This window comes from Leucoraja erinacea, chromosome 2 (assembly GCF_028641065.1).
Source record: "Leucoraja erinacea ecotype New England chromosome 2, Leri_hhj_1, whole genome shotgun sequence".
Classification (NCBI taxonomy): Eukaryota; Metazoa; Chordata; class Chondrichthyes; order Rajiformes; family Rajidae; genus Leucoraja; species Leucoraja erinaceus.
This window is the reverse complement of record NC_073378.1, coordinates 81,897,270-82,041,448: the sequence shown is the minus strand read 5'-3', so window position 1 is coordinate 82,041,448 and position 144,179 is coordinate 81,897,270. Positions and strand designations below refer to the sequence as shown.

Here is a 144,179-nt window from a genome sequence, read left to right as displayed (position 1 = left end):
AAATTTATATTTTTATGTCCCAAACTCGGGAAACAAATATTTTAAAAAAATCTGCTTGCAATTCTTCCATGATGATAGCATTTTTTGCCAGTATGGGGCCAAATGATACATAAAATTCTGTAACCTTTTGCTCCTGTTACTCCGTTAGAATGCCAACACATACATGTCATGGACACATTGTTACATACGTTTTCTCCCAAACTACATGGAGTAATCAAATATCCAATATATTAATAGATTTATGTCTAATTGTATTCACATTTCTGTGACAAGAACAACATAATGGACACTAAGCAAAGTGGTGCTCCGGGCGTAAGCTTCATGGGCCAGGTGCACACATTGGGAAATAACATGCATGCTCCCCATGACTTTGTACCCATTAAAATAAACAGATGGAAAACCATAATGATATCCCAATATAGATATGACTTCACAAGAGGAATACAATTTCATTAAATCAGACCCATAGCTCAATTTTTTTAAGTGTAAAATGTAAGTGTAAAATTAAAATTTGATTAATTTATAAATACAAGGGCATCTGCAACTATAAACATTATGCAATAGAGAGATGAGTTGGGTTTCAATTAACCACAAACTTAAACAAACGCAGGTTAAAAGCTTAATGTATCCTTGTGTTGGGATTAATACATAATTGTAACAAGAAACAATCATCGTTTATGTAATCTGAACTAAACAAAAACCATAAGAAAAAAATGCTCGACAATTCCTATGTCAATCAAGTAAATATTCTGAGATTTGATGGAAGACACATTTAGTATTGGCCAGAAAATGAAATTCCATTTATTATTTTTCCTCATCAGTCAACTGCAAACAAGTTATCAGTTGAAGCTTTCCCTATCAGGCAGAGAATCAAGAAGTTAAATTAGGAGCTATCGAAATTACATTGTAAATATGATAGAAAATAGGAAAGATAAGGATAATATCAGGACAAACTTGGTCGCTTAAGTTAAGATTTGGCTTAGTTTGTGCTCAATGCCTAGAGCCAACATTTGATTCACTGCCATTGCTGGTCATATTTTTCATCCCTAGACACACTCTGTTTCCCTTCTCAATTACTTGAGATTGTTACAATATCAGCAGTGAGCTAATCGATAACATATACACCTATGAGGTGATTGTTCAATTGACATGTTCAATGTGAATGAGCAGAGCTTAGAGCTCTCTGGATATAAAATTCTGGTAATTTATGAAATTTGGAAGTAAAGTTTGTCATTTGAGGAGAGATTAGATAGTCAGGGACCATCCTTTTAACTTGATCTCATCAACACAAACTAAATTCTTATAACTCAATAACTCTATTCTCTGTGCATCCAGAACACTCAAATTTGAAACCAAGGTCTCAGTGGCTGTGACAAGAGGACAATAGATTGGTTGAAAATGTATTCTGTTAGTCATTGATATAATGAACTCAAGGGATTTGTTGTTCCGGAAAGCAAATTACTGGAATACTAAAAATATCACTAAATAACAATACCATGGAAAAATGTATTGAGTTGAGTTTACTATGGGTTATTTTCCACCAAGAAAACAAAGAAAAGTACTAGATTAGCAGAAGCTCTAGGGAATTGATTCAGAGAATATTTAATCGAGTAGTGAACTGAAATCTGGAACCAAAACAAAGGAAGCATTGGAACAGCCTGTGGTCAACTTTGAAGCAAATATCATAAAAATAAATAATACAATAATCCACACGCAATGCTTCAACTGGTGAAGGCAAGCATACCACATATTCTTTCTTCACCACTCTATTTACTCGTGTTGTCACTTTCGGGGAGTAATGGACCTGGAACTCAAGCTGCTTTGATACATCAGTACTGTTAAGGGTTTTGCCGTTATAATTTCTCATTACATTCTACCTCCCAAAGTACAGCACCTAAATCTTGCTCAGGTTAAACATCAAATGCCAATTCTCCACCCATATCTGTAACTGATCTAAACCCCATAGTGTCCTTTGACAGCCTTCCTCACCGATTGAGGAAGCGTTCCCCACTGATGACTCCACTAATTCTGGTGCCATCTGCAAATTTACTAACCAACCCATCTACATTTACATCCAAGTCATTTTTTTTATATATCAGGTGGGGCACGTAAACCTCTGTGGAATGCGGAAAAGGGTAGGGATGGTAAGATATGATTGATGATGGAATCGCATTGGAAGACACAGAAATGTTGGAGAATGAGATGTTGGATGTGGAGCTGGTGAATTAAAAGGCAAAGATCAGGGGAACTATCATTCCATTTGTGGGCAAGGAGAGCAAAAGCACAGACACAGAGGAGACGCTGCAGGGGATCAATGGCAGCAGGAGTGAGCTCATGTTTTTGTCTCTTTTGTGAGATGGTCTATATCTATAACTCTTTTTCTCAACTCAATTTCTTGCAATCTTGGGCAGGCCATTCCCATACCAAGAGGTGATACAGCCTGACAGTATGGTGCATCTGCAGAAGTTTGCAAGAGTCATTGGAACATGCCAAATTTCCTCCGTCTCCTCAGGAAGTAAAGATGTTGCTGTGACTTCTTGGCTGTTGTATCAATGTGTTTGCCCCAGAATAGATCGTTGGTAATATTAATGCCAAGGAACATGAAGCTCTCAACAATTTCCCCATGCGCATATTGGTGCTAATTGGGGGATGTACTCCAACATACTGTCTTGCTTACAATTAGAGAGAGGTTGTTACCCTGACACCACATTCCTATATTTGCCGTCTCCTACCTGTACTCCATCTCGTCAATGTTTGTGATCCGGTCCACCAAGTGGTATTGAGTTTTATGTTGAGAGTTATTATGGAGGAGGTGGTGTCACCGGTCCTCACTAAATGTTGGTTGTGGGTCAGAAAGTCAAGGATTCAGTGGCAGTGGAGTGGATGGGGGAGTGGGGGGGGGGGGGGACACTTATATTTCCTAGGTCCAGGCATTTGAAAATGAATTTGGACAAGATAATGATGTTGGGCAGACCTATAATCAATAAATAGGAGTCTAATAGGAGAGTCCCAGAGATAAGTCATGGAGATGTTGTCTGCTGTGGACTTGTTGCGATGGTAAGCAAACCACAGTGGATCAAGGTTGATTGGGTAGCTGGCTAATGTGTGCCATCACCAGTCTCTCGAAGCACTTCATTACAGTGGATGTCAGAGCCACTAGACAGTAGTCATTAAGCCACGCTACCTTACCTTTCTTTGGCACCAAGATGACAGTGGTCTTCTTGAGGAAGGTGGGGACCTCAGAATGGAGTAGTAAGAAGTTATACTAACAACTCTAATTCATCAGAAGACCAAGGAAATTTGGTATGTCTCCAATGACTCCAGTTTCTACAGATGGTATGGAAACTGCACTGCCCAAGATTGGAAGAAATTACACAGAGTTATGGATGAAATCCACGCCACAGGCAAAGCAGCTTCCCCAAAATCAAATCACTCCATTCTTTTTCTTTTGCACAGCCTGATATACTCGTGTATGGTATGATTTGCCCAGATAGCTTGCAAAACATGCTTCTCGTTGCATCTTGGAACACGCTACGATAATAAACCAAAACAGAATTGTTTCCATTAGCATTGGAGTCAAGTTAATGGACAGCTTACAATGGCCTGTTTCCTTTATCATCTTTACTTGTTTTCATATCTTTCATTCATTGTTCTTTATCTCTCCACATCACTGCCTATATCTCTCGTTTCCTTTATCCCTAGCCAGTCTGAAGAAGGGTCTCGACCCAAAACATCACCCATTCCTTCTCTCCAGAGATGCTGCTTGTCTCGCTGAGTTACTGCAGTTTTTGTGTCTAACTCTGGTTTAAACCAGCATTTGCAATTCCTTCTTACACATGGTTCCGTGTAAAACTGGTAAGGACTTGACAGGCTGAATGGTCTTCTTCCAACCTGGAACCATACTGCGATTTTGTATTTCTACAGAAATGGCACAGGGATGAATTTCCCCTATTTAGATTGACATTTGCTATGCAGATCCTGCATTTGCTAAAAGATTGAAAGGAAGGTGGCCAGAAAACCAAAGCATCAAAGATCTTGCATTCCATACATAAATTTACCCCTCAAACCATTTTAATCAGGCTCTTATCAATCAGGATTTTTTTTTCACACCTTATGCCAGACTATAGCACAGGAAATAGCCAGAAACAAGTTACTACCAGATTAGCTCCACTTATTGCAATGGAGCAACTGCAACCCCCATTAAATCCAAAACATGAGCGTGCAGGATCAGTAGACTATTTCTGTACAATTTGCTAATTGCGAATGCGCTGAGGTATGGCAATACACTACTGGGCTGTTTGTAAGAAAATAATTTCACCGTGCATTTGAACTTCGCACATGTATGCGACAATAAAAGCACCATTGACCCATTAAAATTCACTCCAGTTGTTTCCCTAACACAGTATTATCACCACTAGCAATCTCATAGTTTGATGATCTTTTCAATGCCACTTCCATTTGGAAATGATCACATTTTCACTGTGCATTTGCACGTTCACACGTGCGAAATATAGAACCACTGAACCATTAATATTGCTGGACCACACTTTAAGGCAGCGGAAACCACTGAGGTTCCTCTCTTCCCAGGGAGATCTCTTTTCAGGGACCTCTGCATATCTTCACCTTCCAGGGCCTATGCAAACCTTGCTGTTTTTTTGCCGACGCAATGCACCATAGAATCCAGGCAAGGTACACTACATGGCTTTTGTAGATCTTTTATCATTAGTGCATGCCCAACTTCGCACATTTTATGCGACCTCCACACACCATTTGACCAGCTATTAAATTTTTTGTTGGATTGATACGGCCTCTTTATAGTCGGCCACTGAATATTAACTCACAGTTTGATGATCTTTTCATTCTTTGCCTCTTACAATGAAATAAACCATTTATGTAGTCCATGTGGTCAGGATGACTAGGCTCCACTCCAGTTCTGTGGAATCCATGAATTCTGTTATAGGTGAGTAGAAAATGTTAGAAGGTGCGGATGGGTGGATAGTACAGAACATGAAGCACTCCTGCTATTTTCACCGGCCTTCCGTGCGTTTGAGAATGGACTCAATGTTTTTCATAAAACCTGAATGTTCGTTTGAGCATTTTTTGCCGGCGACTCCCACAAGATGGTGGGAGAATTACATTTAAGAGAGAATGCATTATGAACATCCTTCATTTGTTTCCACTGCCCTCTTGAGATTGTTCTACCACAAAGAGCACAGAGTAAAGACTCGACATTGGGGATGTTGGTCTGGCAGTGGATATTCACATAGATTCTCTAATCCTGCCAAATTTTAAAGATTTCGTAGAGACAGAATTGGTGGTACTTTTCTGGTGATGCTGGTTGTCTACTTTCAATTCAATTCAATTCAATTAAATTCAATTCAACTTTATTGTCATTGCACAAATACGAGTATAGGTACAACAAAATGCAGTTTAGCGTCTAGTTATAGTCATAGTGCAAGATAGTAGAAGTAAAAATCAAAATATAAAATAAGTATACAATAAAAATAAAAAATACTGGTTAACAATGTGTGGATTGTGGATGAATTAAAACTGGTACATCGGCAAATAACTGTATACAAATGGGAGAGTCTAAAGATCTAGCGACGGGACTCTGAGTTCAGCAGTGTAATGGTGTTATTGAAAAAGTTGTTCCTCAGCCTGCTTGTGCGAGACCTGAGGCTCCTGTACCGCCTCCCTGATGGGAGGAGGGCAAACAGTCCATGGTTAGGGTGAGAGGGGTCCTTGATGATTTTCCCGGCCCGTCTCAGACACCATTTTCGGTGGAGGGCAGCCATGGCAGGGAGCGGGGCACCGATGATGTGCTGAGTGGTTTTCACCACCCGTTGCAGTGCCTTCCTGTCAGCTGTGGTGCAGCTGCTGTACCATACCCTGAAGCAGGTGGTCAGGATGCTATCGATGGTACAGCGGTAAAAGTTGGACAGGATCTGGGGGGACAGGTGAGCTTTCTTAAGCCTCCTCAGAAAGTAAAGGCGCTGCTGCACCTTTTTGATCAATTTGGTGGTATTGAGGGACCAGGACAGATCCTCCGAGATGTGTACCCCGAGGAATTTGTAGTTGGAGACGCGCTCCACCTCAATCCCGTTTATGTGGATGGGGGTATGTCTGCCACCTCTGGTCTTCCTGAAGTCAACAATGATTTCCTTCATCTTCTTGGAGTTGAGGACGAGGTTATTATTGGCACACCAGGTTGTCAGGTGCTGGACCTCATCCCTGTAGGCTGACTCATCGTTGTCGCTGATCAGTCCTACCACCGTGGTGTCGTCGGCAAATTTTACGATGGCGTTGAAGCCAAACTTAGGGACGCAGTCATGGGTGAAGAGGGAGTAGAGGAGAGGGCTGAGCACACAGCCCTGTGGCACGCCGGTGTTCAGTGTTAGAGTGGAGGAGGTGAGGTTGTTGATCCTAACAGACTTGGTCTGTTGGTGAGGAAATCCAGTGTAACTTAACAGGGATCACTGCTACCCAGTAGATTATGAGCTCTGTGCCAGGTTTAATGGTTTGACTTCAATTCTAAGGATGTCGTGTGCTGCAACAGGGTAAGCTTTGTTTTCCACGTCTTTAATGCAGGGCCTATCTTCTCACACACTTCAAGGAAAATATTGACCATGACTTGAGCTCAGTCTCAAAACGTGCACACATATAAACATCGTCCACGTACTGCAGATCGATGACCGAGTTGCAGCAACTTTAGATTTGTGGTGGAGGTAACTTTTCAATTGTTTCCTATTTGTCCTGTAGATTAGCATTACTCTAGTGAGAAATTTGTTGGAACTCAGGGAAAATATTGCAAGAAAATGTCTGAGAAAGGTGTGAGGGTGATGGTGCAGCCATGATTAACACAAATCTGCACTGAAATTGGGTTTGTTTTGGACAAGATGATTAGAATTACATGCAATTAGAATGGCACACAATCATGTAGCAGATATAGAACAAATGCCTGAGAAGTTAAATTTGAACGAGTTACCCCTCAGTTCCTCTCAATTAATGCAATCAAAGCTTCAGCAACGTCCAAAAAAAGGCCTGTTCTCTCCATTGGTTTTGGAGTGGCATGCAATCAAAGTCATGTCTATAATCATAAGGGATAGGAGTAGAATTAGGCTATTTGGCCCATCAATTCTACTCCTCCATTCAATCATGGCTGATCTATCTCTTCCTCCTAATCCCATTCTCCTGACTTCTCTCCATAACCTCTGACACCTGTACTAATCAAGAATCTATTTATCTCTGCCTTAAAAATACCCACTGACTTGGCTTCCACAGCCTGTGGCAAAGAATTCCACAGATTCGCCACCCTCTGACTAAAAAAATTCTCCTCATCTCCTTCTCAAAAGAACGCCCTTTAATTCTAAGGCTATGACCTCTAGTCCTAGACTCTCCCACAAGTGGAAACATCCTCTCCACATCCACTCTATCCAAGCCTTTCACTATTCTGTACATTTCAATGAGGTCCCCTCTCATTCTTCTAAACTCCAGCAGAGTACAGGTCCAGTGCCGACAAACACTCATCATAGATTAACCTACTAATGCCTGGGATCATTCTTATTTCTTCCTCTCCAGAGCCAGCACATCCGTCCTCAGATATGTTGCCCAAAATTGCTCACATTAGTCCAAATGTAGCCTTACCAGTACCTTATAGGGTCTCAATATTACATCCCTGTTTTTGTGTACACGCCCTCTTGAAATAAATGGTAGCATTGAGTTTGCTTTCTGTATTACTGATTCGGCTTGCAGATTAACTTTGTGAGAATCCTGTACCAGCACTCCTAAGTCCCTTTGCACCTCCGATTTCTGGATTCTCACCCCTCTATGCCTCTAGATGAACAAAATACACAGTAATTTGAGGAGTGGCTCTTTATGCATTGATGCTAGTCGAGGACCGACCAGGCAATAACTCACCCTGTGATAAAAATTGTACTGGGTATATATGAACCTTTTTGTTTACGAAAGTGACAATAATAGTTTACTGTGTCCTCATCTTCCCGAAAATATTAGATTCACCTTTAGGATGCTATTGATCCACAAATTAACAGTAAAGAACATTTACAACAAATCAAACAAATGGCACTTCAAGACATATTATTTAAGTAAATTCACTACAATAAATACATTGCAGTTCACAGTAGTGACTATTAAATTTGAATCCAAGATTCACAATTCAATAAAGCATTTTTGAAAAATTGGTAGTAGTTGACAGAAAGAGAATAAGATAGGGCTTTTGAGGAATGTAAAGAAAGGGGGAAAGAAGTCAATTAGAAGAGGCAAAAAGGGCCACAAATAGCTTTGGGAGAAAATCCCAATTCTTATTATATCATTATTAAAAACAAGAGGGTAACCAGGGAGATGGTAGGACTGTTCAAGAATCAGGACGGGAATTTGTGCCTGGAGTATGGGGTTGTAGGTGAGGTACTAAATGAGTACTTTGCATCTCTTTTCACCATGGGGAAGAATATGGAGGATAGCGAGTTCAGTGTGGAGAATACTAATATGCAAGGGCAGATTGAGATTAAGAAGGAGGTGGTTCGGGAGTCTTGAAGAACATTAAAGTTGATAAATACCAGGACCTAGTATTTATCCCAGGTTATTGAAAGACAAGAGAGGAAATTGCAGGAGCCTTGACAAAGATCTTTGCATCTTCTCTAGTCACAGCCAAGGTCCTGGAGGACTGGATAGTAGCTAATGTTGTTCATTTAATTAAGAGGGAAGGCAGAGAGGATCCAGGGAATTATAGGCCAGTGCCCCTCATATCAGTAGTACAGCAGCTAATGGAGAGGATTCTTCTGGACAGGATTTACTCCCATTTGGAGAAGTATGGGTTAATTAGGGACAGTCAGCATGGCTTTGTACAAGGCATGTCATGGTCTTACCAACTCAATCGGAGGAGGTGGTGAAGGTGATGATGAGGGGAGGGTGGTAGATGTTCTCTACATGGATTTTAGTAAGGCATTTTCCCCATGATAGACTCATCCAGAAGAACGAAGCATGTGACTTGGTCATATGCATTCTGAACTGGCTTGGTAATAGAAGCCTGATGGTTGTGGTGGAAGGACAATATTCAGGCTGGAGGTCTGTGACTAGTGGAGTTTCAGAAGAATCTGTGCAAAGACCTCTGCTGTTGTGACACATATAAATGATGAAGACGGGTTGGTTGGTAAGTTTGCAGATGACACTAAGGTTGTTTAGGTCAAGGACTGTGAGGAAGGCTGTCAAGGTACACAGCAGGATATAGATCAATGATAGAAATGGTGGATAAATAATAGATGGAGTTTAATCAGAGCAAGTGTGAGGTGTCATAATTTGGAAGGTCATATGCAAGGAGAAAATACCCAATTATATCATGAACCCTAACAGCAGGATCTTGTGGTCCAAGTTCATAACTGAAAGTATCAACACAAGTATACAGAGTAATAAAGGCAACATAAAGTATGCATGCTTTCACATGTCAAGGCATTGAGTATAAGAGTCATAAATGCATAGTGCAGCTGTGTAAGACCTTGGTTAAGCTGCATTTGGAGTAGTGCATGCAATTCTGGTCATCCCATTACAGGAAGGATGTGGAGGCTTTGGAAAGGATGCAAAGGATGTGTACCAGAATGATGTGAGGATTACAGGGTGTTAGCTACAGGGAGAAGTTAAACAGACTTGGTTTGTTTTCTCTGAAATGACAGAAGCTGCAGCGAGGCCGAATAGAATTATCTAAAATTATGAGAGGCATAGGCTGGGTAGACAGTCAGAACCTTTTTCCCAGGATGTAAAAATTAAATACTATAGAGCATAGCTTTAAGGTGAGAGGGGCAAAGTTTAAAGGAGGGTGGGGAATACCTGGAATGTGCTTCCAGGGTTGGAGGATGGGGCAGATAAGATAGTGGCATTTAAGAGACTTTTGGAGAAGCATTTTGGAATGGAGGGATATGGATTATGTGCAAGTAGATAAAAGGTGGTCTGCATCATGTTCAGCATGGACATTGTGGGTCGTAGGGCTTGTTTGTGTGTCGCACTGTTCTATCTGTAATAACCTTGAATTTCAAACATCATGTATAAATATTCATTAATTACCATAAATCACAATTAATTACAATGATCTATCGATTACAATCTTTCACTCATCGTAACTGTCTACCTCTGATTAATCAATTACAATGCACCCATCAACTACAACCACCAATCAATTATAACTGTTAACCTCAATTACGGCTATACCGCATAATTTTTCAATTAGTTAAATGTCAGTAACAAATACACTAAACTATATATTAAACTTCACTTTTAAAATATTACAACTGAAGAAGGGTCTCGACCTGAAACTTCACATATCCAAGCTCTCCAGAGACGTTGCCAGACCTGCTGAGTTACTCCAGCATTTTGTGTCGTTTAACTGTAGTTATTGATCAGTTGTAGGAGATGACACAAATAAGCAGTTTTGCAATAGAAATTGCCACACCCCTGTTGAAAAGAATGGCTTTAAGGCCATTCAATAGTCAGGATCCCATGATTGCTACACAAAGTGCTGGGGTAACTCAGTGGGTCAGACAGCACCAGTACTCCAGCACTTGTCTCATGTTTTGTAAATCAGCACCTGCAGTTCCTTGTTTCTGCATCTCACAATTGGTGCTGACTTCGTAATAAAAACAGCTGTAACCCGACAGTGCAGTGGGATGGTAGAAAAAGAACGACGGCTGATGGAGAAGCAGGGCAAAATGTCAGATTTCAAAGGAAGAAGAGACAATCGTAGGAATGATTCCTGGGGGAATTTATGACCTGTGTGGCATTGTTCTCCAATGGAGCTGAATAATAATATTTTTCACACAGAGAGTGGTGAATCTCTGGAATTCTCTGCCACAGAAGGTAGTTGAGGCCAGTTCATTGGCTATATTTAAGAAGGAGTTAGATGTGGCCCTTGTGGCTAAAGGGATCAGGGGGTATGGGGAGAAGGCAGGTACATGATACTGAGTTGGATGATCAGCCATGATCATATTGAATGGCGGTGCAGACTCGAAGGGCCGAATGGCCTACTCCTGCACCTATTTTCTATGTTTCTATAATAAGGCTGCAGAGGAAAGGTTAATAAAGAAACAAATCCTCAGTGATAACTAAATATGTATGGTAATATTGATGGCATAAGGATGCAAACTGGAAGAAGAGGCATCAGGAAATATTAAAAAAAGATGAAATGAGTGAATTGAATCGGAGGATCAGATCAGTACTCAGTCATCGGAACTGCACCAAGCCCAACTTGATTTGACAACAGCTCTGAAATTGCAGTGTTGTGGATGTAGTCCAGTCCATCACCTAAATCAGTGGCCTCCCCCACCTGCCCCCCTGACCTCCACACTTCATGCTGTTTCATGACAGCAGCCAACATTATCAAGGACCATTTTCACCCTGAGCATTCCCCTTCTGTATACAGTGTGGTATGGCGGCGCCTAACGGCAGCGGCTCGACTGCAGTCCGTCTGTCTTTTTTAAAATATTTTTGTCTCGTTAAATGTATGCTTGATTCTAGTTTTATTATTTTTTTAGCTGTGTACATGTTGGGGGTGGGAACCGTTTTAAATCTCTTCCCTGTTCAGGGACCCGACTTTTTCCCTGTCGGGTCCCCGATGTCATTGGGCCTAACATCGTGGAGCCAGCGGTCGCCTCCAGCCAGAACTAGCCTAAGGGCTCCAGTCGCGGAGCCTGCGGATCTGCCATCGCGGAGCTGGCCATCTTCGAAGAGGGAGGAGCTGTGGTGGCGCGCGGCTGCGACCTGACTTCGGAGCTTCGGAGGCTCCGGCCGCAGGCCCAGTGGATAGGAACATAGGGAGCTCGCAGGTCCCTGGTGGGAGACCGCTTTTCAGAGCTCCCGCAACGGCAACATCCCCCGCTGGAATCGCGGGGTTTAAAGGACTCGGAGCGGGGCCTAACACCAGTCATTGAAGGTAGGCATACAGGTGCAGAAGGCAGTAAAGAAAGCGAATGGTATGTTGGCTTTCATAGCAAGAGGATTTGAGTATAGGAGCAGGGAGGTTCTACTGCAGTTGTACAGGGTCTTGGTGAGACCACACCTGGAGTATTGCGTACAGTTTTCTATCTCTCCAATCTGAGGAAGGACATTATTGCCATAGAGGGAGTGCAGAACTCCCAACCAAGGTTTGCACCAGCACTTTCCTTCCCACACTTTGGGATGTGTAACAGGACTGTCTTATGAAGAAAGACTGGATAGACTTGGTTTATACTTTCTAGAATTTAGGAGATTGAAAGGGGATCTTATAGAAACTTACAAAATTCTTAAGGGGTTGCACAGGCTAGATGCAGGAAGATTGTTCCTGATGTTGGGGAAGTCCAGGACAAGGGGTCACAGCTTAAGGATAAAGGGGAAATCCTTTAAACCGAGATGAGAAGAACTTTTTTCACACAGAGAGTGGTGAATCTCTGGAACTCTCTGCCACAGAGGGTAGTTGAGGCCAGTTCATTGGCTATATTTAAGAGGGAGTTAGATGTGGCCCTTGTGGCTAAGGGGATCAGAGGGTATGGAGAGAAGGCAGGTACGGGATACTGAGTTGGATGATCAGCCATGATCATATTGAATGGCGTTGCAGGCTCGAAGGGCCGAATGGCCTACTCCTGTACCTAATTTCTATGTTTCTATGTTTCTATATTCTGCACTCGGGTATATTTCTCTTTGCACTACATGTTTTACTGGTGTATGGTTTGATTGTACTAATGAATTGTATGGTTTGACTGTATGGCACACAGTTTCATCTCCGTAAATGTGACAATAGTAGACCAATATCAATACCAGAAATGTCGACAATTCTTTCACTCCCCTCCCTCCCCACCAACCAATGCTCCTCGACTCACTGAGTTCCTCCAGCTTTTTGCACTGGTTTCCAACATCTGCAATATTGAGTTTCCAGATTTAAAAGCTCAACAGAATGAAAAAGAGAATAAGTTCCCAGAAACATTTGAACATTCTGCATGGGTTCCAATGAAGAATTATTTTGAATCTGACCATTTGCAAACAAACTCTAATGAAAATCAGAAAAATCAGTGGACATTTGAACAATGGGCCATATTCACATTTTCCTAATAAAATAATCGAAAAGAAACCTAAATATTGATTTTAATTGTGGACAATGACACTAGACATCGACAGTTGCTTTGAATGCAATTAAAATAGCATTTCCATCCATGTACTTCTGAAAGTGCTATACAATTGAATATTACTAATTAGGAAATTATTTTGTCAGCTGGTAATAGATAGTTACATCAGATCAGTTATTGCTTTCATTTTTGCAACAGCTGTGTGGTGGCAATTGGGCATTAAATATTTAATACTGAAGTTATTTTATTTTACCTCAAATGACATTTCAGCTGAAATTGTGAAGTTTCCCAAAAGTGAAAAGACATATGGCTGATATCACAGTGCATTTCAATTCCATTTAATAACATTGATTTTGGAAAAACAGCATTATTTCTCTCATAAAAAAGAATAACTTTCTGTAGTTTTGCATCCAGAGCAATCTCGTAGCAATCGTTGTAACATGAGAACTTTTAAGATGAAATAACTTTGAGGGTTTTACAAAAAAAACAAATTTGTTTTCAATGTTTTTAGTACTCCCAATTCTAAATGATTTGTGTGCTTTGATTTCTAACAGCTTAGTCCACAGAGCTTTGGTTTAGATTTTAGATTTCCAAATAGTTAAACAAAAATATGATAAGAGAATAAGAGAATTCTTAGCATCTAAGAGCAGACTACATAAATCATGGCTTCAAGGTTATAAGGATATAGTTCCTGTAAAAATGAAAACTTTGATCTTCCCTTGTTGCATAAATTTAAAGTGATGTTAGAGTACATTACAGCATCAATCTAGCGGCATGTCAATTCACCGGCTACTTGAAAGGCTTTCCGAAAACTTTCAAGAATGTCAAAAGGAATGAGCCAAGCAGACCGAGGATTCTAAACTGATGGAAAAATAAAAGGATGGATACTCGGCCAGAAACTGTTATTAGCACAATAAGAAAGGAGCTCTAATCCAATCCAATATCTGCAATTCATTATGGGAGCAGACAACAGTATTTAGCTCTGCAATTTAATCAACATTTAATTCAACTCAAATCCAATTTACATCCATCTTTCCCCCTCTCTCCTTATTTCAGGAAACCCTCTACTGACAATATGCAATCACCTCAATTCGGAAAATGACAGGTGCCCTGCTGTCCATCTACTTCTACTCAGTGAGAAACAATGAAACCAATTTCTCCAAAATGACGCAGCTCTATTTTTAAGCTTTACATCCACTTGTCCAGTTTCTGCCATAAGATCAAATATCTGCTTGCCTGTAACCATCTTATTGAATCATTACAACATTTATTAATCAGACCCTAATAGCTATATTCAACCGGGTAGACAAAAAGGAGAAATCATGTAGGAAGTTGATATTTGAAACTCATATGCGAATCGGGATCTCAACTTAACGATTTGCTACTTCAATGACTAGCCCTCTTTGATTAGCAGGATGTTCACTGTTGGTTTCACAATGTTCAACTTCAAACACAACACCTCAGATGAAGACACAAAGTGCTGCAGCAACTCAATGGGTCAGGCACCCTCTCTGGAGAACCTGGAGAGGTGATATTTCAAGTTGGGACCCTTCTTGGGACTGAATGTGGAGAGAAGGTGAGAGGAAAGCTGGAAGTGGTGAAGGACAGGACAAAGCCTGGCAGGTTATAGATGGAAGGTGGACACACAATGCTGGAGTAACTCAGCGGGACAGGCAGCATCTCTGGATAGAAGGAATGGGTGTCAATTTTGGGTTGAGACCATTCTTCAGACTGATGGATGTATTCTTTATTCAGATGGTTACAGGTTACGAATGGGGGGGGGGTTCTATGTGGTTTTACTAAGGTTCTATATAAATGGACCAAGATACCTCTACTCTTGTATGCAAACTACCGTTAAAAGGTCAATACTGTATACCATTTGCCTCCCTAATTGCTTGCTTGGCCTGTGTGTCTAATTTCAGTGATTCATGGACGTGGACATACAGGTTCCTGTGAACAGGTCCTGGTGTCAATCTTCCATAATTTAAAAACTATTTTTAATTTAAGTTTTTATTCCCCATATTGTTTTTTCCATATGCCTTGTCTTTGCTTATTTACATCCTCCCTATAACCCCTAATGCCACACTACATCCTTCACACTGCCTTCTTGATCTGTATCAAGTGCAAACCTCGATATATTACACACATACCCTCATGTTTATCATCGATATAGATTATGATCATTTCTGGGACAACAGATGATCTTCACCAAAAGGACAGTAACAGCTCATCACCACCTCTCAACACCATTTGCTGAAGAGAAATACATTTTGATTGGTGAGAAACAGCATCATCCAATGATGGAAAGAAAATCATTAAGTTATTATATAACAATCGGTGAACTACATTCTCCTACATTGATTTATGAACAATTTGTACCCAACAATGCGATGACCCGAGCTTGGAAAAGGAAAACAACACATAAACAATTCATAAAAAAACTTTACACCAATGCCTACAGGAGATAAGCAAGTGATAAATCTAAAATATGTTAAAAGTGTGATGAAGGCTTTCCGTTGAGACATTAGATGAATAGAATTTGAAACAAGGCGAAAAGAAGCAAAACTCGCAAAAACGTTATAAATAATATTTCAGAGATCTACTCAGAGTGGATACTAATGTATACCGTTAATTGGGGAAACAGCAATGACCACATAAATGCCGTCACGTATATCTCATAACACAGTCATAGAACCATCTATATGACTAAAAGTCTGATCTTGTCCACTTCCTGTTGTTCTGTATATTGATTTTAGAAAAAACGCTGCCACTTACGGCTGTGATTTTTGGCCATCTTATTCAGTCCCCCTCCGCTACGCAAGACAAGAGGATTTTTCCCATTGATGAAAAATAAAAGAGTTGTTAATATTTTTAAATTTTTGAGATTCTCTCTCCTGAAGGCCACGCCCCTTCTGGAGGGACTATAAAACCCAGAAGTGTTGAGTGCCTCAGTCAGTCTCTGCAAGGTGGGGGAAGCGAGAGGGTCACGTCTCTCAGTCTGAGCTGTGAATAACACTGAACACATGTCTACTAAACTGTGAGTGTGGTTTTACTGACCTTGAATGTCCTTAATGTGGTTTGAAAATGAAAATGTGATTGGTTTGAAGTAAAAGCACAGCAAATGGTTGGTGGTGGTTAGTTTGAAGTAAAAGCAGAGCAAATGGTTGGAGGTGGTTGGTTGGAAGTAAAAGCACTGCAAATGACACAGTTGGAGGTGGTTGGTTGGAAGTAAAAGCACTGCAAATTGGTGGTGATTGGTTGGAAGTAAAAGCACTGCAAATGGTTGGTGGTGGTTGGTTTGCACTGTATATTGATTTTAGAAAAAACGCTACCACATACGGCTGTGGTTTTTTGGCCATCTTACTCAGTCCACCTCCGCTCATCAGGTGCAGAGGATTCTTCCCATCAATGAAAAATAAATGTGTTATTAGTGTTTTAAAAATGTTGAGCATCTCTCTCATGTCAATCACGCCATGAAGATCACGCCCCTTCCGCTGGGAGGGGGGAGGGATTATAAAACCCGGAAGTGTCGGTGTAGCTCAGTCTCTGCAAGATGGGGGAGGGAGAGATCATGACTCTGTCTGAGCTGTGAATCAACTGAACCCACTGAATGTCTACTGAACTGTGAGTGTGGTGTTTTATGTGGTGATTTTATGGTGGTTTCACCCTGCTTGAAGTGGTATGAAACTGCACTTGAATTTGGTGGTCTTGCACCATGCTTGAAGTGGCATGAAACTGCACTTGAATTGGTGGCCTTGAATCCTGCTTGAAGTGGCATGAAGCTGCACTTGAAATCGGTGGCCTTGCGCCCTGCCTGAAGTGGTAGGATACTGCACCTGAATTCGGTGGCCATGCACCCTGCTTGAAGTGGTAAGAAACTACACCTGAATTTGGTGGCCTTGCACCCTGCTTGAAATGGTACAAAACTGCATTTGAATTTGGTGGTCTTGCACCCAGCTTGAAATGGAATTTCAAGCAATAGCCATTAGTCAAGTGCCAGCCCACCAGCCGTGAGTGGGCTGGCAGTTTGGCCCACAGTGTCCATACTAGCCCTCTGGAAACCAGTCCCTTCTGCCCACAACACCCATACTAGCATGCCAGAAAGCCCCCCCCCCCCCCACCCCAACTGGCCACCAATATTGGAATTGGTGGAGAGGTGAAATATTGGGTTGGGGGGGACCAGCCCTCCCGTGTGAACATGGGACCCAACGGGTGATGTGGGGGGTAAGGGGGAAACCGTTTTGGTCGCCTCCTCCACTTTTTCCATGTCGCCTCCCCCATGGCCTAACAGGAGACGTGCCCGGGATTCAGCTGCGAGGACGTTTTCTCCTCACGGAGCGGGCGAGCCCTCGCTGGGGGTCGCCGGAGGGGAGCGTCCATTCACTGGCCTGTGGCAGCCTGAAGTCGTGGTCTGCGGAGCTCCAGTTGGTGCAGTTTCCTGAGACTCATTGGGAACCAGGAGGAGAAGAGCTCCGACCACCGGCCCGCGGCCAACTTCTACCACGGGCACGGCATGGACTTACCATCCTGAGCGGGGTCCCTTGCCGGGGATCCCTGGAGAAGAGCTCCGACCGCCGGCAGTCTGCGGTGCTTCTTGCAGCGGCGCGGTGGGGACTTTAAATCTTCGACCGCCAGCCTGCGGCCTACACCATCTTGAAGCCGCAGTCTCCGGTGGGGAGGCACCGATTCAGGACTTACCTGGATTTACCGTGTCTGAACATCTGGACGCCCGCAGCGGTGACTGCGGAGGGTTGAAGGTCCCGACCACGGGGAATATGGAGGAGGACTGGCCAAATGTTGTGCCTTTGTGCCTTCCATCACAGTGTTGAATGCTGTGGTGGATGTTTGTGTTAAATTTTTATTGTGTGTTGTTCTTTTTTTATTGTACCGCTGTTGGCAAATTCATTTCACTTGCACTTTATGTCCAAGTGACGAATAAAACTTGACTTTACTTAACACACATAACACACCCTGTCCATGCTATAAGATATGTGAAAAGAAAGGGATTAGTTAAAACAAGATTAGTTAAAACAAATGTAGGTCCCTTGCAGTCAGAAACAGGGGAGTTGATCATGGGGAACAAGGATATGGTGGACCAATTGAATAACTACTTTGGTTCCGTCTTCACTAAGGAAGACATAAATAATTTGCCGGAAATAGCAGGGGACCGCGGGTCAAAGGAGTTGGAGGAATTGAGTGAAATCCAGGTTAGCCGGGAAGTGATGTTGGGTAAATTGAATGGATTAAAGGCCGATAAATCCCCAGGGCCAGATAGGCTGCATCCCAGAGTGCTTAAGGAAGTAGCTCCAGAAATAGTGGATGCATTAGTAATAATCTTTCAAAACTCTTTAGATTCTGGAGTAGTTCCTGAAGATTGGCGGGTAGCAGACGTAACCCCACTTTTCAAGAAGGGAGGGAGAGAGAAAATGGGGAATTACAGACCAGTTAGTCTAACATCGGTAGTGGGGAAACTGCTAGAGTCAGTTATTAAAGATGGGATAGCAGCACATTTGGAAAGTGGTGAAATCATTGGACAAAGTCAGCATGGATTTACGAAAGGTAAACCATGTCTGACGAATCTTATAGAATTTTTCGAGGATGTAACTAGTAGCGTGGATAGGGGAGAACCAGTGGATGTGGTGTATCTGGACTTCCAGAAGGCTTTCGACAAGGTCCCACATAAGAAATTAGTATACAAACTTAAAGCACAAGGCATTGGGGGTTCAGTATTGATGTGGATAGAGAACTGGCTGGCAAACAGGAAGCAAAGAGTAGGAGTAAACGGGTCCTTTTCACAATGGCAGGCAGTGACTAGTGGGGTACCCCAAGGCTCAGTACTGGGACCCCAGCTATTTACAATATATATTAATGATCTGGATGAGGGAATTGAAGGCAATATCTCCAAGTTTGCGGATGACACTAAGCTGGGGGACAGTGTTAGCTGTGAGGAGGATGCTAGGAGACTGCAGGGTGACTTGGATAGGCTGGGTGAGTGGGCAAATGTTTGGCAGATGCAGTATAATGTGGATAAATGTGAGGTTATCCATTTTGGTGGCAAAAATAGGAAAGCAGCCTATTATCTAAATGGTGGCCGATTGGGAAAGGGGGAGATGCAGCGAGACCTGGGTGTCATGGTACACCAGTCATTGAAGGTAGGCATGCAGGTGCAGCAGGCAGTAAAGAAAGCGAATGGTATGTTAGCTTTCATTGCAAAAGGATTTGAGTATAGGAGCAGAGAGGTTCTACTGCAGTTGTACAGGGTCTTGGTGAGACCACACCTGGAGTATTGCGTACAGTTTTGGTCTCCAAATCTGAGGAAGGACATTATTGCCATAGAGGGAGTGCAGAGACGGTTCACCAGACTGATTCCTGGGATGTCAGGACTGTCTTATGAAGAAAGACTGGATAGACTTGGTTTATACTCTCTAAAATTTAGGAGATTGAGAGGGGATCTTATAGAAACTTACAAAATTCTTAAGGGGTTGGACAGGCTAGATGCAGGAAGATTGTTCCCGATGTTAGGGAAGTCCAGGACAAGGGGTCACAGCTTAAGGATAAAGGGGAAATCCTTTAAAACCGAGATGAGAAGAACTTTTTTCACACAGAGAGTGGTGAATCTCTGGAACTCTCTGCCACAGAGGGTAGTTGAGGCCAGTTCATTGGCTATATTTAAGAGGGAGTTAGATGTGGCCCTTGTGGCTAAGGGGATCAGGGGGTATGGAGAGAAGGCAGGTACGGGATACTGAGTTGGATGATCAGCCATGATCATATTGAATGGCGGTGCAGGCTCGAAGGGCCGAATGGCCTACTCCTGCACCTAATTTCTATGTTTCTATGTTTCTATGCTAATGACCCATTACTCATAATTCCATTTAGCAGCACTTGACCCATTACATTTTGAAACCTAGCAGATTCAAGGGCTTATCTAGATACTTCCTGAATATTGAGAGCATCTGCCTGTGCTATCGGGTAACCCATTCCAGATTTCAACAACCCTCTAAATGAAAAATAATTCTTCCTTATATCGGCCCCTGAACATCATGGTCCTTACCTTAAACATGCACTATCAGAAGTCAGATGTATTAGAGTGAGATTACAATCTTAAAATTATTTGGACTAACACAGGCAGTTCATTCCACATTAAATAACTTATTTTGCTTCAAATATATATTATAATGTGAACTGGTTGCCAATAGCTGTATCATTAATCAAAAATTCTAACAAGATTGTGGAATTGAAAAACTGTGAAATGTTTAAAAGTCTAAAAAGGTAACATAAATTGCTGGCGATACTCAGCAGTTCATTCACCATCTGTAATGAGATAAGAAACATTTCTGGCTGCTGATCTGTCCTTAGAACAATCGTCAACTTGAAATATTGCCTTTCACTCTACACTAAATGATGAGTGGTTATGATATGTGTTAGGAACTAATTATTCAATGGTCCTATGCTAATTATTCTCCTCTTGCACATTTTGATTTGATAAATGGATATGGGAGACATATTAGTAATTTTGCCTGTCTTGAGTCTATATGTTTAACATCAATTGTAGCTTTGAGGTCCCCGACTTGAAAGCAAATATTCTCAATTAATACAGATTAATACGCATTGAACCATTGCAGAATAATGGAAAGTGCTCATCTTGCTATCAATGTTGCAGAACTTCTGTTTTAGGCAATAGAGAGCTCCATCTTTCTTTGCTAATGTTAATGAAAAATAGACAAGCATAACATTAGAAAGTGCCATTAAGCCATAAATCTTTGCTCCTGATCTAATGACTAATCTTTAAGAAAGAACTGCAGATGCTGGAAAAGTCATATAATTGTATGTCAGGAATTTGATTGAAACTATTGAATGCTACAAAGATTAGTCATTAGGCAGAGAAAAATGCTGGAGAAACTCAGCAAATGAGGCAGCAACTATGGGGCGAACAAATAGGTGACGTTTCGGGTCGAGACCCTTCTTCAGACTGATGTGTGGGTGGGGGGTGGGAAGAAGAAAGGAAGAGGTGGAGACAGTAGGCTGTGGAAGAGCTGGGAAGGGAATGGGAAGGAGGGAGAAAGCAAGGACTACCTGAAATTGGAGGTCAATGTTCATACCACTGGGGTGTATACTGCCCAAGCGAAATATGAGGTGCTGCTCCTCCAAATTGCAGTGGGACTTTCTCTGGCCATGGAGGAGGCCCAGGACAGAAACATGGGATTTGGAATGGGAGGGGGAGTTGTGCCACCGGGAGATCAAGTTGGTTAATGCGAACCGCGCGGAGGTGTTGGGTGAAGTGATCGCCAAGCCTACGCTTGGTCTCACCGATATAGAGCAGTTGACAGCTAGAGCAGCGATGCAATAGATGAGGTTGGAGGAGGTGCAGGTGAACCTCTGCCGCACCTGGAAAGACTGTTTGGGTCCTTGGATGGAGTCGAGTAAAGCGACAAGTGTAGCATTTCCTGTGGTTGCAAGGGAAAGTACCCGGGGAGGGGGTGGTTTGGGTGGGAAGGGACAAATTGACCAGGGAGTTACTGTGGAAAGCCGAAAGGGGGGGGAGATAGGAAGATGTGGCCAGTGGTGGGATCCCGTTGGAGGTGGCGAAAATGTTGAGGATTATCTGTTGTATGTGACGGTTGCTGGGGTGGAAGGTGAGAACAAGGGGGACTCTGTCCTTGTTACGAGTGGGGGGATGAGGAGTGAGAGCGGAGTTACAGGATATAGAGGAGACCCTGGTGAGAGCCTCATCTATAGTCGAAGAGGGGAACCACCGTTCCCTAAAGAATGAGGACATCTACGATGCCCTGGTTTGGAAAACCTCATCCTGGGTGCAGATGTGGCGTAGACGGAGGATTTGCTTGCAGGAGTCCTTACAGGAAACAGGGTGGGAAGAAGTGTAGTCCAGGTAGCCATGGGAGCCAGTGGGTTTGTCGTAAATGCTGGTCAGTAGTCTGTTACCTGTGATGGAGATAGTGAGGTTTAGAAACGGTAGGGAGATGTCGGAGATGGTCCAGGTGAATTTCAATGCCGGATGGGAGCTAGTGGTGAAATGGATGAAGTCAGTGTGTTCTGCATGGGTGCAGGAGGTTGCACCAATGCAGTCATCAATGTCGTCAAGGAGAGTATCTCCTCCGCCTAGTGGAGCTCGTCCTTACCCTCAACAACTTTTCCTTTGACTCCTCCCATTTCCTCCAAATCCAAGGCGTAGCTATGGGTAATTCTTGTTCGAGGCGTACCGGGGCCCTATCCCCAAACTCTACCTCCGCTACATTGACAACTGCATTGGTGCTACCTCCTGCACCCATGCAGAACTCACTGACTTCATCCATTTAACCACTAACTTGCATCCGGCACAGAAATTCACATGGACCATTTCCGACATCTCCCCACCGTTTCTAGACTTCACTAACTCCATCGCAGGTAACAGACAACTGACCGACATCTACGACAAACCCACTGACTCCCATGGCTATCTAGACTACACTTCTTCCCACCCTGCTTCCTGTAAGGACTCTATCCCCTACTCCCAATTCCTCCATCTAAGCCACATCTGCACCCAGGATGAGGTGTTCCACACAAGGATATCGTAGATGTCCTCATTGTTTAGGGAACGGGGGTTCCCCTCTTCGACTATAGATGAGGCTCTCACCAGGGTATCCTCTATATCCTGTAGCTCCGCTCTCACTCCCCATCTCCCCACTCATAACAAGGACAGTCCCCCTTGTCCATACCTTCCACCCCACCAGCCATCACACAACAGATAATCCTCCGACATTTTTGCCACCTCCAACGGGATCCCACCAATTGCCACATCTTCCCATCTCCTCCCCTGTCTGTTTTCTGCAGGGACCACTCCCTCTGTAACTCCCTGGTCAATTCATCCCTTTCCACCCAAACCATCCCCTCCCCGGGTACTTTCCCTTGCAACCGCAGGAAATGCTACACTTGTGTCGCTTTACCTCCCCCCTCGACTCCATCCAAGGACCCAAGCAGTCTTTTCAGGTGGGGCAGAGATTCACATGCACCTCCTCCAACCTCATCTATTGCATCCGCTGCTATAGGTGTCAACTGCTCTACTTCGGTGAGACCAAACGCAGGCTGGCGATCGCTTCACCCAACACCTCCGCTCGGTTCACATTAACCAACCTGATCTCCTGGTGGCCCAGCACTTCAACTCGCCCTACCATTCCGAATCTGACATTTCTGTCCTGGGCCTTCTCCATGGCTAGGGTGAGTCCCACCACAATTTGGAGGAGCAGCACCTCATATTTCGCTTGGGCAGTTTACAATCCAGTGGTATGAACATTGACTTCTCCAATATCAGGTAGTCCTTGCTTTCTCTCTCCTTCCCCTCCCCTTCCCTGTTCTCCCGCAGCCTACTGTCTCCGCCTCTTCCTTTCTTCTTCCCGCCCCCCACCTCCCTCGCCCCCACATCAGTCTGAAGAAGGGTCTCGACCCGAACGTCACCTGTTCCTTCGCTCCATAAATGCTGCCTCACCTGCTGAGTTTCTCCAGCATTTTTGTGTACCTAATGACTAATCTTTGTAGCATTCAGTAGTTTCAATCAAATTCTTGACATACAATGATATTTGTTGAAAATATATTCCTGCTATTACATGCTCCTTTACCTGCAAACAAAAGTTACTTTGTGTCTCTTGACCCATGGTGAGTATAACATATATACCGTACTCTAATGTTAACATAGTTATTTTATGCATTCTCCTTTGCATTCTATTCTAAGTCTAAATGCTAGAGGAACTCAATGGGTCAAGCAACATCTGTTGACGGAAATGGACAGACAACATTTCACCTTAAGTCCTTCTACAAACCAAGTTCCTCCAATACTTTGTATTTTGTTCAAGATTCCAGCAGCCGCAGTCTCTTGTCTCTGTGTTCTAAATCATACAATGTCTTCTAAATCTCCTACGAAGCTATATAAATCATGACTTCATAGTCTTTCCATCCCACAACATTTTGCTTAATGCACATGTTGTATAATTAGGGACTATCCTGTTATTAAAGTAATGTATCTCATTTGCAATTTTAGTAAGTATTTTGATATGTGATTATTACAGTTGTGTTACATTTGATGATGCTGTTTCCCAACAAAACTGCATTTTGGTGCATTTTTTTCAATGTACATTTCTACATGCTAGCAAGTCTAAAGCAAAATGAAAGTATTTTACAGAAAAACAAAAGGTGATAGATCAATTCTGAATTTCAGCAATTAATTTGAATACAATTTTCTACTTCTTTGCACCTTCACCAAGAGAGCTGATCAGCTCTCTTTTATCCCCTCAATACTTTATCAATTAAAATTAAAATCTAAGTTTTTTTTTTAAAAGGCCATTCATAAAAACATAGAAACTAGGTGCAGGAGGCGGCCATTCGGCCCTTTGAGCCACCACCGCCATTCGTTGTGATCATGGCTGATCGTCCCCAATCAATAACCCGTGCCTGCCTTCTCCCCATATCTCTTGACTCCACCAGCCCCTAGAACTCTATCTAACTCTCTCTTAAATCCATCCAGTGATTTGGCCTCCACTGCCCTCTGTGGCAGGGAATTCCACAAATTCACAACTCTCTAGGTGGAAACGTTTTTTCTCACCTCAGTCTTAAATGACCTCCCCATTATTCTAAGACTGTGGCTCCTGGTTCTGGACTCGCCCAACATTGGGAACATTTTTCCTGCATCTAGCTTGTCCAGTCCTTTTACAATTTTATATATTTCAATAAGAACCCCCTCATCCTTCTAAACTCTAGTGAAAACAATGCTAGTCTTTTCAATCATTCCTCATATGACAGTCCCGCCATCCCAGGGATCAATCTCGTGAAACTACGCTGCACTGCCTCAATCACAAGGATGTCCTTCCTCAAATTAGGAGACCAAAACTGTACACAATACTCCAGATGTGGTCTCATCAGAGCCCTATACAACTGCAGAAGAACCTCTTTACTCCAATACTGAAATCCTCTTGTTATGAAGGCCAATATTCCATTAGCTTTCTTCACTGCCTGCTGTACCTGTAAGCCAACTTTCAGTGACCGGTGTACAAGGACGCCCAGGTCTCGCTGCACCTCCCCCTTACCTAACCTAACCCCATTGAGATAATAATCTGCCCCCTTGTTTTTGCCGCCAAAGTGGATAACCTCACATTTATCTATATTATACTGCATCTGCCACGCATCTGCCCACTCACTCAACCTATCCAGGTCACCCTGCGACCTCCTAACATCCTCTTCACAGCTCACACTGGCACCCAGCTTTGTGTCATCCGCAAACTTGCTAGTGTTGCTCCTAATTCCCTCTTCCAAATCATTAATATATATAGTAAACAGTTGCGGCCCCAACACCGAGCCTTGCAGCACTCCACTTGCCACTGCCTGCCATTCTGAAATTGACCCGTTTACTCCTACTCTTTGCTTCCGGTCTGCCAACCAATTTTCTATCCATGTCAGCACCCTACCCCCAATACCATGTGCTCTAATTTTGAATCATGAACTAATGTTAATAACAAGTCCATAGCATTGAACAGCAGGCTCCAACAATTAGCTTGTGGCAATACAATACATCCTAGCACACCCTATAGTTTGTTGTTCCATTTCATAGTACATGTAGTCTGCATTAACATTTGAATGAAAAGTATCATTGGATATCTAAAGATTTTTTTTAAATAGCATTATTTTCATGTTTTGTTGTATAGGAAAATATTTAGCATGGAGTTTTGTCTGGCACTTAGTAAGAATAAATTATTTGGTCACTCTACTGTATCCTATACATTGGCTTTTGAGGAAATTGACATCCTCCTTAATTCTACCCTTGTAATGGATAATTGATATTGTTAAAACCCAAGATGTCTAAACCCAAGATGTCTAAACCCAACCTACGTAAAAAATAATCATGTTAATCCCAGCAGTTAGCTACAGTTTCAATGCTCATATTTACGACTGGGGATATGTTATTGAAATTCTTTGCAGCCTCTAAAGTATATTTTCCCTCTGTTACCATACAAATATTACAGGATGGGGTGAGGCATTCAATATGATATTGACCCTGAATTTCCTCTTTTCTTATCCTGCAAAGAACTTAGATTACGTCAGAAGGCAGTGATACTGATATTTATAAATCACTTGTTAGGCTCAGCTGGAGTACTGTGATAAATCCTGCATACGACTATTATAGGAAGTATGTCAAGGACTTGGAGACAGTGGGAAGAAGATTGAGTACAACAGTACCTGGTGTGCGGCTCTGTAATAAGTGGAGAAAGGACAGAAGGCAAAAGTTTTAAGCTTTGAGATTTAATCATTGTGTTGTAATTTGAGCTATTTCAATAGAATAAATATTTTTAAATATGTTCCACTGGCAGGGGGCTTTACTAACCAGACGATTTGCAAAAACTACCATGAGAAAGTGGAAAGAGTATAAAGACAAATTGTCATAAGTAGCACAACCTATTTTCCTTCTCTTTTTCTGGTTCTCCAGCCACTTGTTTTTTTACAACTCTTGGTGAAAATTGCCAACTAGCCCTTCCAATCTGTACCACACTACAAAATTGGTATCATTGACCAAGTATGGAAATTGATCCTCTCTTTCCCTACACAACACAAAACAAAATATAAACATGGCCCAGACTCTTCACTAGTCCTAGTACATGGTGCTTTTAGGAGGCCAATAAACCTCCAGTCACAGGTTTCAAGGTACATTCAAACATTTGCTTCCCATATAATTAGGCGCTGGAGGTGCTTTTCCCCTCTCACCCTGACCACAAACTTTTTGAATCACTTCCCTCTAGAAGGTGACTCCAGACTGTCAATGCTGCCACAGCCAGACATAAAAACAGCTTTTTTTCCCCACGAGTAGTAGCTCTACTCAATAAACAAAGATCTGCAGCCTCCTTTTGCTCTGGTATTTTATTTAATTCACATGTTTAATCAATAATATTTTATTATTAATGTTTAATGGTTTATGTCATTCCTATCTGTCACTGTATGTCATGTTGTCACTTGCGGGCAGAGCAGCAAGGACAATTCCTTGTATATGAATACTTGGCCAATAAACTTATTCATTCATAACTCAATTTCTAAGCTACAGTTTACCTTTAAAAAATGAAGGTGTAGAGTGGGGGAAATGGAGGTTTCAATGCTGTTCCTTACAAGTCAACAGGGAAACCCAGAGGATCGGGGACTTCTGCTGGCATTCTGCTGTGGTACAGTGTAGCCAAGGAAAGGCCAGTATGGGAATTTATTCAGGAATTTTAATTTCCCAACCATTGAAAGAGCTCTGATGCACATCCTTAAATTGTATAAATGACCATGTGTACAAGCAATTGCATCAAGTTATGTTTACTGGTTTCTGAATGGGTATTGGGGAGACCATGCATGTGCTTGTCCCTCTTATCTCTGCCACTTTGCCAACTACATCACTACATCATGCTTGGTATGCTACCGCCTTCACTGCTAACATGCTACACCAATTTTGTAATTAGAAATGGAGAAATTATGAGTTTTTTAAATGTCAAACATGGTTCTGTGCCAAATGTTTATTATTTATTATAGGGTGCTCAAACAGCTTTTATATTAACAATCCTGTAATAATTTCTCTGGGTTGTTCATATCCATACTCCAGGTGTAAGAATGTGTAATGTGTAATGTGTAAGAAGGAACTGCAAATGCTAGTTTACACTGTAGATAGATACAAACTGCTGGAGTAACTCAGTGGGTCAGGCAGCATCTCAGAAAAGGAATAGGTGACGGTTCGAGTGGAGACCCTTCATCAAACTCTAATGAAGGGTCTCGACCTGAAACGTCACATTCCTTTTCTCCAGAGATGCTGCCTGATCCACTGAGTTACTCCAGCATTTTGTGTCCATCTCCAGGGATTCCAGCAATCTTCCAGCCAATCTTGAAGGACTGGCATCCCTTGTTCGCATTTACTAACCTTTTCATTACTTTGGCATTACAAGGGCAAGAGGATGGTGTTGTCCAAACTAAACAGCTCTGCCCTCCCCCCTCCGGTAAAGCTGGCCAGGTAACGCTGATTTTTTTTTTTAATTTAAATTTCGCCCAAGACCAGGAACATATATATATACACACTTTTTGTCAGCGTTAACTTTACACTTTGCTAAAATCAACCTTTCCTTCCCCGCCTCCGTCCTAAATCTCTTTTCATGAAGCTTCGTCAGTTTTGACTTGCGTGGGTCACCCAATGGGGTATTCGCGCAATTTTCAATGATCACAAGCATGTCATTACAAGCTTTCAAATGAATCCTTTTTTTAAGACCAGGCGGTTGATATGAAAGGGGGGGGAGCGGGTCCCAGTGCAAGACCTCTTTGGTCTTCAGAGTGCTGCAAAGCTCACCTCGTAGGCATCTGGCATGTTGATCGTTTCCCCGTGTTCGGCCACGTAGCCGATGATCCCTTTACCCCAGGGCACCTGGACTTCGTTGGAGTTTTCCATGCTGGAGGACGGCACCACCGTGGTCCCCGAGTGTACATCGAAGAGCTTGGATACCAGCCTCTTCTTGTGGGACGGCCCCTCGACTAGGAAGAGGGAGCAGCGGTCAGCGTCCACCATGATGCACAAGTTGATGAGGATCTTGTAGCTGAGGCTGGCCAGGTCCAGCTCGTTGGAGATGTCTTTGACCAGCTCCAGGAAGAACTGGCGCTCGTTGGCCTGCTTGAGCGAGCGCTTGTGGTGGCTGGCGGCCGAGGCGTGTTGGGGGGCGCTGACCCGGGACTCGAGCAGAGCATTGAGCAGGTGGGCGGACGTGGGCGGCAGCGAGCTGGCCTTCCGCAGTAGTGCCCGCCTGCCCGGGCTCGGGGCCCGAACCACCACCACCTCGTCGTACGTGTGGTGGCCGGTCATGGTCCGGGAGCGGGCGAAACTCATCCTCAGCTCTTTCTGACACGCCCGCTGCAGAGTGGCTTCAGCTCGGCAGCCGTGTTTGTCATCGCCCAGCCCGGTGCCGGGCAGCCTCCCCGCCTTGTGCACCTTCAACCACTTGCTGACCGATTCGCGTTTGCCCTTCCTCAGCAGGTAGTCCTCGAACAGGTCTGGGTGCCGGTCCAGGAACGCTTCCACCTCGGAAAAGTCGATGGTTGCCATGGCGCGGGAGCTGAGGAAAGTTGCCTGCTCTGGAAGTGGAAATAAAAGTTGCCAGCATCTCCGGATTCGCTGCTGGGACCTTCACCTTGCCCTGTACCGACGTTGAGTTGAGCTCAGCCCTGCTCGCCAGCTAGCGCTCACTGCAGAGTTACCACTGGAACGCAGCCGCCTCCCGACACTTGTGTTTATCAAGGGGTGGAGAGAGGGCGGACTCCGGGGGCTCGCCCATGCTCGGCCGATAGAGCGAGGCTATTGCAGCCATGTGTTGCCCATTCCATTCACTTCAAAGTGTTTCTGTCTGGAAGGAAGAGTTGTGGAGTGCCCGTGGACAGTGCTGCAGAACAGCAAGGGCACAGAAAGCCGTGCAGGCGAACGCTGCTATTTAACTGCTGTGGTGAGAGTGATAAATCTTTCGTAAACTAAATGCTGTCTGGAAAGTTTGTCGAGTGATGGATTCTGACGCTGTTTAAAAACATTATTCAACCCGTCAAACGAGGCATCAGATTTGTTTAAAAATGTTGCCAAAAGACCAATGCGATGTGGAATAGACAGAGGACGGGAGATATTGGCTACTTTTAAGTTGCCACGGTTGCTTTTAAATATGCTAAGAATGAATGTGAGCTTAGTTAATAAACCTGTACATTCCGTTTGGTAATATATTTTTAGTATGTATTTACTGGACTGATTATTAGGGTGTTTAAAGAATGTCTTATAGCACACTTTAGTAAAATTTGAAATGGATGCAGATATTATTATTCTTTCCACACGAGTGGTGTTCAAGCTTCTCATTGAAACCAATAAATGTCACAGAACGACAGTGCAAACATTAACTTCGCCAATGGTGCCCGTCTGGAAAATCCACCTTGACGTCCAGTGCACACAGACACACACACACAATTGATTGCTGCTTTGAAGCTGGGTGCCGAGCTTCGCATTTGCCACTGTCCCCCGACTCCAGCAGTCTGTTATTAATAGGCACACTCCAGGTTGCCATTAGATACAGTTATTTGACGTCAAGCCAGCGATAGTGGGTCAGGGAAACAGAGCACGTGCCTGCTTTCCTCAAAAAAAGGTGTATAGAAGTCACCCTTGGACGTGTCTCCTTGCCTGACTACACAAGGGGTGCTTTGTCCTGGCACAAATTCGGGTAGGATAGATATAGATCCCTAGTTCAGGAGACTGAGGACTTACCATTGGCAATGGGACCAGAATATTTCCCCACTTTCAATCGTGAAATGCGGGCCCATTACAATTGACATTTAATTACTCTTGATTTCCTTCCATTGATCGTATGCCAGCCGATAATAGAGAGAGTACAGAGGAGATTTACTAGAATGTTGCCTGGGTTTCAGCAACTAAGTTACAGAGATAGGTTGAACAAGTTAGGGCTTTATTCTTTGGAGCGCAGAAGGTTAAGGGGGGACTTGATAGAGGTTTTTAAAATGATGAGAGGGATAGACAGAGTTGACGTGGAAAAGCTGTTCCCACTGAGAGTAGGGAAGATTCAAACAAGGGGACATGACTTGAGAATTAAGGGACTGAAGTTTAGGGGTAACATGAGGGGGAACTTCTTTACTCAGAGAGTGGTAGCTGTGTGGAATGAGCTTCCAGTGAAGGTGGTGGAGGCAGGTTCGTTTTTATCATTTAAAAATAAATTGGATAGTTATATGGATGGGAAGGGAATGGAGGGTTATGGTCTGAGCGCAGGTATATGGGACTAGGGGAGATTATGTGTTCGGCACGGACTAGAAGGGTCGAGATGGCCTGTTTCCGTGCTGTCATTGTTATATGGTTATATGATTCCCCGCAAAGTATATTGACCACAGTTTTAAAACTGTCATCGATTACTTTAAAGTCCCCCCGTGCTACCAAGGCATCAAATCCACAACTCTTCTCTGTAATTACATACCTTAATTTCTTCATTTACAACAAATTAAAATATCTTAATTCAATCCGTTCAAGTCGCATAACTTTAAACATCTGTTCGACCTTTGAAATCACATGATCAAAACTGTCGCTAAGTTAGTTTCTCTCTGAAGACGCAGTGAGCTCATGTTGTATTGTGCTGATAGACTCGGGTGAGAGTGAAAGCAGAATTTGAAGCTGAGCACGACTACTCAGCAAAATTGTGTTTTCTCTACATGGTCAATATGCCAACTAGCTATTTCATGCAAATACATATTGTTTTGGTAATATTTACGTGAGTGCTGGAAAATTGGATTGAACTCTCCTTTTTGAGCGGTTTGGAAGGAACTGCAGATGCTGGTTTAAACCGAAGATAGACACAAAAAGATGGAGTAACTCAGCTGGTCAGACTGTATCCCTGCAGAAAGGAAATATGTGATGTTGCGGGTCGAGACGAGACCCTTCTTCAGACTCCAGAGAGTCGGACCCGACACGTCTCCTATTCCTTTTCTCCATAGATGCTGCCTGGCCCGCTGAGTTACTCCAGCGTTGTGTGTCTATCTGGACTGCGTTCACTGGTCTCTTGCTTCGTGATTTCTCTTTGTTCAGAGAGGAATTGTCACATCTATTAGAATAGAACGATGACATCAAAGATTGGATGGACTCGGGGTAATGCCAATGGAAATCACGAGTTTGGATCTTTCAACGCCTCGGAAGCGATGCTTCCACTCCGGTTTTCGTAGATCTCTTCACGTGCGACGTTTCTCTTGAAAACCTGATGGAAAGATGAAAGGCTCTAGAGTGATCATACTGCATTTAAACACACCGAAAATATCACTTTCTGGAAGGCTTTTTGTCGAAAGGTTTGTAATGAGATGAAACATTTATCTTTGAGTGTTGCATGTTCCAACCATGCATAGGCCATCTTTCAAAACACAGTGATATATATTTAAAGAAGAGTTCACAAGTGATAGGAACAGAATTAGGCAATTCGGTCCATCAAGTCTACTCTACCATTAAATCATGGCTGATCTATCTTTCCCACCTCACCCCATTCTTCTGCCTACTCCCCATAATCCCATAACATCTGTACTAATCAAGAATATATCTATCTCTGCCTTGGCCTCCATAGCCTTCTGTGTGAATGAATTCCACAGATTCACCACCCTCTGACTAAACAAATTCCTCCTCATCTCGTTCCCAAAAGAATATCCTTTAATTCTGAGGCTATGGTCCTAGACTCTCCCACCAGTGGAAACATCCTCTCCACATCAATTCTATCCAGGCCTTTCACTAATCAGCAAGTTTCAATGAGGTCTCCCCTCATCCTTCTAAACTCCAGCAAGTCGAGGCTCAGTGCCAACAAAAGAGATAGAGATGGGTGGGGAAAGATCAGGGTCCAATGTGTGATTTAAGGTCATAAGGACATAAATGATAGGAGCAGAATTAGACCATCTGGTTCATCAAGTCAACCACCATTCAACCATGGCTGATCTTTGCTCCCTCCAACCCCCATTCTCTGGCCATCTCCCCATAATCCCTGACATATACTAATGAAGATGCTGTCTATCTTTGCCTTAAAAATATCTATTGGCTGCCTCCACAGCCTTCTGTGGCAACGAATTCCACAGATTCACCACCCTCTGACTAAAGAAATGCCTCCTCATTTTATTCCAAAAGGAACGCCCTTTAATTCTGAGGCTATGACCTCTTGTCCTAGACTCTCCCACTAGTGGAAACATCCTCTCCACATCAACTCTATCCAGGCCTTTCACTGTTCAGTAAGTTTCAACAAGGTCCCCTCCTCATCCTTTTAAACTCCAGCCCAGTGCCATCAAAAGAGATAACGGTGGGTGAGAAAAGATCAGCGTCCAGGGTGTGATTTGTGTTGATTCAGCAAGGAGCAGACATGGCTCAACTGGTCTCCCTCTTGAACTGCTTTGTATCGACACACACTGGAGTTTAATAATGATGGTGTACAATTATGTTGAGAAACTCAACGCGAGCCCACCTCTTGAAGGCACGATCACAACAGACGCGTGCATCTTGATGTAGTGTTTAAAAGTACTTTAGATGTCAAACACCTCAAATATTACTGCACTTCCACAATCATTAGAAGGTCGGTTATCAGATTTAGCTGGCAAAATTCTGAATTTCCTCTCCAACTCTTGTCCTGCCTCTAATTTTAAGGTGTTCCTTAAAACCTATTTGACGATGTGTTTGGTCATGTACCCTGATATGTTTACCTAGATCTATTAAGCGTGTCATTTTGAGAAGCGATGACACACTTTGCTGCATAGGTAGATTGTTTTGTTCACACTATGAGCCAAACCCCAAGTTTCCTTAAAATCGGCAGGGGTTTATTAATGAAGGGTGCCGTTGTAACATGCTTTTGATGTCATGCAATTTCTATACCTCCATGTGATACAAAAAAGGAGAGGTGATGGAGGAATGCAATGGGTCAGACAGTGGCTGTGGAACAAATTGGGCAGTCGATGTTTAGGGTTGAGATTCTTCATCCGGATTGAAGAGGGGAGAAAGCCAGTGTAAAGAGGCAAGGGTGAAGGGTCAAACAAGCATTAGCCACCAATTGATGGATACAATGGAGGAGGGGTTGATTGGTAGGTACCAGGTAGGTGGGGGAGGGAAATATGGAGATAGCGACAGAGCCTGGAAATTGATAAGTGAAGAATATGATTCTAGAAACTGATAAGAAAGGATAGTGAAGAGTAGAACTAAATAAAGAGGAATGGCAGTAGATGGAAACAGAGGGAGGAGAGGAGTGGATTTGGGGAAAAGAGAGATCACCTGGAGGAATTTGTGGGTGGTGGGCTGGTGGAGTAGATGGGGGAAGGAAAACGAACAGGATTTTAAGGGACTGGGTGGTATTGTAGGAAGAAGGTACATGAGAGAACAAGAGTAGACGGGAGGAGAGAAAAGGGGGTCAGAAGAAGTGCTGTTGGGTTGTAGAATATCCAGTTGCAATACAAGATGCTGTTCCAGCATCAGTGATCTCTCATGCCTTAATGTAGTACCTGTACTATAGTATAAGTGAAAACAACCTAAATTCTATTTGTCTTCAGAAAGTATCATCTTGGAGGATATTGAATTCCTTTACAAATAATTCATTACGATATAGGATGCCCAATTGTTCACTCATATTTCATTTAAATATACCAAATGTTGGCAATTCAATTTCCAAACATTCTAATAGAGGTTGGATTAGTTACACACACAGTAAATATGAAGCAGAAGATTATTAAGCAGGATGATTAACCTCTATTTAAATTATAAGCATTTTGATTAGCTGTTATTAATTTGTAATATTATCATTAATGTAGAAGGTAGTGATTTAATAACATTTCATGCTTTTAATATATTTTTTAATTTTATAACATGATTCTCCAGTCTTATTAGTCAGTTTCATTTTAAATTGATTATTTTCTTATTCAGATTCAGATTCAACTTAACAACCATCGTGTTTGTAAGTAACAATAACAAGCAAACACAAAAACAATTGGATGTCCATTTAAAGTCTTACAGAATCAATGCAGTACAAAGTACAGAGCTGGCAACATATTCAGTTCAAAGTTTTAATACATTTGGGCCCGCAGCAATCTAAGAGTTAAAATTAATTCTGGAGTTGAATTCATCTATTCATATGTGAGATCAGGAAAAAGTATCCATACAATACAGAGATATTTATTATCAATGTCCTTCAAAGATACTATAACAACATTTAAAAGACATTCAGATGGGTACATGCATAGGAAAGGTTTAAAGGAAATTGAACCTAACATGGGCAGGTGGGCATCTTGGTCGGCATGGGCAAGTTGAGCCAAAAGGCCTGTTTCCATGCTGTGTGATTCACTGACTCGAATAACATGGTGTGGGATAAAGATCATATAAACAAATTAGATGGAAATGGAAGTAATACATTCCCTTTGACTTGCCGCCATTATCCATTAATAACAAATATCTCTGTATTTTATGGATACTTTCAACCAATTCCACATATGAATGGATGTATTCAACTTCAGATGACAAAGATATGCAGCTTCCAGGGATAGAATATCAGTTCAACAGTTAGATATCTAGTTTAGTTTATTATCATGTGTACAGTGAAAAGCTTTTGTTATGCAGTGACCAGCCAATGGAAAGACCATAATAATAATAATCTTATAATAATCTTATTTATATAGCACATTTTTAGTCAACTTGCATTGACCCCAAAGTGCTTCACATAATTACATTACATTTACACACAGGCAAAGGTGGGTGAAGTGTCTTGCCCCAAGGACACAACGACAGTATGCACTCCAAGCGGGATTCGAACCGGCTACCTTCAGGTCGCCAGCCGAACACTTAGCCCATTGCGCCATCTGTCGTCCCACATGATTACAATTGAGCCACCCACAGTGTACAGATACATGATGAAGGAAATAACATTTAGTGCAAGATAAAGTCCCGTAGGACCCGATTAAAGATAGTCCGAGGGTCTCCAATAAGGTAGATAGTAACTGAGGACAGTTCTCTAGTTGTTGATAGGATGGTTCAGTTGCCTGAATACAACTGGGAATTTGAAGGTGTGTGTTTTCACACTTCTGTGCCTCTTGCCAGGTGGAAGAGGGAATGACCAGGTCCTTGATTATGCTGATGGCCTTGCCGAGGCAGTGTGAAGTGAAATAGAGTGAATGGAAGGGAGGTTGGTTTGTGTGATGGTCTGGGCTGCATCCACAATTCTCTGCAATTCATGTGGTTCTTGCCTGGAGAAGTTTTCCAAACCATGCTATGATGCATCCCAATAAAATGCTTTCCACTGGGCATCTGTTGAAGTTGTTGAGAGTTGTTGGGGACATGCTGAATTCTCAAAGCCTTCTAAGGAAGTAGAGATGTTGGTGTGCATAGTTGTGATTGCATCGATATGGGTGGAACAGAACTAGTTGATGAAATTTACATTAAGGAAATTGAAGCTTTCTACCATCTCTACTTCGGCCATACATACCGGGGTATGTATACCGTTTCGCTTCCTGAAGTTGATCATGATCTCATTTATATGTTATAGGCTATTCAGCCCATCAAGTCTACACCACCATTCAATCATGGTTGATCTATCTTGCCTTCTCAACCCTACTCTCCTACCTTCTCCCCATAACCCCCGACACCCTTACTAATCAAGAATCTATCAATCCCCACCTGAAAGATAAACATTTGGGGGACTATTAAGGCGCGGCATTGAGCTTCTCCCCCGTAAAAAATTGTAAAAGCCGTTTTAAGTCAGCACCGATTTTTAAAAAACTCACCGGAGTCGCCTGGTGTTGTGTAAGGGTGATATCATCAGAAGGTGACATGAAAATCGGGGAGATTAATGGTGAAATCGGGAGTTTAAATGAGTTTAAATGAGCAGAGATAATCGTTCAAGGGCGCCAGAGAAAAATACTATCAGCCTTCAGCTCGAGAAAGTATTGGATATTCTGCAAACGACAGAAGAAGGTTCAGAAGAAGAAGAATCTTACAGCCAAGGGTCTCTGCTTGAAATGGCAACAAAAGGAGACAAGAAGGAGAAGGAGGTAAAGCAAATGCTTTTAGATATGACTGCTACAATCAGCATTACACTGGAGAAGATGCAAAGTATGGAGTCACATATGGAGAGTAACAAGCAGAGTATGGAGACTAGCATGGAGAGAATTTCTCAAAAAATTGATAATACTTGCAGTGTTAAAAGAACTGAAAAAGCACTGTAAGGAATTTGATAAGAGATTAAAATCAGAGTGTGTCAGAATTGAAAATGATTACAACAAGAAATTTAAAGGTGTAAAGGATGATATCGGAAAGCTGGATGAAATAATGGAAGAGATGGAGAATGAGATAAAAGAGATTGTCTCGGAAATAAAGAGTTTGAAACAATCACAGAAAACTGAAGTGGAAAAACTTGGAAGAATGACTAATAAATGTCTGGACCTGGAAGCAAGAACTCGAAGATATAACCTGAGGATTCTCGGAGTAGAGGAAGGACGAGTGGGACATGAATCTCAAGCATGTACTTTCATTACTGATTTACTCAAAGATGTCTTTGAACTGTCGGAAGAACCAAGAATAGACGTCGCTCACCGAGTTGGGTATGTTGCAAGAGGAACAAATTATTGAAGACAGATAATTGTGAAATTCTGTGACATCTCTTCAGTGGAATTTATATTGAAAAAGATCACTCATGGGAAGAAACTGACATACCGTGGGGATAATGTGCGAATATTTTGCGATTACTCTCCCGAGGTAGTCCAGAAAATGAGATTGTTTACACCTGCAAGACACACTTTGAGGGATGTCCCGGGAGTAAGATATGGAATTTACTTTCCCGGAAAAATGAAGGTATCTTATAACGGCGTCGAACGCTCATTTGCAGATCCCGGGAAAAGCTTTAAAGTATGCAGAGGACATCGTTAAGAAAACATCGGGGCAAGCTGCCGACAAAGAAGAAGATTGAACTTTTTACAGAGTTTTGAACTGATTAAAATGGCCGAGCTACCCAGACAATTATAAAGCTTATCTCGTTGGAATGTGTTATTCAGAGAGCTTGGTTGTATTCAACCTTGGATGAAAAGCTCAGTTTAACCCCTTGGCACCTACTTGTACGGTAGTTAACCCTTTGGTACCTGCTTGTATGATGTATGGTAGTTATAGAATGGGATATTATGTAAGAATCCTGGGTAGATATATATGGGAAAGTTTAGATTAGATTAAGATTGGATATGTTGGAAGGACATATATACTTATATAATTGTGTATATGTTGTGTTCTATATTTGTTTTTTGTTTTTTTACTCCTTATGTCTCTTCCTGATATTTTTTTTTTCTCTCGGCTTTCACTGGCACTGGTTTGATAAACTCATATAAGAAAAGACAAAATATGAAACAGTATGTAACTTTTTATGAGGCTTCACCAAGGGGGAGGAGCTCAATGTATAACAACATCACGGAGGTCTATACATTTTTTGCCATCATTGATGGCTATTCGTCCTTAAGGTATCTTTCCTTAGATACCTTAATAGCACCTTTTTTTTTAAAGCACAATCAAGATTTTTATCTGTTTATTTTTGCTTAAAGTAATTGTATATCACATTCTTTTTTTCTTTTTCTAAGGCACTTTACAAGAAGGAGATGCAATATAAATCTAATAATCCGGGATGACCACCCAACTCCTAACATTCTGAGGTGTTTGGTTGCACCATATGATTCAGGAATATTACCTTGATTTACAATGCAAGACGATAGACAAATAAAGAATGGAGGAATTACATTTTGTAGTTGGAATATAAGGGGTGCCAACAAACCAATTAAGAGGGGTAAAATTTTTGCCCAACTAAAATCGTTGAAAAGCGTCATCATGTTTTTGCAAGAAACACACATGAAACAACAAACACAAATGAGATTAAAGGCAAAGTGGATAGGCCAAACATACTACTACTCATTTACTTCTAAATCTAGGGGTACGGCTATTCTTATTAGAAAAGGTATTCCTTTTAAATTAAAGAATACTATATCAGATAAAGAGGGAAGGTATATTATAGTTTCGGGAGAAATTTATGCAACCCCACTAACTTTGATAAATATTTATGCTGAATTTTGATAACCCCCAATTTTTTGATAAAATTAAAGACATAATATCAGAGTTTAATTACCAAAATGGGATAATAGAGGGGGGGGGGACCTTAACTGTGTTTTAGATTCATATCTAGATAAATCAGTAAAACAAAAGAAGAGTAATTTAAAATCTAAGACTAGCGAACTTCTAAATACATATATAAAAAAATACTAATATAATAGATGTATGGAGATCGGCTAATCCAGTTGGAAGGGAATACTCGTTTTACTCTTCGGTACATAAAACTTATTCAAGAATTTATTATTTTTTAGTGGATATGAAATTAATGCCATATACAAACAACCCAACATACCACATTAGTAGTATCTCAGATCACTCTCCGTTGACATTTTCAGTAAAATTTGAGGGAATGCCGGGTAAAAAAATTTTTTGGAGGTTTAATACACATATTTTAAATGATGTGCAAGGCTATCAATATTTAAAACAACAAATGAAACTTTTTTTCGATACAAATGATATACCAGGTACTTTGCCGTCTTTATTATGGGAAACTTTTAAGGCATTTATGAGAGGAATTATAATTTCATATCAAAGTTTTCAAAATAAAAAGAATAAGACAGAACAAATGTTGTTAGAACAAGATATCAGGGAGAGAGTTAGATAATGCCAAAGATTCCACGACAGATAAACACAATAAGATAATATTACTGAAATTTAAACTTAATCAAATTTTATCAGCAAGAGTAATAAGACTATTCCAAATTACAAAACAGGAACATTTTGAGTTTGGTGACAAACCACATATGCTTTTAGCTCGCCAATTGAAAAAACAAGAAAAGGAAAATACTATACCCAAAATTAAATCAGAGAAAGGGATTTACTAATACTACCTAAAGATATTAACAATAGATTTGCTCAATTTTACCAAAACTTATAGACATCTAAAATTAAAATAGAAGATAGTAAAATAAAAACAATTCTAGATAACTGTAATATTCCAATACTGGACCTTTTGGAACAAATTACAATCAAAGAAATAGGTGAAACAATAAAATCACTGAAAAATGGTAAGACACCGGGACCAGATGGTTTTAATAATGAATTTTATAAAAAATTTCATGAGATAACGACCCCTTATTTATTTAATTTATACTCCCATGCTTTTAAAGAAAACAAACTACCTGAAACACTAACAGAATGAACTATTACGCTTATTCCAAAAAAAATAAAGATTTAGAAGATCCGTGCTCTTACAGAGCTATATCACTTTTAAATACAGATCAGAAAATTTTAGCAAAGATTTTAGCAAGAAGATTAAGCAAATATATTAGTAAATTGATAAACCCTGATCAAACGGGGTTTATACCCAAAAGATACTCATTTAATAATCTGAGACGCCTGTTTAATATAATGTACTTGCATAAAATAGAGGAAGAAGATATATCAATTATTTCTTTGGATGCAGAGAAAGCATTTGATCAGGTAGAGTGGCAATACTTATATAAAGTACAGCAGAAATTTAATATGGGAGAGAATTTCATAACATTGGTAAAATTATTATATGATAAACCGACGGCAAGAATTTTTAACTAATAACATGTTATCTCAAAAATGTCAACTATCAAGGGATAATAGGCAGGCATTATCACCCCTGCTATTTGCCCTTATGATAGAACCCCTGGCTGAAAGTATAAGAATTCATCCGAATATTCAGGGCTATAATACCAGGGACTCAAAGAATAAAATCTCATTATATGCAGACGATATACTTTTATATATTACAAAGTCACAAACAAGCATACCAAATTTATTAAACTTAATAGAGGAATTTGGGTCTTTTTCTGGATATAGAATAAACTGGAATAAAAGTGAAATGACATTAAAACCTCAAGAACCTACACACTTATTGAAGTTCCCCTTTAAAATCGCAACAGAAAAATTTAAATATTTGGGTATTCAGATTACTAGAAAATATAAAGCATTATTCAACGCTAATTTCATACCTTTATTAAATAAACTTAATACGCTGATTACATTTTGGAAAACACTTCCCTTATCATTATTAGGTAGAATAAATGCAATAAAAATGATCTTCCTACCACAATTACTATACCTATTTCAGTCTATACCGGTATATATACCAAAATATTTATTTTTTAAATTAGACTCGAATATTACTAATTATATTTGGGACTATAGATCACATAGAATCACAAAAAAACACATGTAAACCAAAATAGGTCGGGGGACTTTCACTTCCGAATTTTATGTATTATTACTGGGCAGTGCATATTAAGAATATGATTTATTGGTTGGATAGTTCTACCCAACAGACAGAATGGATAAAAATGGAGATGGAGGATTGCCATCCTTGTAATATAGGAACGATCCTCTTCTCCCCAAAAAAACTGAATAACACAATATATAAGAAGAACCCAATTATATATGGTACAATAAGAATTTGGAAATAAATAAAATTATCTTTAAAATTAAGAAATCTATCATTGTTAATGCCAATAGCAAATAACCCTTTATTTAAACCATCTCTTATTGATAAGACATATAACCAATGGGAAAGTCTCGGAATTAGAAGGATCGGGGGTATGGACGAAATGGGAAACCTACTATCATTCCAACAATTACAATTAAAATTTAAATTGAAAAATAACCAATATTTTAAATATCTTCAGATTTGCGATTTCATGAAAAAATATATACAAGGATATCAAAAAATAACCTCTGAAGTATTGGAAGAAGCAATGAATATTGAAGCTGACTCACAAAAATTAATATCATATTTATATAATAGTATTCTAAATATAGACCTACCATTGACAGAGGTACTTAGAGAAGAGTGGGAACGGGAACTAATGATAAAAATCACGAAGGTTACATGGGAAAAATACTTGATATATATTCACAAATGTTCAATTAATGTAAGACATAATCTAATTCAATTTAAAATTGTACTTAGATTATATTATTCAAAAACAAGATTGAACAAATGTTATCCAAATATATCCGCCACTTGTAATAAATGTCTAGCCCAAAATGCAACTATAACACACTCCTTGTTTAAGAGGGAACTGCAGATGCTGGAGATCGAAGGTTACACAAAAAAGCTGGAGAAACTCAGCGGGTGCAGCAGCATCTGCCAATTCTCCCAATTTTGTTAGTCCTTGCTGTCACCTCCCCTTCCTTAGCCCCCCTGCTGTCTCCTCCCATCCCCCAGCCTTCTGGCTACTCCTCCTTTTCCCTTTCTTGTCCCCACCCACCCCCGCCCCCGATCAGTCTGAAGAAGGGTTTCGGCCCGAAACGTTGCCTATCTCCTAAATGACGAACACCAAGTGACCGCTCACTGCGTTTGGACTTTCGACCTGCTCGCCCCTGGACCGCGGTTGCATCACAAATCCCAGGAACAAACATCTTGCTTCCCCGAGAAGTAGATGTAAATAAATATTAAATCTGTATATATGTATATATGCTCCATAGATGCTGCTGCACCCGCTGAGTTTCTCCAGCTTTTTGTGTAACCTATAACACACTCCTTAGTTTCCTGCATAAAACTTTATAGATTTTGGAATTATATTTTTGAAATATTTACAAAATGATTCAAGACAAGAATGGAACCTAATACTGAAATGATTATATTTGGCGTAATGGAAGATGGGAATAAATTGAACACATCTCAAAATCTATTCTTTAACTATGGTTTAATAATAGCAAAAAAAAATACTTAAATTTTGGAAGGGTACATCAATACCAATGCTTAAAATGTGGATTGCAAGTATGTTGGACACCGTTCATCTTGAGGAAATGCGATTCCTCCTAATGGATAAATCAGACCAATTCATAACGAGTTGGTCTCCATTCGTCATTTTTTTGGAATCATATGGTGCAACACAATTGTAAAAGAACCGTTTCAGGACTGGACGAGGGTTGGTCAAGATTATAAATAATGATCTCCTTTTTTTCTTTAATTTTATTTTCTTTTTTCTATTTTCTCTTTCTCAACTTTCTTCATTTACTCGTTTTCTTTCTTCACACACTATATATTTCACGTCTTTCTATCCTTTACTATCTAACTTCTTTTTCTTATTCTAATCTTTTTTCAATGTAACAGAAAAAAAAGAAGTTGTACATAAAATGTATTATGAAAATATATATTAGGCACTTTGGTGCCATATGACTGTACTTCTAATAAAATTAAAAAATAAATAATAAAAAGAAAGATAAACATTTGGGCCTCCACAGCCTTCTGTGGCAATGAATTTCACAAATTCATCACCTGTGGACTAAAGAAATTCCTCCTCATCTTTCATTCTGTCTCCTTTGTCTTGCTGACATGAGAGAAAGGTTGTCGTCTTGACACCAGGTCAAAAAGTTACAAAACTCCTTTCTATACGCCATCTCATCATTATTTGACACCAGTCAGAAGAAAGGTCCCAACCTGAAACATCACGTCTCCATGTTCTCCAGAAATGGCTGCCTGACCCATTGAGTCACTCCAGTACTGTGTCTATTTTTGCAAACCAGCTTCATTGGTTCCTTGTTTATAATCATTCAGTTTCATGATTTTTCAAAGGAACAGTTTTCATGTAGGTTCACTGCCCTTAAATGTTAATATCGCAGGAGTTGTTTGATGTGTTGAGCACTAAGGACAATTGTCTGTTTTCATCTCAGATTTATGATTGCCACAATACTTTGGTTTTGTAAATAATAAATGGAGAGGAATCATTCACCCTCTAGATTATTTTAGAAATCAATAGATCTGGCAGGCAAGATTCCAACGATGAGGTGGTGAATCCTAATTGAGAGGGATAATACACATATCTTCCTACTACTTTGAAATACTCAAAGGCATCGCCATTTATTCCAGAAACAGGCATTGTTCCTAGTTCTATGTGCAGGATGGGATATTCAATAACCTTGAAGATCCACAATCACTGCACACAAATGCTTTTAACAATACACTGTATATAGGTATAATCCCATTATCCCTGTCACACACAGATGACAGCAAGACACATAAAACGTTATGACAAAGAGAGAAGCCATTTGGCACATTGCGTCCATTCCATCTGAAAAATAGCTATTAAGCCTAATTCCACTTTCCAACACCATCTTGTAGATCATGGCTCTTCAAGTACACATCCAAATAGTTTTCAATGCAATGCAGGTTGCAGATTCTACCTCCCTTTCGGATGGGAGTCTTGGATACGCACCACTATCAAGGTGAAACAAAATCTTCATCTCCACATGAATTGTTCCACCAGGTATGCCAACTAATATAATCTTTCATCATGGATAATATTTCCCAGTCCTACCACTGTCATTCCCAGTGCAATAACACCGTACCATAATGTGGCCAAAACTATAAGCAGCACTCAGACTGGTCTCATTAATATCATGTACAATTCAAACATAACTCCATTACTATGATATCATATCCTAGGGGTGCTTCACCTAATAAAGAAAAGCATTCTACTTTTTAACCACCATATTATCTTATCCTTCAAGGAGCAGTCTTTAAAGATCAGTGGACATAAACTGCAAGGTGCGGCTGTTCCCACAACTCACAGTATCCTTTGATTCATCATATCCTACTTTAATTATTTGCACCTCCACAAGTACATTACTTCATAATCCTGTGCATTAAATTCCATTAATGAATATTCTGCCCAACAACCACTCCATTGATATCCTCCAGCAATCTATTTTCCTGTTCGCTGTTAGCTTCATGTCCAGTTTTTGTATCATCTGAAAATTTCTTTGTTGAGCTCCATACACTTAATTCTGAGTAATTAATTTATTCTATAAAAAACAAGGACTGTGTACTGCATACAATGGAACCCAAATGGAAAAGCCCACTGAGCACAAAAACAGTCACCAACCATTGCTTCCACCAATTGCCACAATTTTAGATACAGTTTACAATTCTTCTTAAATTCTCTAGGCTTTTAATCTTTTGATCATCTTACCACATGTGACTTTGTCAATAACCTCATTAAGATCCATATAATCTACATCAGATACACAAGCCTCATCCATCTTAATTCCATTGAATCTTTTTCAATATATCTCATTGCTCTGTGATTTTTTTCCTCATATCGGTCTGTAGTTCATTTTACTGAAGTACTTAAAAGCTCAATATTTATTTTTGCCTAATTTGGAGGTTTGATTTTTGTTCTTTCCTCTAACTATTTGAAATGTAACAATAACAATCTCTGGCACAAAAATGCAATCAATTTGTGTCATACGCCTGACAGCTTAATCTGCCAAAACCCAATTGAAAATTGCTCCCCTCCACCATCTCTACCACTTCCACCTCCTCTTGTTGCACTTGCTGAAAAGAAAAGGTTCCCCTGGATGTAATGTAGCAACATTGTGCTCTCTATATCTTTCACACTGGCTGCTTCCCAGTTAATATTGAAATTTCCATGACTGCTGCCATTCAAACTAATTTACAATTTTTTAGCTCCTTCAAAGTTTAAAGTACACTCCCAGAAGTATGATTGCTCATCTTTTTATTCATAAATTCAAAGCAGGAAATCTCATTCATGGATCCTAACATATCATCCTCATAATTATGGTTGTTCATTTTATGAACATTGAACCACCCTTGTTTTAATCCCACCCTCTTTAGCATATGGAAACCCTGTAACTAAAGGGCCTGTCCCACTTAGGCTACTTTATTGGCGACAGTCACTGTCGTGGCATGACGCCGAGAAACGGCCCCCTACGCCAATGTCTATGACAGGCTGCCACCTAGTCGACGTCAAGCTATGACAAGCTACGTCAACCAGCGTCCCAACTCTTCGCAACACGTGAAGTCAACCCACAACAACACCCACGACAGCCTACGACGAAAAAGACAACAGCCTACGACAACCGAAGTCAACCTATGTCAGTCCGCGACAAGCTACAACAAGCTATGACCTTGACGGCATCAACTTAAGACAGGTGGAGCAGTGCATTTTTTTTCAAATGACGCAACGTGACTTCTCGTGACACCAATATTGTCGCCGGTTGACGTAGCATAACTTAAGCTGCCGCCACTTGAATTCACCAAAGTCAGCACCCGGCGACAGACAACGTCAGATGGCGTTAACCTGGCGACAGCCTACACCAACCTACGACATCATCACGCAACATCAAGCTAACTGGTTTTAACATTTCAAAACCAAGCGGCGGCAAGAAAAAGGCCACTGCATTTGAAGCACCAGCTCACGACAATACAGGGGACACGCCTCGTCACCCCGTGACCATGTGGCAATAGCCTATTTTCCGGCAGTCGCCGAGAAAGTCGCATAAGTGGGACAGGCCCTTAAGAATGACGAGCTGCCCTTCCTCACCCTCTTTAAGCCATTTTTAATAATCACTAAGATATGAGAATCTTTGACTTATTGAGTCATACAACACAAAAATATACCCTCTGTTCCATCGACTCAGTGCCAACCATCAGTCACCCTGTTTTATACTATAACCATATAATAACCATATAACAATTACAGCACGGAAACAGGCCATATCGACCCTTCTAGTCCATGCCGAACACGTATTCTCCCCTAGTCCCATACACCTGCGCTCAGACCATAACCCTCCATTCCTTTCCCGTCCCTATAACTATCCAATTTATTTTTAAATGATAAAATCGAACCTGCCTCCACCACCTTCACTGGAAGCTCATTCCACACAGCTACCACTCTCTGAGTAAAGAAGTTCCCCCTCATGTTACCCCTAAACTTGAGTCCCTTAATTCTCAAGCCATGTCCCCTTGTTTGAATCTTCCCTACTCTCTGTGGGAAAAGCTTTTCCACGTCAACTCTGTCTATCCCTCTCATCATTTTAAAAACCTCTATCAAGTCCCCCCTTAACCTTCTGCGCTCCAAAGAATAAAGCCCTAACTTGTTCAACCTATCTCTGTTACTTAGTTGCTGAAACCCAGGCAACATTCTAGTAAATCTCCTCTGTACTCTCTCTATTTTGTTGACATCCTTCCTATAATTAGGCGACCAAAATTGTACACCATACTCCAGAATTGGCCTCACCAATGCCTTGTACAATTTTAACATTACATCCCAACTTCTATACTCAATGCTCTGATTTATAAAGGCCAGCACACCAAAAGCTTTCTTTACCACCCTATCTACATGAGATTCCATTTTCAAGGAACTGTGCGCAGTTATTCCCAGATCCCAACTTATTTTATTCTCCCCGCATTCCCAACAATTCCCCCTGCCCCCAGATTCTACCACTCGCTTACATGAAAGGTGAAATATAAAGTGGCCAATTAAACTACCAACACACATACCTGTGGGTGGGAGGAAACTAGAGCAGCTGACTGAAACCTCACAAGAGAGCATACATACTCTATGTTGACAAGACTGGTGGTCAGGATAAAGCCTAGGTTACTGGAGCTATGCCACTGTGCCAACCACAATAATGCTTTTCCCTAAGCTATTAGAATAGAATGCTATTTATTGTCATTCAAACCTAGGTTCGAACGAAATATCATTTCTACAGTTTGTTACATTACAAAACAATCCAAGACAATCATTAGTGTCTTTGGTTCAATTTCCGATATTTAGACATAATAATTTAGCTCAACCAGACATTGTCATCCATTTTCAAGTTTCTGCATTCCAAATCCATTGACTTTTTTTATTTTTCCAGTTCTTCTTTACTCCTTCTGACTCCTTTCTCAGTAACCAATAGCTTGAGAAGCTAATGGGTTGATTGAATTGGTTGATTGATTGAGATACAATATGGAAACAGGCCCTTCAGGCAACCAAATTCATACCAACCATTGATCACCTGTTCACACTAGCTCCATGTTATCCCACTTTTGTATCCACTTCCTATATGCTATGTGCCATTTAGAGATCAAGTAACCTACAACCCACATGTCTTTAGGATGTGGAAGGAAATCAGAGTACCTGGAGGAAACACACGTGGTAACAGGGAGAATGTGTAAACTCCACACACACAGCACCTGAGGTCAGGATTGAACTTGGGTCTCTGGCACTGTGAGGCAGCAGCTCTACCAGTTGCACCACTGTGCTGGCCTATTAAAACTCCCTGGCCACTGGTTCCATTGAGATGCTATCATCCAGACTGTGCAGATTCCATCTTCCTCATAGCTGATCCCAATGCCCCAAAATTAAAAGCCCTCCCTCCTGCACCATCCTGCAGAACACACTCATCAGTAGTTTCAACTTAAAACCACTAACGTGTGACATTGCAATTAATTTGGAAATTACTATCTTTGTTGGCCCTATAACTTGATCTCTTTCGTGTTCCTTAAAATTTGCCTGCCGCACCTCATCCCTTTTTCCACCTGCATCACTGATACTGATATGGATCATTATTTCCGTTATGATGTGCATGATCCCTGTATCAGGAGGCAACATACCATCCTAGAATCCCTCTACAATGGCAGGGGCACCTGTCTGCTACTATCATTCTGGAAGCCCACAAAGTTATTGCTCTCTTGAATTTTCTCCTCCCTCCCATGCAGCTGAGCCACTCAAGAACTTTTGTCTTTGTTCTGGCTATGTGCCCTGGAGCAACCTGCCCCTCATGTGAATCTCCATACAGGTATTATTTGCCAGCCAAAAGAGTCTCCTGCATTATTTGCCAGTTCATTTATTATTTTTTTCATTTGATTGGTAGTCTGTAAATCAACCTCTGCCACTTGTCTTCGGAAACACGCTATCCAAGGAACAATGAATCACGGGAGATGGAACAAAATGCCTCTGCAGCTCAAGCCCTCAAACCTGGAGCTTGCAGCTAGCCCTGCAAATTACTCTGGATGCAAGAAGCATGCTGAAAAGTTTCAAATTGTTCAAAATATGCATTCCAAAATGATAAACATTAGGTGCCACCAATCGTGCTCTGCATTCCTCCTCCAATTTTCCTCAACACTTTGAGATGGGAACATCTATAATCATTACCTGGGCAGACTTAATAAGGCATAAGAGTATAACTTCCAACCTGTTCTGAACATGCGCATTTTCTGAAATTCAACAAGATAAGATTAAGAATAAGCGGTAAGCCATTTAGAATGGAGACGAGGAAACACTTCTTCACACAGAGAGTTGTGAGTCTGTGGAATTCTCTGCCTCAGAGGGCGTTGGAGGTCGGTTCTCTGGATACTTTCAAGAGAAAGCTAGATAGGGCTCTTAAAGATAGCGGAGTCAGGGTAAATGGGGAGAAGGCAGGAACGGGGTACTGATTGGGGATGATCAGCCAGGATCACATTGAATGGTGGTGCTGGCACGAAGGGTCAAATGGCCTACTCCTGCACCTATTGCCTATTGTCTATTGTCTATTGATATCAAATAATCACCAGTATCCTAAGGGAAAAAATACATGACAGTAATACATAACGTACGTAGTTTTCTACTCCCATGAAATTTAGATGGTTGAATAGTGATTTGACCAATGTTCTGAAGTTTATAAACGGAAACAACAGACTAGCATAGAGGAATAACTTCCATTGGTAGAAGAGTTTAACACTATGGATCACGGCTAAAAATTGGTACCTGACATTCAGGAGTGCAGGTAGGAAACATTTCCACAAATAAAATATGGTCGGTTTTAGCCTCTCCCTTGATGCAAGTTTCTTTCAATATATATTTTAAATTTGGAGTTTTATAAACCAAAAATATAATGGGATATATATTTCAAAGGCAGAAAAATTAAATTAAATCACAGACTTGAGGATCAAATATTCTTATTTTTCAATTGAAAATCAGAAGAAATAAAGCCTTCTTGTTGCACAACATAGAGGGAGAATCCAATTGATGCTGTTTAAGGGAAAGCACATACTGAACAGCTGATGCCTCCCAATCAATTTCCATTTGACCTGGTTGCAGACCCTCGGACATTTTGTTCAAGTCCTTTCATATGCCAGGGTCACAATGTTGGCAAATACCTGCTCACTGGATTACAACTGCATCCAAATCACATCAGAAATTGTTCTATGCACAGGGCACAGAACATTGACCACTGGAATCTTCATTTACATGTCCTTAATATCAATGGGTTCACAAAGAATTGTTCAAAGTGCTTGTATTTATATTAAAAAATGCTTTGAAATCAAGTCTATTTGGCTTCCTGCCTTGGCAAATGCTCAGAGCAGGCTGCAAACAAAATTTCACCGGTGAATGTATTTCTGTGCAACTGGTGAAATAAATATTTGATCAGTCGTATATTTTGTACAGGGCTACCTCTGGAGGGAAACATCAATAAAGCTAATATTATATTAAAATATCACATCAAATATTTATCCCTGTAATATATAATATTCCATGCCTCGATCTGACAATGAAATGAATGCCTGCAGTACTTCAGTTCAGATCATTTAATTTGTTCACAAGAACCCGTTTTCATCAGTCACCGAAACGCTACAATATTTTCTGGTGACAAAAAAAGTAATTGAGAAGGGGGAAATAAATTACTTGTGCATCCAACTTCTCCAATGATTGTAATTTCAGGATTTTTCAACTCTATTTCTTCTACAGGTTCTTAGAAAAAAAATACTAAGGGCCATGTCTGGATAGCTCCTTCAAACTGGCACAAACCTGACATATGCTGGTTCACGTGTCCCTGGGAAATTCATCCAAATTATACAAGCATTAGTGATTTGTCAAGAAGCCAGACAGTCATATCATCAGCCCACATCTATCCTTGTGTGAGTACGTTCTGAGACATCGGGTGAATTGATTTTGGTGGGACCTCTGATAGCACACAACATTTGCTAGTTGCAATGGAAGATCTCCAGTGAATTTCATGCAAGATAAAAGATACACGATTTTAGTCCCAAGTGTAACAAATTATTTCACATGTAATACCAACATATTGGAAAATTGCCACGAGCAGGATTCAACTGTTTACAACCTCTACTTTTTCCTTTGTTTCTTCCATTTATATATGCTTTGCACATACTCACCCCCAAGTTCGGCATGGCCAGCCTCAGGCACGGTGTCATGCACCATATTCCGACATTGGGTCCACCGCTCCACACTCGCGCCTGTAGGCTTGCTCCTGACAAGGTCCTCATAGCAAAGGCGGAGTTTCAGAGTATGGAGGCCATGGGTATCGTTCGACCCTCCAACAACCCATGGGCTTCCTTGCTGCACATGGTGCCGAAGGGGTCCAGCGGTTGGAGGCTGGGTGGGGACTAAACGAGGCAACGACCGCTGACCATTACCCTATTCCCCACATACAGGCCTTCTCAGCCCATCTAGCCGGGACTAGGTTCTTCTCTAAGATCGACCTTGTCCAGGGATATCACCAGATCCCCGTGCGACCGGAGGATGTCCCCAAGACGGCAATTATCACACCGTTCCGGTTGTTCAAGTTCCTGTGGATGCCCTTTAGCCTCAAGAATGCCGCACAGGCTTTTCAGCGCCTTATGGACACCGTGGTGCCCGTGCTCGACTTCCTGTTTGTCTACTTGGACGACATCCTCATGGCAAGTCGCTCGTGTGAGGAACATTGCGCCCACCTGTGTCTACTCTTCCAGCGCCTCAGTGCCCATGGCCTCGTAATTAACCATATAACCATATAACAATTACAGCGTGGAAACAAGCCATCTCGGCCCTACAAGTCCGTGCCGAACAATTATTTTCCCCTAGTGCCATCTACCTGCACTCAGACCATAACCCTCCATTCCTTTCCCATCCATATACCTATCCAATTTATTTTTAAATGATAAAATCGAACCTGCCTCCACCACTTCCACTGGAAGCTCATTCCACACAGCTACCACTCTCTGAGTAAAGAAGATCCTCCTCATGTTACCCCTAAACCTCTGTCCCTTAATTCTGAAGTCATGTGCTCTTGTTTGAATCTTCCCTACTCTCAATGGGAAAAGCTTGTCCACATCAACTCTGTCTATCCCTCTCATCATTTTAAAAACCTCTATCAAGTCCCCCCTTAACCTTCTGCGCTCCAGAGAATAAAGACCTAACTTATTCAACCTTTCTCTGTAACTTAGTTGCTGAAACCCAGGCAACATTCTAGTAAATCTCCTCTGTACTCTCTCTATTTTGTTGACATCCTTTCTATAATTGGGCGACCAAAATTGTACACCATACTCCAGAATTGGTCTCACCATGCCTTGTACAATTTTAACATTACATCCCAACTTCTATACTCATTGCTCTGATTTATAAAGGCCAGCACACCAAAAGCTTTCTTTACCACCCTATCTACATGTGATTCCACCTTCAGGGAACTATGCACAGTTATTCCTAGATCCCTCTGTTCAACTGCATTCCTCAATTCATTACCATTTACCATGTACGTCCATGTACGTCCTATTTTGATTTGTCCTGCCAAGATGTAACACCTCACACTTATCAGCATTAAATTCCATCTGCCATCTTTCAGCCCATTCTTCCAAATGGCCTAAATCTCTCTGTAGACTTTGGAAATCTATTTCATTATCCACAACAACACCTATCTTAGTATCATCTGCATACTTACTAATCCAATTTACCACACCTTCATCCAGATCATTGATGTACATGACAAACAACAGTGGACCCAACACAGATCCCTGAGGCACCCCACTAGTCACCTGCCTCCAACCTGACAAACAGCCATCCACCATTACTCTCTGGCGTCTCCCATTCAGCCACTGTTGAATCCATCTTGCTACTCCTGCATTTATACCCAACAATTGAACCTTCTTAACCAACCTTCCATGAGGAACCTTGTCAAAGGCCTTACTGAAGTCCATATAGACAACATCCACTGCTTTACCCTCATCAATTTCCCTAGTAACCTCTTCAAAAAATTCAAGAAGATTACTCAAACATGACCTTCCAGGCACAAATCCATGCTGACTATTCCTAATCAGACCCTGTTTATCCAGATCCGGTAACTCTAAGTATAACCTTCCATTAATTTGCCCACCACTCACTGAAATCTCTCTCAACTAACATGTAAAATATTTTGTTAGGTTTTACCCCCCCCGGGAACCCCTTTTTTTAAACAATTGGAAAATACCATGCCCTCAGTATACGCCAATCCTCGGGCAACTAATCCCGTGTCCAAAACAAGGAATGGAATTTTCGCTTATATATATTATCTCTAAGTATATTTTCCATTAATTTGCCCACCACTGACGTCAAACTAACAGGTCTATAATTGCTAGGTTTACTCTTGGAACCCTTTTAAAACAATGGAACAACATGCGCAGTACGCCAATCCTCGGGCACTATTCCCGTTTCTAATGACATTTGAAATATTTCTGTCATAGCCCCTGCTATTTCTACACTAACTTCCCTCAATGTCTTAGGGAATATCCTGTCAGGACCTGGAGACTTACCCACTTTTATATTTTTCAAAACTGTCAGTACTTCTTTTTCTTCGAATCTCATAGTATCCATAGCTACTCTACTTGTTTCCCTTACCTCACATAATTCAATATCCTTCTCCTTGGTGAACACCGAAGAAAAAAAATTGTTCAATATCTTCCCCATCTCTTTTGGCTCTGCAGATAGCTGTCCACTCTGTCTCTCTAATGGACCAATTTTATCCCTCGTTATCCTTTTGCTGTTAATATAGCTGTAGAAACCCTTTGGATTTACTTTCATCTTACTTGCCAAAGCAACCTCATATCTTCTTTTAGCTTTTCTAATTTCTTTCTTAAGATTCTTTTTACATTCTTTATACTCCTCAAGCACCTCATTCACTCCATGTTGCCTATAATTATTGTAGATCTCTCTCTTTTTCCGAACCAAGTGTCCAATTTCCCTTGCTCTTTCCAATTTTTACTATTTCCTTTCAACTGAACAGGGACATAAAGATTCTGTACTCTTTTCCCCTTTAAATGTCCTCCATTTCTCTTCTACATCCTTCCCATAAAACAAAATGTCCAAATTCATTCCTTTTAAATCCTTTCGCATCTCATCAAAGTTAGCCTTTCTTCAATCAAAAATCTCAACCCTAGGTCCAGTTCTGACCCTCCCCAATTTGGCCTTCGGGCCTTCAACTTCCTGGGGCATTGGGTGACACGGCACAGAGCAGTGCCTCTGCCGGACAGGGTTGAGGCAATCCGCCAGTTCCCGCGGCCTGCTATGGTACGTGGCCTCCGGGAGTTCATAGGGATGGTCACATTTTACCACCGATTCGTTCCGGCGGCTGCCAAATTTTTGCGTCCGCTTTTCCAGTTGCTGACGGGCAAGCAGCGGCAGATACAGTGGGGCGGTTTTTGAAGGGGCGAAGGAGGCCTTGGCTCGGGCGACGATGCTCATGCATCCGTTGGCCGACATCCCCCACAGCCCTTACCGTGGATGCCTCGGACTCTGCGGTCGGCGGCATTTTGGAACAGTCCATTAACGGCCATTGACGGCCCCTCGCCTTCTTTAGCCGGCACCTGAGGGTTGCGGAGCAGCGCTACAGCGCTTTCAACCGAGAGTTGCTCGCCTTTCATCTCACAGTGCAGCACTTACGGTACTTCCTCGAGGGCCATTCCTTCGTAACCTTCACGGACCACAAGCCCCTCACATATGCGTTTGCGAAGGTTTCGGATCCTTGGTCCGCCCCTCAGCAGCACCAGCTGGCGGCTATTTCAGAGTATACAACGGAAGTCCGGCACATCGCTGGGAAATGCAAAGTCGTGGCGGATGCTTTGTCCCATCCAGCAATTGCAGCCTTGCTTAACCTGGCCTTGGGGATAGATTACTCCGACTTTGTCGTGGCCCAGCTGACGGACGATGAGATACCAACGTACTGCACTGCGATCTCTGGCTTGGTGCTTGAAGACGTGCCATTGAGTTCCTCGGGTTCCATCCTCAGTGACATATCGACGGGTCAGCCGAGACCTATAGTTCCAGCGGCCTGGTGCTGTCACGTGTTTGAGGTGATCCATGGGCTGGCCCACCCATCCATCCGGGCCATGGTCGCTATGGTGGCCGCAAGGTTTATGTGGCACGGACTTTGGATGCAGGTCGCTCGCTGGGCCCGGGTGTGCATCCCGTGCAAGACATTAAAGGTGCATAGACACGTCCGGGCGCCCATTCAAGACTTCGCAGTGCCATGCCGGCAGTTTGATTACATACACTTGGACATCATGAGGCCTCTGCTGCCTCCGTCCCAAGGGGTTACACACCTGCTTACGGTGGTCGACCGTTTTACGCGGTGGCCGGAGGCCATCGCGCTCACGGACACTTCAACACAATCGTGTGCTCGTGCCCTCGTAGCAGCCTGGATTGCTCTCTTTGGGGTTCCACTGCACATCACATCCGATCGGGGCACCCAGTTTACATCTGAGCTGTGGTCCGCCATGGCCCGCCTGTTGGGGACGCAGCTCCACCACACGATAGCGTACCATCCCCAATCAAATGGGTTGGTGGAGCGGTTCCACCGTTGTCTGAAGACTGCCCTGAAGGCTCATCTCACAGGCCATGGGTGAATGGACGAATTGCCGTTGGTCCTGTTGGGGATTTGGACGGCCCCCAAGGAGGATCTGTCAACGTCCTCCGTGGAGTTGGTACATGGTGCTCTGCTCACCTTCCCCAGGGAGTTTGTCCCTGCTGCCGATGGGTCCCAGGAACCCCCGTCATCAGTGCTGATCCACTTGCGGGAGAGGGTCGGCGCCCTGTCTCCCATCCCAACGTCGCGTCATGGAGTGGCCCCATCCCATGTGCCACTGCCGCTGATGGGCTGCCCGTACGTTTTTCTTCGCCGTGACTCCCACAGGTCGCCCTTGCAGCACCCGTATGAAGGTCCCTTTCGCGTGCTGCGGCACGAGCCTACTACATTCGATTTGGACATGGGAGGCCGGCGTGAAATGGTGTCTGTGGCTCGTTTGAAACCGGCCCACTTGGACCTGAGCGAGCCAGTCCATGTGGCTTAACCGCCCCGTCGTGGGCATCTGTCGTCCCGGGCTCCTGGAGATTCTTCCGAACCGAGCAAGCCCCCGGGGCGGGGGATTGTATCTACGCGTTCGGGCCGCCTCATGCGACGTCCTGTGCGGTTCGGTGCCTCTGGTTCTGGGGAGGGGGTCATGTGGTGGCACCTGATAGCAACCCAAGGTCACGACGAACCATCGGCTCTAGAGGGCAGCGTCTTGGTGGGGGAGGCGCGAGTCACGGGGTCGTTATCTGAGTTGTTATTTAAGGCCGGGCAACGCCGTGTTAGCAGAGGAATAGGGAACTGTATGCAGTAGAATAAACACGTCTAGAGTACACACTTGTGTCCTGCCAGTCCCCGCCACAATCATTTTCCAATGTTCTTTTGATTCAGGATCAGTTCCTGTGGATTGGAGGGTAGCTAATGTTATCCCACTTCTTAAGAAAGGAGGGAGAGAGTAAACAGAAAACTATAGACCAGTTAGCCTGACATCGGTGGTGGGGAAGATGTTGGAATTATAAAAGATGAAATAGCGGCACATTTGGATAGCAGTAACAGGATCGGTCCGAGTCAGCATGGATTTACGAAGGGGAAATCATGCTTGACTAATTTTTTGGAATTTTTTAATAATGTAACTCAGAAAATGGACAAGGGAGAGCCAGTGGATGTAGTGTACCCGGACTTTTAGAAAGCCTTTGATAGGGTCCCAGATAGGAGATTAGAGGACAAAATTCGAGCACATGTTATTGGGGGCAGAGAACTGATATGGATAGAAACTTGGTTGGCAGACAGGGAATAAAGAGTAGGGATTAACGGGTCCCTTTCAGAATGGCAGGTAGTGACTATTGGGGTACCGCAAGGCTCGGTGCTGGGACCACAGCTATTTACAATATACATTAATGATTAGGAAGAAGGGATTAAAAGTAACATTAGCAAATTTGCAGATGGCACAAAGCTGGGTGGCAGTGTGAACTGTGAGGAGGATGCTATAAGGATGCAGGGTGAGTGGGCAGATGCACGGCAGATGCAGTTGAATCTGGATAAAGTGAAGTTATCTACTTTGGTGGTAAGAATAGGAAGGCAGATTATTATCTGAATGGTGTCAAGCTAGGAAAAGGGGAAGTACAACGAGATCTGGGTGTCCTTGTACATTAGTCACTGAAAGTAAGCATGCAGGTACAGCAGGCAGAAAGCTAATAGCATGTTAGCCTTTATAACAAGGAGAGTTGAGTATAGGAGCAAAGAGATCCTTCTGCAGTTGTACAGGGCCCTGGTGAGACCACACCTGGAGTATTGTGTGCAGTTTTGGTCTCCAAATTTGAGGAAGGACATTATTGCTATTGATGGAGTACAGCGTAGGTTCACGGAGTTAATTCCTGGGATGGAGGGACTGTCATATGTTGAAAGAATGGAGCGACTGGGCTTGTATACACTGGAATTTAGAAGGATGAGAAGGGATCTTATTAAAACATATAAGATTATTACAGGATTGGGCACACTAGAGGCAGGAAACATGTTCCCGATGTTGGGGGAGACCAGAATCATGGCCATAGTTTAAGAATAAGGGATAGACCATTTAGAACAGAGATGAGGAAAAACATTTTCACCCAGAGAGTTGTGAATCTGTGGAATTCTCTGCCTCATAAGCCAGTGGAGGCCGATTCTCTGGATGCTCAAGAGAGAGTTTGCTAGAGCTCTTAAAGATAGCAGAGTCAATGGATATGGGGAGAAGGCAGGAATGGGGTACTGATTGTAGATGGTCAGCCATGATCACAGTGGATGGCCTACTCCTGCACCTATTGTCTATTGTCCAATTTTCCTACTTGTAAATAAATTTCCATTCTTTCATCATCACCAGCTCAAAGGCTAAATAATAGGTTTCAGTTATTCTTTAGAGCAAATATGTTTGTCAGTGTTTCGTTCTTATTGTGAACTCTGTAATGTGTTCATTTGGTAGTAAAATACCGAATGTGGCATTCCAGATGTAGGTATTCTGAAGTGTTTCTGCTTTTCTTGAGCCATCCATTCTAATTCTCACCCACTTCCTGCAGCCTATATTCTACTAAGCTTTTGCTTTATGGCAGTTTATCACTGTGAGCTGTGGAATTCACCAAAATGTCAATGCAATATTGCAATAAGCATTTGTTAAGCATCTCAAATATTCTCTGTTAGCACTAATCAGAGAAGTAGGAATTTGCCCCTAAATCTTTCACAAAATACTTTGAAACTCTGGGGCTTCTAAACTTGGAGTTTGCATACTCTGGGCCTTCAGTCACAGTAATCTCACCAGAAGGCAGGGGATGAGCATGACTCAATTCAGGAGACAGTCAGTCAAAATCTTGCCAGTTATCAGCAGATTCAAATAATACCAAATGATCCACCAGGTGGCACCAGTGTGAGTGTGTATGTATGTGTGTGAGTGTGTAAATGATGGAGGGTGTGAGTGATGGAGAGTATGAGTGATGGAGGATGTGTGTGTGTGTGTGTGTATGTGTGTGAGTGTGTAAATGATGGAGGGTGTGTGTGTGTGTGAGATGGTGTGAATGTGTGTGTGTGTGTGATGGAGGCTGTGTGTGTGAGAGAGTGATATGGTGTGTGTGTGTGAGATGGAGTGTGTGTGTGAGATGGGAGTGTGTGTGTGAGATGCAGAGTGTGTGTGGGTAGATGTATGTGTGTGTGTGTGTGTGGAGGTGTGTGTGTGTGAGTGTGGAGTGTGTGTGTGTGTGATGTGTGTGTGTGTGTGTGTGTGAGATGGAGGCTGTGTGTGAGATGGAGTGTGTGTCTGTATGATGGAGGGTGAGATGGAGGCTGTGTGTGAGATGGAGTGTGTGTGTGTATACGATGGAGGGTTTGTGTGTGCACGTGAGCCCACCAGCCGTGAGTGAGTGAACTGCGAGCCCACCTGCCGTGAGGGACTGAACTGCCAGCCCACCAGCCATGAGGGACTGAACTGCCACCCCACCAGCCGTGAATGACTGAACTGCCAGCCCACCAGCCGTGAATGACTGAACTGCCAGCCCACCAGCCGTGAGTGAGTGAACTGCCAGCCCACAAGCCATGAGTGACTGAACAGCCAGCCCACCAGCCATGACTGACTGAACTGCAAGTTCAAGAACCATTTGGCCCACAATGTCCATACTAGTCCTCTGGAAACCAGACCCTTCAGCCCACAACACCCATTCTAGTGCTCAAGAAAGCCCTCCTCCACCCCACCACTGGCCACCAATATTGGAATTGGTGGAGAAGTGGAATATTGCGTTAGGGGACCAGCCCTCCCATGTGAACATGGGACCCAACGGGTTCCACTTAGTCTGGTACTACTACTAAAGCTCTCCTCTTCCGGTCTGCGTTGTATTTAAATTTGCGCAAAAATGATCCCCCATAGTGCTACAATTTTTCGCTACCTTATTCACCATTCTCCTCTGCTGCAAGTCAAATAGGTTTTGTTCCAATCGGTGAAATAGTACAAAAGTTATGAAATTTATGAAGGTGCAGCTCACGGAGAGTGTGCAACTCGCGGAGAGTCAGCAGCTCGAGGAGAGTCAGCAACTCGAGGAGAGTCTGCAGCTCGAGGAGAGTGTGCAGCTCGCAGAGAGTGTGCAGCTCGAGGAGAGTCAGCAGCTCGAGGAGAGTCAGCAGCTCGAGGAGAGTCTACAGCCTGCGGAGAGTATGCAGCTCACAGAGAGTGTGCAGCCTACAAAGATTGAGCAGCCTGCTGGCTGCTTCTGCAGCGACCAGCAGGAAGCTGGTGAGTTGAACCGGAAGCCTCTGAGTGAAGCCGGAGTGGGACCGGGATATGCTGCGTGAGGCCGAAAGCTGAAGGTATGGGGTGAACATAGTACGAGCCACCCCCTACCCCGCACCCCCCTACCCCCTTCCCCCACTATTTTTTTTTCCATATCGTATCTCCGTCCACACTGCTGACTAACATCGTGGAGCTGGCGGCTTCTGCTGAGGACCGACTTCGAGAGCTCCAACCGTGGGAGCCTGCAGAACTTAACATCATGGAGCTCGCAATCCCTGGTTAGGGTCCGACTTCGGGAACTCCAAGCCGCAAGAGCTTCGAGCACCCCGATTGCGGGAGCTTTGATCGCCACGACTGAGGATGGTTTGACTGCAGGAGAATAAGGAGTGAAGAAGATTAGACTTCATTGCCATCCATCACAGTGAGGAATGTGGGGAATCCACTGTGGTGGATGTTTATGTTTACTTTTATGCTAATCGAGTTTCACTGTACCTTAAACAGTGACAATAAAAAACCTTTGACCTGTGCTAATGCTTAAGATGTTATACCAAAATACACTTAAATAATAGTATCCCTGGTGCTTCCAAATTTATGGAACTTTTTCCAACAGTGCAAATGTGAAGTCTGTAAATACATATGCAAAAAAGGAGCGCAAGCAAAGATTTAATTAACATTTAATAGATACACATTTTGATAACAACTCTCGTCACTGCTCCCAACATAAAACCACAGAGTACTGCAGACATTAAAAATATTAGATAAAGTGATGGATTAGGGCATAAAAAGCAAATACTGATGCCAAAAAAAAATCTCATACTCCATCATTAAAAGGAACATTACTTATCAGTCTAGGATTCAGATAGATCTGATACCAAAATAGGAATGGGGAGAAACTGGGGTCCTTCCCACAATTTGATCTGTGCCCTGGGTGGAAAAATATCTTCAATTGGAGTGCAAATTGGTGCCAACTTCAGTAATTTGGACAGCAGGACCATGAAAAATATGCAAAATAGCCCTTTGTGGACATGACAAGCCATATACTGAAAAGGTAGGTTATTATGAAGTGAATATAAATGATACTAAATTTTAATTTAAAATCAGAAGCAACCAATTGAAAAACATAATTATAAATTCAATTAATAAATTATAGCATAGCAGGAAGAGCAGGTTGTGCTTGAAGAGAAAGCATATACAAGAAATCACGCTGGTGGGAGTTATTTATAGTCTTCCTAACAGTAGTTAACTCCTCTGTAGAAGACAGTATAAATTAAAAATCTAATAGGGGCTTGTAAGAAAAGTGCTTCAATAATCATGGCCGACTTTATGCCCTCGGGTGATTTGGATAAATCAAAAATACGAAAATAACTTTGGCAAGTTTATAGAATACTGGTGGCAGATTCTTGGATCAATATATTAAGGATCCAATCGAACATTCAAGTTTAGAAGAATGAGAAAATCTCATTAAAACTTACACACTTGTTATAGGACTTGACAGGCTCGATGCAGGCAGAATGTTTCACCTAATTTCGAAGTCTTGGACCAGGAGCACAGTTCGAGAATGAGCTATAGGCTGCTTGCAACTGAGACAAGGAGAAATGTCTTCACTCAGAGAGTGGTGAACCTTTGAAATGCCCCACTCCAGAGGCCTGTGGCAGGTTATGTCAAAGTTGTTATGTCAAAGCAGAACCAAAAATATATCTAGACAATAAGGTTATGGTTATCAAGAGATGAGATAGGGTAATAAATATTGAAAATCAAGAATATGTAATAATTTTTTTACCCCACTTCTTGGCAGGCAACACTCAAATAGGCAAGGCAAGGCAACTTTATTTATATAGTACATTTCATACACGAGGCAGACTCAAAGTGCTTCACATAAAAACATGTCATACAATAAAATGAAATAATAAAATGAAATAAAATAGAAGAATTAAAAGAAAATAAAGCAAAATTAAAAATGCATTATAAAAAGTGCAAAAGTACATGGTCCTAAACCATGTAGTGATTTATAGGTGAGCAGCAGGATTTTGAAATCAATTCTCTGACATACAGGGAGCCAATGTAAGGATTTAGGAATTGGTGTAGAAACATAGAAATTAGGTGCAGGAGTAGGCCATTCGGCCCTTCGAGCTTGCACCGCCATTCAATATGATCATGGCTGATCATCCACCTCAGTATCCCGTACCTGCCTTCTCTCCATACCCCCTGATCCCCTTAGCCACAAGGGCCACATCTAACTCCCTCCTAAATATAGCCAATGAACTGGCCTCAACTACCCTCTGTGGCAGAGAGTTCCAGAGATTCACCACTCTCTGTGTGAAAAAAGTTCTTCTCATCTCGGTTTTAAAGGATTTCCCCCTTATCCTTAAGCTGTGACCCCTTGTCCTGGACTTCCCTAAGTAATGTGTAATGTGTTCAAATTTTTTGGTCTTTGTTAGAAATTCTAGCAACAGCGTTCTGAACAAGCTGTAGCTGCCTGACAGTTTTTTTTGGAAGACCTGCAAGGAGACCGTTACAATAATCTAGCCTACAAGTAATAAAGGCATGTAGAAGTTTTTCTAAGTCTTGAGCTGACATGAGTCCTCTTAATCTTGCTATGTTTTTGTGGTGATAGTAGGCCGATTTTGTTACTGATTTGATGTGACTGTCGAAATGTAAATCTGAATCCATAATACCCCCAAGATTTCTGGCTTTGTTTGAAGTTTTCAGGGACAGAGAGTGAAGGTGTTGGGTTACTTTAAGCCTTTCTTTTTTAGCACCAAAAACAATTATTTCCGTTTTGTCCTTATTTAGTTGGAGGAAATTTTGGCACATCCAGTCTTTGACTTGCACAATGCACTGGCACAGCAGATCTATGGGGCGATAGTCATTTGGTGATAGCGCTACATAGATTTGAGTGTCATCGGCATAGCAGTGGTGGTCAATATTATTATTTTGCATGATTTGCCCTAGTGGGAGCATGTAGATGTTGAATAAAGAGGGCCCTAAGATCGAACCTTGCGGGACTCCACACGTCACGTTGGTTGGTTCCGATACAAAGTCGCCAATGGAAACAAAATAGTTCCTATCTTGTAGATATGACCTGAACCAACTTAAGACTGTGCCTGAAAGCCCCACCCATTTTTCTAACCTGTCCAAAAGTACTGAGTGACCAACAGTGTCGAATGCAGCACTGAGGTCTAATGGCATTAATATTGAAACTTTGCCAGAGTCTGTGTTAAGACGAATGTCGTTTACAACTTTAATAAGGGCGGTCTCGGTGCTATGAAGAGGTCGAAATCCTGACTGGAAGTTGTCGTAGCAGCCAGTTGAGGCCAGGAAGTGATTAAGTTGCTGGAGGACAACTTTCTCAATGATTTTACTTATGAAAGATAGGTTTGATATTGGTCTATAGTTGTTAATAATAGAGGCATCTGGGCTCCGCTTTTTTAAAAGGGGTTTAATAACTGCAGTTTTCAAGGCTTTTGAGAAATTGCCTGATTGAAGAGAGCTGTTAACTATTTGCAGTATGTCTATTGCTAGGCAGTCAAAAACATTCTTAAAGAAGTTGGTAGGTAAAGCATCAAGGCAGCAGGTGGATGGCCTTAGTTGTGTCACCGTTTCCACAAGAGTTTTAGAGTCTATGACATTTAAGCATGTCATCATTGCCACGTTACTTTTGCCTAAACAGGGTGGTGATCCAACATTTTACAATACCAATGACAACAGGAGAGGAAAAGGAGGGACTTGAAACAAATAGCATCATTAGAGTTAAAAGAGTCTGAGACAAACAAATGGAACTAAAGGCTGATAAGTCTCCTGGACTTGATAGCCTGCATCGTGTGGGTCTTAAAATAAATACCTACAGAGATGATCAATGCATTGGTTGTGAATTTCCAAGTTTCCCACAAGAGACAAAGATTGGGTAACTGCAAATTTTCTGACAATTGAGAAGTGTACAGTGAAATTAGACTTCTGAGAAATACGTGGTAAGGCATATCCCCCATATGTTGCAGGATGTGGGAATTAGGGGCACTGGCGTCACTGACCACTACACATGTGGGAACTGTGTCCAGATGCAGCTCCTCAAGGACAGAGTGAGAAAACTGGAGCAGCAGCTGGATGACCTGCGGTCCATCCGGGAAGACAAAGACTTCCTGGACAGTCAGGTCATACAAGAGGTGCGATGGTTAGAGACAGAAAGGAATGGGATGAAGCGTGTGGAAGTACCTCTTAAAAACAGGTACACCCTCTTGGAGTTGTCGGGGCAGACGACGCTTCCAGTCCGAGCGGTGGGCAGGTCTGTGACTCGAAACCTGCCGCTGAGGCTTAACCGGCGAGACCGACGTCAGGCAAAGCCATAGTGGGGGGTGACTCCATTGTCAGAGGTGTGGACAAGACATTCTGTGGTAACAGGCGAGATTCGACTTAAGGGTCCAAGACGTCTCAGACCGACTTAAGAACATCCTCGTGAGGGAAGGTGAACAGCCGGAAGTAGTTGTGCGTGTAGGGACAAATGACGTGGGTTCTGCAACGCGGGTATAGAGAACTAGGTAGGAGGCTGAAAAGCAGGACCTCTAAGGTGGTTATCTCTGGGTTGCTTCCAGTACCTCATGCTAGTGAGGGTAGGAACAGGGAGATAGGGGATCTGAATGTGTGGCTGAGGAGTTGGTGCAAGGGGCAGGGATTTAGATTTCTAGATCACTGGGATCTCTTCTGGGGCAGGGGTGACCTGTACAAAAGGGACGGGTTGCACCTTAATTGGAGGGGGACCGACATTCTGGCAGACAGGTTTGCTAGTGCTACACGGGTGGGTTTAAACTAAATAGTGGGGGGTGGAGTCAACAACGTGGAAGCGTATCCGTGCAGTTAATGGGAAAGAGAGTGTAGTAAAGATCACGTTTAAACTAATAGGTCACGGGGATGGGAACCAATGCAAGGAGACAGAGGGCCATAAAAAGGAGGACAGAAGCAAAAGGTAGAAGGGGGATAAGAAAAACAAATCTGAAAGCTTTGTGCCAATGCGAGGAGCATTTGGAATAAGGTGGATGAATTGAATGCGCAGTTCGTAGTTAAGGAATATGATATAGTTGGAAGTACGGAGACATGGCTCCAGGGTGACCAAGGCTGGCAGCTAAACATGCAGGGGTATTCGATATTCAGGAAGGATTAACAGAAAGGAAGGGGAGGTGGGGTGGCATTGCTGGTTAAAGAAGAGATTAATGCAATAGCAAGGAGAAACATTGGCTTGGATGCTGTAGAATCGGTATGAGTAGAACAGTGAAATCGCCAAGGGCATAAAACGCTTGTTGAAGTTGTATACAGACCACCAAGTAGCAGTAGGGAGGTTGGGATAGCATCAAGCAGGAAATTAGGGATGCATGTAGCAAAGGTACAGCTGTTATCATGGGTGACTTTAATCTACATATAGATTGGGCCAACCAAATTGGTAGCAGCGTTGACGAAGAGGATTTCCTGGAATGTTTACGGGATGGTTTTTTAAACCAATACGTGGAAGAACCGACTAGAGAACGGGCCATCCTAGACTGAGTATTGTGTAATAAGGAAGGATTAGTTAGCAATCTTGTTGTGCAAAGCCCCTTGGGCAACAGTGACCATAATATGGTGGAATTCTGCATTAGGCTGGAAAGTGACAGTTAATTCAGAGGCTAGGGTCCTGAACTTAAAGAAATGAGACTTTGAAAGTATGAGATGGGAATTGGCTAGGATGGACTAGCAAATTATACTTAAAGATGTGACGGTGGAGATGCAATTGCAAAGATTTAAAGACCACATGAATGAACTCCAAAAATTTTAGATCCCTGTCTGGCGAAAAAATAATACGGGGAAAGCGGTTCAACCGTGGCTAACGAGGGAAATCAAGGATAGTGTTAAATCCAAGGAAAAGACATATAATTTGGCCAGAGGAAGCAGCAAACCAGAGGACTGGGAGAAATTCAGCACTCAACAGAGGAGGACAAAGGGGTTAATTAAGAAGGGGATAAAAGAGCATAAAAAAGCTTGTGGGGAATATAAAACTGATTATAAAAGCTTGTTTCGATATGGGAAAAGGACAAGATTAGTGAAGACAAATGTAGGTCCCTTACAATCAGAGACAGGTGAATTTATAATGGGAAACAAGGAAATAGCAGAACAGTTAAACAAGAACTTTGGTTCTGTCTTCACTAAGGAAGACACAGACAATCTCCCAGAAATACTAGGGGACCGAGGATTTAGTGGGAGGGCGGCACTGAAGGGAATCCACATTAGTCAGGAAATGCTGTTAGGTAAACTGTTGGGACTGAAGGCAGATAAATCCCCAGGGCCTGATGGTCTGTATCCCAGAGTACTCAAGGAGGTGGCCATAGAAATCGTGGATGCATTGGTGATCATTTCCCAATGTTCTCGCGACTCTGGATCAGTTCCTGTGGACTGGAATGTACAATAATTCCACTTTTTAAGAAAGAAGGGAGAGAAAACAGGGAATTATAGGCCAGTTAGTCTTACATCGGTAGTGGGGAAGATGTTGAGAGGCTATAGCAGTGTATTTGGAAAGCAGTGACGGGATCAATCAAAGTCAGCATGGATTTATGAAGGAGAAATTATGCTTGACTAATCTGGAATTTATGAGGATGTAACAAGTAGAATGGATAAGGGAGAGCCAGTGGATGTGGTGCATCTGGACTTTCAAAAAGACTTTGACAAAGTCGCACACAAGAGATTAGTGTGCAAAATTAGAGTTAATGGTTTTGGGGGTAGGGTATTGACATGGATCGTGAACTGGTTCGCAGACAGGAAGCAAAGAGTAGGAATTAACAAGTCCTTTTCAGAATGGCACTAGTGATAAAGAGAATGGCACCATCATAAAGGCATTGTCGACGTTTCAGGGTGAAGCTTTACTAAGGATTTCAACCCAAAATATTAAAAAAATATTTTTCCTCAAGAGATGCTGCTCAATTTGCTGAGTTCCTCCAGCACATTATTTGTTGTTCCAGATTCCAGCCTGCAGCCTCCCATATGCAAAACATAAAAAGTTAGGACGCAGTATCAATGAGGAAAAAATGTAATAGAAATGTAAATGATATAGATGGATTAGTTCTCTAGGTTGATTCCTAGTATGAAGCAGTTATTTTATTACAAAGGTTTGAGCAGAGTGGACTATTAAGAAGCTAAGGAAAGAATAAATGTGCTTAATGAAACATGAAAGATATTGAAAAGATTTGATAAGGTAGATTAGGGGGATATAATGAGGAGAATGATGGAAACCCTACATAGGGTCAAAGTTTCAGAAAAAAAGTTTGTCCAATTTACAAAGAGATGAAAGAAGTTTCATCTCTCAACAGATCAAGAATCTTTGGAATTCTCTGCCTCAGAGAATTGTGGAAGCTGAGTTGAATATATTGAAGGTTGAGACAGACAGATTGTGGACCTCAGGGAAGTCAGGAGATGAACAGCCACAGGAAAATAGATCAAATCACCCTTCATCTTACTGGAGAACAGAGCAAGTTTGTTCCTGATCCTATTTCTGCCAAAACTTTTCTCTCTCTGGATGTGACAGAAAAGGTATTTCAAGGACATTCTGACATATTAAAGTCCACTTTTGAGTTAAAGTTCTTCAAGTGCTTGGATGCCCTCTTGCAGCCAGTGGATGGCAATAACCTTCCAAACAAAAAACATAGAAGATGGTGAGAAATTGGTGCCCTGAATATAATCCTGGGAATTTTGTTGGAGAATGTTCAGTGATCTCCCTCCCTACGGATATCAAGGTAACAACTTGCTGATTGTTTCTCGTTGTTTAAACTTTCACTAACAGATTTGCGACTCACAAATATTTCCTTCTCCCACTCCAATAATGACTACGTGATCTTTAACAACACTTTCTTGTCACATTCAAAAGTATCCTAACCTTCATCTCTCTACTTATAACATCTGACACTCCGGTTACTAGTTATTCCAGAATCTTTCACTCATTCTCTGAACCCCTCACAATATTAATGATAATATTCATCTTTCCTTTTTGTTTAGGGATCCTCACCAAACCACCAAAAGAAGCCAAGGTTCTTAACCATTATGCAAAATTAATACAAAATGGAGTAAGAAAGCAAACCCACAATATGGGAAGGGCAAGAGTACAACCACCTAATGAAAATTCCAATGAATTGATCGCTTAATAAAAATATCTGTTGGATTTCACTAAAATAAATTACTCCATTTTGTATTAATTTTGCATAATACAATATAGTTCCCACCATTATTTAAAAGATTAAAGATCTGGGAATTAAAGTGTACAACATTTTGGGCATAGACCATATGATCACGGGATTTAGCTTCGACCACATGGTATCAGAATTCATGCAGTGGCTAATATAATAGCAAATTAATACAATTAATTGTATCAAGAAAAGACAATCTAGACATTACTGAATGTGGCACATACAATTATTGATATCAGAGAGAACGATGAACGTTCTGCAGTAAAACAAATTTGCGTCTCACAAATATTTACTTCTCCCACTCCACTAATTAATACGTGGCCTTTCACATTCTATGCCACAATTTCTCACTGTTTTCTACGTAAAACATGTGAAGCTGGGGACCTTCGCAAGTCAAAAATAAAATGGTGTAGCGGCACCTTGTGGTAGCTTGGGGCAATGCGAATCCTCGCTATTGGCTGGCGCCGTACGTGATCGTGGGTGTGTTTTTGTTCTTTTCGGCTTTTGTTCTTCAGTCGACAGAGCTCTCCCGTGTAGCAGGAACTTTTACAAATAAAGACTTGTTTTACTCAAACTGCCTGTCTCGCCAAAGTGGTGACCCCGCTGGTCCGATCGTGATTTTGGATCCTGATCATGAATGCTGCCGAAATCCTCGACGCCCAGCCCGCCCAGCAAAACGCGGTGGCCCTGAAACTGCTGTTTTCTGGACGGTGCAGCCTCAAGTGTGGTTCACCCACATTGAGGCCCAATTGGAGCTCCGCAATATCATCGTGGACGCCACTCGCTAATTTTACGTGGTTGGGGCGCTCAGTGAGGAAACTGCCACCCGATTGTTGCCGTACCTGCAGAATCCGCACGTGTTCGGTAAATACGAGGGCCTCAAGGTGCTGCTACTCCGCACAATCGGGCTCAGTCGCCGCGATCGCACCGCCCGCCTTCTGCATATGGACAGCCTAGGCGATCGTAAGCCGCCTGCACTGATGAGCGAGATGCTCGCCCTGATGGATGGCCACCAGCCATGCCTTCTTTTCGAACAGGCTTTCCTGGAGCAGATGCCCGACGACATCCGCCTGCTCCTCGCTTGATCGGATTTCTTTTTTTTAATTTTATTAGAAGCAATTGTACAAGAATAAAGCAATCGGCATGACAGTTATACAATTTTCGTACAGCTTCATTTTTAACATATTATAAATTGATACATAAATCGAGAAGAGTACATTGATACATAAATCGAGAAAAAGAGAAAAAAGGAAAGAATAAAGAAAAAGAAGAAAAATACAAAAAAGTGAGAAGAAAAAAACCCTGAACTGCCAAAGAAGTGCAAGAAGAGAAATAAAAACGGTGAAAAAACTGTCCTCCCCCCCCCGCTCACCCATGCCAAGCATTGGTTTTTAATTTGTGTTCAACCATTCTGTTGTTGAAGAAATTCAGTGAAAGGAGACCATGTTTTGTAGAATTGGTCTACTGTATCAGCCAAAACAAGCCTAATGTTTGCTAAATGTAGTGTCTCGTTCATTTCAGTGATCCACATGTTAACTGTGGGAACTGTTATCGTTTTCCAGAATTTGAGTATAAGTTTTTTTGTAGTTATTAAGCCGTAGTAAAGGAAACGTCTTTGAAATGTCGTTAACTTAGAACTGCTCTCTGACATTACGAAAATGATTAGTTTTGCATCTGGCTCCAGTTTAATTTTAAGTGTTTTAGAGGTGATATTAAATATTCCCATCCAGAAATTTAGTATCTTTATACAGGATGCAAAGGAATGGGTTAAGGTAGCTTCTTGGAGGTGACATTTATCACAGACAGGGCAGGCAGTCGGGAAGATCTTATTCAATTTTGTCTTTGAATAGTATAGCCTATACAATATTTTGAATTGTATCAGGGAGTGCTTGACATTTAAAGAACAGTAATGTATGTATTTCGTCCCATATATCTTTTGAAATAGATAAACCCAACTCATCTTTCCATGCTCACCTATACATCTCAGAAGGTGGGGTATCAACATTTAAGAGAGTGTTATAAATGTAAGATATCAATTTACTTGTATCGGCATGTCTATTCAGACAATCGTCTAATATATCTGGACCCATAAAACAACAATCTTGTGTGTTACACAAAAAAGCTGGAGAAACTCAGCGGGTGCAGCAGCATCTATGGAGCGAAGGAGATGGGCAACGTTTCGGGCCAAAACCCTTCTTCAGACTGGGCACTTTTTTGTGTAACCTTCGATTCTCCAGCATCTGCAGTTCCCTCTTAAACAATCTTGTGTGTATGTTTTCACATAGTCTCGGATTTGAAAGTATTTAAAAAGATTGCTTGCTTTCAAATGATATTTCTCCTGTAGTTCTTGAAAAGAAAAGAAAGTCCCCTTCTTATAGAGGTCTCCCACTATAATTATAATTCCTTGGTTTTTATATTAGATAACACCTTATCTAAAGTAAATGGTTTAAACGAGGGATTGTTAGCAATAGGCAGAAGGAGAGACAAATTTCTCAGTTTAAGACTTAATTTCAACTGTTTCCAGATACGTAGGATACTGCGTATTATCGGATTTTGCTCATACGTTGACTTATTCAGATGTATTGGAGGTAGAAGAATCGAGCCTATGTTAAAAGGCAAACAATCTTCCCGCTCCATTATTAACCAATTTACCTGTTAACATCGTCCAACCAAAAAATTATATTTTTAATGTTAGTCGCCCAGTAGTAGAAAAGAAAGTTAGGAAGAGCGAAACCTCCATTTTATTTGGATTTGCACAAATGTCTTATGTATTCTGTGGGTTTTGTAGTCCCAAATGAAGTTAGTAATAGTAGAATCACATTTTTTTAAAACTTTTGGGGAGATATATCGGTATTGATTGAAATAAAAATAGGTTGTGGAAGGAAGATCATCTTTATGGCATTTACTCTACCTATAAGGGAACTAGGAAGTGTTTTCCAGAATTGAATGTAGGCATATAGTTTAATAGTTAGTGGTGGGAAATTTGTTTTAAATAGAGAGGAGTATTTTCTAGTCACGTAAACTCCGAGCTATCTAAATTTTTCGGTAACAATTCTGAAGGGAATTTTTGGAGTTGAGAAGGATCGTGAGCTTTTATTGGCATAATTTCACTTTTATTCCAATCTATATTACTAAAAGTAAGATCTTGACCACTTCCTGTTTTAGAAAAAACGCTGCCACTTACGGCTGTGATTTTTAGCCATCTTACTCAGAGGCCCCCGCCGCTGTGCAGGACAAGAGGATATTTCCCATTGATGAAAAATAAAAGAGCTATTAACGTTTTAAAAATGTTTAGATTCTCTCTGCTGCCCCTGCTGGTGGGAGGGGGAGAGTCTATAAAACCCGGAAGTGTTGTGCCTCACTCAGTCTTTGCAAGATGGAGGAAGCGAGAGGGTCACAACTCTCTGTGCTGTGAATAACACTGAACTGTGCCTACTCAACTATGAGTCCCCTTAATGTGGTTTGAAAATGAAAATGTGGTTGCTTTGAAATGCTGCACTGCAAATGGTTGTCGGTGGGGGTTACTTTGAAATGCTGCATGGCAAATGGTTGTCGGTGGGGGTTGCTTTGAAATGCTGCATGGCAATTGGTTGTCGGTGGGGGTTGCTTTGAAATGCTGCACTGCAAATGGTTGTCGGTGTAAACTTGACAACTTCCCGTTTGCAGCCTATATTGATTTTAGATAAAATGCTACCATTTATGGCTGTGATTTTTGGCCATCTTACTCAGTCCCCTTCCGCTCATCAGGTGCAGAGGATTCTTCCCATCAATGAAAATAAAAGTGTTATTAGTGTTAAAAAAAAGTTGAGAATCTTTCTCCTGTCAATCACGCCATGAAGGCCACGCCCCTTCCGGTGTGAGGGGGACGGATTATAAAACCCAGAAGTGTGGGTGTGGTTCAGTCTCTGCAAGATGGGGGGAGGGAGCGGTCACAAATGTTTGAGCTGTGGAACAACTGAACACACTGAATGTCTACTGAACTGTGAGAGTGGTGTTTACGTGGTGTTTTGAGTGGTTTTATGGTGGTTTCACCTATAAAACTGCATTTGAATGTGGTGGCCTTGCACCCTGCATGAAATGGTATGAAACTACATTTGAATTTGGTGGCCTTGCACCCTGCTTGAAATGGCATGAAACGGCATGAAACAGCACTAGCATTTAGTGGCCTTGCATCCTGCTTGAAGTGGCATGAAACTGCACTTGAATTTGGTGGCCTTGCACTCTACTTGAAGTGGCATGAAACTGCACTTGAATTTGGTGGCCTTGCACTCTACTTGAAGTGGCATGAAACTGCACTTGAATTTGGTGGCCTTGCACCCTGCTTCAAGTGGCATGAAACTGCACTTGAATTTGGTGGCCTTGCACCCTGCTTCAAGTGGCATGAAACTGCACTTGAATTTGGTGGCCTTGCACCCTGCTTGAAATGGAGTGAAACTGCACTTGAATTTGGTGGCCTTGCACCGTGCTTGAAGTGGCATGAAACTGCACTTGAATTTGGTGGCCTTGCAACTGCTTGAAGTGGTGGGAAACTGCGCTTGAATTCGGTGGCCTTGCACACTGCTTGAAGTGGTAGGAAACTACATCTGAATTTGGTGGCCTTGCACCCTGCTTGAAGTTGTATGAAACTGCAATTGAATTTGATGGCCTTGCACCCTGCTTGAAATGGTAGGAAACTGCACTTGAATTTTGGTGGCCTTGCACCCTGCTTGAAATGGAATTTCAAAGAATAGTCGTGAGCCAACTGCTAACCCACCAGCCGTGAGTGAGCTGCCAGCACATTAGGCTTGAGTGACTGGGCTGCCACCCCAAATATCCATTTGGTCCACATTGTCCATACTAGCCCTCTGGAAAACCAGTCCCTTCAGCCCACAATACCCATACTAGCGCTTCATTGGTTTGTCAGTATTCTGGCTGTCGGATTAGTGTATAACAGCTTCACCCAAATTAACGTTTCTCCTAATTGAAATTTTTCCAACACTGTAGAAACATAAGCCCATTCCACTTGGTCGAAAGTTTTTTCTGCATCGAGATAAATGATTGTTAGATCTTCGTTTGTCGTTCTATGCGAGTATATTCTCAAGAAAACCTTTCATCTTTGCAGAGTCGGCTGTTGTTTTTGATGAGTATAATCTTTGATAGAACTTTCAGAATCTTTCATTAATATCTTTAGACAGTGTAAGCAACACTCCTTTTTCTGATCTAATTTTTTGAATAGTGTGATCCTTCTCTGATTTACGGAGTTGACGTGCCAGAAGTTTGTGTGGTTTGTCACAAAATTCAACATATTTTTGCTTAGTATATTGAAATATCCTAATAATTTTTGCAGAAAGGATCTGATTTAATTTAAATTTTAATGCGGCTATCTTATTATGTTTTGCAGTGGTTGGGTCAATTGCATTTTCTGAGTCAAGCTGTTTAATCTGTTTTTCTAGTTCCAATTGTTCCGTCCTGTTTTTCTTGTTTTGAAAAGCTTGGTAAGAGAGAATACAGCATCTGATAAAGGCCTTGAAAGTTTTCCACAGCAATACGGCAGAAATACCAAGTGTGTCGTTTGTCTCATATAATATTTTCATCTGTACCTTCAGATAACCATATAACCATATAACCATATAACAATTACAGCACGGAAACAGGCCATCTCAGCCCTACAAGTCCATGCCGAACAAATTTTTTTTCCCTTAGTCCCACCTGCCTGCACTCATACCATAACCCTCCATTCCCTTCTCATCCATATGCCTATCCAATTTATTTTTAAATTATACCAATGAACCTGCCTCCACCACTTCCACTGGGAGCTCATTCCACACTGCCACCACTCTCTGCGTAAAGAAGTTCCCCCTCATATTACCCCTAAACTTCTGTCCCTTAATTCTGAAGTCATGTCCTCTTGTTTGAATCTTCCCTATTCTCAAAGGGAAAAGCTTGTCCACATCAACTCTGTCTATCCCTCTCATCATTTTAAAGACCTCTATCAGGTCCCCCCTTAACCTTCTGCGCTCCAGAGAATAAAGACCTAACTTATTCAACCTATCTCTGTAACTTAGTTGTTGAAACCCAGGCAACATTCTAGTAAATCTCCTCTGTACTCTCTCTATTTTGTTGACATCCTTCCTATAATTGGGTGACCAAAATTGTACACCATACTCCAGATTTGGTCTCACCAATGCCTTGTACAATTTTAACATTACATCCCAGCTTCTATACTCAATGCTCTGATTTATAAAGGCTAGCATACCAAAAGCTTTCTTTACCACCCTATCTATATGAGATTCCACCTTCAAGGAACTATGCACGGTTATACCCAGATCCCTCTGTTCAACTATATTCTTCAATTCCCTACCATTTACCATGTACGTCCTATTTTGATTTGTCCTGCCAAGGTGTAGCACCTCACATTTATCAGCATTAAACTCCATCTGCCATCTTTCAGCCCATTTTTCCAAATGGCCTAAATCACTCTGTAGACTTTGGAAATCCTCTTCATTATCCACAACACCCCCTATCTTGGTATCATCTGCATACTTACTAATCCAATTTACCACACTTTCATCCAGATCATTGATGTACATGACAAACAACAAAGGACCCAACACAGATCCCTGAGGCACCCCACTAGTCACCTGCCTCCAACCAGATAAACAGCCATCCACCATTACCCTCTGGCTTCTCCCATTCAGCCACTGTTGAATCCATCTTGCTATTCCTGCGTTTATACCCAACAGTTGAACCTTCTTAACCAACCTTCCATGAGGAACCTTGTCAAAGGCCTTACTAAAGTCCATATAGACAACATCCACGGCTTTACCCTCGTCAATTTCCCTAGTAACCTCTTCAAAAAATTCAAGAAGATTAGTCAAACATGACCTTCCAGGCACAAATCCATGTTGACTGTTCCTAATCAGACCCTGTTTATCTAGATGCTTATATATATTAGATGCTTATATATATCTAGATACTTATATTATATATAGATAGTCACAACAACTTGGCTCGGTTAGTATTTGTGGGTTGAACCTCCAGAACGCTTTTACATTCCTTCCAATTTTAAGGAGAAAGTTAATGGACAATGGTCAGAAATGATATTATTGTGATATTTAAGGTTATAGGTAAAAGGGGTAAGTTCTGCATCAACCAGGAAATAAACAATTTGTGTATACGTTTTGTGAACACCTGAATGAAAGGAGTATTCTCTTCCAGATGGGTTGGCAATTCTCCATACGTCGGTTATGTTTGTATTATTTATACACGTATTTAAAAGTTCACTCGATTTTGATTTTGGAGTAATTTTTCGTTGATTCGAAGATTTATCCAAGTATTGATCTAGTACACAATTTAGGTGTCCTCCAATTATCGGATTCTAATGGCAGGAGTCTGAGATTAAATTAAATATTTTATTAAAGAATTGTGGATTATCAAAATTAGCATAAATATTCACCATAGTCAGTGGCGTTGAGTGTAGTTCGCCGGTTATTATAATGTACCTGTCTTCTTTATCGGCTATAGTGGATTTGTGTTTGAATGGTATACCTTTGCGAATTAGAATTGCTGTTCCTCGTGCTTTGGAAGACCAATCCAGCTCCCCTTCAGCCTGTTGTGAGCTCCATTTTTGAGATGCGTCTCCTGTAGAAATATTATATCACTATTAATAGATTTTAAATGGGCTAGTACTTTGCCCCTTTTAATTGGCTCGTTAACGCCCCTAACGTTCCAACTACAAAATGTAATTCCTCCAATTTTCATAGCAACATCGTCTTGCATTTTTAAACTTACATGGTTTCCTTTGATTCAAATGGTCCAACACATTATTTGAAATCATTCCTTTAATTGGTGGGTGGTTGAACCCTATCCCATTTTCCCCTATCCCCAGAGATATCTCCCAGAAAAATGTGCATTAATAAAAGTAGTTAAGATATTTAGTAAAAAATGTAGAAAGTGAAAAAGAAAAACAACGGAAATTGCAGCATATAGAAATGCTGCTGGTGAATACCACCCGACCGTGGTTTGGTTAGTGATTAATTCTGTAGATAATATTAAGTAACCCCACTCCTTAAGGAGTTAATAAAAACTAAATAGAACAGACCCCAAAAAACAGTACATAAATCCATCAGGGAATCAGCATTCCCAAGAGGTTAAGTTTCTTACTGTGCTCTAATTAAGTAGTTGAATATTGAATAATTAGACTAATACATGGCACATTACATAACTTTTTATTACTACTGTGTTGACATATTAACTGACTCAAAGTCAGCGAACTTATAGCAACTTATTGATTACAAATGTCATTTCACATGGACAAAATCTCCCTCTCTCTCTCTCCCTCACTCTCTCCCTCACAACCTTTCCAAAACTTTCCAACTCAATCTCTAAACTTTTCAAGACTTTCCAAAACTTAACACTTCCCAACACTTTCCCAACCAGCCTCCCACAATCGTTATCTCTCTCCCCCCTCTCTCTGCCCCTCTCCCTTTTCCCTATCCCTCCCTCTCTCCCTTCTCTCCCAAAACTTCCCACAACTTCCCCTAACTTACCCTCACTTACATTACCTCTCTCTCCACTCCCTCCCTCTCTCTCCCTCGCCTTCTCTCTCTGCTTCTCTACCCTACCCCTCCCCCTCTCTACCTCTCTCCCTCTCTCTCTGTCACTCAATCTCTCAAGTTCTCTGTTTGACATATTAACAGACTCTGGGTCAGTAGATTTATAACAATGTATTAACTATAACCACAGTATAAATGAATACAGTATGATTCAGATTCAGATTCAGATTCAATTTTAATTGTCATTGTCAGTGTACAGTACAGAAACAACGAATATAAATGAATTATAAAGTGTAAACTCAGTATAAACTCAGTATAACCCTCTTGATTGGCATCACGACATAAACTCAGTAACACAGTTACTTATCCTTGACGGAACCCGTAGTATCTTGGGAAAACTTGAATGCTTTATCCGGATCGGTGAAGAAGTATTCAGTCGCATTATATGTAACTCACAGTTTGGCTGGATAAAGTAGGCTGAATCTGAGGTCTGATATGTCCCTCAAAATAGCTCTTGACTTGGTGAAGAGTTCTCTTTTCTCAACGACTTCGGCAGGAAAGTCTCTGAAGATTCGTATGTTTTCCCCTTCAAAAAGTGGCCGATTATGAAAAGAGGAAATGCAACGAGACCTGGGAGTCGTGGTACACCAGTCATTGAAAGTAGGCATGCAGGTGCAGCAGGCAGTAAAGAAAGCGAATGGTATGTTGGCATTCATAGCAAAATGATTTAAGTATAGGAGCAGGGAGGTTCTGCTGCAGTTATACAGGGTCTTGGTGAGACCACACCTGGAGTATTGCGTACAGTTTTGGTCTCCAAATCTGAGGAAGGACATTATTGCCATAGAGGGAGTGCAGAGAAGGTTCACCAGACTGATTCCTGGGATGTCAGGACTGTCTTATGAAGAAAGACTGGATAGACTCAGATTGTAGTTGCTAGAATTTAGGAGTTTGAGGGGGGATCTTATAGAAACTTACAAAATTCTTAAGGGATTGGACAGGCTAGATGCAGGAAGATTGTTCCCGATGTTGGGGAAGTCCAGGACAAGGGGTCACAGCTTAAGGATAGAGGGGAAATCCTTTAGAACCGAGATGAGAAAAACATTTTTCACGCAGAGAGTGGTGAATCTCTGGAACTCTCTGCCACAGAAGGTAGTTGAGGCCAGTTCATTGGCTATATTTAAGAGGGAGTTAGATGTGGCCCTTGTGGCTAGAGGGATCAGGGGGTATGGAGAGAAGGCAGGTACAGGATACTGAGTTGGATGATCAGCCATGATCATATTGAATGGCGGTGCAGGCTCGAAGGGCCGAATGGCCTACTCCTGCACCTATTTTCTATGTTTCTATGTTAGGTTTCTGTTGTTGGCGAATTTCTTCATAAAGTCTTCTAAAACGTAGCAATGATGTACCTTCAGAATCAACTGTCTTGGTTGAGCTGTGTTACCTGGCCGGGCTCTCAGAGCTCTGTGAGCCCAGTCAAGTCTAGGTTTTTCATCCAACTTAAGTACATCTTGACTTGCAGTGCTGGCTCGAAGGGGCCGAATGGCCTCCTGCACCTATTTTCTATCTTGCAGTAATTGGGCCACAAAGTCTTGAAGATTTTGACCGTGTTCTTTTCCTTCTTTCACTCCAACAATCTTTAGATTCTGGCGTTTAGAACGCCCTTCCAAGTCGAGACATTTTTCAGTCACTTGGGCAAGTAGCCCAGAAATACGCTCCAGCTCAGCCGTCAGCCTGTGTGTTGTCTCGGTATTTACAGCCGTAGCAGATTTCAATTCCTGAATAGCCTCGCTTTGTTTTTTTGAAGTAGCAAGAATAGGCTCCAGCTTACGGCTGATATCGGTTTCCAGCCTGTGGATTCACCTCCTCTATACGGGCATCTATCTTATCAATCTTGCCACAGATTTCTGCCTTCCCAGCTGAAATTTCCAACTTTACAGCCGCAAGTTGCTCACCCAGTGGTGATTTGATGTCCTCCACCAGGGGTTAGCTTGCTGCTTTCTCACTGGGGTACTCCATACTCAGTCGAGGCTTCTTCGAGGCCATCTACGCCTTCTTCTTGCCGTTTCCTCCGTGGTACTCTAGGCAGTCATTTAGGATAGCGTCTACCGGTCATTTAAAATACCGGAGTCGCTTTCTGCTGACGTCACTTACGCGACAATGCCGGTAAGTGTTTTTACTTCTGTCTGGTATAGATTTCAGCGATTTTCTCGCCGTTTAGCGGAGCGGAGCTAAATGGCGCACGTCCTAAGCCACCATAGCACCACCGGAAGTCGCTTGATCGGATTTCACCGACTCCCTGCAGCTCGCTGAACGGGCCGACAAGCTGTGGTTCGCCAAGCAGCAGGACGTTGGATCCATCAGCCGGGTGTCCGTGCCCTCGCACCTCACAGGGACGTCCAGCCTCCGCTGCCGTTGCAATACCGCGAACCCTTCCAACCTGCAGCTGGGATCGGTGGTGGATGGGGACGGGCCATATACCTCCCTGCTCACTGACTTCCCAGAGCTTCTGACCCCCCGTATTCCCGCAGCTCTTCTTAAGCACGGGGTGGTACATCACATTCCTATTGTTATTCCCCCACTGAATGCACGGGTGTGCAGGCTCCCGCCCGACAAGCTGCGGATCGCGAAGGAAGAGAACATGAGGATTGTGCGATGTTCCGACAGCCTGTGGGCGTCCCCGTTGCACATGGTCCCCAAATCATCTGGGGGGTGGGGACCGTGTGGGGATTACCGATGCCTGAACGCTGTCACGACCGCGGACGGCTACCTGGTCCCGCATGTTCAGGACTTTACGGCCCACCTGGATGGTGCTGCCTTTTTTTTCTAAGGTGGACCTGTTGCGCGGCTACCACCATATTCCCATCAACCCTGATGATGTGCCCAAGATCGCTATCATCACCCCAGTCAACCTTTTCGAATGACTGCGCATGCCGTTTGGTTTTAAAAACGCCGCACAGGTTTTCCAGCGGCTTATGGATATGGTGGTTCTGGGGTTGGACTTAGTTTTCGTATACCTGGACGATATTCTGGTCACCAGCCGTTCCCACCAGGAACACTGCGCACCTACGGGTGTTGTTCCAGCGGCTTCAGGATCACGGGCTTGTAATCAATCCTGCCAAGTGTCAGTTTGGCCTTCGCTCAATTTCCTTCTTAGGGCACCACGTCACCTCGCAAGGTGCCGCCCCGCTGCCTGCTAAGGTGGAGGCCATTCGGCAGTTTCCTCGGCCGCTCGCCATCAAGGGGCTGCAGGAGTTTGTTGGCATGGTCAATTTTTATCATCGCCTCGTGCCGGCAGCGGCAGCCTGAATCATGCGGCCTTTGTTTCAGTGCCTAGCCCGTAAGGCACGGGGCCTCGTGTGGGATGATAAGACCGCGGCTGCTTTCGAAGGTGCGAAGGAGGCGTTGGACAAGGTCACCAAGCTAGTGCACCCACGGGCTGCTGCCCCGACTGCCCTCACCGTGGACGCCTCAGATAGGCTGTCGGTGGGGTTGTGTAGCAGTTCATCGCCGGCCGCTGGCAGCCTCTTGCATTTTTCAGCAGTCATCTGCGACCTCCAGAGCGAAGCTACAGCGCTCTTGACCGGGAGTTCCTGACCCTTTATTTGGCTGTCCGCCATTTCCCTTATTTCCGTGAGGGCAGGCCTTTCATGGCCTTCACGGACCACAGGCCTCTCACGTTCACCTTTACCAAGGTGTCCGGCCCCCGATCAGCTCGGTAACAATGGCACCTGGCGTTCGTGTCGGAGTTCACCACCGACGTTCAGCACGTGGCAGGCAAGCTGAACTTGGTCGTGGATGCTTCGTCTCACTCTGCGGTCCTGGCTGTGCCATCTGTGGACCCCGGCGTGGATTATTCGGGGTTGGTCACACGCATCACGAGGGTGGTGAAATGGACGTTTACTGGACAGATGCCTCAGGGTTGATGTTTGTTCCGGCAGGTGTGTCGGTCCTCTGCGACGTGTCCACCGGAACACCACGCCCTATTGTCCCCATGGGTTGGCGCCGACGTGTTTTTGACGCTATCCATGGTATGGCTCATCCTTCCATCAAAGCGACTTCTGCGTTGATGGCGGACAAGTTTGTCTGGCAGGACCTCGGTAAACAGGTTGCGGCCTGTATTCCCTGCCAGACGTCGAAAGTCCAGTGGCATGTGCGGGCGCCGCTGCAGGATTTTGTGGTTCCACCCTGCCGTTTCCAGCACATTAATGTCGATTTGGTGGTTCCGCTCCTGATGTCTCGCAGTGCCACCCACCGTCGTGGATCACTTCACGAGGTGGCCAGAGGCAATTCCACTTGCCGACACCTCCGCACGCGTCTTGTGCTTGGGATCCCGCGGCCCATTGGATTGCTCGTTTTGGTGTGCCTGCGGACATCTCCACTGACCGGGGGGCTCAGTTTTCGTTGGCTTTGTGGTCGGCTTTGGCACAGCTGTATGGGGCGTAGCTGCATCACACCACTGCCTATCACCCGCAGGCCAACGGGTTGGTCGAGCGCATCCATCAGCATTTGAAGTCGGTGCTGAAGGCATGGCTCACGGGCCTGGACTGGGTCGACCAGTTGCCTTGGGTGTTGCTGGGTATTCGCACGGCCCCAAAGGCAGATTTAGACACGTCATCTGCTGAGCTCGTGAAGGGCTCCCCGCTGCGGGTGCCTGGGGATTTCCTTCCTGCGGCTTGGGGGCAGCAGGAGCCCACTTTGTCTGTGTTGGCGAACCTCCGGGAGAAAGTGGGCAGCCTGGCTCCCATCCCGACCTCTTGGCATGGGGCTGCTCCGGTATATGTGCCACCGGAGCTTAAGAGCTTAAGAACTGTTTATTTGTGTTTCTCCGCAGGGACTCGCACCGGACACCGCTGCAGCGGACTTATGAAGGTCCTTTCCGGGTGTTGTGTCACAACTTTTCTTTTGGATGTCGGGAGCCGGGAGGAGATCGTTTCGGGCGCTCGCCTCAAGCCCGCCCACATGGATATCGATAGCCCACTGGTGGTGGCTCAACCTCGGTGTAGAGGTCGTCCGCTGGTCGTCCCAGTTGCACCTGTTGTGCGTGTTTCCCCTGTGACTTTACCGATTGCTGGCTCTGTTCCACCAGTTTTGTCTGTTCTGCCAGTTGTGCCTGTTCCTCTGGTTTCCACTCGGTCCGGTCACCTCATTCGGCCTCCCACTCGGTTCCTTACCTCCGGTTCTGGGGGAGGGGTCTTGTAGCAGCACCCAGTGGTGGCTTGGGGCAATGCGAACCCTCGCTATTGCTGGCGCCATCACGTGATCGCGGGTGTGTTTACGCAGGCTTTTGTTCCTCAGTCGACAGAGCTCCTCCCGTGTAGCAGGAGCTAATATATATCTGGCTGTCCCAGCACGCAGTTTTCGTATACTTCTTTTTGTTTGTCATTTACAAATAAAGACTTGTTTTACTCAACCTGACTGGCTCGCCAAAATGGACTTACTCCTGTTTTCAGGAAGTCACAAAATAATGGCCAGACGGCTGCCCAGAAAACTAGCGAGTTCTTCCGCTGAGAGTATTTGGTTTTTGGTACAGCTCCGTGATTCGCATTTGTTTCCTCTCAGGATGCTGGAGATGTGGTGTAGTGGACACAAGCGGCGGGAAGGAGGTGGTGTAGTGGACACAAGTAGGGCGTGGTGTAGTGGACACAAGCAGGACGTGATGTAATGGGCACAAGCAGTTGGTGGTTTAGTGGACACAAGCAGGAGGTGGTGTAGTGGACACAAGCAGGAGGTGGTGTAGTGGACACAAGCAGGAGGTGGTGTAGTGGACACAAGCAGTTAGTGGTGTAGCGGACACAAGCAGGGGGTGGTGTAGTGGACACAAGCAGGAGGTGGTGGTGTAGTGGACACAAGCAGTTAGTGGTGTAGTGGACACAAGCAGGACGTGGTGTAGCGGACACAAGCAGGGGGTGGTGTAGCGGACACAAGCAGTTAGTGGTGTAGCGGACACATACAGAACGTGGTGTAGTGGACACAAGCAGTTAGTGGTGTAGTGGACACAAGCAGTTAGTGGTGTAGTGGACACAAGCAGTTAGTGGTGTAGTGGACACAAGCAGTTAGTGGTGTAGTGGACACAAGCAGGGGGTGGTGTAGTGGACACAAGCAGTTAGTGGTGTAGTGGACACAAGCAGTTAGCGGTGTAGTGGACACAAGCAGTTAGTGGTGTAGTGGACACAAGCAGTTAGTGGTGTAGTGGACACAAGCAGTTAGTGGTGTAGTGGACACAAGCAGTTAGTGGTGTAGTGGACACAAGCAGTTAGTGGTGTAGTGGACACAAGCAGTTAGTGGTGTAGTGGACACAAGCAGGAGGTGGTGTAGTGGACACAAGCAGTTAGTGGTGTAGTGGACACAAGCAGGTAGTGGTGTAGTGGACACAAGCAGGAGGTGTAGTGGACACAAGCAGTTAGTGGTGTAGTGGACACAAGCAGGAGGTGGTGTAGTGGACACAAGCAGTTAGTGGTGTAGTGGACACAAGCAGGGGGTGGTGTAGTGGACACAAGCAGGGGGTGGTGTAGTGGACACAAGCAGGGGGTGGTGTAGTGGACACAAGCAGTTAGTGGTGTAGTGGACACAAGCAGTTAGTGGTGTAGTGGACACAAGCAGGGGGTGGTGTAGTGGACACAAGCAGTTAGTGGTGTAGTGGGCACAAGCAGGGGGTAGTGGGCACTAGCAGCCGGAGTGCAGCTCCCGCCGCCGTCGATTATTGAGTGTGTGGCCGCGCCTCATTGTCCTGACCGCCGTCATCCCAACATTGGCCAATGCCAGTGGCGGGGCGGCTCCCGTTTCCTTGGTAGAGGCGGGCGGGCCGCGGCCGCGGTGTTTCCCATCCGCCAGAGTCCCCCCTTCAGGTGAATCGTTCTGACATTTACTCCCGCAAACCTAGCCCGAACTCTCGCCATGGCGACCGCTGGGATGGCGGCCGAAGACCCGTTCTACTATTACCGAGAAGTTGAGGGGTACCGGAACCTGCCCCCCACCTTCCAGTCCAGTGACCAGATCACGCCAATGCAGACTCCCCAGCGACCCACTGTGTCTGCCGCCAGGTGAGATGTGGCTGCTCCCGCCCGGTCCCCATCTAGCAGTGGGAAGGGAAATATGGGATGCGGCCAGCCGCCCCTCACTGCTAATAACCAATAGCCAGTCGTTGCAAAACGATGTCTGTTTTGACAACACAATATATACCTTCTCGTAGAGAAAACGTGCTCCACAATACCCCGTGGAGCGGGATCTGGAAACGATGGTAAGCTTATCAGTTAGAAGTTGGGAGAGTTAGAAGTGGCCCCAAAATCAGTACAAGCGGTTGGCACATGACAACTGAACAAAACTCAAAGTGCTGGAGCAACTTGGCGGCTCAGGGTTTAAGAAGGAACTGCAGATGCTGGAGAATCGAAGGTTACACATAAAAGCTGGAGAAACTCAGCGGGTGCAGCAGCATCTATGGAGCGAAGGAAATAGGCAACGTTTCGGGCCGGTTTCGGCCCGAAACGTTGCCTATTTCCTTCGCTCCATAGATGCTGCTGCACCCGCTGAGTTTCTCCAGCTTTTTTGTGTGACCTTGGCGGCTCAGGGAATGGATGGTCTCGGGTTTTGTGCAAGAGCCATGTTCTATAAACATTTACCATTGGAGTGAAGAAGGGGAGAGGAAGGATTTGGGGAAGGATTTCCAGAGTAGTTGTTTCTTTCTGCCATTTGGTCTATCGAATCCACGCCCACTCGTGGTGACTCTTTCCCAGTCATTCAATCTGTGACCTTTCAGTTCGCATCCCATCAGTTCCGCGCAGATTCTACAACCCACCCATTGAAGAGCAATTTGCAGTGGTCAACTCTGGCCTTCAACCTGCGCGTCTTTGGGTATAGGGGGGTTGCTGCACGTAAGGTCACTGGGTCATAGGGCATGACGCACGGAGCCGCTCAATCCATCTGGAGGACATCGCAGCTTCCGGTATATGTTGTTAATACATGAAACGCATACTTTCCTACCTGTTAAAAACCGCCAAACTCTTGAATTTTTGCGCTGTAAAAAATTGTGGAAGTCGCGGTAAGCGTGAGAGACATGTACCCAGAATTCCCAAAATGAAGCGAAATGAAGGTAAAGAGAAGCGAGAGCTGAAGTGACAACAACAGCTAAAGTGCTTGGCGAACATTGGCCGTGCAGATATCGAAACTGAAAATATTGGGAATGGTCGCGTTTGCTCGCTGCATTTCATCAACAGTAAGGCATTATTTGTGTTTTTTCTTGATTCCTTTGGTATCTAAAAAGTCTCAGAAGATAAAATTGGCTGTAAATTTATCACATCTGAAACTTTTTAGATGCCAAAGGAATCAAGAAGAAACACAAATAATGCCTTACTGTTGATGAAATGCTGTGAGCAAACGGCCAATGTTCGCCAAGCACTTTGGCTGTTGTTGTCCCTTCAGCTCTCGCTTCTATCTACTGTCATTTCTCCTCTAAAGTGTTGAGCAACCAGGAGAACATGTAGGTTATGCAGACTGAATCTCAAGTACCTAGGTGTAAATATCAACATCAATTTGTTCAGGTCCAACTACATTGACACCATGACCAAAAAAGCACACAAATCCATCTACTTCCTCAGAAGGCCATCAACATTCAACATGTTTCCAACAACTTTTACCACTTCCACAGATGCGCAATATAAAGCCTTTCACCTGGATGCACCACAAATTGCAAAGACAACTGCTCTAGCCAAAACGGCAAGATGTTGTGGACATTTCCCAGTCCATTGCACAACCATTCTTTGTCCCATCCACTTCATCAATTAACACTGCCTCAGGAAAGCAGCCAACATAATCAAAGAGCACTCACACCCTAGTGAGGCTTTAGATGGTTACTCCTCAATGGCTATACCATCAGATGCACCTTGCATTTGGCTTTCTCATTTGGTCTACAGGTTTTGATGTAGAAACACTTGATCAAGTTGTATAGGAAGTAGTAAGTGAATGAACTGGAAGCATATCATCTTTTACACTTAATTGCAGGTACTTGAGCTCAATCCAGCAGTGGTAATAGTATCCTTTGGCATTACTGTTGAATCTTTGGGCCATGAACCCAGCTTTATGGGCCAAGGATCCACAGAAAAATGAAATTATTTTTCCAGAAGTTGGCACTCTTAATCTCAGACTTGAGACGTGGACTTCTGCGGTGAAGATTCAGAGAGGCACTCAGCTACAGAATGGTCATTAATATTGTAAAGAACATCCTTACACCAGACATTCTCAAATGTACTGACCACCATGCCTTATTGGGGACATCTTCAACCATGGCTGAGTGCAGTCACTATGTCCTCATCTGAAGGATACGAGTGAACTAGTGAGGTGGTATTTACAACAATGCAACAGGTTTATTAAATAGTTAGCTAATATTATTTTTTGCTTTCAACACTGAATCTACTCTCTCTGGGTTATTTACTTTGATAACCAGCCCAGTAATACAACCACAACAACAGAATGCTTGAAAAAATGCAGAAACAAAACATTGAATGTTCAACATCCAATCAGACCTATGGAGATTCCCAAGCAAAATAAAGTGATGGAGGAACTCAACAGGATAGGCAGCAACTGTGGGGGAAATGGACAGATAAGATTTCAGATCTAAACCCTTTTGCAAACTGTGTTGGAAAGAACTGCAGATGATGGTGTAAATCGAAGGTAGACACAAAAATGCTGGAACAACTCAATAGAACAGGCAGCATCTCTGGAACATCTCATTCCTTCACTCCAGAAATGCTGCCTGGCCCTCTGAGATACTCCAGCATTTTGTGTCTCCTTTTTACAGACTGACTGGAGTAAGGATGACACTTGCGTAAGGAAAGGGAGGCTGGAACAAATGCTGGGAAGTGATGGGTGTGGATACAGGTCAGGGAGGGACCTAATGGCAGATAGGTGGAGCAAATGACAAAGACAACAGGTAAAAGAGATAGAAAGAGGAAGAGTGAAATCTAAAGCCAGAGGAAGTGATATAGGTGGAAGGGCATGGAGGAGAGGGGGGTGTAAAAGGCAAATGTGGGATTTGGGAATGGAAAATTGGTGCATCAAGAAGGGGAGAGAAGCAGTGTGGCTGTGTTGGTGGGAGAGATGTGTATGGGGTGAGAAGGGGGCTAGGGGCTGTATTACTTGAAATTGAAAATTCAGTGGGGTGTTAGCTACCCAAGGAAGCCACCCATATGTGATGCTGTTCTTCCAGTTTGCATGTGGCCTCACTCTGACAATTGAGGATGTTGAGGACAAAATAGTCGGTATGGGAATAGGAAGAGGAGTTAACAATGTTTACCAACTTTGAACTCCAGCAGGCATTGATGGACCGCGAGCACAAGTGTTTGGCAAAACAGTCGCCTAGTCTTGCCGATGTAAAGGAAGCAACACCAGGAGTAATCATTTTATTCTGTCACGCAGATTCAATAGTCCCTTATCATTATGTCTATTGATTTCAGGATAGTGTTAACAAGAGATATTTTAGTGTTTAAGAAGGAACTGCAGATGCTGGAAAATCGAAGGTACACAAAAATTCTGGAGAAACTCAGCTGGTGCAGCAGCATCTATGGAGCGAAGGAGATAGGCAACGTTTTGGGTCGAAACCCATCTTCAGACTGATAGGGGGTGGTGGGGGAGGGGAGGGGGCAGGGAGAAGAAAGGAAAAAGGAGGAGGAGGAGCCCGAGGGCTGAGGTAGGAAGGGGAGGAGACAGCAATGGTTAACAGAATTGTGAGAAATCAATGTTCATGCCACCAGGATGCAGACTCCCCAAGCGGAATATGAGGTGCTGTTCTTCCAATTTCCAGTGTTGCTCACTTTGGCCGTGGAGGAGGCCCATGACAGAGAGGTCGGATACGGCATGGGAGGGGGAGTTGAAGTGCTGAGCCACCGAGAGGTCAGGTTGGTTAGTGAGGACCGAGCAGAGGTGTTCGGTGAAACGATCGCCAAGCTTACGCTTGGTTTCACCGATATAGATCAGCTGACATCTAGAGCAGCGGATGCAATAGATGAGGTTGGAGGAGGTGCAGGTGAAGTATTGTTTATCTACCATTATGTCAAATGTTTTGTTGTTTCTTTGCACCATGGTAACCTGTGGAGAAAGGTAATCCAGATGAATGAATGATTCATGAATAGCATAAAAGATTTTGCCATCTAATGGGATTAAAGTTAATACCTATTGTACTGGGGACAATTAAAATAGTCAAGCAGAGGCTGAGTGAATAGACTGCAGGGATGAAATGCCAGTTGTTCAATTGAATGTTTAACTTTATATTAATCTTGATAAAGAACTAAAATCCAGCATATAAATTATGAAATTTCACAAGTTATAGTAGAATTAGGCCATTCGGCCCATCGAGTGTACTCCGCCATTCAATAATGGCTGATCTCTGCCTCCTAATCCCATTTTCCTGCCTTCTCCCCATAACCCTTGACACTCGTTCTAATCAAGTATTTGTTTACCAAAAATATCCACTGCCAAAAATATCCACTGACTTGGCTTCTACAGCCCTCTGGCAATGAGTTCCACAGATTAACTACCCTCTGACTAAGATATTCCTCCTCACCTCCCTTCTAAAAGAGTATCCTTAAATCCTGAGACCTCTGGTCCTAGACTACCACCATCCTTCCACATCCACTCTATCTGGGCCTTTCATTATTCTGTAAGTTTCAATGAGGCCCCCCCCCCCTCAACCTTCTAAACTCCAGCGAGTAGAAGCCCAGTCAAACACTCATCATATGCTAACCCACTCATTCCTGGAATCATTCTTGTAAACCACCTCCGGACCCTCTCTAGAGCCAGCATACCCTTCCTCAGATATGGGGCCCAAATTTGCTCACGGTACTAACTTCTGACACCCGAGTTATTTATCTTGTGGTTCATAATTTTACAAATGGCATGCATATATTTTTGAAGAACATGGGCGTTTAGAGGAGTTCAGTGCAAAGTAATTTAATAACATGAACTTTGAAGAAGGATGTTGTCCACACCTACCTAATGCACCTTACTCTGCAGCATCCCCCCAACTTAACCTTCCACTTCATCACAGAGCACACATGAATACCTTGGGTAACAAACCAGATTGCTTCATGCAATGTAGATGTTAGATTCTGGGGATCATCTGAACCTATGCATGACTGCAAACAATGGGTCAAGTTGGGAAAAGGGGAAGTACAATTGGATCTGGGGCTCCTTGTTCATTAGTCTATGAACGTAAGCATGCAGGTACATCAGGCAGTGAAGAAAGTGAATGGCATGTTGGCCTTTATAACAAGAGGAATCGAATATAGTAGCAAAGAGGTCCTTCTGCAGTTGTACAGAGTCCTAGTGAACCCACACCTGGAGTATTGTGTGCAGTTTTCGTCCACTAATTTAAGGAAGGACATTCTTGCTATTGAGGGAGTGCATAGGAGTGCATAGGTTTACAAGGTTAATTCCCAGGATGGCGGGACTGTCATATGCTAAGAGAATGGAGCAGCTGGGCTTGTACACTCTGGAGTTTAGAAGGATGAGAGGGGATGCGATTGAAACATAGAAACATAGACATGGAAAATAGGTGCAGGAGTAAGCCATTCGGCCCTTCGAGCCTGCACCGCCATTCAGTATAATCATGGCTGATCATCCAACTCAGTATACTGTACCTGCCTTCTCTCCATACCCTTTAGCCACAAGGGCCACATCTAACTCCCTCTTAAATATAGCCAATGAACTGGCCTCAACTACCTATTGTGGCAGAGAATTCCAGAGATTCACCACTCTGTGTGAAAAATGTTTTTCTCATCTCAGTTCTAAAAGCTTTCCCCCTTATCCTTAAACTGTGACTCCTTGTTCTGGACTTCCCCAACATCGGGAACAATCTTCCTGCATCTAGCCTGTCCAACCCCTTAAGAATTTTGTAATTTTCTATAAGATCCCCCCTCAGTCTTCTAAATTCTAGCGAGTACAAGCCGATTCTATCCAGTCTTTCTTCAAATGAAAGTCCTGACATCCCAGGAATAATTCTGGTGAACCTTCTCTGTACTCCCTCTATGGCAAGAATGTCTTTCCTCAGATTAGGAGACCAAAACTGTACGCAATAGGGAGGTTCCATGGCAGTCGGGTCACGACCCATGACCCGTACTGTTGCTACGCTACTCCAAATGGATTACACGCGATGTACTGCAGGTAGGCACTTACCATTGTTTCCAGCGTAGCGGGCCCATTAAAACCCGCCGAAATTGTGGCAAATAATTATGGAAATCGGGATAAGCGTGTGAGACATTTATCCTACTTCAGAATTCCAAAAGTTAGGAGAAATGACGGTAGATAGAAGTGAGAGCTGAAAGGACAACAACAGACAGACTGCTTAGTGAACATTGGCCATTTGCTCACTGCATTTCATCAACTAAGGCATTATTTGTGTTTTTTCTTGATTTCTTTGGCATCTAAAAAGTTTCAGAAGTGATCAATCTGGCTGTAAACTTTTTAAATCGCCCATGTTTCTCAAGTGTGTTTTTACATACAAAATGAAAACGCATCTGAAGAAAGATTTACAGCCAGATTGATCACTTCTGAGACTTTTTAGATACCAAAGGAATCAAGAAAAAACACAAATAATGCCTTATTGTTGATGAAATGCAGTGAGCAAACACAATAATTCCCAATATTTTCGATTACGATATCTGCACAGCCAATGTTTACCAAGCACTTTAGCTGCTGTTGTCCCTTCAGCTCTGCTTCTCTTTACCTTCATTTCGCTTCACTTTAGGAATTCTAAAGTTGGGTACATGTCTCTCACACTTATCCCGACTTCCACAATTTTTTTCAGCATAAAAATTCAAAATTTTGGTGGTTTTTAACAGGTAGGAAAGTACGTATTTCTTGCATTAATAACATATACCGGAAGTGACGGATGTCCTCCAGATGGATTGAGTGGCTCCGTGCGTCAAGCCCTATGACCCAGTGACCTTGCGTGCAACCCCCCTATACTCCAGGTGTGGTCTCACCAAGACCCTGTACAACTGCAGTAGAACCTCCCTGCTCCTATACTCAAATCCTTTTGCTATGAATGCTAACATACCATTAGCTTTCTTCACAGCCTGCTGCACCTGCATGCCTACTTTCAATGACTGGTGTACCATGACACCCAGGTCTCATTGCATCGCCCCTTTTCCTAATCGGCCACCATTCAGATAATAGTCTACTTTCCTGTTTTTGCCACCAAAGTGGATAACCTCACATTTATCCACATTATACTGCATCTGCCATGCATTTGCCCACTCACCCAGCCTATCCAAGTCACCTTGCAGCCTCCTAGCATCCTCCTCACAGCTAACACTGCCTCCCAGCTTCGTGTCATATACAAACTTGGAGATGTTGCATTCAATTCCCTCGTCCAAATCATTAATATATATTGTAAATAGCTGGGGTCCAAGCACTGAACCTTGCGGTACCCCACTAGTCACTGCCTGCCATTGTGAAAAGGACCCGTTTACTCCTACTCTTTGCTTCCTGTCTGCCAGCCAGTTCTCTATCCACATCAATACTGAACCCCCAATACCGTGTGCTTTAAGTTTGTATACTAATCTCTTATGTGGGACCTTGTCGAAAGCCTTCTGAAAGTCCAGATATAACACATCCACTGGTTCTCCCTTATCCACTCTACTAGTTACATCCTCGAAAAATTCTATAAGATTCGTCAGACATGATTTATATGAAACATGAAACATATAAGATTGTTAAGGGCTTAAACACACTGGAGGCAGGAAACATGTTCCCGATGTCGGGGGAGTCCAGAACCAGGGGCCACAGTTTAAGAATAAGGAGTAAGCCATTTAGAACGGAGACGAGGAAACACTTTTTCTCACAGAGAGTGGTGAGTCTGTGGAATTCTCTGCCTCAGAGGGTGGTGGAGGCAGGTTCTCTGGATGCTTTCAAGAGAGAGCTAGATAGGGCTCTTAAAAATAGCAACTGGGAAGAAACTGTCCCTGAATCTGGAGGTATGTGTTTTCACACTTCTGTTCCTCTTGCTTGATGAGAGAGGGGAGAAGAGGGAGTGACCAGGGTGAGGCTCTTCCTTGATTAAGCTGGTTGGTGTTGCTGAGGGGTGGAGTGTAGATGGAACTGATGAAAGGAAGGTTGGTTTGCGAGATGGATCTGGGCTACATCCACAACTCTCTGCAATTTCTTCTGGTCTTGGATGGGGCTGTTCCCGAACCATGCTGTGATACATCCCGATAAAACGGTTTCCACAGCATACCTGTCGAAGTTGGTGAGAGTTGTTGGGGACGTTAAACTTCCTAAGTATTCTAAGGAAGTGGGCTTTCTTGGCCATTGCTTTGATATGGCTGGTCTCAGACTGGTGATATTTATTCCTAGGAAGTTGAAATTTTCAATTATTTCTACTTCAGTGCCGTCAATGTATACTAAAGTCGATCACAATCTTCTTTGCCTTCTGACATTAAAGGAAAGATTGGTGTCAACTGTGTTTATACATATTAAACATAAACTCCTTGTCAAATCCAAGATCACAGATACTTGTTATAAATCAATACGTTTAACCAACTTGGAGATTTGTGCTCATAGTATTTTTCACTTTATATTTCTCTATATTATAATGCTTTCCCTTGGCCTTCCAAAATACATCAGCTTACGTCACTTTGTAAAATTCCATTTGTCTGATGTCCATCCATTCCATCAGACTATATCCTGTTTAAATCTTTCTTGTCATTTATCACACTTGCAAATGTTGGGATAGCAGTGTATTTTGAAAATGCACCCTGTATAGACAAGTTCAAATATTTATTGAACTGCCAGTCTAGATTAGGGCCTTTGGATTTCTGCAGCACAAGATGCAAGAGTTTATTTATCCTCTCTTTGACTTTGTTGTCATCCCGTCACAACTCATTTTATTCCATCAAAACACGGGGGCGTGCCAAATTCTTTTATAATGATAGCTGATCCAGTGGAAATGAATTCCTTCACAATACTGAGAATCTGAGTAAATGTTATACCTTATAGTGCCCACTAGATGGTGGTGATCTTTCACCAACGATATGCTCTCATGGTGACTGATGCATTCTAATGGTTAACAAACAAATTTGAAATTGCTAGCCGAACTACTAAACCCATTTTAAATGAATAAAAAGCCAAATTATAACATTCATACTTATATTGTGTCTTGTTTCATTAAAAACAAGATTCAAAGGATAATGACAGTTTAAAGCCTTTTTATTAAGCATGCATTTTAAGTAATTAGTCTGAGCACTTTAAAAGTTATACATTTTCTGCCTATAATGGTTAATCATCCATTATTCCTTTGGGAAAAGATGATAAAACAATGTACCCTCGATTGTCTTTGCTTAAATAAATGTGGCCTTACATCATTTAACAGTAGAGTTGCCAACTTTCTCACTCCCAAATAAGGGACAAAAGGTCAAAATAAGGGACAAATTCCCGACGGCAATTCATTGACTGACTGGGTCGTGGCTGGGTGAATGATGAGTTGGCCCAGGTGCTGGATTGCACACAAAGCCCAGCCGGCAGGCCAGCTGAGGTGTTTTGGCTGGGGGTGCACGCAAAGTCCGGCACCCCATCCAACTCATGAACCGATGATCGTCCATGAGAAGGAGGGGTGGTGGTGTCGGCGGTAAGCGGAGGTCCGAAGATTGGGCTGTCGACCGACAGGGCCACGGGTGAGACGCTGCTGCTGCACTCTATGGGCTGCACTGCGTCAGGATAGGTGAGGCGGGGCCGGACGCAGTGCTCCAACCCGACAGTCCCCTCGACCCGAGTAGTAGCAGTCAAATATGGGACAAGGGCTGTCCTGTATGGTACAAACCAATTTAGCCCAATAGATGGGATGTCCCAGTTAATACGGAACAGTTGGCCACCCTATTTAACACATAAAATGTTCTCCTTTGTTACAGATATGCTCAATATTTGGAAAACGCTCCAAAGATTCCCCGGACTCCTTGGGGCACTGAGAGGGAATATGGAGGAGTTAAAACCCTGAATCTACCTGACAGTTACAGACGAAAGGATGGGCATCCCACATTCATGGAAAAGGGACACCGACATTTTGGTTATGGTGGACACCCTCTTCCTGGGTTTGTGTTTTATTGTTGTTTTGATTAATAAAATCTCATAATATCTTTTGAGAACCTATTTTAATGCAGCTCTGGTGAGGTGAAAGTTGTGGCATCGACAATAGATGTGTTGTACTCAGTGAAGAATACAACATTAAGCATGAATCCGTTTGTGGTTTGAATGTAGATCATTTCAAATACAGGATTTAGCAAAGGCTGTGGCAGTGGAAAGGTTTATCAGTGTTTTGTGCCCAAGTAAGAAGCATGGATAATAACTAATATTTAAGGCAATTACCAATGTGATTGGTTATTTTCATGTGAAGCCTGGTTGTTTAACAGCACTCCATGCTCCTCTAATCTAAGTTTTTTCTCTCTATGTGCGAAGGGCAAAATTTAAGGATGAAAAATTAATGCTTTATCAATTGTAATGTTGACATCTGTTCCTTTTGTGGTGTGATGGAGATTTATAGGTTGTGGATGGCTATATATGTGGAGGACTCAAGGGTGTGTTCCCTTTGTCTGAAATTTGAATTGATGAGCAGTGTCAATTTATGGTGGTTCAGAAGAGTGTGTGATCCTTGGGATGGGTATGACAAATAGGGGCATGGATTCACACAATCCTTCAAGAACTGTGTGCTTAAATTTGTGAACAAGCTCCATTGAGGATGTTCTTGCAACTCTTCAAAACGTGGCTTTGAATATTTACAAATGATTCCACTAGCAAGTATTTTGGAAAGTTTTTTTTTAAATGTGTAGCGGGAAGGTCAAAATATCATTCTTCCCTTGCATTTATAGACTTCAGCTATTTGGAAGGATCTTCTGGGTGTGAGGCTGAAACTCAGACTAATCCTGAATATGGAATGAGAGATGTGCAGGTCTATGCTAGATGTTCTAGTTCAAAGTGCAACAAATGTACCCTGGTTGAGAACCTTTAGCAGCATCCCAATTGAACTCCCTGCTAAACGTTGGAGATCTCTAGACACAACTTCCCCTATGGAATTTTTCTTTCTCTTTCCACGGTTAAATAGTCATTCATTAATGACAGGTGGTTTGCGGTTTGAGTTGTGCAAGTGTTTATGTTTCTTTATTCACATGGAATTAATTACATTTGTTGCTGTCATTTATTATTACTTTAAATAGAATGAGTTTTTGTTACTTCGTATAATGTTGACTATGTGCATTTAATCCTTAATCTAGATACCCTGTTTGCATCTTTGGAATGTCCTCTGTAAGGTTTATGAATAATAATGAAATAACAAGATATCTCCTCTGCTGCAAAAATCCATTTTAAGTGACATCAAAATTAGCTGACAGATTTGGAAATTCTGTTTTCAGGGAAACACTTGGGCATGACAGCTTTCACTACAGGGAATACAAACATGGACTTAGGGATAAATGATTTACTGTTCACACTTTCTTTGGTAGGAAAGAGAGTTGCATTACAAAGAGCTAAAGGTCAATAAATATGGTGAGGACCCACCATTTGGCGTTTAAACCTTGCACACAATATGTTAATCCCTGCACATTTACAGTCAGAGAAAAGCCATTGTTGTTGGAGCTCCTATATATATATAATGTTCAATTATTTGGTACAGTTTTCTGCAACCTGTTTAATAATTATTTTTGGCAATTATTAGGAGACTTTCGGACATGTTGAAGCATCTACTAATTCCCTCTTTGTATTTTTGTATAGTGATGTTACCATTGACCAATATTATGATATCACCCAGCTGAAGAGGAGTCAACTTCGTCCCACTGATCAGCTGTAAGTTTCACTGATTTACTCCATAAAATAACAAACAAACTGCTGGGAGAAACTCAGCAAATTTAACAAAATCTGTGGGATGAAATTGTAAACATTTTTTGGTCAAAACCTTGCATCAGGACTGAGAGGGGAGATGAGAGGTAGGGGTGAGGCAGGAGCCAGAGATTATGGTGGACCAAGGATAGATGAAGAATGATGAGCAGATGGAGCCAGGGTAGGGGAGGGTGAGGGTTGGAGTGGGAGATAGAGAAAATGGTTGATAGATGGAGGCCACCAAAAAGAGGCAATGCACCAGGTGTGGGAAGAGGAGGATGAAGGTGGAGATAGCTGCTGGACAATGATCATGTCATGTGATAAGAGTAGATTTAGGCCATTTGGCCCATCAAGTCTACGCTGCCTATCAATCATGGCTGATCTATCTCTCCCTCCTAACCCCATTCCCCTGCCTTCTCCCCATAACGTCTGACCTGTAATAATCAATAATCTATCTCTGCCTTAAAAATATCCACAGACTTGGCCTGCACAGCCTTCTGTGGCAACGAATTCCACAGATTCACCATGTTCTGATTAAAGAAATTTCTCCACATCTCCTTCCTAAAAGAACATTCTTTAATTCTGAGGCTATGACCTTAGTCCTAGACTCTCCCACGTTGAAAAATCCACTCTATCTAAGCCTTTCACTATTCTGTAAAAACATCGAGCATCGAAGCCTTCGTCATCAAGAACCAACTAACATGGGTTGGTCATGTTATTCAGAAGGAATACAAGCGTCTACCAAAGCAAACCTTTTACTCCCATCTTAAAGAGAGCAAACGTAAACGAGGCGGACAGAAGAGGAGATTCAAAGGCCTTAAAAGCCAGCATGAAAAAATGTGAAATTGACATCGACAATTGGGAAATCAATGCCAAGGACAGGAATCTTCGGCAAACCATTATCTAAGAAGGAACAGTGACCTTCAAAGCCAACAGATGCGCAGAATTAGAAGAAAAGAGAAGAAAACGGAAAGATAGGCAGCAACAACCAAAGCCTGATCTGCAATCTGGACTTACCTGTCCTGATGCCGAAGAACTTTCAAAGCCAGGATAGGACATAAGCAACCTAAGAGTCCATAAAAACGGAACGTAGACCATCATCCTTGACCTCGCGGGATAGCCACAACGTTGTTTCAATGAGCTTCCCCCCTCATTCTTCTCAACTACAGCGAGTACAGGCCCATTGCCGATGCTCATCATAGGTTAAACTACTCATTCCTGGGATCATTCTCTTTTTCTGGACCCTCTCCAGTCAGCACATCCTTCCTCAGATATGGTGCCCAAAATTGCTCACTATAGTCCAAATGCGGCCTTTCTAGCGTCTTATAAAGCCTCAGCATTACATCCCTGTTTTTGTATACATGCCCTCTTGAAATAAATGCCGTAGTTCATGCCGCAATAAAGTTTGCTTTCTTTACTGCCGATTCAACTTGCAGGTTAACTTTTTGGGAATCCTGCACTAGTACTCCCAAGTCTCTTTGCACCTCTGATATCTGGATCCTCTCCCCATTTAGAAAATAGTCTACCCCTTTAATCCTACTACCAAAATGCATGGCTCCACACTTTGCTACACTATATTCCTTCTGCCACTTCTCTGCCCACTCTCCCAACCTGTCCATATTCTACTGCAAAACCTGCCCTTCCACCTATTTTCATATAATCCGCAAACTTGGCCACAAAGCCTTCAGTCCCCTCGTCCAAATAATTAATATACAAGGTGAAGATCAGCGGCCCCAGCACCGACCCCTGCAGAACTCCACTCGTCACTGGATGATGAGCGGGGTGGCATTCTCCCAGTGCTGGAATGTGATAAGTAAGGTAAAGAGACACAACGGCTGCAGATGCTGTAAATTTGAGCAAAAAACAAAAACTGTTGGAGGAACTGAGCGGATCAGGCCTCATCCATGGATGGAAATGGACAGATGGTGTCTTGGGTCATGACCTTCTGGACCACCTATGCTACCAGTTTCTACTAAATAAAAGAAACTACAGATGATTAATTCACTCAGACAAATGCTAAACACTTGCATCTTGTCTTCCACTTATCCTAACCCATCAGTAAACTTGTAATGCCACAGATATCAACCTTGCATATAACCGGGATACATTTACACAGAATACACTTACAAAGAAATACACATACAGCATGTTATAAATTTCCTTTCTCCCCCAACTGACACTATTCCTTCTCCACCAAATCCACCTACTGCCTTGCTCTGCTGACTCTGACATCTCCTTTATGACCTGAAGTAAACTCTGTCCGTGAAGTCCTAGCTCTCCAAATAGCAATGTGGTTGATCGCGTTATGAAACCTCTATAACCCACCTCTACCAGACGTACTCTTGCTCTCCATCCTCACTGCTCAATTTCTGCAGCCAAATCTACATCTACATATCTCAGCCTTTTCCTTTTTATAAGCCTCATCCACTAAGTTCTCCCAAGGCATCGTCAGTGCTATAAAATATTACAACGCATCTCCAGAGATCAAGAGTCAAGAGAGTCAAGAGTCAATTTAATTGTCATTTGGACCCCTGGAGGTCCAAACGAAATGCCGTTTCTGCAGCCATACATTACACACAAATAGACCCCAGACACAACATAATTACATTTTACATAAACATCCATCACATAGCTGTGATGGAAGGCCAAAAAAACTTATCTCTCCACTGCCCTCTCCCCCCCCCCCCCGATGTCAGAGTCAAAGTCAAAGCCCCCGGCTGGCGATGGCGATTGTCCCGCGGCCATTGAAGCCACGCCGGGTGGTGCGAGGTCGCACACCGGGTCTTGGTGTTGGAGCCCCCGGTGTGCGCTCGCAAAGTCCCGCAGCCATTCCGGCCGCGCGGGGCAGTGGTGTCAGGCCCCGCTTCAGGAGCTCTTCAACCCCGCAACACGGGCGGGAGAATTCGCCGTTGCAGGAGCCCCGAACAGCGGTCTCCCTCCCGGGATCCGCGGGCTCCCGCCGCCGCCGTCCGCAGCCCCGCAGCCGCAGCCTTCCCACCCTCCGGAGGTCAGCGGCGGCAGCAGCAGCAGCAGCGCTCCTCCACCGCTCCACCCGCTCCGGTCTCGGCCAGCTCCGCGACGGCAACGGTGAGTCGCACAATTTTTTTCCCCTTAGTCCCCGGCTTCTTCACCGTTGGAGGCCGCTCCCTCGTTGCGGCCTCAACGACACCTGAGAATTTATTTTAACGATAAAATGGTCGGGTCCACCAGTGCAGGGGAGAGATTCAAAAGTTTCCACCCCCCTCCCACTCTCCCCATAAACACACACACCCCCAACATAAAATAACAAAAACTACATAAAAACACAGACAAAAAATAATAAAACGCGGACAGGCTGCAGAGGCCACTGCTGGCCAGAGCCGCGCCGCCTACTTGTCCCGTAGAGTTACTCCAGCTTTTGTGTCTATCAATAAAATAATCTGCTGACTGACTGACCATAACACTATATCAGGCCTCAAACTAGTACTAATTATTTCCTGCGGAACAACAAGCTTTCCTCCCAAATCTCACAATCATTGGCTCCCCGTAGCTGGCCTAACTCATACCAGTCTGAAAACTTTCCTCCTCTACCTCTCTCTCCTTCACGGACAAAATGAATAGCTACACTCTCAGCCCTGATGCCTACTGAATTCACTTGTGCTCTCCTCTCAATTGTTCCGACTATACGCTTCTAGACCTGGTGATGCCGCAAAATATACCGACCCTGAGAAAGACTAGTATTTCATCCTGACAAAATATGCCTCAACGTTGCCACCTCTGAACACAGGACATGCCGGGTCCTCACTTCCCCTCTGGTTGAGGTTCTGTGATGATGGTAGCACATCATAAATAGCCTCTATAAGAAAACATATGATCCACCTCCATGCCTCCATCCACAGGCCCCTCCAGCTAAACCTCCTCTTTTCTACACTTTGCCAATGTATCCACTGTCCCAGCTTAACCTGATGACATGCTTTCTCAACAACTAATTTACTCCTCTCTTTTGGAACTGCCTTATTCCACACTGGTTTCCCTGTGCTGAGCCCTAGGCCACCTTTCCCTTGCTGCACCCTCTCAACAATGTCTGTATGCCTCAGAGCTGTTTTTGTTTCTTGTACTGTCTGCTTTGTGTTCCACTTCCTCCCTTGAGTCAAACTTGATACCAGATTACTCACTAAGATATCCTGATAATTGCAATTCTGACCTCACCTTCGCACACTTAAACTACCAACAGGGCAACCCCACCCCCTCTGCCCATCTGTCTGTCTTTTCAATAGGTATACCCTTGAATATTCAGTTCCCAGCCCTTGTCCTCTTGCAGCCATGTCTCAGTAATTCCCACAACATCATACTTGCCAGTTTCGAACTGAGCCTCTAGCTTGTCCACTTTATTCCTTATACTTCGCTCATTCACATACAGCACTTTGACCTCCGTATTCAATTCCCCCTCGCACCTCTCGCAATTTTCCCTGACCTTACTCTGTTGTTCCTTCTCTAGCTTTCCTTCCCATTAATTTGAGAATCTTTTGTAATTTTCCAGTGGTCACTTCCCCTTCAACTCAATCTTTATACTCCCAATGTGTCAATCCCTCCTCTCCCAGCTAACAATGATCTAATCTACATTTTCCTTGATCTCCATTCCCTTTGGCCTGTTCTCACCTTACACTTCCTTATCTATGTATTTCCCTCTCCCCTGACATGAAGCAGGACTGGTCGCATTTTTGAGTGCAGCAAGATTCTAATGAAATACCTAATAGTTCAATGTTGGCTGTCTGTTGCCTGGGCCTGTATTTATTCCACAAGCAACATTGCTAACAACAGCAAGAAGTGAACTGCTGAAGGAACACAATGGGTCAGGCAGCATCTGTGGGTGGAAATGGACTGTGAATATTTTTGAAGACTCTTCCTCAGAACTCTTAAGTTTGTCATAGGAGCAAAATTAGGCCATTTGGCACATCGAGTCAACGCCATTCAATCATAGCTGATTTATCTTTCCCTCTCTACCCCATTTTCCTGGCTTCTCCCCATAATCTTTGACACCCTTACTAATCAAGAGGTTCTCAATCTCCGCTTTAAAAATACCCAATGATTCTACAGCTATCTGTGGCAATACATTCCACAGATTCACCACCCTCTGATAAAGAAATTCATCCTTATCACCTTTCTAAAGGTATGTCCTTTTGTGCTGAGGCTAGGCCCTCTGCCCCTGGGCTCTCTCACCCGTGGAAACATTCTTTCCACATCCATCCTATCCAGGCCTTTCGCTATTCGATAAGTTTTCATCAGGTTCCTCCTCATCCTTCTAAACTCCAGCGAGTACAGGCCCAGAACTGTCAAATGCTCATCATATTTTAAACCAATCATCCCCAGGAACATTCTCATAAACCTGCTCTGGACCTTCTCCAATGCCAGCACATCCCTCCTCAGATATGGGGCCCAAAACTGCTCCCCAAACTCCAAGTGCTGTCTGACCAGTGCCTTATAAAATCTCACCATTACATCCCTGTTTTTATATTCTAGTCTTCTCAAAATAAATCCCAACATTGCATTTGCCTTCCTCACTACTGATTCAACTTGCAAGTTAACCTTTTGAGAATCCTTCACCAGCACTCCCAAATCCCATTGTACTTTAGATTTATGAATCCTCTCGCCATTTAGAACATTTCTTTTGCCTTTATTATGGTCTTAAAATATGCCTTTATTCCTACTACCAAAGTGCATGACTGCACACTTTGCTACGCTGTATTTCAACTGCCATTTATTTGCCTACTCTCCCAATCTGTCCAAGTCCTTCTGCAGACTCTCTGCTTCCTCTGCACTTCCTTCCCCTCCACCTATCACAATTAGACAATCTTGAGTCTTAATTCCATCACCAAAACAGATTATTTTTGTCACTTTGTGGGGACATGCTGTGGATAAATTGGTGACACATATCCTACAATACCTCATTTCTCCATTTTCTCATCATATTTTAAGGAATCACACTTTCAAATATTAATTACCTTTCTTTATATGCCAAGCACAGCAAAAGTATGATCAATGCTCTTGTATTAAACAGTGTTTTTATTGCATGCATTGTCTCTAAATTGTATTTCAATACTTTTCTGTTTCAGGCTTCCAACTACCAAGGAGCTCGCAATGGAGTAAGTAAATTTTGGTTCCTCTTTTTTTTATTTTTATATAAGCCTGAGAATTATCGAGAGATATAAATAATGATGGAAATAACGTAAAAATGGCTATTCAATACAGGATAGTTTGTCAGCTAATTTGAATTAAGATACTTAGAATTACAAGATCATATTGATGATGTGCTTTTTTGCTAGGCTCTTTGTAAAACTGATCAATTTGTCCCACTTTTCTGAGAATATTAGTGGGTGGCTAACCCAGAGGATGTTTTGGTCCCCAAATGTCTGGTAATTTTCATATTGTAAATCTCTGGATTAAATCCACTGTGTGTCCATTTCTCAGCTTTGTATACATTAGACCTTCCTTTGCTTTCTTCCAGTCAAAGCATTATGGACATCCAGTCATTGTATAAATATCATTCCTCATCTTGCCTCTAATTCTTTGGCCAGTTAGCGTAAATCTGTGTCAGGAACAATGAACTGCAGGTGCTGGTTTACAAAAAAATGATACAAAGTGCTGGATATAACAGCGGATCAAGCAGCATCTCTGGAGAACACGGATGGGTAATGTTTCTGGTCGGGATCCTGATTTCAGACTCTGTCATCTATAACTCCAGTTACTGACTTTCTGCCATTGGAAACTAATCTTGTACCCCCATCAAACTTCCCCTTTACAATATCTGATCAACTTGTCACCCCAAAGATGTATTTGCAAATGCCCGTGGACATTTCAGTCTGGCATCTCCTATAATCAGACAAAATTACGAGAAATCACCTGAAATCCCCCCTGGAAGTCCTCACCAAAAATGTGGCACCAAGGCCGGATGAGACTGCCGATCTCGACCTCATCGCCAATTCTGCACCGATCTGCGGGTCAAATTTTCCCCCTGCAGCCAAGGCCCGGGAACTCCGGCCTGGCCAGAGCCGGCAGTTCCGTTCCTATAGTCAACATCTGAGGCCGACTTTGTGGGCTGATACCTCGGCGGACTGTTCCGGCACCGTTGGACTCCTCTCACAGGCCCTGACCATTGTTGGTCCGGCAGAACGGATAATCCAGAAAAGCTCTGGGACCATGGATGCTGGAAAATGGGTGACGGACCTGCATAACGTTTCATTCCTAAATACCAATGTATTTACCTTCACATTTCAAGAACCATCACATTAAGATATCCAAGGTACACAAAAATGCTGGCGAAACTCAGCGGGTGAGGCAGCATCTTTCGAGCAAAGGAATAGGTGACGTTTCGGGTTGAGACCCTTCTTCAGACCCGAAACGTCACCTATTTTGCTCCATAGATGCTGCCTCACCCGCTGAGTTTCTCCAGCATTTTTGTCTACCTTCGATTTCTCCAGCATCTGCAGTTCTTTCTTAAACATTAAGATCTCCCTGCTCTAACCTTTTAAAAAAGAAGAACAAATTACTTTAATACAGAATTTGTGTTAATTCACTTTTCTCATTAGAAAATCTTTTTGTACACTATCTTTTGGCCGAGTACTCCCTACTTAGCCTAGCATATACTAGGATCTAAATGGCAATAGAGGAGGTGCTAAATCAACACAAGAGCTTTATTTCTCTAGAAGGATTAAGAACTGAAGTTGGCCATTTGGGCCTGTTTGACCACATATATTTCAGAATTAAATTTTTATGTGCTAACAGTTGCCATGTGATGGGAATTCAGAGCACTTACCACCTTCCATGTGTAGAAATGGTTGCAAACTTAAAAGCCTGGATCTCATTTTTATTCCCCTCAACTCCCACTTCAAATTATTACATGGAAAATATTGATCAAATTGTCATACATTTCCTAAGCATATTCCTGGGATGTATAATCTCATATTTTATGCTTGGGGACCAGGAGGTCAGTGTAGCAAATATATTGCTAAGTTATCCAGTCTGTGCATTAAAAAAATAATCAAAGCCAATAACCCATAAAGTATTAATTCCAATCTCATTTGTCTTTTCCTCCTTTAAATTATAGGTAGAAACATAGAACATAGACATAGAAAATAGATGCAAGAGTAGGCCATTCGGCCCTTCGAGCCTGATGTCTGATCATCCAACTCGGTATCCTGTACCTGCCTTCTCTCCATACCCCCTGATACCTTTAGCCACAAGGGCCACATCTAACTCCCTCTTAAATATAGCCAATGAACTGACCTCAAATACCTTCTGTGGCAGAGAATTCCAGAGATTCACCACTCTCTGTGTGAAAAATGTTTTTCTCATCTTGGTCCTAAAAGGTCCTTATCCTTAAACTGTGACCCCATGTTCTGGACTTCCCCAACATCGGGAACAATCTTCCTACATCTAGCCTGTCCAACCACTTAAGAATTTTGTAAGTTTCTATAAGATCCCCCCTCAATCTTCTAAATTCTAGTGAGTACAAGCCGAGTCTATCCAGTCTTTCTTCATATGAAAGTCCTGACATCCCAGGAATCAGTCTGGTGAACCTTCTCTGTACTCCCTCTATGGCAAGAATGTCTTTCCTCAGGTTAGGGAGCTGATTAGGTATAAATTAACAGTTCTGAAATGTTGTATAAAATGTTCCAAACCTGGATGCTATTTCAAATATGTTATGAACGAGCATAACTATCAGGTAATATCTGGAAGAGAATGACAAAGCTTTTGTTTAATGTTTATTCAGATTTCTTGTATTATTTTCTTTTTATTTCTTCATAGGATATATTGTATCTTTGTGTTTTTAGTCAGAAGCAAATACGGATGCCATTTCCTGCTGAACATCCCTTCCATTCCCACATTCCCAAGTTTGCAATATTCCCAAGCTTCATCTCACCAGATGATCCGTACACAGGGGTACGAGCTGGACGCCTGCTGCCCATTAATCCTGATATGCCTGCCAAAAGCTACACTGTGACAGTAACACAGAAAACTAAAGGTAACAAATGTTCATAAATATTCATGAAAGTAATTCAAGAGATATGCTAAGTTTTGTCTTGCTCAAGATTTTTTTCCTAATAAATACACCAAGTAAACATACAATGTAACAATATTTTCCAAAACTAATGTGTAGAATTCAAATAGAGGCAAATTAGTACAATCTTGCCTTTCATTACATTTGGGAAAGCCTCAAATTATCAGTGAATGGCGATCAAAAAACTGAAAATGCTGGAAATTCCGAATAAACATAGAAAATGTTGAAAAAAACTTTTGGCATTTTCTGTGAAAAATGAAACAGTTAATATTTCAATTTCGGGACCCTTCATCAGAATTTTTGGAAAAGAGAAGTTAGTTTTCAGTGGGATGAAAGGTGACAGAGGAATGGGTAGAACAAAGAGAACATTTCTGATAGACAATAGGTACAGGAGTAGGCCATTCGGCCCTTCGAGCCAACACCGTCATTCACTGTGATCATCACTGATCATCTACAATCAGTACCCCATTACTGCCTTCTCACCATATCCTCTGACTCTGACCCTATCTTTAAGAGCTCTATCTAACTCTCTCTAGAAACAATTCAGAGAATTGGCCTCCAATGCCTTCTGAGGCAGAGAATTCCACAGATTCATAACTCTCTGGGTGAAAAAGGTTTTCCTCTTCTCTGTTCTAAATGGCCTACCCCTTAATCTTAAACTGTGGTCCCTGGTTCTGGACTCCCCCAACATCGGGAACATGTTTCCTGCCTCTAGCGTGTCCAATCCCTTAATAATCTTAAATGTTTAAAAAAGATCTGCTCTCATCCTTCTGAATTTCACAGTATACAAGCCCAGTCGCTCCTTTCTTACAACATATGACAGTCCCGCCGTCCCGGAAATTAACCTCGTGAGCCTACGCTGCACTCCGTCAATAGCAAGAATGTCCTTTTGGAGACCAAAACTGCACACAATACTCCAGGTGTGGCCTCACCAGGGCCCTGTACAACTGGAGAAGGACCTCTTTGCTCCTATACTCAACACCTCTTGTTATGAAGGCCAACATGCCATTCGCTTTCTTCACTGCTTGCTGTACCTGCATGCTTACTTTCGGTGACTGATGTAAAAGGACACTCAGATCTCATTGTGCTTCCCCTTTTCCTAACTTGATACCATTCAGATTGTAATCTGCCTTCCTGTTCTTGCCACCAAAATGGATAGCCTCACATTTATCCACATTAAACTGCATCTGCCATGCCTCTGCCCACTCACCCAACCTGTCCAAGTCACCCATAGTAGCAATGTTACAAAATTGTGAGATTTAAAAAATCCTCTGCAACTTATCCCATCAGATAAAGCATAAAAAGATGTTTAATTTGACACTTAATTCACTTGTATATGTTCAGTATTTTAAAAGTTATGCCCATTTTCATACTCGGAAATTAGCACCTTGTTCCCTATTGCTTTTCCATTGACTTAACTCAAAAGCTGTGATCAAGGACAGTCAAAAGCCCATAACTTTCTTAAAAATTAAGAGAACTGAATGAAATTTTCAGTTATTATAGATTGAAGCATTCTGAAAGAAATATGAAACAATCTTGCTTGGATGACCTGAAATTAAAGCATATAATTAGTTAGTTACCTAATTGTAGCTAATTACAAAATTCAATTACTAAATCTAAACATCTATCCATTTCTTAAGAAAAGGTTAACATTTTTAAATAGACTAAGTGTCCAAATAACATTCACACAAGAATTCACACAACATGATTTTTAAATCGCATTGTCATGAATTTATAGGCCAAATGGAAGGAATTTTGTGTTTAATTCCCATAAATTAATGGCCATTTTAATCATCTTGCGAGTGGGATTTTGTGGAACGCGATCGGTTGGAACGTTGCATTTGCAGTAAATTTAAACCCCCTATCAGCAGGAAAAACACTGCCGGGGGGGCCTAAATCACCTTTTCGCAACGTGAAATTTTGATTAAAGGCATTCTAAGAAGCACGTTTATATGTAAAAATTAAACGGCTTACCTTGCTTTGTCCCGTATGTGAGGTCCGTCCCATTGATGGCTGTAGACGATTTTTATTTTACCCCTGCTATTAAATTATCCAGCACTGTCTTTAAAAAACCTGAAAAAAACAGATGTCGGTGCAATTTTTCTTCAGCAGCTAAACAGCCTGACAAAGATCGATTTCAACAGGCTGGAGAAAACGTCATTTTAAACCCTCCCCCCTCTCAAAGGCGCCAAAGTCGCACACATGGCTATTGGCAAAACTGCAATGCCGCTGAATGTAAGTTTTGTAACATACCTACTCATAGTATCCTACTCGCAGTTCACACTGCCACCCAGCTTTGTGTGTCATCTGCAAATTTGCTAATGTTACTTTCAATCCCTTCATCTAAATCATTAATGTATATTGACGAGGTTCACGTGTTGTATAAACACTCAGTTTAATATTTAAACAATACGGTTCAACTATTAGTACAAAAGGGCAAGGTGTGTGTGTTAACGTGTTGACTGTGAAGCCAAGCTCCGTTGTCCGCTGCACCCCACCTTTGTTAACACAGGTCGGCGTTGATTGGTCAGCCCAGATCACACCAGGTCCAAGAGAGTGCTCGAGCTCGATGAATGACTGTTCAAGACCAAAGTGGCTCGGCCCGTCACATGATCCCCCCCAGAACTGGAAGATTGGAGGCGGTTAGGCTGTCCAGTGAGGGGGCCTGATTTTATGCACGTGTTCCCTGTGTTCGGGGTTGCAGCAGGTCGAGTTGAGGGCGGGTTTGGTCGTGATGGCGGACGCTTTCTGCGCGGGGTTGTGCCACCTGCACTGGTTGGTCAATCTCCACGTGTGCCGGCTTCAGACGGTGAAAGCCATGGCGTCGTTTTGCAGTACTCTAAAGGGTCCCTCATAAGGCTTTTGCAGTGGTGTACGGAGGGAATCTTGGCGAAGGAAGACATAATGACAGTCCTGGAGGTCGGGTGGGACGTATGTGGTGGTGAGACCGTGTCGTGACATTGGAGCTGGAGAAAGTATGCCCACTTTCTCGCGGAGGTGTGTCAGCGTGGTCGTGGGCGGTTCTTGATGTCCATGCGCCACTGGATGATGTACCCTGGGACCGTAAGCATGGCGCCGTACACCAGCTCGGCTGAGGAAGTTGCCAGGTCCTCCTTTGGGGCAGTGCGTATACCTAGCATGACCCACGGCAATTCGTCCATCCAGTCTGGGCCCGTGAGCCGTGCCTTGAGGGATGCCTTCATGTGCCGGTGAAAAAGTTCCACTAGGCCATTTGCTTGCGGGTGGTAGGCTATTGTGTGGTGCAGTGCAGTCCGCAATGGCCCGGCTTAGTGCCAAGCAGCCGGGCCATTGCGGACCACAGCTCGCAGGTGAACTGCGCACCTCTGTCGGAGGAGATGTCCGCCGGCACGCCAAAGCGGCAATCCAGTGGGCGGTGAGGGCACGTGCACACGTCGCAGTGGAGGTTTCCGAGAGCGGGACGTCTTCCGGCCACCTCGTGAATCTGTACACGATGGTGAAGAGGTGGGTGACACCTCTGGATGGGGCCAACGGTCCAACGATGTAGACGCGGATGTGGTCGAAACGCCGGTGTGTCAGGGTGAAGTTCTGCAGCGGCGCCTTGATGTGTCGCTGAATCTCGGAGGTTTGACAGGGGATGCACCCTGTGGCCCAGTTGCCGATCTGTTTGCACAACCCGTGCCACATGAACTTGGCTGCCACATGTGCCTTTGTTGTCTGGATGGAGGGGCCATGTTGAAAATCCGGCTGCGCCAGGCAGTGGGGATGATGGGTCTTGACTGTCCCAGACACGTCACAGAGGAATATGGTGTCAGCGGGCCTGGATCGCACATCCTCCAACAGCAGGCCAGATATGGCGGTGCAGTAGGCGAGTATCTCTTCATCCTCTCGCCGGACGGCCGCCATGGCCGTGTAGTCGACACCTGGAGCCAGAACGTGGATGGCATTGGTGGCGGTGTAGGACAACGCATCTGCGACCTGGTTGTTTTTGAATGCGATGTGCTGATCGTAAGTCGTGTACTCAGAGATGTAGGTCAGGTGGCGCTGCTGTCGGGCTGACCAATGGTCAGACACTCTGGCAGAGGCAAACGTGAGTGGCTTGAGGTCAATGAAAGCTGTGATCCCTTCCCTCGCGGAAATGCTGGATGACCAGGTAGAGAGCGAAGAGATCCCGGTCAAAAGCGCTGTATTTCTGCTCAGAGGGGGAGGGTCTCAGGTGATGACTGAAAAAGGCGAGGGCTACCAACTACCATTGATCAGTTGTTCCAGCACTCCGCCCACAGCTGTGGCAGATGCGTCGACAATGAGAACCATTGGTGCATTGGCCCATGGATGTACCAGCATGATTGCTTTTGCCAGTGCCTCCTTGGCGTTGTTGAACGTGGTCGTGGCTGTCATCCCAAATGAGCTTTTGGCTTGTTGGCCAGGGCCTTGAACAGCGGTTGCATGACCCTGGCGGCTGCTGACACAAAGCGGTGGAAGAAGTTGACCATGCCGACAAACTCTTGGAGTCCCTTCACAGTAGAGGGTTTGGAAAACTTGTGAATGGCCTCGACCTTGGTTGGGTGTGGGTCCGTTCCGTGCTGATTGTTGTGGCGGCAGAGGAAGTTGGTGGAAGTGAGGCCAAACTGACACTTGGCAAGGTTGATGACTAGGCCACGCTCGTTGAGCCTCTGGCAGAGCTGCCGAAAGTGTGCGCGGTGTTCCTGGTGAGAGTGGCTGGCGATGAGAAATGTCGTTGAGGTAGATGATCATGAAGTCCAGCCCACCGTGTCCATGAGCGTTTGGAAAGCTTGGGCAGCATTCATAAGGCCAAAAGGCATTCGCAGGCACTCAAAGAGCGCGAACGGGGTGACGATGACCATCTTGGGGATGTCGTCTGCGTGGACCGGAATCTGATGGTAGCCACGTCGATCTTGGAAAATACCTTGTCACCGTCCAGGTTTGCTGTGAAGTCCTGAATGTGACAGACAGGGTACCGGCCAGCTGTTGTGACCTTGGTGAGATGGCAGTAGACCCCACAGGGTCTCGAGCCCCCAGACACTTAGGGGACCATGTGAAACGGGGATGCCCACGGGCTGTCTGAGCGGCACACAATGCCCATTTCCACCATTTTGCGGAACTCGTCTTTGGCCAGTTGGAGCTTGTTGGGGGGCAACCTGCGTACGCGTGCAGGGAGTGCGTTTCGGTGGTGGAGATATGGTGCTTCACCATGGTGCTTCACCATGGCTGCCATGGTGAACTGGGGAGTTATGATGTCAGGGAAATCGGCCAAGATCCTGGTGTACTCGTTGTCAGAGAAGGTCACCGAGCCGAGGTGGGGCGCAGTCAATTCAGCGTGGCGCAATGCGATCGACTCGAACATCTTAGAATTAACGTGACGTTGTCCTTTCACGTCAACCAGCAGGGAGTGCGCCTGGAGGAAGTCGGCGCCCAGCAGTGGTTGTGAGACGTTGGCGATGGTAAAGGTCCACTTGAAGCGAAAGGAGTTGAAGTTGAGTGGGATCGTGCGGACCCCGTAGTTTCTGATGTTGCTGCTGTTGGCGGTCAGGGGAGGCCTCTTCTTTCCGAAACGAGTGTCGGTGCCCGAGGGGAGCAAAACACTGACCTCCACTCCCGTATCAACGAGAAAACGCCACCCTGAATGACGATCCCAGGTGTAGAGGAGGCAATGTTTTTGGCCGGCCACAGTTGCCACTACCGATGACCGGCCGAGGCATTTCCCGGATGCGTGCAGGGTGGTCGGTATCGGCGGGCCTCGGAGCCTCACCTTGGTGGTCATAGCACCACTTGTCCTTGCTGGCACCGTTCGTGGCTAATGTCACTGCTGCTCCTTTCCATGGAGGAAGTGAGCGTCCGTATGACCTGCTGAGGCACAACTGCCACCCGACTGATGGTGGCTCCACCCTGTTGTTTGGCCTGCCACAGCACATCCGCTCGGGCTGCCAGCCCTCGGGGGTCGGTGATATTGTCATCCGCGAGGAGCAAGCAGATGTCCTCCGGCTTGTTCCAAAAGGAGATGGGTCTTGAGTCCATCCATCAGGGCGAGCATTTCGTACATGAGCACGGATGGTTAGCGGTCGCCTTGGGCATCCAGGTGCAGGTGTTTTGCCGCCCTGTCGCGGTGGCTGAGACTGAATGTGTCCTTGAGGAGCGTCTTGATCCCTTTGTACTTGTTGTCGGCTAGTGGCTGCCTGCTCACCTTCCCTCTCGAGGATGTTCTGAAGTCGGTCTGAGACATCTTGAACACTGGCACCAGTGAGGCAACAGACCATCCTCGAGTCTCACATAGAAACATAGAAATTAGGTGCAGGAGTAGGCCATTCGGCCCTTCGAGCCTGCACCGCCATTCAATATGATCATGGCTGATCATCCAACTCAGTATCCCGTACCTGCCTTCTCTCCATACCCTCTGATCCCGTTAACCACAAGGGCCACATCTAACTCCCAGCTATTTACAATATACATCAATGATTTAGATGAAGGGATTCAAAGTGACATAAGCAAATTTGCAGATGACACAAAGCTGGGTGGCAGTGTGAACTGTGAGGAGGATGATATGAGACTGCAGGGTGACTTGGACAGGTTGGGTGAGTGGGCAGATGCATGGCAGATATAGGTTAATGTGGATAAATGTGAGGTTATCCACATTGGTAGCAAAAACAGGAAGGCAGATTATTATCTAAATGGTATTAAATTGAGAAAAGGGGAAGTACAACGGGATCTGGGGGTCCTTGTTCATCAGTCAATGAAAGTAAGCATGCAGGTGCATCAGGCAGTGAAGAAAGTGAATTATGAAGTTGGCCTTCATAACAAGAGGAGTTGAGTATAGGAGTAAAGAGGAGTTGAGTATAGGAGCAAAGAGGTCCTTCTGCAGTTGTATAGGGCTCACTGAGACCACACCTGGAGCATTGTGTGCAGTTTTGGTCCCTTAATTTGAGGAAGGACATTCTTGAAAGCTAGACTAAATGAGTGGAATAAGAACATGTCATAATGATTACAGGTAGATACATACTGGAAGAAAAGGTGATCCAGACCATTTCCATTCGCATCCATGACACTTCAGATGCATTCTGCTACTCAGACAGTTTCCAATTCTCTGGTTCCAACTAGAGAGGGGATCTTATAGAAACTTACAAAACTCTTAAAGGGTTGGACAGGCTAGATGCAGGAAGACTGCTCCCGATGTTGGGGAAGTCCAGGACAAGGGGTCACAGCTTAAGGATAAGGGGGAAATCCTTTAAAACCGAGATGAGAAGAACTTTTTTCACACAGAGAGTGGTGAATCTTTGGAACTCTCTGCCACAGAGGGTAGTTGAGGCCAGTTCATTGTCTATATTTAAGAGGGAGTTAGATGTGGCCCTTGTGGCTAAGGGGATCAGAGGGTATGGAGAGAAGGCAGGTATGGGATACTGAGTTGGATGATCAGCCATGATCATATTGAATGGCGGTGCAGGCTCGAAGGGCCGAATGGCCTACTCCTGCACCTAATTTCTATGTTTCTATGTTTGTACTGGAACCATAACCACAACTGATTTCATTACCTTCTCTGTGGTATTCACTGTAAATGTTTGTTTGGTGACGATGAAAATTAAACAACCCCCTCCCAACAAATAAACATTCCAAACTAAATTTATGAATGAAATAAATTTAATGTATTTGTACACAGGTACTATTCCAATGCTTGCCCCAGTCAATTCTATCAATATCGGGGGCAATGATGTCCATTGTTGCCAATTGCATACTATAACTGAGTACGGTATTATTGGATAAACTTGAAACAAAGAACTATAAGTCCTGGTTAATACTCAAAAAGACACAAAGAGCTAGAGTAACTCAACGTGTCATGTAGCATCTCTGGAGAACATCGATAGTTGGACCCTTCTTCACACTGATTCAGTTATTCAAGCACTTTGTGTCATTTTACCTTAAAACTAGCTGCCAATGCCACTGGTCTGTACCAGCGAGCCCTTCTTGAGCAGTTGATGCGGCTGTTGGTGTGGCTCACATTGTAGCCTTCGACAGGACGCACATTCTTCAGATCGCAGCTACCGACAGGACAAACTCGTTCACCATGGGACTCTCTCCCCTTGCACCCGTTGCTTTGTCTGCTCCCCTCCTCCCCCACAATCGTCAACATCTTCCAAGGTGGAGTATGTTGGTGACTCCGGGGGAGAAGGAGGAGACGGCAGTGGACGGGAGAAGAGAGGAAAGAGCGGCGGAGTAGACAAAGCAACAGGAATAGGACTAGGAAGAGGAGGTACAGGGATGGAGTGGCCATTTGGACAAAGTGATGGCCAACACAAAGAAGCCGTAGTGGTAAAAGGGGAGGGAGCCTGACGTTGACAGGTCCGTCTGCTATAACTGAAATCCGTTATAAAGGTTTTCATTAAAATGAGGGTTTACTGTATATAGTTCAGTTTTATAAATAGCCATGGAACTAATTATTTTCCATCACATCTTAGGATTTCCATATAGACATGAAAAACAGGAAATATTTACACACGGTAAAGGTTTACAATGGCCAGGACAAGAAGGATATTTTCATGTAAGTGCCCATATATGCCTGAAAAGTACAAATTTTCTTCCAATTACTTCCAGTTAATGTAATATTAGTTATGTAGTGTACTTAAATTGGTCATCTTTGCTTTTATTTTATGACAAATTTGTTGCTACCTAATGCTACCTAACGTTGCTACCTAAGTACAACGGGATCTGGGGGTCCTTGTTCATCAGTCACTGAAAGTAAGCATTCAGCATTCAGGTACAGCAGGCAGTGAAGAAAGCAAATGGCATGTTGGCCTTCATAACAAGAGGAGTAGAGTATCAGAGCAAAGAGGTCCTCCTACAGTTGTACAGGGCACTGGTGAGATCACACCTGCAGTATTGTGTGCAATTTTGGTCTCCAAACTTGAGGAAGGACATTCTTGCTATTGAGGGAGTGCAGCGTAGGTTCACAAGGTTAATTCCCAGGATGGCGGGACTGTCATATGTTGATAGATTGGAGCGGCTGGGCTTGTACACTTTGGAATTTAGAAGGATGAGAGGGAATTTTATTGAAACATATAAGATTATTATGGGTATGGTGGAGGCCGGTTCTCTGGATGCTTTCAAGAGAGAGTTAGATAGAGTTCTTGGTGATAGCGGAGTTAAGGGCTAATGAGAGAAGGCAGCAACGAGGTACTGATTGTGGATGATCAGCCATGATCACATTAGGGCTGAATGGCCTACTCCTGCACCTATTGTCTATTGGCTCGAAGAGTAGATCGCTACCATAATTATTCTCTCACTATAATGTTATTGATCAAATCAGGATTCCATAAAGCCTCAAGGAACAACCAGGGAAATATTTTGGCTCATGCCATAGTACAGCAAGGGATCATTGTAGAAATTTATCAAGAAGGCGACTCTTATAGTGACAAACTTTATATAGCTCTAAACAAAATTGTAGAAAATTCCAGACAATTGATTTATGTCGGGGAAAGGGCACATTTCTGACAGGTTGGGTGAATAGGACTCCTTCCATGTTGTTGTTCAGCTTTTTGACTTTACTTCAGTATTCTGCTTCACATTGTTGACTGCTACTTTGCATGTGACCGTACTAACTTCACGTTCAAATTCCTATGAAGTTAACTCAACTAGCTTTCTCTTTAAGTATGAGTGTTATGGCCTAATATAAAGTTTATCCACTGCCTACTAAGGAAAGCAACAGCAATGAGAATTGTCGAAGTTGTCTTTGCAATGAAAATGAAAGGAATAACTGCGGAAGCTGGAAATCTGGAATAAAAACAAAATAAGTTGCAAATACTCAGCAGGTTAGGCAGGATCTGGGGAAGGAGAAGCAGTTGCCAACTGATGAGTCCCTTTATGAGAACTGGGAGAGAGACAAATAAGATAGGTATAGGAAGTTAGAGGGATGGGCAGGAAAAGGGTCAAAACAAAGGATAATTATTTGATAAGTTAAGTGGGAAGCTAGAGAGGAAATTGTGGGAGCCCCTGGCTGAAATTTACGAGTCATCATTAAATACAGGATTGGTGCCGTAAGACTGGAGGGTGGCAAACATTGTGCCTTCATTTAGGAAGGACTGTAGGAAAAAGGCTGGGAACAATAGGCCAGTGAGCTTAACATCTGAAGTTGGAAAGTTACTAGAGAGTATTCTGGGGGATAGGATATATACATGCATTTAGACAGACGGACTGATTAGGAAGAGTCAGCGTGGGTTTTGTACGTGGGAGGTCGTGTCTTAATGAGTCTGAGTTTTTTGCAGATGTGACCAAAAAGGTTGATGAGGACAGAGCTGTAGATGTATATATGAACTTCAGCAAAGCATTTAACAAGGTTCAACATGGAAGGTGCTCTGGAAGGTTAGATCGCATGGGATCTAAGAAGAGATAGCTGAATGGATAGAAAATTGGCTTCATGGAAGGAAGCAGAGGGTGATGGTGGAAGGTTGCTTCTTGGATTGGAGGTCTGTGACTTGTGGTGTGCCACAGGGTTCGGTGTTGGGAAAGTCTAACATGAACAGGACCAACACAGTTAGTGGTAGGACTCTGGGGAGTGTTGTAGAGCAGAGGGATTTAGGAGTGCATGAACATTTAGCAGTGCAGGTTCCTTGAAGGTGGCAACACAGGTAGATGCAACCTCAGTCGCCACAGTTTGGCACCTGTCCTTTTTAGGGCAGGCACCTACAGATGTTGAACCGGATGGTATCACCCTGCTGCAGCTGAATCCGGAAAGCCTAACTGGAAAGGAGAAGGAGGAAAAGGAGAAGTAGAAGAAGAAGAATATTGCAATGTTTAAGGAACAATGAGTACATGGATTGGACAAGTTTGGATATGAGCTAAATGCGGGCAAGTGGGACCGGTGTAAATGGGACGTTGTTCGGTGCGGGCAGGTTGGACTGAAGGGCATGTTTCCACGCTGTATGACTCTTAAGTTGAATTACCTAATGTAAAGATGAGGTTTGAAGCTGATAATCTTAGTGCATGTAACGTGTTGAGAAAACATGTTCCCGATGTTGGGGGAGTCCAGAACCAGAGGCCACAGTTTATGAATAAAGGGTAAGCAATTTAGAACGGAGATGAGAAAAAAACTTTTTCACACAGAGGGTTGTGAATCTGTGGAATTCTCTGCCTCAGAAGGCAGTGGAGGCCAATTCTCTGTATGCTTTCGGGAGAGAGTTGGATAGAGCTCTTAAAGATGGTGGAGTCAGGGGATATGGGAAAAGGAAGGAATGGGGTACTGATTGTGGATGATCAACCATGTTCACAATAAATGGCTGTGCTGGCTCGAATGGCCAAAATGACCTACTCCTGCACCTATTGTCTATTGACTATTAACATATCAAGCAGGCCAGAACATACAAAGAAATGGGGAAATAAAAGGAGAAATTGAGCCACAATGATGACAGGCAAAAACAATCACTTTTAACTTGCCCAAGTGTGCTGAATGGGCACATTGCATTTGCATTCTTTTTGTATGAATTCTTTTGAAGAGTTCCAAACTTGAAACCTAACTGTTTTGCTTTCTGCAGTTGTTACCTGATCTCCTGCTTATTTCTGATACTTCCTGTTTTACTTCCTTAATGTCACCTATCCAATTCACAGAATGAAAGTGTACAGAAAGAGCACTGAAAACAGATTTGATAATCAATAATAAACCTATCAAGTATTTTAACTTTAAACAGTTGTCAATAATAATAACAACTGAATTTTAAAAACTTTGGTCGGTGAGAATTACAGCATTCTAAGAACATGAGTCTTTACCACATATGGTAATTCGAGTTTCACTGTACCTTAATTGGTATTATTATGGGTTATCAAGGCTACAAAATGCATAGGATTCTAGCATAATGCTGTCACTCAACTATCCATCTTTGAGACAAGGGCTTGACAGTGGAAATTTATGTTATTTTGGCAAAGACATGATGGGAGGAAAGGCAATATGATGAATTATGTTCTGTGTCCACATCTAATTAGCAAACATATGCTGGAGAAATGGGTCTCAGCTCTCTATAACCACTCAAGTACTGGTTTCATTCTGGTGAATCCCCAGTGTAAATTGCAGTTGCACAAGACAGTACACTGTGGCTCAGAAGCACAACTAATGGAGCTGCTGCCTCACTGCTCATGAACTAGGTTTAATCCAGACGTCTGCTGATGTCTGTGCGGAGTTTGCACATTCTCCCTATGATTGTGTGGTAAAATCTGGGATGTAGTGATGGGAATGTGGGGAAAATAAAATTGTTCATTGCCAATGTGTGATTGGTACAGTTCAATGGGCTGAAGGACCTGATTCCATACTGTGGGAAGGTCAAGAAGGTCACAAAGCGGGAACAAAGCCATTGTAACATTTGATTTGACTCTAGATTTTTTGACATTGAGTCTCTAAATGCAGTTTGATGGTGCCTCTGTTCTTTAATTATAGTATCCGAAATCAGGTACAGAACGGGTGCAAACATTCTATCCTACACCACCAAAGAGCATTGCCCCCAACAGACCAGAGCGCTCTGTTGCACATGCTGTCTCCGAGAGAACTGCTAATATACTGAAAAACATTGAGAAATCGCATTGGCAAAGCAGACACCAAAGGGACTTCACAGGTGAGTCTAAACAAAATTGATCAAATATTTCACTTTGAAGTGACTGCAACAAATGGATTTAAATTTTTATTACAAATTACAAATTTTCAGTTTGGGTCTTAAAATAATGTCAACTAAAGATACTGAGGAAATATAGTAAACCCCCATTATAACAGACAGATGGGGGGGGGGCGAGGCGATGGTGTCGGTTACTGCCGATTGTCCACTATAACCATTAGGTTGAAACAAAGAATTTCAGATGATGATAACACACAAAGTACTGGAGAAATTCAGCAGGTCGGGCAGCATCTCTAGAGAACATGGATAGGTGGCGTCGGAACTCTTCTTCAAACTGATTCAGTCTGCTTGACTGTTATTGCACAACGACAGTCGTGTCACCGGCAGCTGGTGAAGAAGGGTTCGCTGGTGCAGACCAGCATGGCTTTCTTCTGGGCGCTGTCACTGACAGGATGTGCTCAGTCACTGTGGGGATTCCTCCCCTCTCACCAGCTCCCCCTTCTCCCTGTCGGCTGGCGTTGGTCGGCTCCCTGCGTCCAAGGTGGAGTATGTCGGCAACTCCGAGGGAGAAGGAGGAGGAGGCGATGATGGAGGGGAGAGACCGAGTGGACAAAGCAATGGGCCGACAGCTGATGAGAGGGGAGAGAGGCCCATGGTGACCAAGCACGTCCTAACGGTGGCAGCGACCTGAACAAAGTGCTGTCCCCAGTGGTTACAACGTGATCCACAACAACAGACGTTTCAGCGGACTGTACATTGGATGAAGAAGAGCTTGCTGGTGCACATTGTGAGCGGGGTGGCATGAACAGGTCCATCCAATATAACCAAAATCCTTTATAAAGGGGAATTGAAACGAGGGTTTACTTTATTTATTTACATTATTATTGGCAGATTGTTCCATTTATTTGAATCAACTAATGATTTATAGGCCACTAACTTCAAGATTTCTATGCATCGGGAATTCACGATTTCACTGATTGATTTATTTATTTATAATAATAATAATAGGTCAAGGACCAATGAACCCAATTCAGTTAGATGATTACTTTGACAAGAAGATGGCAAAGGTTACAGGAAAATACAGCTACTTCACAGAACTGGTAAGTTACATTAAACTGGAATGGGGCATTCTGATAATATGTTGCATATACACATCTGGCTTATGTCTATAGGCATTAAACTAATAAATAATTCTTAAGTCTTCTATTGGACAATTTTCTTTTAAATTACATCAATCAAAGAAGGAAATACAAGCAAATGAACAAAAGTATTTAGGACTATTGCAAAGAGGTAGAAGAGATGAAATAAAAAGTAGAAACGGCTTGAAGTGCTTATTCATTCAGGCATGAAAGAGAGAGAGAGAGAGAGAGAGAGAGAGGGAGAGAGGCAATGTTTCCGGTTAGTGGTCTTTCCTGCCAGGCTTTGTCCTGTCCTTTCCTATTCTGCCATCCTCTCCCCCTCCCCCCCCCTTTAATCACTCCAAAGTAGGGTGCCTACCCAAAACTTCACCCATCCACGTCCTCCAAGGATATTGCACAACCAGCTGATTTACTCCAACACTTTGTGTCTTCTGATTTAGGTTTCCTTCATTGTGAACAGAATCACGTGGGATTTCATTGTTCCTGTCTTGGCATTACTTTTTGCCTGAATGCAGAGCAAGGAGGAAGAATACAGACGCACTGTAATGAGTGTAATATTTCCCAGTCTAAATTTTGTTTACCATCCACCCAGGTTGTTTGATGCTTAGGTTTAATTTAAGTTAGTTTATTATTGTCACGTATGCTGACGTACAGTTAAAAGCTTTTGTTTACGTGCTATCCAGTCAAAGAAAAGTGTACAAGATTACAATCAAGTGTCCACAGTGCACAGATAAAAGGTACAACATTTAGCGCAAGACAAAGTCCGATTAAAGATGGTTCAAAGGTCTCTAACGAGGTAGATGGGGGGGACAGGACCACACTTGAGTTTGATCGTGCAGTTGCCTCATAACAACAGGGAAGAAACTGTCCCTAAATCTGGAGGTATGCTTTTTCAAACTTCTGTACCTCTTGATTATTTTTTTTTAAGTTTAGTGATAGAGCGCGGAAACAGGCCCTTCGGCTCACTGAGTCCGCACCGACCAGGTAGTGTATTCCCGCACATTAACACTATCCTACAAACACTAGGGACAATTTACAATTATACCAAGCCAATTAACCTACGAACTTGTATGGCTGGAGTGTGGGAGGAAACCGAAGATCTCGGCGAAAACCCACGCAGGTCACAGGGAGAATGTACAAACTCCATACAGACAAGCACCCGTTGTCAGGATAGAACCTGGGTCTCTGGCACTGTAAGGTAGCAACTCTACCGCTGCGCCACCGTACCACCCCTTTGATGGGAGAGGGGAGAAGAGGAAGTGACGGGTGAGACTGGTCCGCAATTATGCTGGTGGCCTTGCCGAGATAGCATGGTGTAGATGGAGTCGATGGAAAGAAGGTTGACGGAAGGGACAAAATGTGGAGAAAAGAACTGCAGATGCTGGTTTAAATCAAAAGTAGACACAAAATGCTGGAGTAACTCAGCGGAACAGGCAGCATCTCTGGAGAGAAGGAATGGGAGATGTTTCGGGTTGAGACCCTTCTTCAGACTGATCTGAATTGGTGGAAGGGAGGTTGGTTTGCGCGATGGTCTGGGCTACATCCACAACTCTGCAATTCTTTGAGGTCTTGGATGGTGCTATTCCCAAACCAGGCTGTGATGTATACTGATAAAATGCTTTCTATGATGCATGTGGAAGTTGGTGAGGGTGTTGGAGACATGCCAAACTTCCTAAGCATTCTAAAGAAGTAGAGGCGTTGGTGTGTTTTATTGGTCATAGGTTTGCTGTGGTTAGTCCAGAACAAAGTGCTGGTGATATTTATTCCTAGGAACTTGAAGCCCATTGCTTTAAAATTTCACTAATGTGTTTTTTTTCTCTCCACCAATGACATTTTTTTAAATGCAGATTCTTGCCTGTTACTTTGAACTAAGGGAGGGAAAATATTTTGACGGGGAATAAAAGGCTAATATTTTAAGAGTAAAGGGGTTGCCAAAAGACTATGACAAAAAGAAGGAAATGTTGCAGAGTTAGAGAATGGTGCTCAGATACCAATCAACTTTGTACAAATGAGAGGGATGTTGCCACTGTTTAGGGAGGAAGGGGTAGGAAAAACCCGGTGAATTAAAATATATAGAAAGCCCTATTAAAGATGGTAATGGTCAAAATGGTGAACTGCTTTGATTGGCTTACCAAAGGAAGAATGGCTGGAAATTGTGTTCCCAGCAATAATCTTTCAATCCTCTTTAGATATAGATATAATAGCACAGGGTCATTATACATTTATTAAACATTTAAACAAAGGTTGGAAATTGTTCAAAGAGTTGGAATTTAGAGTTGAATTTGTTTCCACCACCTTTAGGGCCAAGTATTCCAAGTTGAATGAAAAACAATTCTCATGGCACCTTTACTACTATTTGTTAATCCATGTTGGGTGGTTGCCAACCTTTTTGCTGCCGGTAGCAGATTTGAATCATATACTGACATCAGCATTTATTTTTTAAATTGTACCATTTTGTTTGGATTGCCACTCCACATTTCATCGATCAGGTTTACACCTAGTTCACCATACTGTATTCCTGAGATTTATATATTCATCCCTTTTTATTCCAAATTACTTGTAACTATTGTTGATTGTCTAACTTGATTTTTTTAAATTATGCCCAGCGTACCCACATCCAGACAATTAAAATATATCAAAATGACGAGTGCTTCTTATGTCAGTCTTTGAAAAACTCCAGAAGTAAAAAAAAAAACAGCTGTCATTGCTACAAGCTCATAAATATTAGGAGCAGATGGTTTGGCCCATCGAGTCTACTCGACCAATCATGGCTGAACTATCTTTCCTTCCTCTCTATCTTTCCTTCCTCTCAACTCTATTCTCATACCTTCTCCCCATAACTTATCACACCCATATTAATCAACTACTGTCAGTCTTCACCAGCGCTCCCAAGTCCCTTTGCACCTCTGATTTCAGAATCTTCTCTTCATTTAGAAAATAGTTTACTCCTTTATTCTTGCAACCGAAGTGCATGACCTCACACTTTGCTACACTTTATTCCATCTGCCACTTCTTTGCCCACTCTCCCAACCTGTTCAAGTCCTTCTGCAAACTCCCTGCTTCCTCTACATTACCTGCCCCTCCACCTATCATTGTATCATCCGCAAACGTAGCCACAAAGCCATCAACTTCATCATCCAAATCATTGTACTGTATATCAATCATGAATGGTGGCCCCAGCACCGATCCCTGCGGAACACCACTAGTCACTGACAGACAACCAGAAAGGGCCCCCTTTGTTCCCATCCTTTTCCTTCTGCCATTGTGCCAACATGCTATCCATGCTAGTATCTTCCCTCGAATACCCTGGGCTCTCATCTTCTTTAGCAGCCACACGGGTGGCACCTTATCAAAGGCCTTCTGAAAATCTAGGTACACAACATTTACTCACTCTCCTTTGTCTATCCTGCTAATTACTTTCTCAATGAATTTCTGCCAACACCAGGACGTGCTTGGTTACTGTGGGGCTCCCTCCCCTCTCACCTGCAGTCGTTTCCAAGGTGTAGTATGTCGGTGAGTCTGTGGGGGGTGTGGGGGTGTCACTATTTTGTCGAGGTTCCTCTACCTTAATCTAATTTGTCACACAGTAACAAATCCAGAATTATCTTTTTCTTAGTAGGCTCAACTATAAGCTGCTGATTGTAACTCCTGATATGATGTATATGCTATATCTTGGCTATTGTTGGAAGGCAGATATATAACTCCATGGAGGGCATTTTTACCCTTGCTGTTTCTTCAGCTCTGACTCCCATAAGGAAGGCTACATCAGACTGATTTTTCCTCATGTTCAAATCCTTCAATAGGTGTACTGAATTATACATGTTTTACAGCTCGGTGGTGGTGCAAGTGCTATTTTCAACGCTGTTGTAATGATTTAGATGCAAGGGCATTAAAACAACTAGCAAATGGCAGACTGGTTACACGAAGCTCAGTGCTGGAGGGGAGAGTGGACTCTGAGATGGATGATGCTATGAGAATACAGGGTGACAAGGTGCTGGTCATCCTGAAAAACCCCGGGCATCCCCTCCATGTAATTCAGAGTCAATGAGCACTTGGATAAACAACCGGTCCTCCACCCTGCCCTGTAAAACGGAGCGAAAGAGAGATTATTATTCACCCCTGTAGCCATTAGATTTTATAAGGGGACCGCTAGGCTGTAGGGGATGCATTACTGCAATTTTAATTTTTATAAATAATTATTGGTCTTTTTGAGTATTTATTGCTCTCAGGTAGTGTCCACAGTGTATCTATGTATTTTCTGTCTGCAGTTCGTTTTGAATCTGTGGCTTGTTGGTTGGGGGCTTCTGGACATCTGAATTTCCCTGAGGGGATCAATAAAGTATTTATTATTATTATTATTATTGTTATTATCTGTGGGTCCTTGTTCATCAGTCAATGAAAGTAAGCATGCAGGTATAGCAGGCAGTGAAGAAACCAAATGGCATGTTGCCCTTCATAAGGAGAGGAGATGAGTATAGGAGCAAAGAGGTTCTTCTGCAGGTAGACAAAAGTGCTGGAGAAACTCAGCGGGTGCAGCACCATCTATGGAGCGAAGGAAATAGGCAACATTTCGGGCCAAATCCCTTCTTCAGACTGATGTTGGGTGGGGGGGGGGGGGGGGGGGGGGGGGGGGGGGGGGGGGGAAAAGAAAGGAAAGGAAGAGGAGCCAGAGGGCTGAGGGAGAGCTGAGAAGGGGAGGAGATAGCAAGGGCTACCGGAAATTGGAGAAGTCAATGTTTATGCCGCTAGGGTGCAAACTGCCCAGTATGAGGTGCTGCTCCTCCAATTTCCGGTGGTGCTCACTCTGGCCATGGAGGAGGCCCAGGACAGAAAGGTCGGATTCGGAATGGGAGGGGGAGTTGAAGTGCTGAGCCACAGGGAGATCAGGTTGGTTAATGCAGATTGAGCGGAGGTGTTCGGCGAAACGATCGCCAAGCCTACGCTTGGTCTCACCGATGTAGATCAGCTGACATCTAGAGAAGCGGATGCAATAGATGAGGTTGGAGGAGGTGCAGGTGAACCTCTGTCGCACCTGGAACGACTGCTTGGGTCCTTGAATGGAGTCGAGGGGGGAGGTAAAGCGACAATTGTAGCATCTCTTGCGATTGTAAGGGAAAGTGCCCGGGGAGGGGGTGGTGCAGGAGGAAAGGGAAGAATTGACCAAGGAGTTACGGAGGGAGCGGTCTTTGCGGAAAGCAGACAGGGGGGGAGATGGGAAGATGTGGCGAGTGGTGGGGTCACGTTGGAGGTGGCAAAAATGACGGAGGACTATTTGTTGTATGTTGTATGTGGAGGCCGGTTCTCTGGATACTTTCAAGAGAGAGCTAGATATGCTCAAAGGTAGCGGAGTCGGGGGATATGGGGAGAAGGCAGGAACGGGGTAATGATCTGTGGATGAGCAGCCATGATCACATTGAATGGTGGTGCAGGCTCAAAGGCCGAATGGCCTACTCCTGCACCTATTGTCTATTGAGGCACCCCATCCCCTCTGCCCACCTCCCTGTCATTTGGATAGGATGTGTAACCTTTGATAGTCAGCTCCCAGCTCCAATCCTCTTTCATGATGCCCACAATGTCGTACCTATCAATTTCTAATTGTACTGTAAGCGCATCCACTTTGTTCTATATACTGAGTGTATTCAAATATAACACCTGATGGTAACCTCTCCTGCACTCTCCTTCCTTTTAACTTCATCCTTACATTTTCAATTTGTTGACCCCCATCCCCCACTATTTAGTTCAAAGCCCCATCTATGGCTCTAGGTCTGTGGTTTACAAGGACCCTGGTCCCAGCAGGGTTCAAGTGGAGTCTATCCCTTCAAAACAGGTCTCTCCTTCCCCTCATGCCAATGTCGCACAAATTCAAACTCACTTCGCTCACACCAATCCTTGAGCCACGCATTCAACTCTTTAATCTTCTTGACCCTATGCCAATTTGTTCGTTGCTCAGGTAGCAGTTCAGAGATTATTACCTGTTTGGTGCTGCTTTTCAATTTAGTCCCTAGCTGCTCAAATTCCCATAGCAAATTTTCCGTTTCCTTGTTCTACCTATGTCATTGGTACCCACATGGACCACGACCACTGGATTTTACCCCTCCCTTTCCAAATTCCTCTGCACGTCAGATGGAATGTCCTGAACCCGGGTACCAGGCAGGCAACAGGCAACTCTATTGTCTTTCTGTAGTTCATTTTGTGCTTGATGATGAATATAAGGAACAGCAGAAGTCCATATGGTCTATTGATCTACCACAGCATTAAGATCTTGGTTGATATGATCATGTCCTCAAGACATTTTCCCACCTTTTCCCAAAATCCGTGATACTCATGTTCATTTTAGTCCTGTGTATATTCAATGGTTTAACATTTTCAGCCCTTGTTAGAGAATTCCAAATATTTACAATAATGTTAGAAGAAACTCCTCCAGGAATATGCAGAATTTAATATTGGTAACCAGTCATATGTAATACTTTTGCAAATACCTTTTGAAGACATGCACATGACTGCAACTACATTACCTTTATCAACCATAACTGTATCTGCAAGGAATTCAATCATTAGTTAAACACATTTTGCCTTTAATAAATGTGTGTTGAGGATGCATTTTTAAAGCAGAATTATGGTATAGAATTCACTTTCAGAAGATGTTGGAAACAGATTGAATTGTAATTTTTAATAGGATATATATATATTCTAAATTGCAAGGTTATGTAGAAAGAGCAGGAAACAGATACACTGAAGTGTTTTTAAATCACTTCTTAAAACCCATCTCTTATCCGTGGCCTTTGATACCCAGTAAGATGTCGACATTATTTATTTACTTGATTTATTTTTTTATTTTTTGATTGCTTTTATTCCGTGGCTATTATTTTTACTCATGTTTTATGTCTTTTAATTTATTGTTGTATTTCATATGTAATTTTTGCGCCTCATGTGAGCTGTTATGGTGTCTGTTTATGATGTCTTGTTTATTCTTCTGTACAGCACTTTGGTCAACATTGGCTGTTTTAAAGTGCTTAACAAATAAAGTTGGATTGGATTGGAAGAGCTAGTTCAGACAATGGCCCCTCCTGCAATGTATATTTCTTGCACTTTGATGTTTATTCATATTGCTATAAATAGACAAAAGCATGCCACAGCTATTTTGTTTGATGTCCACCAAACTATTTCCTTTCCATGATTTTGTTGCTACTCGACACAATCATGTTGTCTCAGTTATAGAATATTCGGTTTGTTGCTCTAACCTCTTTCAACATTTTACTACCTGGGAGAGGTGTTCAGCTTCAGTACCTTTTACTTTGATTTAGTTAGTTGCTCCCAAATTGTCAGTTTAGGATTGGAACTTCCTACTAGATTACCAATTTATGACTTCTGGGTTGTGTAATAATACTTTTTTAAAGTTGCAATTACTGTACTATCTTTTCTGCTCCGCCCGAGGCAAATAATTTTATATACTTCAATCAGGTCTCCCCTCAACCTCTGACATTCCTGAGAAAACAATCTAAGTTTGTCCAACCACTCATTATAGCTAATAGCCTCTAATCCAGACACAATTCTGGCAAACTTCCCAGTGACCAATTCATTGTTGATCTTGTGCACTTTAATCTTCTGATTCAGCCTGCCAAAAGGGACTTTATCAAATATCTTGCTAAAATCCATACAGACAACATCCCCCCCCGCCTTATCCTCCTTGATCACCTCTGTCACCTCATCAATAAAACTCAATCGTTCATAAGACATGACCTGCTGCAGACAACACTATGTTGGTTGTTCCTAATTAACTAATTTTCTTCTAAATGTGAGTAACTAGCCCTTTCTCATCCAAATGTTAGTAAATGTAGTTGGTATGTGGTAGACAAGGAATTGTTTTTTTCGGATTTGATTTGTTTCAAATTTTTCAACAGAAAGAACAATCTCGTCCAACTTTGATGCCTAATCCACCCCTCCGTCCCATGAGGAAAAAGGATAGTGTTAAAGAAGGTGCTGCAGGTGATGAGTTTGACTACCAGTGTGTTGACATCTCTCCGACTCTGGAGAATATACCAGCATATGAATGGGCTGATGTGATATCACAGCCACCGATGTGTGAAACTGATTCAGTGCCTCCAAATGTTGAGACAATTACAAATGCTAATGAAGCAATGAATTGGAAAAATATACATTGCCGAACAACCCCCCACCCACCAAATATTTGTTGCCCTTATTCAGACATTCATATGTTAAGGTACAAAGTTGAACAAAAAAGGAATTATGATAAACCATCTGCATTTAATCAACATCAGAAAGAAAGGATCATGGATTGTTGGGCAACTCCGGTTATAAATGTGAGTCCAATTTGCAGAGAAGACTTTGACCAACTGGCGGAAGGACCAAAATCAGTACAAAATGACATCAGGTATGCAGATTTACCTCAAAGCAAATTGTTAGATTATACATCAAAAGATAATCATTTTTCATTGAACAAACCACCTTCAGCAAATGATGCAGATGATTGCGAAGAAGAGGTACAATGTTTAAATAGAAGCATTCTTGCAACCAGTGATTTACAGCCAACATCCTGTCCTACGGAAAATTGGGAACTTTGTAGAATACTACAACAGCCACCACCGGTTGAATGAATGGGTTAACAGGATGATTTGTGATGACCCCAAGCTTCAGATCTCAAAACTGAAGTTCCCACTTCCATTCAATAGGTCAATCGAGCATAAGAAATTACATGAGATAGCTCCAGAAAAAACGGTGGATTATCGGGAAAACATATATTGCGGGAAAAAACACTCATTCTTTGGTTTAAATTCTTCTTATTTTCACAATGGAACGCTTTAGCCACCTTTTCAAAATCTTTGAAATCATTAAAGGTAACAATGATTTGTCAAAGTGCTTTCAACTTTACTGCACTTTATATCTTAGCGAGTTCGGTATTTCGATAAATGCAAGGAATCATGGGATTTGTCAAAGGCCATTCGGGATTTTAAAAAAGCGAACGCAGCGTTGTATCAACTGTGTATAAATTGTTAACTATTCTTCCAACTATGTCAACTCAATAGCTTCCTTTCTTGTTCTGCTGTTCACACACTACTTACACAGTCCCACTTCTAGTTCAGTTCATTAATCTGCAATTATAAGATATTCAAAAAATTAAAGAATTGATTTTTATTTAATTCTTAATGCGTTTGCTACTGGAATAAGAAAATATTATGTGTTTGAAACATTTTCTTATCTTTATTCATAATTTATGTGTAAAAACATATTTAATCTAAGGCAGCCAATGACTGTATCAGTGCGATGTGGGCTGATGCTTTACCTACAGGCGGTGTGAATGTACTGTTAAGGCAAAGATTCATCTCCGAGGAAAACTGAGTATAGGGTTGGCCCTGTGAAGGAGCCGCAAATCCGACATAAGACATTTAACTGTGAAATGACTGCCCTTTGGCATTGGATAGATTGAGTGGAGGGTCTGTGCTGTTCCAAGGTTGTGGTGGGTTTCCCCCAGCCATCTCATCCAGTTCAGATTCAGATTCAACCTTTATTGTCATTGTGCAGTGTACAGTACAGATACAACGAAATGCAATTAGCATCTCACCCACAAGAGCTAACCTAGAATAATGGAACAGTAAAATATATATATGTACATACAGTAGCAGTAGTGCAATTTTTCTGGGGGAAGGAGTGTCCGGGGGGGGGGGGGGGTGACTGGCAATCACCAAGGTGCAGAGTTAAGTTGTGTAACAGCCACAGGGAAGAAGCTGTTCCTGAACCTGCTGGTCCGGCAACGGAGACACCTGTAGCGCCTCCCAGATGGTAGGAGGGTAGACAGTCCATGGCTGGGGTGAGAGCAGTCCTTAACGATGCTGAGCGCCCTTCGCAGACATCACTTGCTTTGGACAGACTCAATGGAGGGGAGCAAGGAACCGGTGATGCGTTGGGCAGTTTTCACCACCCTCTGCAGTGCTTTCCGGTCGGAGACAGAGCAGTTGCCATACCATACTGTGATACAGTTGGTAAGGATGCTCTCAATGGAGCAGCGGTAGAAGTTCACCAGAATCTGAGGAGACAGATGGACCTTCTTTAGTCTCTTCAGGAAGAAAAGACGATGGTGAGCCTTCTTGACCAGTGTTGAGGTATTGTGGTTCCAAGAGAGGTCATCAGAGATGTTGACACCCAGAAACCTAAAGCTGCACGTTGACCAGCACAGTTCACCAGCCCTTGTTAGCAGAGGCTATTTGTGCAGGTGTTACCCGAAGCCCAAAGGTTTTGTGGATGTTCTGCGTTAGGATCGGGCACGTAGCGAGCTAGCGAGAGGGCTGTCAGATCAGATTAGTCCAGGTTGCCGAGTGGCCGAAGGGCGGATTTTAATGGGTCGTTATTAAACTGTTCCGTCTGTGCGGCATCGCCAGCTCTCTCTCTCTCTCCCAGATCCCCCAACCCAACTGTCGACAAAGCCTCACTGTGAAAATGCTCCCACTCATGTTACGGGTTGGCTCCACGTGTGCCCACTCGCTGGGGCAGGCAGTGCCTCCTTCAAAGAGAGCAAGAACAGGTCCCATTAGCTGGGCAGCTGCAACCCACTACTGAGTGAAGCCTCTAGTTTGGCTGCACTTCAAATGGCTCCAAATTCTCATAATTATCTCCACCCGGTCACCCGAACCCAGCTCCCAACTGTGTGTCCTGACAGACTGGATCCAACCCCAGAGGTTAAAGCAACAGCATCTTTATTTAAGCCAACACACCTCAAAAGTTTAACCAGCCTGTTCGAATCCAATCTGAATTCCACCCCCCCCCCCCCATTCAACAATTCAGGTTAGAGAGGGGAGCAATTTTATGTGTGTGAAATAAATTTCCCCCAAGTCTTATCAAATTTAACCAAAGGTTCAACAATGTCACTCCTGAATTTTTCTAAATTTAAACATGATATCGTTTCAGTACCACTGGAGTGTGGTCGGAGGATTGGAGTCTTTCCATTTAAATAAAATAGATCTTCTTAATGTGGTAACAGCAATCAGCCGATGGGCGGAGCAGGACAAATGAATAGAATCTAACATTGGTAGCCCAAAAATTGCAGTAATAGGATGAGGTTGTAAATCAGTACCTAAGACTACAGAAATAGTATCAAAATTATATTTCCAATATTTTTCCAAAAGTGGTCAGGACCAAAACATATGGGTCAGTGAGGCCACTTCAGAGTTACTTCTGTCACAGGTAGGATTTATATGACCATAAAAACGAGCTAACTTATCTTTTAACATATGAACTCTGTGAACCACCTTGAATTGTATCAAAGCGCGTCTTGCACACATTGAAGAGGTATTGAGTAATTGAAGAATCCTCTCCCATTTCTCTATAGATAGAGAAATTTGGAGTTCTCTTTCCCAGTCATTCTTAATTTTATCAAATATATCTATTTGTAATTTCAAAATCAACTCATAAACATTTTAATCCTTTCTGATAAGGGTTCAAATGTAAATTTTTTCCAAAATTGCGGTTTGATGTGGTAGCGGAAAAAAGGGTAGAGTAGCCTTCAAAAAATGTCTAATTTGTAAATATCTAAAAAAGTGTGAATTAGGTAAATTATATTTATTAGAAAGTTGTTCGAAAGAGATAAAAACAACCATCCAAAAACAAATCACGAAAAGTTACTAATCCCTTCCTCTTCCATAACAAAAAGACTTGATCAGTACTAGAAGGTTGGAAGAGAAAATTAGATAAGATAGGACTCGATAAGATAAAATCATTTAGTCCAAAAAACCTACGAAATTGAAACCATATTCGAAACGTATGTCTTATTATTGAGTTAGTCGTATATTTATTCAATCTCGTAATTGTAAAAGGTAACGAGGCCCCTAGAATAGAAGCCAATGATAGCCCTTGTAAGGAATCACGTTCAGGATTTATCCATTCTGGGCATTGGGTATCTTCTAAATCTTTTGTCCAAAATGTTAAATAACGAACATTGACTGCCCAAAAGTAGAATCTAAGGTTCGGCAATGCCAAACCACCATCTTTTTTTGATTTCTGTAAGGATTTTTTACTTAGTCTGAAATTTGTATTCTGCCATATATATAAAGTAATTTTGGAATCAATAATATCAAAGAAAGATTTGGCGATTAAAATTGGTATCGTCTGAAATAAATACAGATTTTTAGGTAAAACTAGACCAAGTGCAGACCCGTTGGGTCTGTTCCCCCAACGTGCGGTTGTGGGGGGGGGAGGCGGCATGCAGCGTCACACACACTAACTATCCCCCCCCGCACTCACGCTAATTACCCCCCTTGATATTATATTAATATTATTAATTTGCTCCTTTTACCCCATAACCACCCTATCTACTCCCGCATAGCCCCCAACTTGCAGTCACCCCTAGAGAGGGGGGGAGGGGGCGGGGGTAGAGAGTGAGGGCAGAGAGAGAGGGGGGGGCAGCAGAGACAGAGAGAGAGACAGAGACACAGAGAGAGGGGCAAGATGGAGAGGCGGGTGGAGAGGAGGAGAAAAGGGAGGGTGGGTGAGGGGGGAAAGGTGGGGGGAGATGGGGAGGAGAGGGTGAGAGTGAGGGGGAGAGAGAGAGGGGGGAGAGTGGGAGGGGGAGGGTGGGGAGGGGGAGGGAGGGGGAGGGTGGAGGGTAGGGGGTGTGGAGGGGACGGGGAGGAGGGGACGGGGAAGAGAGGGGGGGACGGAGGTGAGGAGAGGGGGGAGAGGTGGGGAGCAGGGAGGGGGGGGAGCAGGGTGGAGGGAAGGCGGTAGGGGTGTGTGGAAGGGTGGGGGTTAGGGGAGGGATGGTGGGGAGGGGGATGGTGGGGAGGGGGATGGAGGGGAGGGCTGGAGGGAGAGGGGAGAAGAGGAGAGGGGGGGGGGAGAGGAGAGGGGAGAGAGGAGAGGAGAGGGGGGGAGAGGAGGGGGGGAGAGAGGGAGAGGGGGGGAGGGGGGAGAGAGAGACAGGAGGGGGGGGGGGAGAGGAGAGGAGAGGGAGGGGGGGAGAGGAGAGAGGAGGGGGGGGGGGGGGGGGGAGAGAGAGAGGAGGGGAGAGAGAGAGAGTGTGAGAGATAGATAGAGTGATAGAGAGATAGATAGAGAGAGAGATAGAGAGAGAGAGAGAGAGAGAGGGAGAGAGAGAGAGAGAGAGAGTGCCTTTTTACTTCAACCCAAACCCCCCCCCCAAAATAACCATTTCCAGGCAGTGCTTTTTTACTTCAAACTAACCATATTTTCATTTTCAAACCACATTAAGGGTACTTACTGTTGTGTAGACATTTGTTCAGTGTCATTCAGAGCTCAGAGTGACCTCCATCTTGCAGACTGATTGAGGCACACCACGTCCTGGTTTTATAGTCCCTCCCCCTCCCTCCAGCAGGGGCAGCAGAGAGAATGGTGAATTTTTAAAAAACATTAATTTCTCTCTGATTTTTCATCGATGGGAAAAATACGCTGGTCCAGGAAGGCAGATGTGGGCTCTGATCGAGGTGGCCATAAATAACGGCCGTAGGTGGCGGCGTTGTCTCAGAAATCGTAGCACAGTGGGCCAAAAGCAGTCAAGATCAGACTTTTAGTAATATAGTATGAATCCAGTCTTCATCATCTCTTCTCATTTGAATTATCTGACATTTTAGGAAGTAACTTCCACTACACTTGCTCTATTGTGAGTAAATCCTACCTTAGAGAGAGACCAGATCTGTCCACAATATTTCAGCTGCAGTCTTATGTGGTCTATATAAGATTAATGCAAGATGTCTCTACTCTTGTACTCAAAACCATATGCAATGTGGAGGCCTGATGAAAATGTTGTTGTGCTTGGGCATCCAGAAATTCTGATACAGTAGCTTTATGATTACGTATCTATGGATATCTGAAGTTCATGGACTTCACACAGTAACATTAATCCCCAAGCTCTCACCATAACGTCAGTGGGAGATTGGATGATCTCACAGTAAAATAGTAAATATTTACTTTTAATGAATTACACTTTGTTCCAGGGGTTCTGTAAGCTGCACGAATATACTTTTGTTGAAATTCTAGGTGACGGTTGTTTTACTTGTTGCATCCATGAATCAAATGTAAGTATTCATTGCATCTTTACGTGAATAACATGACATTTTTTTTAATGGAACTCTGGCGTGAACATGTTAGAAAATTTGTGTCACCACTTCACCTGCTTCAAACGTAGAGGAACGTGTGACAGATAGTATGGATTTGAAAAACCAAACCGCCTCCTTTACATCAAGGAGAAATTTGAAATGTTAAAGCTTAAATTCAGTTTCGAGTTGTATGTCGGGCAAATTCAATTTACAGCATATTAGCAGCAAAACCAGATACCTATTTTCAAAGTACGCAAAAATGCTGGAGAAACTCAGTGGGTGCAGCAGCATCTATGGAGCGAAGGAAATAGGCAACTTTTCAGGCCAAAACCCTTCTTCAGACTGATGGCGGGGCTGGGAGAAGAAAGGAAAAAGGAGGTGGAGGAGCCCGAGGGCTGAGGGAGAGATAGGAAGGAGAGGAGACAGCAAGGGCTAACAAAATTTGGAGAATTCAATGTTCATGCCCCCAGAATGCAGATTCCCCAAACGGAATATGAGGTGCTGTTCCTCCAATTTCCGGTGCTGCTCGTTCTGGCCATGGAGGAGACCCAGGACAGAGAGGTCGGATACAAAATGTGAGGGGGAGTTGAATTACTGAGCCACCGGGAGGTCAGGTTGGTTAATGCGGTCACCAAGCCTCCGCTTGGTCTCACCGATGTAGATCAGCTGATATCTAGAGCAGCGGATGCAATAGATGAGGTTGGAGGAGATGCAGGTGAACCTCTGTCGCACCTGGAACGACTGCTTGGGTCCTTGAGTGGAGTCGAGTGGGGAGGTAAAGCGACAAGTGTAGCATCTCTTGCGGTTGCAAGGGAAAGTGCCCGGGGAAGGGGTGGTACGAGAGGGAAGGGAAGAATTGACAAGGGAGTTACGGATGGAGCGGTCTTTGCGGAAAGCAGACATGGGGGGGAGATGGGAAGATGTGGTGGGGTCACGTTGGAGGTGGTGAAACTGACGGAGGATTACTTGTATGTGACGGCTAGTGGGGTGAAAGGTGAGGACAAGGGGGGACTCTGCCCTTGTAAATACCTATTTTGAAATTTTTGTTAGAGACATGGTTCAGAGTTTGAAGTTCGCAGTGGCTGCTATTATCCTCACAGCTGTCTTGTCTAATTGATTAAAAACAACTTATAAAAGTCCATCAGCAGAATTCCAAATTTTTTTTTGCTTAGTGGGTTACAAGTTCTATGCAATTGTTTTAATTTTGGTATTGTTTTTTACAATCTATATGTCTAAAATCTCAACCAGCTATGAAAAGGAGACAAAAGGGTATCAGATAAGGACGAGGAGCAGAGTAAGATTTTTTCACACAGAATGGTGGGTGTCTGGAACAGGCTCTCAGGGGATGTGGGAGAAGCAGATGCGGCAGCAACGTTTAAGAAGCATTTATTCAGATACTTGGCAGGGGATGGAAGGATCGCGACCATGTGCATGCTGATGGGATTAGTTAGGTTGGTATAATGGTCAGTGCGAACATGATCGGCTGCAGGCACCTTCCTGCGCTGCGCTGCACTGTTCTGTGATTGAGCCTGTTCACTGGAAGTACAGCAAAACTGTGCTTGGCTGATCCCTTCTTTAAAGAGCTTAATTTTTTTTAATGTTGGCACAATGGTTATATGGCATCAGAGCAAAGCATTAAAATATCAGTAGTCCTTAATATCAGTAGTCCTTAAAACTGAACATATCATAACAAAACTAGCAGACTAAAGACACTTAAAAAAAAAATTAACTTTATTCAGGATAAAATTTCGTTCAGACCGTAAGGTGTCAGGAATTCAATTCAATTCAAAATATATGTACAAAACCAGAACTCTGCAAAATTCCTCCGACATTCTCTGTGGCTGCACATACATTTGTTAACGTTCTAGTTGGTAGTGTTCCCAAAAACCCCAATTATACCCGGCATTCTTGTCACTCATGTAGCCCCCTGGGTGATTGATATCTCTTCCCACGTTTGAAGGGCATCAACTACCTCATTGGTCGCCCTTGTACTATCTTTGATTGGACTTTACTGGCTTTATCTTGCACTAAATGTTATTCAGTCATCATGTATCTGTACACAGCTTCATTGTAATCAATTTTGTCTTTCCACTGACTGGTTAGGCCACAACAAAAGCTTTTCACTGTACCTCGGTACACGTGACAACAAACTAAAGTGTAGCAGCAGAAGACCCTTGGCTGATCCCTACAATGCCGCTCCTCTGAGAAAGGATCTCGACCCGAAAAGTCACCTATTCCTTCTCTCCAGAGTTGCTGCCTGATCCGGTGATTTTGGGTCCATTATCGGTATAAACCAGCATCTGCCGTTCCTTCCTACACAGGCAGTCCCAAAGATGATCTTTGGGCAGTCCCTTCCAAAGGATTATTGGTCCCTTCCTGCACTGGAAGCCCATTTATGCACTGGCAGCCCATTCCCCTTCCAGCTCACGCAGCCCCTTCCAGCTCGCGCAGCCCGAATGATACTAGATTATAAACTCTTGTGTTCAAGAAGGAACTGCAGATGCTGGAAAATCGAAGGTACACAAAAATGCTGGAGAAATTCAGCGGGTGCAGCAGCATCTATGGAGCGAAGGAAATAGGCAACGTTTCGTGCCGAAATCCTTTTTCAGACTGATAGTGGGGGGGGGAGAAGGAAGGAAAAAGGGGAGGAGGAGGAGCCCGAGGGCGGGGATGGGCGGGGGGTGGGAGGAGACACCTCGAGGGTTAAGGAAGGAAAGGAGACAGCAAGGGCTAGCAAAATTGGGAGAATTCAATGTTCATCCCCGCCGACCGCAGTTCCTCCAATTTCCAGTGTTGCTCACTCTGGCAATGGAGGAGACCCAGGACAGAGAGGTCGGATTGGGAATGGGAGGGATTATAAACTCTGCTCTATAAAATCTTTGCTTTGGACAGCCCCTTCCCGCACATGCCCCACCTCCCAGCATTTCTTCTCCCTTCGTCACTCGCCTCCACATTGCTGCGCGCGGCGTTCTGGGCGGATCAGCCAAAGGGCGGGACGTCACGTCACGTCATCGTCGGGGTTGATTGACGGGGTCCTGGTCGAATCAGAGAGTGGGAGGCGCCGGGCGCCGGCTGTCCCGTCCAATGGCGACGGCGGGGGCGAGCGATATGACGTCAGGCGACAATTCCGGGCAACGTTCCTTGCGGCGGGTTGCGGGCTCACGTCGTTGCTGCTGCTGCTGCTGCTCTGTTGCCCCCGGTGCGGCGTGGACGACCTTGAGCTCAGTGAAGACAGGAGACGGTCGTGAGCGGCGGTAAGTTGCAGTAAAGTGGCGCCGCTGCTTGGGTCCCGGGGTCGGCGGTGCCAGAGCTGCCGATGCCGGGACAAGGGCGCCGGCCCGTCCTCACCGTGTGACTGCGGGGAGCGCCGGGCTCAGGAAGCGATCCGGGCTCCCATGCTCTCCCGCCGTGAGGCTGGCTACAGAGCTGTGGGGTGGGTCGCTAACACCGTGCTCCAGTGAAGGAAGAGAAGCCTCTTGACATTGCTAGGGCCAGGCCGCCGGGAGACAGAGCAGGAAACGAGGTCTGCGGTCAAATGTGCGTAGCGTCACCCTCAAGAAGTCTGGTTTGAAAACTCGGTTTTATCAGCAACGCTGCTGGGTGTCTGTCTGGTCCACTCTTAGTTCTATTAGCCTCGCCCTCTGTTAAGATTCTTTGCTCACTTGATTTTTACCTGGATTGTGTAAGTGAAAACTGATTAACTGGTACGTGGGTAATGGGTTATTGGCTACGTTTATTGATCAACGTCTGGATATTGACTTTATGCATTACCATTTTTATAAGATTGATTTAAAAGCGAATGCTTCCTGCCTTCGGTTGAATCTTGCGAAGGGGATGTGAAGGACGGGGCCAGGAAAGTGTAACTGGGATGTCCTAAACCCTGTAATTTATTTATGTGGTTCATCTGTAGTAGGAAACCATTAAGTTAATACATGTAGGTGGGGGATGGGGGGGGGGGGGGGGGGGGGGCATGGTAGGGTCTTTAACGAAACCACGAAACGGGTATAATCCTTCGGCCTGGTTATTCAATCTTGTTCTTGCGTAATTTCGGTTTCGCTATTGGTCTTCGAGTTTCTCCGGAAGCGGAGATTGCTGAGGACATCTTCATTCTTTCCAACCCTTCTATCCATTATATTTGCTTCTATCGGTGTCTCGGTTAGTTCATTGCATTACGATTTCTATTTGAACATGTTTGGACTTTGAAATCTTCCAACACTCGGATGTTGACCTATGTTATGTGTTAGAATGACCTTCGGTTTGACCTTGATTGGCTGGTTTGAATCTAAAGCAGATGTGTTGAACTAAAACAAGTTAACATTATATAAAGCCCTCATTTAAATGATAATTACTTCGAGCGCTGAATAAATGTGTTCTTTAGACACCGACTATGACATTGAAACCAACCTTGCTGGAGTTGTAAACGATCCTGTGACTAACCTCAGGACCTGAGTCATTCTCAGCTAGTCTAGCTAGTCTAGCTAGTCTATCTGAAATTCTTCGCACCATTCCATCCTTCTCCTTCCTGCAGACCCATGCCCCGTTACAGGAGGTGATATCGGCCCCCAAGGCTCTCTTGATGTGAGGACTTATCCTCATCCGGTTCCCTTGTCTGTCTGTAGCCACAGTTGTGTGCACTTTTCCAGCTACATTGATTCAAAGATTCCTATCCTTGTTATCCTCTGTCTAGAAAATCTAACATTTTATTTACTTGTTGCTCCTTGGCAATATCAAGAAATATGTTAGGTCTGCAGTGATGGTACTCAAGCTATGACTGATCCTCTTCATGTCCAATATTGCATACCAGATGAACAGAAATGTCCTTACAAATGTATTTTGGGAAGACATAACATTGAGTCCTTGCCACAAGTTTTGTTTTAAGCCAGTGGCTCAGTCCTCTCTCCTGGCTGCTGTATTCTTTGAAGGTCGGAGGAATTAGGCATGATCCTATTGGAACATGCTAGATCTTAAGAAGGCATGAATGGGTAGGTGCCAATATGTTTCCCATAGTGGAAGAATCTTGAATGAAGGAACATATTAATATTTAAAACTGAGATACATGGGAATTTCTTTTCAGGGTGAATTTCAGGAGTTGATTCGGAAGGTTCATGTATCTGATATTTCTAGACTCTGAGACCTCGGTGTCCTTGCTATACACATAAGTATGCAGAACCATATGAGCAGTAGTTCATCCAATCCTTCAAGACTGCCCTGTCATTCAATGTAATCATAGATAAAGTGCATAAAGGCTCACCTCTTTTGTGTCATTTCCCTAGCTCCATATTCACTGATCTTTCAATAGTTGATTTACTCCCCTTTAAATGCCTCCGTGGTAGTGAATTCCTGAACTTCCCATGTATCTGTTTGATGTTTAGCCGCATGTAAGTATGTACCTTGGTTCAAAACTTTCTCACTGGTAGAAACATCTCAGCACCTTGCCTATCATGGCTTAAAATTGTGCATGTTTCAATAAGAACATCCCTAATTCTTCGTAACTCAATATGGTTGAACTTCAAGCTGTTTGTAACAGGAAAATGTTCATAACCAAGGAATTAGCAGTGGAAAAACTCAAAGATTTCTGGCATCTGCAGTGTCCGGTTAACCCACTGTATCTCTTCTGGACCTCCTCCAAAGCTGGTATATAATTTCTTAAATAAGAAGGCCAAAGCTCGACACAGATGCAGCCTTATCAACTTTATTTCTAAACTTCAACCCTCTTGTGATAAAGGCCTATTTGACTTTCTAACTGCTTGTGTACCTGTTAACTTATGTTTCAAGCACAGGAACACATTCCCTATACCTGCAGTCTTTTTGTAAACATTAGCTTTCAATTTCCTTCTAGTGAAATATATAGCTTGCTCTTTACCATATTAAACACTATTTGCTAAATCTTTGCCCACTCAATCCCTCTTTTCTTGCAGTAGAGTTCAAAGATCCATTTGTGGCAGAGTTCAAATTGTAGTGTGCTCTCCCACCTGTTATCAGCACAACACTTGTAGACTTGAGTATCTCAATGTTCTCCTGGCCGTGTACTCATTTTCAACCCTCCATAAACTTCAGGTCATTCAGAACACCACAGTTCTATTTTTCATTAATCCCCATTGCTGATTTTACATTGTGTGTTCATCCTTTTACATCTCTCAATTGTTTTGCCATCTCATTTAGAAGTGAACTGAACCGGGGAGGTTTCTGCTTTGCTTTCTTTCATTCTGCGATCCTGTAATTGGTTAATGCAGTTTAGCAATTATGACGGTTTTTGCAAACCAGTGGGAAATTTGGATTGAGATTGATTAGCTGAAAAATATGAAAGAACGGTTGCAATTACTTAATATTTACACGTGTTTGAATCTAGAGCATTTAATGTTTGTTTTTAAAATGAAAATAGCTGGGGTGTTTTAAATCGGAAACAAGCAGATTTATTTGATATCATACTTTTTCCGTTCTTTAGAAACTGAACACAATGGGTGATATAGAGAAGGGCAAGAAGCTCTTTATTCAGAAGTGTGCACAATGTCACACTGTGGAAAGTGGAGGCAAGCACAAGACTGGGCCAAACCTCCATGGGTTGTTTGGACGCAAGACTGGCCAGTCTGATGGATTTTCCTACACGGAGGCTAACAAAAACAAAGGTGGGTTTGGATGTCTGTGGTTTCCTTTCTGAATTATCAACTTTTAACCAGCTAAATAAACTGAGGCAGATTGATGCTTCGGAAAATTAAGACTTCGTGCACTTCGCTTTTGATTTATCCAAAAGTATGTCAATTTTGGGATGAGATTTCTAAATCCAATCGAGGCTTGAAAACGGTCAAATCCACAAACAAAAAACAGTTATTGTTTCATTTATTATCTTGGTGATTTTGCAATATCTAGATTGTTAGGGAAATGGAGATTAAGTCTGATGTACCATTGTTCTGGAATTATCATTGCTAATCAAAATTTATGGTCCTAAGAATGAATGAGAAAATCGGTGTTTGAATTAATATTTGAATATCAAACGTGAAGATTGCAACAATTGAAACTTGATTAGGTGATCACTGACTAGTCCATTGTGTTTTTAAGCCTACAAATGTTCAGCAGCAGCAGCGGGAAATACAATTGTGTAAATGTTAGCATATTTCTCAAACTCTTGTTTTCTGAAAACTCTTAACTGTTTTACAACTGGATATTTTGTAGCTGGGCAAAAATATCTCCTGTGGGAGATTTTACTTTGTTTGTAGCAACCAATGATATGAACAATTTGGCTTCTTTTGGGTTGTAAGATCTTTATGGGGCACAACTTTTAAACCTACCTGAAACAAGATCTAATCACTTGGTTAATACTATCCAATGTTTGGGTAATTGGCAGTCTGACAGTGAGGAAGACTTTCTATTGTAGATATTGATTAATTTAGCTTTGAGATAAGATGTCTTGATTTCCCTGCTTGTTCAAATAGTGAATCATTTACAACTTTATGTAATATACTTTAGTATGATGTGTCATTGCACAGTTCAAGTATGCAAAGAAAATTCTACATCTGTCAGGTCATGTGTGATTTTGGGCTTGTAGAGCACTTTATATTCATTTTGAATAAAGCTTCACATATTGACAATACAATTCTTAGAACTGAATAACTTTTAAATGCTAATGAATTCAAATTTCATAAGTTGTTGGACAAATAACTTGAATGTGTTTTTTGCCAACTTCTACTTCCCAATCAGTGATGATTCATATCTTGCCTAAGAAGTGCCAATGACAAAACATTAACATGCAGAAACCAGGCTGAATTATGATTACATACACAAAAAGATAATGCCGAATTAAGTTTTAGTAGTTCGGTGCCCCTGCATGGCTAGTTATTTAACAGCCATTCTGTTTTGGACATGTCCAATTTACCTTTTGGGTACAAAGTGGAAACGGGTCCTTCGACCCACTGAGTCTGCGCCAACCAGTGTTCCACATACGCTCGCACTTTTCTACACACTAGGGACTATTTACAATTTTTACTGACATTACTTATCCTATGAACCTGTAGGTCTTTGGAGTGTGGGAGGAAACTGGAGCACCCAGAAAAAACCCCAAATGCTCACAGGAAGAGTATACAAGCTCTGTACAGACAGTACCTGTAGTCAGAAATGAACCTGCATCTCTGGTGCTGCAGGGCAGCAACTCTACTGCTGCGCCACCGTGCGGCCATGGGTGTTTCTAGGTTGTTTATTCTTGGGAAGAGGATTGGCCTTTAAGCTAGCAGAGCAATCTCACCATATAATAAATTATGAGCGTTGCAAAGACTGAAACTGCTGGCTTTGGACTGACTGAACGGTTTTACAAAGTGGGTGGACAAATTCTCTGCTTTTACTGAGAGTCTAAAAATGCCTGTGCAAGGTTGCTGTTACAAATGATCTACACTAGATAAACAGGAAGCAGCATGTGAGGCTGGGAAAGCACATCTCGGACCCGCAAACACTCAGCATAGGAGCACCACAAGGCTGTATATTCTCTCCTCTCTACTCTCTCTACACCAACGACTGCACCTCCACAGACACCTCTGTCAAGCTTCTCAAGTTTGCGGACGACACAACCCTGATTGGACTGATCCAGGATGGGGAGGAATCTGCCTACAGACAGGAAGCGTCATAGCTGGTGTCCTGGTGCCGTAGCAACAACCTAGAGCTCAATGCTCTTAAAACATAGAAACATAGAAATTAGGTGCAGGAGTAGGCCATTCGGCCCTTCGAGCCTGCACCGCCATTCAATATGATCATGGCTGATCATCCAACTCAGTATCCCGTACCTGCCTTCTCTCCATACCCCCTGATCCCCTTAGCCACAAGGGCCACATCTAACTCCCTCTTAAATATAGCCAATGAACTGGCCTCAACTACCCTCTGTGGCAGAGAGTTCCAGAGGTTCACCACTCTGTGTGTGAAAAAAAGTTCTTCTCATCTCGGTTTTAAAGGATTTCCCCCTTATCCTTAAGCTGTGACTCCTTGTCCTGGACTTCCCTAACATCGGGAACAATCTTCCTGCATCTAGCCTGTCCAACCCCTTAAGAATTTTGTAAGTTTCTATAAGATCCCCTCTCAATCTTCTAAATTCTAGAGAGTATAAACCAAGTCTATCCAGTCTTTCTTCATAAGACAGTCCTGACATCCTAGGAATCAGTCTGGTGAACCGTCTCTGCACTCCCTCTATGGCAATAATGTCCTTCCTCAGATTTGGAGACCAAAACTGTACGCAATACTCCAGGTGTGGTCTCACCAAGACCCTGTACAACTGCAGTAGAACCTCTCTGCTCCTATACTCAAATCCTTTTGCAATGAAAGCTAAAATACCATTCGCTTTCTTTACTGCCTGCTGCACCTGCATGCCTACCTTCAATGACTGGTGTACCATGACACCCAGGTCTCGCTGCATCTCCCCCTTTCCCAATCGGCCACCATTTAGATAATAGTCTGCTTTGCTGTTTTTGCCACCAAAATGGATAACCTCACATTTATCCACATTATACTGCATCTGCCAAACATTTGCCCACTCACCCAGCCTATCCAAGTCACCCTGCAGTCTCCTAGCATCCTCCTCACAGCTAACACTGCCCCCCAGCTTGGTGTCATCCGCAAACTTGGAGATATTGCCTTCAATTCCCTCATCCAGATCATTAATATATATTGTAAATAGCTGGGGTCCCAGTACTGAGCCTTGCGGTACCCCACTAGTCACTGCCTGCCATTGTGAAAAGGACCCGTTTACTCCTACTCTTTGCTTCCTGTTTGCCAGCCAGTTCTCTATCCACATCAATACTGAACCCCCAATGCCTTGTGCTTTAAGTTTGTATACTAATCTCTTATGTGGGACCTTGTCGAAAGCCTTCTGGAAGTCCAGATACACCACATCCACTGGTTCTCCCCTATCCACGCTACTAGTTACATCCTCGAAAAATTCTATAAGGTTCGTCAGACATGATTTACCTTTCGTAAATCCATGCTGACTTTGTCCAATGATTTCACCACTTTCCAAATGTGCTGCTATCCCATCTTTAATAACTGACTCTAGCAGTTTCCCCACTACTGATGTTAGACTAACTGGTCTGTAATTCCCCATTTTCTCTCTCCCTCCCTTCTTAAAAAGTGGGGTTACGTTTGCTACCCGCCAATCTTCAGGAACTACTCCAGAATCTAAAGAGTTTTGAAAGATTATTACTCATGCAATACTAAGACAGTGGAATTGATTGTAGACTTTAGAAGAGCTCCCCCTCCCCTCAGCCCACTCACTGTCAACAACACCACAGTCGCATCTGTGTAGTCTTTTAACTTCCTGGGAACCATCAACTGCAAAGACCTTAAGTGGGGGGCTACCGTCGACTCCACAGTCAAAAAAGCACAACAGAGGATGTACTTCCTGCGGCAGCTGAGGAAGCACAATCTGCCACAGGCAATGATGGTTCAATTCTACACGGCCATCGTAGAGTCTGTTCTCGCCTTCTCCATCATGGTCTGGTTTGGCTCAGCCACCAAGCACGACACCTGGAGGCTGCAGCGAATCGTCCGATTAGCAGAGAAGATTATTGGCTGCAACCTTCCCTCCATTGATGAACTGTACACTGCAAGGGCCAGGAAGTGAGCGGGCAAGATCATCTCTGACCCCTCTCACCCGGCCCACAAACTCTTTGAATCACTTCCCTCTGGAAGGCGATTCCGGACTGTCAAAGCTGCCACAGCCAGACATAAAAAGTTTTGTTTTTTTTATCCACTAGTAGTTGCTCTACTCAACAGCCAAAAATCTGTAGCCTCCCTTTGATCTGGTATTTTGTTGGCTCACATGCTTGATCAATGGTGTTTTATCATTAATGTTTTATTAGTATTAATGTTTAGTGTTTTCTGGGTCATTTGTAATTGTCACTATGTCATGTTGTTACTTGTGGGTGGAGCACCAAGGCAAATTCCTTGTATGTGAATACTTGGCCAATAAACTTACTTACACTAACCTTTTACAACCTTTCTGAAGTTACTGGGTGGACCATTGTGTCTGCTTTGGCTCTATTTAGAGGTAATCCCTCTAGGTTTTTCTCATGACTGCAAATTTAATTTCAGGTGCCTATTTAGCTCTTTAGATTGCAGCTGAATTTAGCTCTGTTATTACTCCTGAGAATAGTTACCCAAACTTGACTGGTATATACTCAGGTTATACTCTTAATGATGTTTTGTACCTGTCAGATTCCCAATTCTGCAGAGACAGTCCCGGTTTCTCCAGTTCACCTACATGACTGAAATTTAAAGAATTTTGCCATTAATGTTCCTATGAGGAGACCCTGGTTTTCCTGGGTTTTTCTACTCCACATGAAGATTTGGAACTGATTTCCATGTGCTTGTTGAAAATAGTTGGTGATACCTTCATAATTTGTTCCTCCGTAGCTTTTGAGTTTCAGTGTAAAGAATGATGGGATGATTTTAGATTGTGACGGGAATTATTCAGATGTGGAATACCCACTAGAAATTAAAGGAAGTAAAATCCATTAAAAAAATATTGAACAATCCAAAAGTATATAATGTACTGTGTAGGAGGGGACTGCAAATGCCAGTTTATATCAAAGTTAGATACAATACACTCAGAGTAATTTGCCCAGTCACTCAACCCCTAAACCACCTGACATTTAGGGCTATTTTAACACATTTAATTGCATTGCCTGTAGCCCCCTGTGATCATTTGAGGTTTTTGAATCATTTTCAGATTGTTTTGAGTGGGAATTTCACCTACTAATTTGAAGATGGTAACTGTTCTATTTCTGCACAGGTATTACCTGGGGTGAGGATACACTCCGAATTTACCTGGAGAATCCGAAGAAATATATCCCAGGAACAAAAATGATCTTTGCTGGTGTCAAGAAGAAGGGTGAACGTGAAGACTTGATAGCTTACCTCAAATCATCCACTGCCAATTAACTTGCAGCCACAGCATCTGCTGTCTTATTTATTGATGAGTAGATCTGTCTCCTGATTGATCAATCTGGAAGAGGTGTTGCAATGAACTTTTTAACTGGTTTTTTTTAACCATGTTCTGTACAAGGCATTCTCTACCACCCTGTAACACTGTGCTGTTCAGTTTTAACATTATAAATCACTGGTAATCCATTATGTGGAGACAATAAAAGGGAAAATCAATCATGAACATTTTTGTCACTTGCAATGTAAATTGTTCAACTGTTGTGGATGGGTCAAATTGCAAATACACTTACTGGGTTCTTGTTTCCTGTTAAGTTCCCAGCCAATGCGATTGAGTAAAAGTCAATCACTGTAAATTACAGGTTATTTCTACCAAACCATTTGCAAAACCTTGCAACACCAATTACTCACTTAATTGGGAAGTGGTGACTTGGGTAGTTTGAGACAATTTAATGAGATGTTGGAAAGGAAAATGGTAACCTTTAAAACATGAGAAATTACTCTTCCGCTATCTTTTAAAGTAGGTTTTTTGGTTACCCGATCTGAAAAATGTTAAGCTGGCT

General features: G+C 43.2%; 3 protein-coding genes across 3 annotated transcripts in view; 2 read left to right on the top strand and 1 right to left on the bottom strand.

The window, feature by feature from the left end:
* The window catches only part of pde11al (phosphodiesterase 11a, like), a 264,935-nt gene extending 231,969 nt beyond the window's left edge, over positions 1-32,966 (bottom strand). Inside the window, exon 1 of the mRNA XM_055659453.1 lies at positions 28,441-32,966. Coding sequence (XP_055515428.1) covers positions 28,441-29,187 — 747 coding nt within the window. The 5' untranslated portion in view covers positions 29,188-32,966. The remainder of the gene's footprint in view (positions 1-28,440) is intronic.
* A 49,736-nt stretch (positions 32,967-82,702) lies between these two features.
* Positions 82,703-126,809, top strand: LOC129711640 (uncharacterized protein C7orf31 homolog). The gene is given in 10 exon segments (XM_055659442.1): positions 82,703-83,077; positions 92,930-93,109; positions 94,782-94,853; positions 100,979-101,008; positions 103,697-103,887; positions 112,368-112,450; positions 116,330-116,504; positions 117,510-117,601; positions 125,542-126,252; positions 126,254-126,809. Coding segments are annotated over 10 exon segments (1,890 nt in total). The 5' UTR covers positions 82,703-82,931; the 3' UTR covers positions 126,464-126,809.
* Positions 126,810-134,845: 8,036 nt separating this feature from the next.
* Positions 134,846-143,842, top strand: LOC129711636 (cytochrome c, testis-specific). The gene is made up of 3 exons (XM_055659430.1): positions 134,846-134,957; positions 138,149-138,329; positions 143,468-143,842. Exons 2-3 carry the CDS (start codon positions 138,161-138,163, stop codon positions 143,614-143,616), a joined length of 318 nt encoding a protein of 105 aa, XP_055515405.1. The 5' UTR covers positions 134,846-134,957; positions 138,149-138,160; the 3' UTR covers positions 143,617-143,842.
* The last annotated feature ends 337 nt before the right edge of the window (positions 143,843-144,179 follow it).

Bases quoted from the DNA above. Each gene is read 5' to 3' on its own strand.
- LOC129711636 (XM_055659430.1), top strand. From the start codon at position 138,161: ATGGGTGATATAGAGAAGGGCAAGAAGCTCTTTATTCAGAAGTGTGCA. The intron at 138,330-143,467 runs GTGGGTTTGGAT...ATTTCTGCACAG, and splicing joins GGAGGCTAACAAAAACAAAG to GTATTACCTGGGGTGAGGAT.